The 144,179-nt window shown below is 28.5% G+C and overlaps 2 protein-coding genes across 2 annotated transcripts; both read right to left on the reverse strand.

The window, feature by feature from the left end:
• Positions 1 to 21,316: 21,316 nt before the first annotated feature.
• LOC113555629 (laminin subunit alpha-1) lies at positions 21,317 to 72,689 on the reverse strand. The gene is made up of 50 exons (XM_026960092.1): positions 72,270 to 72,689; positions 46,186 to 46,496; positions 37,728 to 37,976; positions 37,405 to 37,650; positions 36,924 to 37,148; positions 36,669 to 36,818; positions 36,418 to 36,576; positions 36,204 to 36,347; positions 35,821 to 36,087; positions 34,227 to 34,462; positions 33,923 to 34,148; positions 33,624 to 33,838; positions 33,365 to 33,552; positions 32,372 to 32,481; positions 32,130 to 32,307; positions 31,934 to 32,040; positions 31,681 to 31,861; positions 31,466 to 31,605; positions 31,172 to 31,399; positions 30,850 to 31,101; positions 30,571 to 30,747; positions 30,338 to 30,510; positions 30,117 to 30,251; positions 29,796 to 30,054; positions 29,542 to 29,738; positions 29,292 to 29,485; positions 28,955 to 29,208; positions 28,739 to 28,850; positions 28,283 to 28,427; positions 28,012 to 28,159; positions 27,783 to 27,947; positions 27,565 to 27,719; positions 27,352 to 27,490; positions 26,396 to 26,627; positions 26,155 to 26,328; positions 25,920 to 26,086; positions 25,693 to 25,860; positions 25,185 to 25,633; positions 24,960 to 25,128; positions 24,729 to 24,894; positions 24,392 to 24,633; positions 24,184 to 24,327; positions 24,033 to 24,092; positions 23,624 to 23,967; positions 23,244 to 23,544; positions 23,046 to 23,177; positions 22,815 to 22,964; positions 22,590 to 22,746; positions 21,912 to 22,274; positions 21,317 to 21,743 (listed from the first exon to the last, which is right to left on the reverse strand). The coding sequence occupies exons 1-50, from the start codon at positions 72,367 to 72,369 to the stop codon at positions 21,595 to 21,597; spliced, it is 9,732 nt and encodes a 3,243-aa protein (XP_026815893.1). The 5' UTR covers positions 72,370 to 72,689; the 3' UTR covers positions 21,317 to 21,594.
• Positions 72,690 to 83,549: 10,860 nt separating this feature from the next.
• LOC113558211 (dynein heavy chain 2, axonemal-like) lies at positions 83,550 to 106,588 on the reverse strand. Its single transcript, XM_026963707.1, has 55 exons — positions 106,505 to 106,588; positions 104,418 to 104,638; positions 104,193 to 104,350; positions 103,955 to 104,121; positions 103,207 to 103,356; positions 102,970 to 103,128; positions 102,492 to 102,586; positions 102,222 to 102,422; positions 102,025 to 102,152; positions 101,728 to 101,951; positions 100,238 to 100,536; positions 100,040 to 100,163; positions 99,818 to 99,969; positions 99,649 to 99,760; positions 99,450 to 99,588; positions 99,162 to 99,376; positions 98,983 to 99,091; positions 98,796 to 98,923; positions 98,521 to 98,740; positions 98,085 to 98,426; positions 97,523 to 97,995; positions 97,087 to 97,431; positions 96,590 to 96,704; positions 96,285 to 96,421; positions 96,044 to 96,203; positions 95,770 to 95,977; positions 95,523 to 95,711; positions 95,193 to 95,470; positions 94,733 to 95,062; positions 94,546 to 94,655; positions 94,298 to 94,413; positions 93,913 to 94,223; positions 93,575 to 93,843; positions 93,378 to 93,517; positions 92,298 to 92,442; positions 91,257 to 91,289; positions 91,048 to 91,193; positions 90,662 to 90,989; positions 90,411 to 90,575; positions 90,185 to 90,351; positions 89,926 to 90,097; positions 89,290 to 89,869; positions 88,786 to 89,213; positions 88,276 to 88,642; positions 88,070 to 88,216; positions 87,715 to 88,015; positions 87,442 to 87,658; positions 87,176 to 87,367; positions 86,867 to 87,051; positions 85,721 to 86,051; positions 84,388 to 84,538; positions 84,162 to 84,316; positions 83,994 to 84,083; positions 83,769 to 83,916; positions 83,550 to 83,701 (listed from the first exon to the last, which is right to left on the reverse strand). The coding sequence occupies exons 1-55, from the start codon at positions 106,586 to 106,588 to the stop codon at positions 83,550 to 83,552; spliced, it is 11,208 nt and encodes a 3,735-aa protein (XP_026819508.1).
• Positions 106,589 to 144,179: the final 37,591 nt, after the last annotated feature.

Here is a 144,179-nt window from a genome sequence, read left to right on the forward strand (position 1 = left end):
CAACTGTATGGTCTCCAATAAATATCATCATGTGCAACTATCAATTTCTTCCAGAATGGTTCATCATGTGACGGACTATTGGATTATATCCATTCATTTTTAATAGAAGTAAATTTAATGTTATTAGGCCATACATATTTTGGATGGTTTTACAATTGTTCTAATACTGATAACTTTTATCTGTTTCAGAGTATTAAACAAAATATGAAATACCGATTATCAAATTATATGTGTTGTTTATAATAATGGAAACATATATTACAAAATTTTCCCTGACTTATTCTATATAATATAGAAGACTCATAATATTACATCACGGTGTACATCAGCTTCGGTAAATTCTTTTAAATATCAATACATTTTTAAACAACGTTTTAGCATTTACCCTGATTATTTTTATTCATGTTATTAGAATACAGCTTGATTTTCTAATAATTTCTGCAAAGTGGAATTATAATAGGACTAATTAGTTCATTTAATCTCAATCAGTCTTATTATGTTCTACTTAGCAGTCATTAAACGACTTCAAACGACGTTGTGTACATTACCACTCTGTGACCACGTTTCAAATCTTTATGTAATTTTAACTTTCATGGCTATGCTTTATGTTTTTATAGAATTTTATACATAATATTGTTAAAATTTTATTGTATAATAAGTGTGATATGTTTAATGTTTTAACAGTGTAATATAATTATTATTAGCATATGGGAGCCCTATTTAATTGACTTATTAATATTTGATTTTGAATCAATGTGAGTCCACAATACTAGAAGAAGGATAATACTAAATTATACGTAATTTTGTTTGCAATTAAAAGTACCTTATACAGTTTACAGTAGTTTATGCAATATGTTTAGACGGGTTCCCTCTGAACTGAGATAAACGTCGTATATGCAATGTACTAAAACTATATCTGTGAAAAAAAAAATGAATGTTCAACGGATACTGTTCAATATGTTCTTCATAGTATCTGCGTAATGATATCATATGAAATATATCATCGGATATTAACCGAAAAGATTCAATTGATCCGATCGAGTCAACATAAAAATTGTACAATCAACATTTGAGCAAGAATACTAATAGACAACATGAACGGGATGTAAAATAAGAACAATTTAATAGGATATTTTCAACTGTATGGTCTCCAATAAATATCATCATGTGCAACTATCAATTTCTTCCAGAATGGTTCATCATGTGACGGACTATTGGATTATATCCATTCATTTTTAATAGAAGTAAATTTAATGTTATTAGGCCATACATATTTTGGATGGTTTTACAATTGTTCTAATACTGGTAACTTTTATCTGTTTCAGAGTATTAAACAAAATATGAAATACCGATAATCAAATTATATGTGTTGTTTATAATAATGGAAACATATATTACAAAATTTTCCCTGACTTATTCTATATAATATAGAAGACTCATAATATTACATCACGGTGTACATCAGCTTCGGTAAATTCTTTTAAATATCAATACATTTTTAAACAACGTTTTAGCAACTACCCTGATTATTTTTATTCATGTTATTAAAATACTGCTTGATTTTCTATGAATTGCTGCAAAGTGGAATTATAATAGGACTAATTAGTTCATTTAATCTCAATCAGTCTTATTATGTTCTACTTAGCAGTCATTAAACGACTTCAAACGACGTTGTGTACATTACCACTCTGTGACCACGTTTCAAATCTTTATGTAATTTTAACTTTCATGGCTATGCTTTATGTTTTTATAGAATTTTATACATAATATTGTTAAAATTTTATTGTATAATAAGTGTGATATGTTTAATGTTTTAACAGTGTAATATAATTATTATTAGCATATGGGAGCCCTATTTAATTGACTTATTAATATTTGATTTTGAATCAATGTGAGTCCACAATACTAGAAGAAGGATAATACTAAATTATACGTAATTTTGTTTGCAATTAAAAGTACCTTATACAGTTTACAGTAGTTTATGCAATATGTTTAGACGGGTTCCCTCTGAACTGAGATAAACGTCGTATCTGCAATGTACTAAAACTATATCTGTGAAAAAAAAAATGAATGTTCAACGGATACTGTTCAATATGTTCTTCATAGTATCTGCGTAATGATATCATATGAAATATATCATCGGTTATTAACCGAAAAGTTTCAATTGATCCGATCGAGTCAACATAAAAACTGTACAATCAACATTGAGCAATGAATACTAATAGACATCATGAACGGGATGTAAAATAAGAACAATTTAATAGGATTTTTCAACTGTATGGTCTCCAATAAATATCATCATGTGCAACTATCAATTTCTTCCAGAATGGTTCATCATGTGACGGACTATTGGATTATATCCATTCATTTTTAATAGAAGTAAATTTAATGTTATTAGGCCATACATATTTTGGATGGTTTTACAATTGTTCTAATACTGGTAACTTTTATCTGTTTCAGAGTATTAAACGAAGTATGAAATACCGATAATCAAATTATATGTGTTGTTTATAATGATGGAAACATATATTACAAAATTTTCCCTGACTTATTCTATATAATATAGAAGACTCATAATATTACATCACGGTGTACATCAGCTTCGGTAAATTCTTTTAAATATCAATACATTTTTAAACAACGTTTTAGCAACTACCCTGATTATTTTTATTCATGTTATTAAAATACAGCTTGATTTTCTATGAATTGCTGCAAAGTGGAATTATAATAGGACTAATTAGTTCATTTAATCTCAATCAGTCTTATTATGTTCTACTTAGCAGTCATTAAACGACTTCAAACGACGTTGTGTACATTACCACTCTGTGACCACGTTTCAAATCTTTATGTAATTTTAACTTTCATGGCTATGCTTTATGTTTTTATAGAATTTTATACATAATATTGTTAAAATTTTATTGTATAATAAGTGTGATATGTTTAATGTTTTAACAGTGTAATATAATTATTATTAGCTTATGGGAGCCCTATTTAATTGACTTATTAATATTTGATTTTGAATCAATGTGAGTCCACAATACTAGAAGAAGGATAATACTAAATTATACGTAATTTTGTTTGCAATTAAAAGTACCTTATACAGTTTACAGTAGTTTATGCAGTATGTTTAGACGGGTTCCCTCTGAACTGAGATAAACGTCGTATCTGCAATGTACTAAAACTATATCTGTGAAAAAAAAAATGAATGTTCAACGGATACTGTTCAATATGTTCTTCATAGTATCTGCGTAATGATATCATATGAAATATATCATCGGTTATTAACCGAAAAGTTTCAATTGATCCGATCGAGTCAACATAAAAAATGTACAATCAACATTTGAGCAATGAATACTAATAGACATCATGAACGGGATGTAAAATAAGAACAATTTAATAGGATATTTTTAACTGTATGGTCTCCAATAAATATCATCATGTGCAACTATCAATTTCTTCCAGAATGGTTCATCATGTGACGGACTATTGGATTATATCCATTCATTTTTAATAGAAGTAAATTTAATGTTATTAGGCCATACATATTTTGCAAGGTTTTACAATTGTTCTAATACTGGTAACTTTTATCTGTTTCAGAGTATTAAACGAAATATGAAATACCGATAATCAAATTATATGTGTTGTTTATAATAATGGAAACATATATTACAAAATTTTCCCTGACTTATTCTATATAATATAGAAGACTCACAATATTAAATCACGGTGTTCATCAGCTTCGGTAAATTCTTTTAAATATCAATACATTTTTAAACAACGTTTTAGCAACTACCCTGATTATTTTAATTCATGTTATTAGAATACAGCTTGATTTTCTAATAATTTCTGCAAAGTGGAATTATAATAGGACTAATTAGTTCATTTAATCTCAATCAGTCTTATTATGTTCTACTTAGCAGTCATTAAACGACTTCAAACGACGTTGTGTACATTACCACTCTGTGACCACGTTTCAAATCTTTATGTAATTTTAACTTTCATGGCTATGCTTTATGTTTTTATAGAATTTTATACATAATATTGTTAAAATTTTATTGTATAATAAGTGTGATATGTTTAATGTTTTAACAGTGTAATATAATTATTATTAGCATATGGGAGCCCTATTTAATTGACTTATTAATATTTGATTTTGAATCAATGTGAGTCCACAATACTATTAGAAGGATAATACTAAATTATACGTAATTTTGTTTGGAATTAAAAGTACCTTATACAGTTTACAGTAGTTTATGCAGTATGTTTAGACGGGTTCCCTCTGAACTGAGATAAACGTCGTATCTGCAATGTACTAAAACTATATCTGTGAAAAAAAAAATGAATGTTCAACGGATACTGTTCAATATGTTCTTCATAGTATCTGCGTAATGATATCATATGAAATATATCATCGGTTATTAACCGAAAAGTTTCAATTGATCCGATCGAGTGAACATAAAAACTGTATAATCAACAATTGATCAATGAATACTAATAGACATCATGAACGGGATGTAAAATAAGAACAATTTAATAGGATATTTTTAACTGTATGGTCTCCAATAAATATCATCATGTGCAACTATCAATTTCTTCCAGAATGGTTCATCATGTGACGGACTATTGGATTATATCCATTCATTTTAATAGAAGTAAATTTAATGTTATTAGGCCATACATATTTTGGATGGTTTTACAATTGTTCTAATACTGATAACTTTTATCTGTTTCAGAGTATTAAACGAAGTATGAAATACCGATAATCAAATTATATGTGTTGTTTATAATGCTGGAAACATATATTACAAAATTTTCCCTGACTTATTCTATATAATATAGAAGACTCATAATATTACATCACGGTGTACATCAGCTTCGGTAAATTCTTTTAAATATCAATACATTTTTAAACAACGTTTTAGCAACTACCCTGATTATTTTTATTCATGTTATTAAAATACTGCTTGATTTTCTATGAATTGCTGCAAAGTGGAATTATAATAGGACTAATTAGTTCATTTAATCTCAATCAGTCTTATTATGTTCTACTTAGCAGTCATTAAACGACTTCAAACGACGTTGTGTACATTACCACTCTGTGACCACGTTTCAAATCTTTATGTAATTTTAACTTTCATGGCTATGCTTTATGTTTTTATAGAATTTTATACATAATATTGTTAAAATTTTATTGTATAATAAGTGTGATATGTTTAATGTTTTAACAGTGTAATATAATTATTATTAGCATATGGGAGCCCTATTTAATTGACTTATTAATATTTGATTTTGAATCAATGTGAGTCCACAATACTAGAAGAAGGATAATACTAAATTATACGTAATTTTGTTTGGAATTAAAAGTACCTTATACAGTTTACAGTAGTTTATGCAATATGTTTAGACGGGTTCCCTCTGAACTGAGATAAACGTCGTATCTGCAATGTACTAAAACTATATCTGTGAAAAAAAAAATGAATGTTCAACGGATACTGTTCAATATGTTCTTCATAGTATCTGCGTAATGATATCATATGAAATATATCATCGGTTATTAACCGAAAAGTTTCAATTGATCCGATCGAGTCAACATAAAAACTGTATAATCAACATTGAGCAATGAATACTAATAGACATCATGAACGGGATGTAAAATAAGAACAATTTAATAGGATATTTTCAACTGTATGGTCTCCAATAAATATCATCATGTGCAACTATCAATTTCTTCCAGAATGGTTCATCATGTGACGGACTATTGGATTATATCCATTCATTTTTAATAGAAGTAAATTTAATGTTATTAGGCCATACATATTTTGGATGGTTTTACAATTGTTCTAATACTGGTAACTTTTATCTGTTTCAGAGTATTAAACAAAATATGAAATACCGATAATCAAATTATATGTGTTGTTTATAATAATGGAAACATATATTACAAAATTTTCCCTGACTTATTCTATATAATATAGAAGACTCACAATATTAAATCACGGTGTTCATCAGCTTCGGTAAATTCTTTTAAATATCAATACATTTTTAAACAACGTTTTAGCAACTACCCTGATTATTTTTATTCATGTTATTAAAATACTGCTTGATTTTCTATGAATTGCTGCAAAGTGGAATTATAATAGGACTAATTAGTTCATTTAATCTCAATCAGTCTTATTATGTTCTACTTAGCAGTCATTAAACGACTTCAAACGACGTTGTGTATATTACCACTCTGTGACCACGTTTCAAATCTTTATGTAATTTTAACTTTCATGGCTATGCTTTATGTTTTTATAGAATTTTATACATAATATTGTTAAAATTTTATTGTATAATAAGTGTGATATGTTTAATGTTTTAACAGTGTAATATAATTATTATTAGCATATGGGAGCCCTATTTAATTGACTTATTAATATTTGATTTTGAATCAATGTGAGTCCACAATACTAGAAGAAGGATAATACTAAATTATACGTAATTTTGTTTGGAATTAAAAGTACCTTCTACAGTTTACAGTAGTTTATACAATATGTTTAGACGGGCTCCCTCTGAACTGAGATAAACGTCGTATCTGCAATGTACTAAAACTATATCTGTGAAAAAAAAAATGAATGTTCAACGGATACTGTTCAATATGTTCTTCATAGTATCTGCGTAATGATATCATATGAAATATATCATCGGTTATTAACCGAAAAGTTTCAATTGATCCGATCGAGTGAACATAAAAACTGTATAATCAACAATTGATCAATGAATACTAATAGACATCATGAACGGGATGTAAAATAAGAACAATTTAATAGGAAATTTTAACTGTATGGTCTCCAATAAATATCATCATGTGCAACTATCAATTTCTTCCAGAATAGTTCATCATGTGACGGACTATTGGATTATATCCATTCATTTTTAATAGAAGTAAATTTAATGTTATTAGGCCATACATATTTTGGGTGGTTTTAAAATTGTTCTAATACTGATAACTTTTATCTGTTTAAGAGTATTAAACGAAGTATGAAATACCGATAATCAAATTATATGTGTTGTTTATAATGCTGGAAACATATATTACAAAATTTTCCCTGACTTATTCTATATAATATAGAAGACTCATAATATTACATCACGGTGTACATCAGCTCCGGTAAATTCTTTTAAATATCAATACATTTTTAAACAACGTTTTAGCAACTACCCTGATTATTTTTATTCATGTTATTAAAATACTGCTTGATTTTCTATGAATTGCTGCAAAGTGGAATTATAATAGGACTAATTAGTTCATTTAATCTCAATCAGTCTTATTATGTTCTACTTAGCAGTCATTAAACGACTTCAAACGACGTTGTGTATAATACCACTCTGTGACCACGTTTCAAATCTTTATGTAATTTTAACTTTCATGGCTATGCTTTATGTTTTTATAGAATTTTATACATAATATTGTTAAAATTTTATTGTATAATAAGTGTGATATGTTTAATGTTTTAACAGTGTAATATAATTATTATTAGCATATGGGAGCCCTATTTAATTGACTTAATAATATTTGATTTTGAATCAATGTGAGTCCACAATACTAGAAGAAGGATAATACTAAATTATACGTAATTTTGTCTGCAATTAAAAGTACCTTCTACAGTTTACAGTAGTTTATACAATATGTTTAGACGGGCTCCCTCTGAACTGAGATAAACGTCGTATCTGCAATGTACTAAAAGTATATCTGTGAAAAAAAAAATGAATGTTCAACGGATACTGTTCAATATGTTCTTCATAGTATCTGCGTAATGATATCATATGAAATATATCATCGGTTATTAACCGAAAAGTTTCAATTGATCCAATCGAGTGAACATAAAAACTGTATAATCAACTATTGATCAATGAATACTAATAGACATCATGATCGGGATGTAGAATAAGAACAATTTAATAGGATTTTTTCAACTGTATGGTCTCCAATAAATATCATCATGTGCAACTATCAATTTCTTCCAGAATGGTTCATCAAGTGACAGACTATTGGCTTATATCCATTCCATTTTATAAAAGTAAATTTAATGTTATTAGGTCATACATATTTTGCATGGTTTTACAATTGTTCTAATACTGGTAACTTTTATCTGTTTCAGAGTATTAAACGAAGTATGAATACCGATAATCAAATTATATGTGTTGTTTATAATGCTGGAAACATATATTACAAACTTCTCTCTGATTTATTCTATATAATATAGAAGACTCACAATATTAAATCACGGTGTTCATCAGCTTCGGTAAATTCTTTTAAATATCAATACATTTTTAAACAACGTTTTAGCAACTACCCTGATTATTTTTATTCATGTTATTAAAATACTGCTTGATTTTCTATGAATTGCTGCAAAGTGGAATTATAATAGGACTAATTAGTTCATTTAATCTCAATCAGTCTTATTATGTTCTACTTAGCAGTCATTAAACGACTTCAAACGACGTTGTGTACATTACCACTCTGTGACCACGTTTCAAATCTTTATGTAATTTTAACTTTCATGGCTATGCTTTATGTTTTTATAGAATTTTATACATAATATTGTTAAAATTTTATTGTATAATAAGTGTGATATGTTTAATGTTTTAACAGTGTAATATAATTATTATTAGCATATGGGAGCCCTATTTAATTGACTTATTAATATTTGATTTTGAATCAATGTGAGTCCACAATACTAGAAGAAGGATAATACTAAATTATACGTAATTTTGTTTGCAATTAAAAGTACCTTATACAGTTTACAGTAGTTTATTCAATATGTTTAGACGGGCTCCCTCTGAACTGAGATAAACGAGGTATCTGCAATGTACTAAAACTATATCTGTAAAAAAAAAATGAATGTTCAACGGATACTGTTCAATATGTTCTTCATAGTATCTGCGTAATGATATCATATGAAATATATCATCGGTTATTAACCGAAAAGTTTCAATTGATCCGATCGAGTGAACATAAAAACTGTATAATCAACAATTGATCAATGAATACTAATAGACATCATGATCGGGATGTAGAATAAGAACAATTTAATAGGATTTTTTCAACTGTATGGTCTCCAATAAATATCATCATGTGCAACTATCAATTTCTTCCAGAATGGTTCATCAAGTGACAGACTATTGGCTTATATCCATTCCATTTTATAAAAGTAAATTTAATGTTATTAGGTCATACATATTTTGCATGGTTTTACAATTGTTCTAATACTGGTAACTTTTATCTGTTTCAGAGTATTAAACGAAGTATGAATACCGATAATCAAATTATATGTGTTGTTTATAATGCTGGAAACATATATTACAAACTTCTCTCTGATTTATTCTATATAATATAGAAGACTCACAATATTAAATCACGGTGTTCATCAGCTTCGGTAAATTCTTTTAAATATCAATACATTTTTAAACAACGTTTTAGCAACTACCCTGATTATTTTTATTCATGTTATTAAAATACTGCTTGATTTTCTATGAATTGCTGCAAAGTGGAATTATAATAGGACTAATTAGTTCATTTAATCTCAATCAGTCTTATTATGTTCTACTTAGCAGTCATTAAACGACTTCAAACGACGTTGTGTACATTACCACTCTGTGACCACGTTTCAAATCTTTATGTAATTTTAACTTTCATGGCTATGCTTTATGTTTTTATAGAATTTTATACATAATATTGTTAAAATTTTATTGTATAATAAGTGTGATATGTTTAATGTTTTAACAGTGTAATATAATTATTATTAGCATATGGGAGCCCTATTTAATTGACTTATTAATATTTGATTTTGAATCAATGTGAGTCCACAATACTATTAGAAGGATAATACTAAATTATACGTAATTTTGTTTGGAATTAAAAGTACCTTCTACAGTTTACAGTAGTTTATACAATATGTTTAGACGGGCTCCCTCTGAACTGAGATAAACGTCGTATCTGCAATGTACTAAAACTATATCTGTGAAAAAAAAAATGAATGTTCAACGGATACTGTTCAATATGTTCTTCATAGTATCTGCGTAATGATATCATATGAAATATATCATCGGTTATTAACCGAAAAGTTTCAATTGATCCGATCGAGTGAACATAAAAACTGTATAATCAACAATTGATCAATGAATACTAATAGACATCATGATCGGGATGTAGAATAAGAACAATTTAATAGGATTTTTTCAACTGTATGGTCTCCAATAAATATCATCATGTGCAACTATCAATTTCTTCCAGAATGGTTCATCAAGTGACAGACTATTGGCTTATATCCATTCCATTTTATAAAAGTAAATTTAATGTTATTAGGTCATACATATTTTGCATGGTTTTACAATTGTTCTAATACTGGTAACTTTTATCTGTTTCAGAGTATTAAACGAAGTATGAATACCGATAATCAAATTATATGTGTTGTTTATAATGCTGGAAACATATATTACAAACTTCTCTCTGATTTATTCTATATAATATAGAAGACTCACAATATTAAATCACGGTGTTCATCAGCTTCGGTAAATTCTTTTAAATATCAATACATTTTTAAACAACGTTTTAGCAACTACCCTGATTATTTTTATTCATGTTATTAAAATACTGCTTGATTTTCTATGAATTGCTGCAAAGTGGAATTATAATAGGACTAATTAGTTCATTTAATCTCAATCAGTCTTATTATGTTCTACTTAGCAGTCATTAAACGACTTCAAACGACGTTGTGTACATTACCACTCTGTGACCACGTTTCAAATCTTTATGTAATTTTAACTTTCATGGCTATGCTTTATGTTTTTATAGAATTTTATACATAATATTGTTAAATTTTATTGTATAATAAGTGTGATATGTTTAATGTTTTAACAGTGTAATATAATTATTATTAGCATATGGAAGCCTTATTTAATTGACTTATTAATATTTGATTTTGAATCAATGTGAGTCCACATTACTAGAAGAAGGATAATACTAAATTATACGTAATTTTGTTTGGAATTAAAAGTACCTTATACAGTTTACAGTAGTTTATGCAATATGTTTAGACGGGTTCCCTCTGAACTGAGATAAACGTCGTATCTGCAATGTACTAAAACTATATCTGTGAAAAAAAAAATGAATGTTCAACGATTACTGTTCAATATGTTCTTCATAGTATCTGCGTAATGATATCATATGAAATATATCATCGGTTATTAACCGAAAAGTTTCAATTGATCCGATCGAGTGAACATAAAAACTGTATAATCAACAATTGATCAATGAATACTAATAGACATCATGATCGGGATGTAGAATAAGAACAATTTAATAGGATTTTTTCAACTGTATGGTCTCCAATAAATATCATCATGTGCAACTATCAATTTCTTCTAGAATAGTTCATCATGTGACGGACTATTGGATTATATCCATTCATTTTTAATAGAAGTAAATTTAATGTTATAAGGCCATACATATTTTGGATGGTTTTACAATTGTTCTAATACTGGTAACTTTTATCTGTTTCAGAGTATTAAACGAAATATGAAATACCGATAATCAAATTATATGTGTTGTTTATAATAATGGAAACATATATTACAAAATTTTCCCTGACTTATTCTATATAATATAGAAGACTCACAATATTAAATCACGGTGTTCATCAGCTTCGGTAAATTCTTTTAAATAACAATACATTTTTAAACAACGTTTTAGCAACTACCTTGATTTTTTTTATTCATGTTATTAGAATACAGCTTGATTTTTTATGAATTGCTGCAAAGTGGAATTATAATAGGACTGATTGGTTAATTAAATCTCAATCAGTCTTATTATGTTCTACTTAGCAGTCATTAAACGACTTCAAACGACGTTGTGTACATTACCACTCTGTGACCACGTTTCAAATCTTTATGTAATTTTAACTTTCATGGCTATGCTTTATGTTTTTATAGAATTTTATACATAATATTGTTAAAATTTTATTGTATAATAAGTGTGATATGTTTAATGTTTTAACAGTGTAATATAATTATTATTAGCATATGGGAGCCCTATTTAATTGACTTATTAATATTTGATTTTGAATCAATGTGAGTCCACAATACTAGAAGAATTATAATACTAAATTATACGTAATTTTGTTTGGAATTAAAAGTACCTTCTACAGTTTACAGTAGTTTATTCAATATGTTTAGACGGGCTCCCTCTGAACTGAGATAAACGTAGGTATCTGCAATGTACTAAAACTATATCTGTAAAAAAAAAATGAATGTTCAACGGATACTGTTCAATATGTTCTTCATAGTATCTGCGTAATGATATCATATGAAATATATCATCGGTTATTAACCGAAAAGTTTCAATTGATTCGATCGAGTCAACATAAAAACTGTACAATCAACAATTGAGCAATGAATACTAATAGACATCATGATCGGGATATAGAATAAGAACAATTTAATAGGATATTTTTAACTGTATGGTCTCCAATAAATATCATCATGTGCAACTATCAATTTCTTCCAGAATGGTTCATCATGTGACGGACTATTGGATTATATCCATTCATTTTTAATAGAAGTAAATTTAATGTTATTAGGCCATACATATTTTGCATGGTTTTACAATTATTCTAATACTGGTAACTTTTATCTGTTTCAGAGTATTAAAAGAAGTATGAAATACCGATACTCAAATTATATGTGTTGTTTATTATGCTGGAAACATATATTACAAAATTTTCCCTGACTTATTCTATATAATATAGAAGACTCACAATATTAAATCACGGTGTTCATCAGCTTCGGTAAATTCTTTTAAATATCAATACATTTTTAAACAACGTTTTAGCAACTACCTTGATTTTTTTTATTCATGTTATTAGAATACAGCTTGATTTTTTATGAATTGCTGCAAAGTGGAATTATAATAGGACTGATTGGTTAATTAAATCTCAATTTGTCTTATTATATTCTACTTAGCAGTCATTAAATGACTTCAAACGACGTTGTGTACATTACTACTCTGTGACCACGTTTCAAATCTTTATGTAATTTTTACATTCATGGCTATGCATTATATTTTTCTAGAATTTTATACATAATATTGATAAAATTTTATTGTATAATAAGTGTGATATGTTTAATGTTTTAACAGTGTAATATAATTATTATTAGCATATGGGAGCCCTATTAAATTGACTTATTAATATTGGATTCGGAATCAATGTGAGTCCACAATACTATTAGAAGGATAATACTAAATTATACGTAATTTTGTTTGGAATTAAAAGTACCTTCTACAGTTTACAGTAGTTTATGCAATATGTTTAGACGGGCTATCTCTGAACTGAGATAAACGAGGTATCTGCAATCTACTAAAACTATATCTATGAAATAAAAAATGAAAGTTCAACGGATATTGTTCAATATGTTCTTTATAGTATCTGCGTAATGATATCATATGGCATTTTTCATCGGTTATAAACCGAAAAGTTTCAATTGATCCGATTGAGTCAATTTGAGAGTATTGATTCATTTATAACTATAATGATGACAGAAGCAGACATTATACAAATTATTGAGGACAACAACGTGGTTACAGAGATAAGAATTTTTACCCAGAAATATTTGATTATAAAAGTATACAATCTATCAGGGGTAGATATACGGTACAAATAGATCACGTTCTAGAGAAAAACAATATTACTATGGATGGATAATAGAAGCAAACTAAAATGAAGATTACGAAAGATAACCATGTTAAAAACACGATTCAAATAATTTCTAATACAGAAATATTTCACGTGACAGGAAATTTATCTTAAATACAAGGAAAAGCAGAAGATATAGAAACTAATCACATTCAAGAGACATAGACAATAATCGAATATACGATTATAAATACAGGCAACAAGTACCTAAATTCGAAGTTAAAGATAATATCGGAGTGTCTAACTCAAGAATTTAAATATTAAACAAACGATAACAATTTTAATAACATAATAGGAATAAAAAAAATAATTATATACATTATGTAAGGAACTGGCACCAGATACAAGAACCAAAGAAACGCACAATCAACAACTATCTGTTCAACGACCTACTTAGAAACCATAGCAAAGCGGATGGGATAAACATTGATAAATGCAACTCAGTAACTACTTTAGAAAAACATTTCAAAAAGAAAATTTATGACAATCTAAAAAATTAAATTAAAGATATCGCTGTTTCGGGAGTTACCCATTTGAGCCAATATAAAAAAGGGTTGCGACTCGTTTGCGCACATACCAGTAGATTTTATTAATTTGCGACAACTCGTCTATGCAAAAGATTGTGAACAACGCAAACTTGTTTATAGGTAATGAATTAGGTACAGTTTTGTGTATACAGGTTGTCTTAAAGTATAACGATTATTTTCAATTGTGGTATCTCATCAGTAGCCACTATAATGAACTCATCAATGCAGTTAATAGGAAAAAACTTAAGTGTAAAATTATTCCATGCAGATTTTGTAAAAGCAGCACAAAAGTTTATTAAAAGAATCCTCAAAATATGATTCTGAAATTGGAATTTGGCTTAAATATTTATTCGGTTACCTTATTTAGACCCTAATGTCGTTCCAGACGCATTTACTCAAATAATTTCTATAGCTTCATGTAACATAAGTATGGATTTTTCAGACTATATACTAAAAAATTATATTGACGTTGATGCTGATTTTGACCCAGAATTATGGGCTAGTGATCAAGACAATAACTCAAGAACTACGAACGGAGCTGAAAACTTTCACGTGCACTTCAATAATCAATTTTGTATCCTTTATAGTATAAACCAAAAAATGGAAAACTTTTTTAATCTAAATGTATTGTGTACTTATATACGCAGTCTAAATGCTAATTTTGAAGAATTACTTTTATTTCTAGAAAATGATATACATTTCAAAAAAATAGATATTCTCATTTTAACAGAAATTTGGCACAATACTGTACATACCTTTTATAATAAAATACATATTATTTTTTAATCAATTGCAATCAAAATTATGGGATTATTATTTTTTTTTTTTAAATAATCTAATTGTTGACTTGCATTGAATATGATTTTGAAAAAAGTAATGTAATAAAACTGTCTATAATTACGAGGGATAACTCAATAGTTATATATTGCGTATACCGTTCACCTTTAAGCAACTGTAATTTATTTATTAATAGGTTGCGTAATATATTTAATGACTTGGAAACCGTAAATGAATGTACATTAGTAATAGGTGATATGAATATAGATATCAGAGGAAATTTAGATAACGATTATTTAGACACTATGGCCCCGCATGGTTTTAAATCTTTTGTAAACATTTTTACACGAATTCCAGCCTATGGTGCATGCTCGTTTTGAGATCATATTTTCATTAAAGCCCCATAAGAAGTTCTTGATAACATTGAAGTAGGTGTTATACAAACACAAATTACTGATCACTTTTCTTAAATAATGACAATGTCAAAATATAATAATAATAACAAATAGCGATCTGTTTAAAGAACAATTAATTATGATATATTGGTTGACAATTTAAAAGATTAAAAGTGGATTGTTGGCGTGCTCACGGGGGTGGCCGGGTGGTTCGCGGCTTCTTGCTTTTTATTTAAGAAATGCATAGATATCTATATCTATTATAGATACTTATATTAGTTTATTATAGCCCCTCTAAAAATTCAATCAAATGTCCGCCTACGCTAACAAATTTTGGACAGTTAACAATATAATCTTTTGATCAATATTTTGTATTAATAAAGTATGTTTATTATTATTAATAATAAAATTATTTAATTAATAATATTAACTCCAATACTTGTAATTGTCAGGATATAATAAGGGTAACACGAATAAAATATCAAGGTGTTATTATTGACTCAAATTTGAGACGGAATATACATATTGATAGTACAGTATTGCGCTTGAGATCAGTAATTTTTAAATTTAATAAATTAAACAAAATACTACCAATGGAAGTCATGCGTACTGTATACGAAGCTCTGCATAAATCCATTATTAAATATGGGTTAATAATCTGGGGAGGATGTGCGGATAATGCAATAAGACCTCTAATAGTACAACAGAATTCGGAGGTAAGAATATGTTTAGATAAAAAAGATAGACAGGGCTCGTCATCATTACATAATAAAACATTAAAAGTGTTACCTGTTAGAGTTCTATATAAGTTATTTGCAATAGTAAATGCTTCTAAATCAACTATAAATAAATGTGAAAATTAAAGAGAATTTAGAACATATGATGTAAGTATTAAATACACAAATAAACAATTTGGTCAGAGGTTTATTGATTACTTAGGTCCAGGTATGTATAACTGTATTGCCTTTAAATATTAAAAAAAATATTTCTGTTCATTCCACTTTAAAATCTAAAAATATGTTGTACATTGAAAGAATTGTTAAAAATTGGTTATTAAGCGAATTTGTGTAAATAAAAACTTTATTGTGTAACTTTATCAGATAGTTATCTGTAAAACCAAGTTTTAGTGATACTTGTCAGCATGTAAAACTTTATTTTATTCTCTTTAATATTGGTCAATGTATTGTAACTCATTTAGTTCACCATAAGCTTTGCTTTTGCTTTCTGGGTTAAATTAATCAAGTTGTAAATTTTCATATGGCATCTAATAATATGTAATGCATAATTTTAATCTAATAAAAAAAAAATAAATACGTTATCAATACATTAAATTTGTTATCGAAAGGCTTAATTGTTAAATATTATTAGGAAACGATTTAAACAAAACTATAGAAATTAATCACGATGTCATATTAATGGACGAAAAATGGTATAATGATAACAAAGAAATAATAATGTAAACAACATAACATAGCTAGCATTAATTATAAATTATAATACAAAATACATTGGCAAAATTATATATACATACGATATCAGTATATCACTATAGCACCAAAAAGAAAATAAATATTAAGAAAAATATTTATATAGAGACGAAAGAACAAGAACAAAATATGTAATACAACTTAAAGGAAGTTTAAGCAAGAATAAGTGTCTCTCACACTACCCCGTTAACATCACAGAAATAACTGATATGATAAACGATGACGATGACAAAGGAAATACAGACAAAATTAATTTTTACACAATAAAACCAGGTGCTCTAAGAACATTATAATCGAGACGAATATTGTAAAAACATAATTTCATCTTTATCAGGAGACACAAAAATAAAGTCTACTAAAAATCCAGAAAATATATTATTAAAGACAAATTAGGTACTATACTTCAAAAGTTGGTCACCACATAGCATAAAATATTACTAGTTATTCCGACTAATCTGGTAAATACTGTTTTAAAATCCTATCACGAATCCGTTTTTCGGCACATTTTGGTATTAAAAAAACGTTATCGAAATTAAAAGAAAAATATTACTGGTCAACCATTATACAAGATACCTTATAAAAACATGCACATCATGTCGACTTTCCAAAAAACCTCCAGGTAAAAGCAACAGGCTACAACAACCAATACCTCTAATCTCGGGAAAACCGTTACAACGATTAACCTTTGATTATTTAGGTTCGTTACCGACATCTAACAGAAAAAAATATTTTATAGCAGCAACTTGCAACACAACAAAAATGGCCTTTGCGAAAGCAGTGACAAATGCTAACAGATCAGCCACAATAAACTTCTTTATGGATCTAATAACATCCTACGGAATTCCTAATTATTTTTGTAATGATAGAGGCACTCACTTTAAAAACAAAGAAGTAGAGTATGCATGCGAAAAACTAGGAATTGAACAAATATTCTCAAATGCTTATCGCCCGCAAACAAACGGTATGGCAGAATTAATGAATACAATTATTTGTAATAGATTAGCGCACTACGTAAATGAGAATCAAAAAGATTTGTCCCAATGCTATATATAAAATGGTAGTTTTCGCATATAATACTTGTCCTAGCTCAAGACTAAAAGTCAGCTCGTTCTATTTATTACACGGCATGGTAGCTAACCAACCATTAGACAACAAACTAATGTCTGGAGAAAATGAAGCATTTAATCGTACAAAATCCTTAAAACAATTACAAACAATTAGAGAATCTATACCAAAAAAAAATAATTAAAAAAAAATTACATGATCAAAAACACAAAAACATCAATTTCCAACCAGGACAGGTTTTAATAAAATTCGATTTTCAAGAACCAAAAAAAAAATAAAAAATAAAATTAGCTAATAAATATAGAGGACTATTTACTATCGTTGAAAAATGAATAAAGGTAAATTATAACGTAGAATTAATCCTAAATAAAAAGAAGGTAGTAGAAGTTATACGTGTACAGTGAATAAAAATATCCTCCTAGAATTATGCACAAAACATTATATAATGAGTAATGACATCATAAAATTTGAAAATACAATAAAAAAAGATGGTTCATACCGTTGGAAAATTTTTTCACCCATTATAATTTACCCATAGCTGAGTGCCACTTTTCGAAAACAAAAACCATAATAAAAATAAAAATACTCATATAAGAAAGATTTGCTAAATGGAAATTGTATCAATACATACCAATACACTTAAAATTTCACGACTCCGTCTGGCTTATATATTCAGAATAAACATACATTGCAACTAACTCTATAAGTGACGACATATAGGATCATTTCAGGGATTGGATTACAACATTGTGATCCGCCCATTACTAATTTATGTTACGTACCAAAATTCTTGTCCCATATCACCTTTTCACCAAAATGTGTAAAAGCGATATTCAAGAATCTACCATTAGACGTAATTAAACAATAATAATTAAACAAATCTCGTTCCCATGAAATTACGATTTATTAAAAAACGAAAATATTTTAATTCCAAAAATGTAACCTGTGAATCTAATAATCTAAATAAATTCAAAATTAATAGAATATTATTATCAGTATCTTGGACGAAAATTAAGTAATTAAAGACTAACTACGAAGAAACCAAAGATAATATAAACTTTACTAAAAGTCTGAAATACTAAATAAAGATCGGATCAAAGAAATACCTAACTTTCATATCACTAAGCTAATTCCAAACATAGATAAGTATTTAAACGAGATTATCTTCAAAATAATGAACAAATCGCTGGTAGACGAGTTCTTGGGTGACATTAAATAATTAGCATGGCTAACAGTTCTCACAATCGTAATGTTTCATTATTTATAAAATGTACTCAGTAATAATTAAATCCGAATTTATTACCTTGCCACCACCTATTCCACTCAACAATGAATATTAATTATAATAATAATAATAACAAACAAACCATTAATATTATTAATACAATATACAACACACACATATATTATGTGATGTATACATAATTATTTATTTTTAATTGTAACCTAACCGTAATAAAAAAAATATATATATTAAACTTGTAAAATGTTAAATTATATTTTAATATAATCGACATTAAAAAAAAAAAAAATGTATCAGACATGTATAATTAACCAGACCTTTTTGTCAATATTGTAAATATATGAATATATTATATATTCATACCAAAATTTGTGAATGGCATGAAATATATAACCTATAATAATAATTATAGTGATAGGAACAAAACTGTAACAAATACATTTGTAATCATTGTAAGTTGTAACACAAAAGTACTAACTATTAAGTAATAACTATTATTTATTTTATTTTTTATAACAACAATTGTAAAGTTGGTACGTCTTACACCAACTTGGTTATACTATTTATAATACTTCTGCAAATCATATTGGGCTCTATCCCTTAAATAAGTAAGTTTTGGATTATATGTATACTTCATGTACAGACAATTTAAATTGTCTCATCTTCCTCCAGTGCACGGATAACCATGGCGAGAGACGGAGGTATCATACTATTGTCCTGACAGAATATTCGACTTCAACCTTTTACAGCTGACCACTGGTTAACAAAATTGTAATGGAAAAATAACAATTACAGAACACAAAAACATAACATAAAAAGGAGGGACAGCTTCAATTATTCAATAATTAACACAGAGAAACTGAAGAAGAATACTACACATTAAAATAATAATAATTAAAAAAAAAAACGAAAACAAACATTAAATCTTTTATAGAGTTTGATACGTGCTCTGATATCTCATACCAATAATATAATACATAATAAGAATGCTGCAACGTGGGCTTAAGTATTGGGATATCGATCACTGATATATTATAATAACCTAGCACGCAATAAGGATACTACGAGAGATAAACATTATTGTAAAAAGGGTAATATAGCAATAATATTACAATAAGTTTAATTTTATGCATAGTGAGTAAGACAACTAGGTTAATCATAAAATAAACAATATAACATAAATTAATATATAAGGATAGGTAATAAGATGACTAAACAGGGGTCAGTGTGGTAATCGTGTGACTTGGTTAACACTGGATGACGTTGCTTAATAAAGTATTTAACGATATTTTTGGTAGTTCAAATATTGCATAGGCACGAGGGATCAGCGTGTACGACACAATATACTAAATATTTAAATATATAACATTTTATAACAGAATCTATTTTGGATATCATATATTTTTTTTATCACAAAGTTTATATATTTTCTACTGCAAGAGACAATATCACATCTTATGGTGATTTTATCAATTATTGCTATGTTTTGTACTTTTCTAGCATTAGATCCATCATAATGTTAAATTTGTGTTGTATATTTAGTAAGATATATTTAATTTTTTTAAAACAGTATATGTTAATTATCATTAGTATCAATTATTTATTATTAATTAAGTATTTTAAACAATACAAATTTATATACACATCATCAATACTTTCCAACAGGTTTATGTTATTTTTATGTGAACCTGTTTATGATTTTCTGTCTATTTATTTTTTTAAATTAAAATGATTAAAGAATAATGGATTTTTCAATGACTTAAAATTAATTTCTTGCAAGCATAATTGTGTCTTAGTAGAATTTTTATACTACATTATTAAGATAATAACCATAAGATCATAAACCATATTTGTTTTTTCTTATATTTTTTAATATTAAGTATAAAAATATTTTCCATTAAAATATAAACAGATTTTCTAAATGTATCATATAGATCGCGGAAATGATAAAAAAAAAAAAAAATATATTTAACATTAGAAATCAAAGGAATTAATTGATAATGAAATACATATGAAAATAAAAATGTATATATAAATAAATATATCTAAATGTATATAGGTTACACCTATAAACTATACTCATAAAAATTAATTTTACTTTTGATTTGAAATATGGTAGGTATGAGTATTTACAATAGAAAAAATAATTGTAAGTCAAATCCGCCGTGCCAAAAAAAAAAAAAGTACGGAGGAACGCAGTCTCGGAAAATTATAATATATACAATGTACAAAATAGGATACATAGTTTTTCCTCGTAATTATAAACATTCTTTAAATATCGCATTTAGGTACATTCATGGACCACATACGTTAATAACGAAAAACCAAATAAAATAGGTAAATAGGTAATATTAGGTATGTATAATGTTAGTGGACAATCAGTGGACAAGAACCCAACAGTATGTTGTGCAGACCCGCCATGTCTGTCCAGTCGGTACGTTCGCCACCAATAACGAGGTTTCGTATGCAGCCTTTGAAGTTTTCTCTGGTTCCTAAGGTACCACTTGATGCAGCATCTGTAAAGCAGGTCAATACGTAGTGTATACTCAGACAGTTAACAATATTTATAAATTATAAATTAAACAATGAATTTATGTTTAAATGAATTATTTAAGGACATTGTTTAAATTGAGATAACGCTATATCATTAGTCATTAGACAGGAAAAATGAAACAATTATTTACCTGGTAATCCACCGATGTAAAGAGGACTATGCGTTCGCGCTCCAGTTATGTGCCCGTTGTCAAGAAGCCAATACTTTTGCTCAAATTGATCAACTTTTAGTGTAAGTTTGTCCTCAATGTAGAATGCTTGAATCTGATGCCACTTGTTGTCACAAATTGCGTACTCTGACTGGAAACTCTGTTCGACGCGGAATGGTCTGCGGTCACCCATATCGCCAGATATAATTACTTTACCTTGATTCAGTTCCAATGACAGTGCTGGATAGCCTTCCGGCTCGGACACGGACAAAAGTACTGCAGTAGACTGCGTCGTCCTTAGCTCTAACGACAACTCCAACAATGCGCCAACATAAAATTTGTTTTCTGTAATTGTTTTTAATAAAGTTTGACAATTGAAACTCAAATTTATATATGTTTTACATCTAATATTATATGTGGATAAGTTTTATTGTTTTCTTAAATCATAGTTATTATTAACTATACAATACTTAGAGTATAATATATCGATTTATTTATTTTATGGGCCAGACTCATTTTTACATAAACATGTACAATAGATGTCTTAGGCATAATATAGTGTAATTATACAACTAGGTATTTTAATTTTTAGCGGTGTTTTTAAAATCAATATACGAGTATTCTATAATATTATATATATTTGTATTTATAATAACTTACTGTAGATGGCAAACGCATCACCAGGGAAAAATGAACCTTTTTCAACTTGTGGAAAACATTGCCCAACTTTGTGACGTATTGCTTTTTCACTAACCAGTTCTTCTTCTTGGTGATTAATTGAAAAGCCTTGCATGCACCCTTTAAACGCTTGGACGTTCTATAAAAACAAATTTATAAGAACATTGAAGTCGTGTGTATAATTTTTTTAAGAATTGATTTTCATACCAATGATTCTGGTAGCTGAATGTCTTTTTCTGGAATACCACCTACGTACATAGTATTGCCTATACTTAATTTTTTAGTCAAATTTAATTTCTCCTGTGGAATTGAATCAATCACGAAATTTAACGTCTTATTATCTTTTACCAATTGAATCTATTATACACACACAATACAAAAAAAAAAAATATTTAGACGGAGTTCATGTAGTAAGATAAAATATTTTCAGTTTCTTACCTTATGCCATATTCCATCGTTAAATACGGCTTGGGTGGATATTTCAACTCTTTTTCGTGTCTTCAAGACTAACTGTACACGTCCATTATACAAGTGCATCAACAAATAATTTGTTTGCTTCCCGCGTGTTCCCTATTAATCAAACAATAAGGTACACTAAAACATATAAACTATAATATAAAATAGTTATTGTTTTACAATCAACATGAATATCAGTCCATTTGGATAGAAGCTCCTAAATCTGAAGTCCATTTTAAAGTTTTTCTGCATGTTGTGGCGTTTACCAAAAGTAACATGAACATAGCTATGGAGATTGTCTCCAAATTTCACTGCACCGGGTTCGAGTGAAAAGCTTCCTTCTTTCATGCACCCTACAGATTTTTCAGCCGATGTCATTGAGGCGATCTCGCTGATAATATTATTGTCTTTTTGTGGCACTGGCCCGACTTGCCCAATAGCAGCATGTTCAAATTCGATGGGCGAATCAAAAAATAAAAGTCTATAATAAGAAACAAAACAGGCAATTACAATACTTAGTTATACAATTTAAACTTGGTTATCTGTGTATTTTTTCTTACTGGTCATTGAAAATAGCATCTTTGATAGTTCCAATCAATGGAACACTAGACACTGCTTTTCCGGTGGTATTTATTTCTATTGGCAATCCTCCCAAAAATAATCCTCCAGCTGTACCAGGTGCCTTTACGATGTTTGATCCTTCAGGTAATGACGAGGATGAATGCAAAACGTCGTCAATGCGCAATTCTAACTTCTTTCCGTTTTTGGTCACCATAATGGAATGATATTTACCATCGCCAAATTCAAATCCTTCACTAGCAAGTCTAACTTCTCCACGCCCAGCATTTATTCGAATATCAACTTGCCCTCGTCTTAAACTGACCGAGTAATAATTTTGCTTGTTCTGAAACAAGATGACAGCCTTATTTTAGTATCATATCATCTTAAAGAAACAATGCCTAAAATTACCTCTTGGTCGATATTATTATTTATTTCTTCAGGATTGTCACTTGTATTAGTTACTCCAGACTGAAATACGAAATGTAATGTTTAAAATAATAAGTTTAAAAAAATATTCATAAAGAAATCATAAATATTTATAGAAACAATAATTACTTACGATTAATGACTCAGTTGTAGATAACATTAATAACACATCTTGTTGTAAAGTGGCAAACATGAATCCAAATGATGCTTTCTTTTTAAGTGTATGTGATACAAGCTCCAAATAACCGTTTCCATAGAATCCCACAACAGTCAATGGCTGTAGTATAAATGTAACTATATGTTAAAACAGTGATTTTAATTAAGGTTAACCGAAATCATACTTTATCTGAACAAGTTGGCTGAACGCCCCATGATATTCCTCTCATAGGATTGTATCCTTGCTGAGCAATTTGGATGTCCGACATACATCCCAAAAACGATTTAGGTAAACCACTTATAGATTTGAAGCCAGGAGAAACGCCACCAACCATATATTCTGATTCTGATAAATCTGGTATATCATTTTGGTTTGGCGGAGGAGATGGCACACCTTCTTTTGATTCTCCGTCCACTTTTAAAACACCTTAAATATAATAAATTAATAACCACGTTAGTTTTTTAAATTTTATAATATAACTAGTTTTGTTTTGTAGATCTTATTTATATTATTCTATTTACCCTTTTCTATCTTCTTTTTTCTATCAAAGTATCGAGTAGCTTCTAATTTAGTCCAACTTCCCGTGTTGTATCGGCTCGTTGAAGATATTTCAAGAAGAGAATATCCAGAGTAACTAACTCGGAATACAACTTTACCATCGTGTATTCGTATTTCTATAAATTGATCCTACATCACAAAAAAACCGTTATTATATAAATATGCATTAAAGTAGACACAACTATTCTGCTAACCGGCTGAGAACCTTCGACAAGAAACAGTAAAGATCTTTCATCAAAGGTTTTGAAACTCAAAGAAACGCTGAATAAATATTTATTGTACGTAGTTGTAGTATCGTAGTGTAATACAGCGTAGCCATCCCCGGAAAATCTATAGGAACCATCATCGACCAAATCTTCTGCACTGTAATATTAGTTTTAGTTAATAAATATCGTCAATTTATATTTAATTAAATGTACCCTTCAATACAGGCGGAGCAAGTCCCTGACGGTTGTGATTTGAAATTCCATAGCCCAACTGGTCGACCATCAAGCCAAACTTGGTGTAAACACCCTATTAATCCATGTTGTCTAGAGTGTAAGTATGGTGGTAGAGGTGCCTTGTCTATCCCTCCTATCCATATCTGATCATCAGAATTTATATCCAATCGTCCCATTCCTGGAGTGGACATGTTTGTGTGTGGAGAACCCATGGCTAGGGATGATCCATTTGGCACTACTTGTGGTCTGATCAGCAATTTACCAACGTTATGTATTCTTTCTGCTTCGATTCTATACCAGTGTTGGTCATTGTTTAGATCACTAGCAGTCTGTATATGCATTGGATGTGTTATCTCACCAATCCCACCACCTACATCCCAAACGAAACGTATCTTACGGTTCACCATTTCGATTGCCACGAAATCACCCTGTCATAAAACAAACACTATTTTACATGGAAATAGATGAACTAGCTAAATGAACGTACCGTGGTTTTACTTGCGAGATAAAATAACAAAGCATCTCTTTCATTTGAACTTATAGCATACGATAATACAATTGTATTTCTTGTACTAGGCTCCAAGAACTTTGGTTGATATGTACGAATACACGCATTATCAGTACCATTTTCTTGACCTGATATCGATATTCGAATCTAAAAGAATAATATTAATTATTTAAAATATAATTAAATTCATATTTGTATCAACTTACACCATCAGCAATTTGATGAGCTTTTGTAATTTTATTCCTCAGAGCATCAAGTTTGGCGTTCATGGAATGGTTCCAAGCAGCTACTTTCTTACTAAAATCATCGGATGTTTTTACAATTCTACTTAGCATGTCAATCGCTTTTTTTCCATGTTCTTCAGTTTCATCAACTAAGAAATATAAAAGTATTCAATTATTTCAATGGTTTAATTTAAAACATTATTTTTTGATATCATACTCTTATCTTGTGCGATCGTTAAACTTGGTTCTCCTTCTTCGTTTAATTGAACCAAAATAGGACGTAATTTGTTGTCAATATTATCTTGAATATTTTTGATTTTAGTCTCAACGTTACTTGAAGCTATTACTAACGGATCAACATCTTCTCTATTGTTTAGTTCCATGTTCATTCCTAAGAAAAAAAAAGTTTAGCCAAACAAGTTAAAATAAAAGAAACTGAGAATATTTTATTGAGATACCTTCGGATTGTTCAAGTTCTGATATTTGTTTTGAATTTAAATTATCATTTTTAACGATTTGTTTCATGTTATTTTTAACGGTTTCGATTTCATCAACTTGTATATCAAAATCTGACTGAATTGAATCAACGATATTCTTGATATCTGATGTACTTTTATAAGTCAGTTTGGATAACTCTTCTGCTGTTTTTGCTTTATCAATTAACGATTCTTGATAAACTCCTGGGTATGCCTAAAAACATAAAAATTAAGAATTTGATGACCACATTACTAAATAATACATTTTTTTTAAATTTAAAAATTATACGTTTTACTCAATTACAATCTTAAGTATTATTATATATATAATTAAAATTATCTATATAATCTATAAATATATTTATATATATATATAAAGGTATATATATTATTGATGTTTTTAGAAATGCAAATAGGTAAAATGATTAATAATTATTAATAAATATTTTAGTGGTTTGTGTTCTGTGTCAGATGTAATATCGCATGTTAATTGTATTGTAAGAAAATTAGTCGTAAATATAAATATTTATTAATTTACAATTTACATTCTAATTATAAAAGTATTCAAAATATAATAAATGCGAGTAAATTAAAAAGAAATATAATTAAATGAGATACAAACATATTACTTAACGGTAAAACGAAAAAATCATAATGGTATTAAAATGATAGAATGCATATGTATTTGTGAAAAATCATCTAATATTATTTTTTACACAGCATAATTAATAATAAAGGTACTTAAGTAATATTAATTACACGAATTACTTTAAATTAAAATGTTTGAATATATTAAATTTTTAGTAATTATATTTTACATAATCTGTATACTTATTTATACATATTACAAATATTATGTAGGAGTTTTGAAAAGGTGCGAGTATAAAGATATTTATTTTAAATATAATAATAATTACTCAGAATTATTTAATACTTACTGTTTTAAATGATGTATCAGCTAATATACTAGCATTAATAGCTGCATTTCGAGCTAATTGAAGAGAATCGACGATATTTAAGTATGCATTGCTGGCTTTAAGAGCAATATTTGCATCATGTCTAATTGGTTTAAATAGCCTAATGAAATAAAATTGTATATTAATAAGTATTTCATTTAATATATTTTTTATTTATCTATAAATAAACCTTACTCTGCGTATTTTTGAGCAGTTTGTAAAAGAAAATTAGCATGTATTTCAGCAGAATTAACTAAAAACTGATCGTCATCAAATCTAGGATTAAAGTCTTTTTCTTTATTAATATTTCTCTTGATGTTTTCTAATTTTGGTTTGATTAATAACAATTCCTAAAATAAATTAAATTTAAGTACAGTATGATAAAAATATTTCACTTTTTTGTAGATAAGTACCTCAAGTTTATTTAAAGATGAGAAATAGTTTTCTCTAGCTTCTTTCAGTAATTCTTCTGTATCTCCATGTATTGTGCTGAAGATTAAATCAAGGTGATTTATATCTTCTATCATCTTATTAAGTTCATTAAGTGATTGAAAATTCTTTTGTTTCAATTGCACTGTCTATTTATAATTAAGAAATTACGTCAAAATAAAATAAAATATATTATAAAGAGATTATAATTACTATTTCTGAAGTATCCGAAAGATTCAATAATATACTATCAAAGTCCTTCACTTGATTTAATAAAGTTTCAAATTTATGACGAAGATTTATGGTTTGAGCTTGACTTCCTGTATTTAACTGTAAATTCTGAATTGCGTCTGAGCAAGTTCTAATAAAATAGTCAAATAAAGTAAGTTATATAATAATATATAAATATATTTTATAAATGTTAAAAACAAAAATAAAAGTCAATTAAAAGTTTTATAGATGCTTAAAATATATTTTAAAATACTTGAGTATCATCTTTGGATCGATCGAAGGCCCAAAATCAATACTATTTATTTTGCTTAGATAATTTTTTGCTTCTCTCATAGTACTTATTATATTTACATGAGATCTATCTTCAAAACTATAACTTTGCAAACTGTTAACTAATTCTGAAAAATAATCAAATGATTTAAATTTAGTAGTTTAAATTTAAGATGGTAAATAGGGAGAAAAAAAATGTAGATAAATGCACTAAATTTTTTATTTTTTCTAAAGACTAAATTTAAATGTATATAAAATATTTGTATAATTGTATAATTATTAAATTAAAATTTGTAAGTCCATAAAAGATAAGTGATAACAATATAAACATAATAAAAAATTTAAAATCATAACATGTATGCATAAAAAAAATTAAATTAAATTTAAGAAAAAACAATTATTTCATAATATTACGTGATTATAAAATAACTTCACATACCATCTACTTCTCTTTCTAAAGCAACACTATTAGATAATTTGCTTTCAGCTAAATCGTGAAGAGGTTGTATTTCATTTTCATTGGTTTGAGATGACTTTAATAATTTTTTGGCCTGAAAAACAATGTTTATAATGGATATGTGACTATGCATTATCTACTTAAAATTAAAAACAAATGTCGATAATTTTTTTATTTCATAATTAACTTGTGAGGTACCTTAACAAAAGCGTACTTAAATTTCTTTTTAAGATTTTGGTCAACTTCATCAGAAACATTAATTAATTTAAGATTTTCTAGACTTGATGTGTTTATTATGTTATTTAAAAATGATATGTTTCCTTTTACAGAAGATAACTGCGACCATGGTGGAGATATCATTCCTTCAGAAAGATGAAGAGTTGTTTCATTCAACATTTTAATTTGTTTAAAAACATGATCTAATAACGTGTCAATGCATTTATCTTCACATGCTAAATAAATTATAACCATTTGGAAAATAAATAAGATTATTCATGGTGTTTCAAATATTTATTGAAATATAGTATCAACTCACGTGTGCATCCTTTACTAGTCAAAACATGTTTATCTTGACAAATCGAACAATCTCTACCTGTTATATTTGGCATGCAGTTACATTGGCCTGTCTCTTCATGACATTCATCACTTACTATGCCAAATTTGTTACATTGACATGGTTCACATTTTCCTCCTTCTTCCCGTGGATATCCAAACCATCCATATTCACACCTTTAATAAATCGTATTAGAATACTTATAATAGGCTAGAAAAAAATTAATTCTTACTGGTCACACATGCTCCCTTTATAACCTTGTTTACAACGACATATTAGTTTTCCGTCAAAATCGATTTCACAAGATTGGGCGTAATTTTTTGTAACTGACGGACAGGGACATGGTTCACACCCATCTGTAAATGGGTCTCCATAATACCCTTCCGCACAAACTTCGCAATGGGCACCACCAGTGTTATGCGTGCAATTCTGTAAAATTTATTTTTAATTTTTTGCGATAAAAAAAAAAACGAATAAGTCACTTACTTTGCAATTTCCAGTGTCAACATTACATACAGATGATCTTCCATTACATTCACATTGCCGAGCTTCACCAACAGTTTGTATTATTATTGTGGAACTTACTGAAGTGTTGTAGTAACGAAAATATCCCAAGCTTGGGTCTTGACAAGATGAAGAATTATATTCTGGCGGACAATCACATACTTCAACAATTTGAGAAGCAGTTAAGTGATTAGTTTTTTTTTGAGACAATGTAGCAGTATCTAAGGTAACATCTTTTAAACTGTAACAGTAAATCATTAATATAGAAAACTAATAATAATAAAACTAATTTTATAGACTAACGTTGCTGTAGTGAAATCAACTGAATCAGTAGCTCTGATAAATATATATTTTATATTTTGTAGTGCAATCATAAGTATTTCACGGCTAACATTGGCGCTAGGATTGTTTTTGACTTGCCATAAAGATTCGTGTAACCTATATTAACATGATTTTTATTTATAGATATTTTGTAGTTTAATTTGCTATACGTAATAAAATATTTACAATTTATTTTAACTTACCTTACTTGATGACTTGTTCCCATATTGATGGTTACAGGAAAGTGTTCTAAAATTATGTGGTCATTACCTTGAATCTGAATCAGTGGGTATGAAGTAAGAATAGATTGAGGAAACAGAGTGTTTCCGCCTTCGGCATCTATGGTGAATCGTATGTAACCACCATACGAAAGTACCTAATTAAGAACATTGGTAAATATTTCAAATTCTTATCAATACTTATGAATAATACCAACCTTATCTCCACAAAAACGTTTAGGAAGTTGCCAATAAACAGGTGTGTCAAACAAATATTTTACTCCAATTTCAACATTACTAATAGTACCAGGTATGACCCTAAGATTATTAGTTACGTTAAGTTGATTTCGTTCATCTTTGTTGGGTTTTAATCCTGTACTATCTGGATTTGCTAACTATAGAAATAAATAATATGTTTATATTTTTATAGTTATCAACTAATTCAATATTAACAATTATAATATAAAAAGGTATAAAAACTATAACTTATGTCTTACATTAATGTAACATATTTCTTGAGTGTTAACTGGATAATCACTCTCTCTGTAGAGAGTATTATTATTTGTATCATAGTTTATGGACAAAGTTCGCGTTTGAGATAATCTTATTTGATTCCATGTTAAACCTGCTGCTGTGCACGAGTTGCTTCTCCCAAAACAAAAACAAGGTATACATCCGTCTGAATTGATATGGTGAAGTCCAAAAGTTCCATCTTTGCATTGATCGCATCGTTTACCAAAAACATTAATCTAGACAAATAATAACAAATGTGTTTTTATTATCTTTTATAAATCATATGTATAAAGGCTATTATTATACCTTGCATTCACACTGCCCAAATTCATCACAACCACACAAAGTTTCATTGCATTTGCTTGGTTCGCTTCCAGCATAGTTACAGGCACATGGTCGACATCTTGGATACCCATAGTAGCCAAAAGAACATTTATCACATTTAGGACCGTCATAACCAGTTCGACAAACACAAGACCCGGTTTCATTATTGCATAACCCATTGAAAGCCCCAAATGAATCACAGTGACATTCCTAAAATGAATAGTTTAATTTATATTCTTGTTTATTGTATTGTTAGATAAACTATGAAAAACCAACTTGACATCCTTTATTGAGTTCCCATCTAAAAGCATTGGCTGTACACAAACTACAATTTGGTCCTTCAGTTAGTTGAGGACACACACATCTGCCAGTATCCATATCACATATATGTCCAGGTTTTTCACAAATTTCACATTCTGAAATAATTTAATATGATGTTTTTATTGAGTAGAGGTCAAAACATTATTATATTTATGTCTTAATCTAATTACCTAAGCAACCTAATATTGAAAATCCATAATAATTTGGTAGACATTGATCACAGTTTTTACCTCCTATGCCAAGCTTACAAGTACACTGTCCACTTTCTGAATCACATAAACCGTTTATAGCACCTATTTTATCACAACTACATTTTTGGCATCCTGTTTCAGAAATATTCCAAAAACCATCCTGTCATAAAAATCATAATCAGACACAACTAAATTTAAAAATTAAGTTTTTCATAAAATATTCAGTTCTTACGTTGCAAACATCACATTGGTTTCCAATAACGTTTGATCGACAATCACATTGACCAGTAATAGGATCACATATATTATTGTTGCTTCCTGTTTTGTTACATTGACATTCTATATACAAAACAAAACAATCGATAAAATACCAATATATTACATAATATTATACTATGAACTTAAATGCACACAATAAATCCACTAACCAGTGCAACCTTGATTTGACAAAAAATGAAAACCTTCGCTACATGAATCACAATTTACCCCAGAAACTCCTTTTTTACATGGACATAATCCCGATCTAGGATCACATAAATCAGATATAGAACCAATGTGATTACAGTTGCATTCCACGCATTCTGCCGTAATATTACCCAAACCATCCTGTAAACAATTAGGATAATAAATTTTAATTTTCTACTTATGAAAAAACCAATCAATTACATACCATACAACGATCACATGTTCTACCGGTGAAATTTTCTTTACATTGACATTGGCCAGTGTCTACATTACACGAATCCGTGATAACAGATCCGATAGCATTACAATCGCATGCTGTAAATAAAATATAAAATAATTTAAGTTTTATAGTATTATATACGCATATAAATCATATAATAAACATAATTACATAATAACACATATACAGTTATTACCAGTGTATACCAATTGGGAAAAAAGTTCATGAAAACAATCAAAAGTTAAATTATTTAAGTTTTGTTAATACAATTATTTATAATTTAATAACTAACAAACAATTTATTTAAGAGGACGCCACAATTACATGTATTATTTGGTGTTGAAAACGTACAATTTAGAAAATTAGCGATCAGCTATTACAATTTGCATTTTTCAGTTTTAATATTTTAGTGAATTGACTTATCATCAAACAAAAGATACAAACATGATCTGTTCTTTTTATTTATTATTTATCCTATTTTTTATTTTAATATCCGTTATTGAGATATCTGCACTTATGTAAAATATCTAACTAATTAAAAATAAAGTAATCAATATAAGAATTATAAAATCATTGAGAAAATGTTTAATTTAATTAAATGAATAGACAAGTTTATGAACCATTATTTTAATTACTACCTATCTGAGTTGTACTATACAACTTTTAAAAGTAAAAATAAAATTGATCATTTTATTAAATAACATCTTATCCCCTTACATTCCTTCTTATTGCACACTAGCAGTAGTGGTCCGGGTAATACTAATGTATCGATACTATTGTATGACTAATGTGTCAACTAAATTAATGCAATTATTGTATACAGCGTGATTAATCAAAAAATGTATTAATTTATTAATTAATAATACTAGTAGTAACCTATTAAAACAGAAACTTAAATCATAAAAAAATATAAAAGTTAAGCTTTCATTTTTTTTAAACTATTATTAATAATGACTATATTTTGTGTGTATTTCTTACGTCTACAGTCAGAAATAATGGGATTTCCAAAATGACCAGGTTTACATTCTTTACAATTCCATCCAATGGTGTTTCCAAGACAATTAATGCATTGCCCAGTGAGGTTATCACAGGGGGCTTCATTACAATCACAAGGTTTACAAGTAGAACCAATTACTAATGGATTTCCGAAGTATGTTGGAGCACATCTATAAATGAAAAAATAAAAAAATGTAAACATTTTCTGAACTATAGAATGTTTGTTTCAAATTAAATATACATTTCGCAATGGTCGCCAGAGTACCCCTCGGGACATTCAGTGCAAATATAACCTCCAACACTATTTGATTTGCAAGTTGGACTAAAATTGTTCGTACTTTCATTCAGGGGACAAGCGCATTTTTTGCAATCATTTGGTGTGCCTTCGATTGCATTTCCATAGAAACCAATAGCGCATTCATTGCATTGCGGTCCAGTTGTGTTATGTTCACATACCTACGACGTAATAGATTATAAACATTTATTATTAGTTTAACAGTTAAATGTAAATATAAATAATAATAAAATTAATATTTTTACCGAACAATGACTAGAAATTTGGTCACACTCTGGTGAATGGTTGTGACAGTTGCATTTTTTACAAATTATATTTGTAGAAAACGGATCAATTTGTTTTACATAACCATAATCACAAGTTTCACACGATAGTCCTGAATATCCTATTGGACATGTACAATTTTCTATTCCATTAATAATTTGTCCACTCCCATTTATATCTCCTATATCCATATACGCATTGATCAAACTGAAATCAATTTAATGATTAATTACAATTTTCAACACAGTCAACACTATACATATTATTGAGCATAATAATACACACTTTGATTCTACTTGATTGGTGTGATACTTTGCTTTGATAAGTATATGCTTAATATCAGACAAGATCGATAAAAATTCATCACGTGAAACTTCGGTGTTATCAATAGGTGTTTCGAGACTTTTAAAATCCCTGGTCATATAAAACCAATCATTTTCAGTCAAATTCACATTACCAGAAATGTTGTTGGAAGATCTAAAATTTTTACCACCATATGCGATCAGAATATTTTCCTTTGCCTAAAAATACACAAATTCCATGTAAAACAACACTAACTGATTCAGAATATAAATTTATTTCACACATATAAAACATAAAAGTTTTTAAATTTTCAACCCTATATCGGTTATGTAGTATTTTGGAGTTTATTAGGCAAAACTCAAAGTTTTTAAATTCTCTCGTATGTCTTCATGCGTTGTATTATGCTTTAATCTCCTTGGTTCTTGGATACGGTAGCATTATTTAGTCAAGGTAAGTACAGAGCGAGTATTTTCAAAAACTAAATGTTTTTGAAATTATTTTGCTTGAATAATTTTAAATCATTAATAAGCAACGTTTTTCTAAAAAAAAGTTTTTTTTTTTTACTATTTTTTATCATTATCTTTTTTAAGTTTTTAATTTTTTAATGACAACATTCATTTTTAATAGCACATAACTCAGCAGAATATCTTTTAGATTACTTTGATGCATAAAAATTGAAATTTGGATGAGTAGTTTTTTAGTAATGGGCATTTAAATTATAGACGAGCGAAGTAGTGGACCAAGATTTTGCAAGGTATCAAATTTTTATGCACCCAAGTACCCTGAAAAATATTCTGCTGAAGAACATACTATTAAAAATGCATTTTGTCGTTAAAAAATAGTAAAAGTATGTATTTTTTACCAATTTCAAATTATGGAAGAAAAATATTTAAATATTTTTTAACGTTTATCGTTTTTGAAATAATGAGTGTTATTTGATAAAATAATAACTTTACATACAACCAGCGATATAAGGTGGATTTGACGGATCTAAAACCATTTTTTTTAGTAATACCTAATAGTCTTCATCTACAACATGACTACAGGCTGGTTATTTAAAGTTCTTAAACTTTATTCTTTAGCAAATAGATTTATTCAAGGGTTGATCAAATGTAAAATTGACGCCCCAAGAATATTTTAACAATTTAACTCGGAGTTTCCACCATAACTAGGTCGCTAGGATTATTTTATCCCCCAACTGGAGCAATTTTTCTATGAATGCTCTATTATTAAAAATTATGGGTAACTAAAATATTATGCTATGATATCATAATACTTCTAAGCAATGGCAAATATTCTATAAATACTTCGTTTTATTACTTACTATGAATTATTTGGATTATATTTATATTTTTAAATTTTTAATGATGTTAGTACGGTATATAATATAAATACATAACTAACTTCCCAGTATCATTATGTTAGTACTTATATTTTATATCTTGCTTGTACTATTATACATTTTCAAATAACGTACATTTATTATTAAATAAATATATAAAAACAAATATTGAGCATTTGTGTCTTAGAAATTCAGAAAATACAATTTAATGATTAAAGATTTTGTAGAACTTACAATGATTATTACATCTGGATCAAGCATTTGTTTGCCACTAGAATCGCCTCGCATTATTACCCATGAAATACTGAAGTATAAATTTGAACCGTAAGAAGACAGCTTATTACCAGTGAACTGAACTGGAGACAGCCAATAAAAGTTATCAACGTCAACTGGTATATCAAAACTGCTTATTGACGCGATTCCTATACTCGAGTCCGTTGATGGAAATATGGTTTTAGTTAATTTTAAATCAGTTATTAACCATCCTTCAGTTTCGTTGATCTAAAACACAGGATTACAAGTTAACTCCATATGCCATTAAAATAGTTTATTCAAAGCTCATCTTGTATAAATATATAACTTAAAAGATTTGAAAAATGATCATAATATCGAATTACCCTAGTTGCTTTTAAATTTGTAGCAGCCTTGCATATAGACGACACGCCCGAGCAAAAACACTTCTCGCAGCCGTTTGGGTTCGAGGATTGTAAATTAAAATAACCTGTCTTACATTTTTCACAATTATCTCCCGTTACATGTTCCTAAATTAACATTATACATTTAAACATAGTTTATATTTAATAATTAAGATAGGTTTAATAAAAATAATACTTTGCAATCGCATCGACTTTCACAGGATAGAGGCGTTGTTTTAATTCCACGTTCGTCGCAAGCACATGGCTTACAGTTAGGGAACCCGTTGTAACCAGGTGCACATTCATTACATTTGGCACCACCATACCCTTTCAAACAGTTACATAGTGCGATTCCCTTTAAGTAAAATAAAAGTAGTTGAAGATTACGCATTATTTTATCTAAACATAAAACATTAAGACATAACAAGTAAACCAGTAAACACTTACGGTTTCTTTATCGGGAATACACACGTTCCCATCAGACCCATCAGGGTGACAGTCACATGGCAAACACGGTTCAGGATCGTCGGGTTCTACGTTTATTGGTCGATACCAGCCGATCTCACACACTTCGCAATTCGTACCCATTGTATGTTTCTAAAACGGTTTAGGTTTTTCATTTATATACAATAAATAAACTAAATTTCCTTAAACTACTGTATTTGTAAAAAAAACATCCCGAAACAAAATATATATACTTACTGAACAGTTTATACAAATTCCACCACCTGAATACGTTCCGTAGATGTCCAGACTAGACTTCTCTTCGTCAACAATTGGATCATATTGACATTCGGTGGCGTGACCGTGACATTGACATTTCTCACATATTACCGGACCTGATTTCCACGGTCGCTGATTAAACATCGGACAACATCTATCACAATTGGGGCCACAAGTGTTATGAAGACAATCGCAACTTGGCTCCTAATACATTATTTATGGAGGTTATTGATAAAGTTTAAATTATGAGTATTATTCAACATGGTTAGATTATTACTATGAACCGTGTATTACTGATCAGTGTGTAGCCATGTAAGTATATTATAATTTAAATACAGAACAATTCAATAAATTCAAATTTGTTTGTTTTAATAATTCACTTTTTGAAAACTAAGGTTTGTATTTTTAATAATTTATTGGAACACAAATTAGTAACAAAAACTAAATAAATAAGACTTACAACATTCTCTGACATTTGTTTGCATTTTTTTGCATGTCCATTACAAATGCACCTACCCCCAATGAATATATCTTTGATCGAATAGAACAATTTTCGTTTAAATGAATTGTCCAACATTGCCATCTTGTCGTTGGGTAAAATTATTTTTTGCATTCTTAATCGTATATGTTGAGCCGCAGAAAAGTCTAAAATTTCAGTAGACGATAAGTTCATGCTGTTGTGTCCTTTTAGCAAATTAATATGAATCTGTTGAATAATCATTCATTTAATATATTTGATATTCAATTATCAATGTTATAATTTGTATAGTGTTATTATCTTACTTCCGCGTTTTCGTGAGGTTTGAAACGCGAAAATGATGTAATGCATGTTGCATTTCGGTAGATTTGCACTATTTTGTCCTTGTTAAACGCTGGCTGAACGTTATATTTTTGAATGCATTCTTCGCCGTTGATGGCAAAATACTGCCATGGTGTGTATTTTACGCCACCGTCTGTTGATCTCTCAAGAATCCAATTGCCAGGTCTTGATGAAATACCAAACTTCATTATAATATATGACACTTGATATATCTAAAACAATAAGCATACCATGTGCAAAAATAGTAGTAAAACTTATCATAGACGCCCATTGGGAGCAAGGGAGGCAACTGCCCCCTTCATTTGGTAGATGCTTTTTTGAAAATGCATTTTAAACAACTTAATGGTTATTCTTTAAAAATACTGTTATCTCACAGTATAAATTATATTTTCTATTTTTATTTGATACATTGTATTATTATTTATACGAGTATATAAGTGAGCACAGCGAACATTTTTTTTTTTTAGGTATTGAATACTTCTGTTTTACCAGTTAATTTTTACTATATTTTAGACTTGGTGTAGAGTAATGAATCTATTTATTTTACAACAGCAATATGTGTGTATTAATTTTATGGCAATGCACATGTTATAGAGAAGAAAAAATGCTTGTGTGGATCTAACTGATATGTTTTGGAAGGCCAAAAACAAAATGCTTAGTACTTTTAATATATAATAAGGAAAAAAAATACGGTATCACTAAGGAACTTTTACGCAAAACCAGTTATAGATTTAATCGATTTTGTTTTTTATTGTAATACAATAATAAACTTTTGTAGTCTTGAAAGTTTTATCTAATATTTGTATTAATATTTAGTTTATACATAACATAACTTTTAAAACATTTTTGTTCTTGTTATGCTTTTTATTTGTATATAGGTACAATAGAGGGTCAATTATCCACATGTTAATTTCCCGCACAACAAAATTGTTGTACAAATTAATTTTTATTTAATTTAATTTAACGTTATCATTCGATATGTTCGTTTTACCGTGTATATATTATGAAATGTGAGATTATTTTATTTTCTACTACGGCGAACTCTAATGTATCATAATATTATAGGTACCTACGTTATACACACAGTAAATTATTAGTTTTTAACTTTATTTTTAATGCTTATTTTATTATCCGCACCCTCCCTCACGGTCACAACTAGTGCGGTTGACACTCTACTACACTTGAAATGTTTTTCTTTTTTAGTTTTTTTTTTTTCGAATATTTGTTTTCGGGTAAAAAAAACTTAACAAATGAGTATAATTTTTTTTATAGAATTTCAATGTTTAAATGATGATCATATTTAAATAAAAAATAACAATTTTAGTTATTTTACTGTAATTTAAAAACATTATTAATAGGGACTTAACATTTTTACGTATATTTTAAAATATACATAATGACATTTTCAAAATATTTATATTTATTCTTTCTAAAATAAATTTATGATGTTCTGCAGTAAGTTGATTTTAATTTAAAAGTTAAAAACAATAATATATTATGACATAAATATATAACAAAATACATTTAGTAATTTAGGCTGACAGACTATCTCCACTCTCCACATACAGAACCATTTTTGTAAGCTATGATATTATATCATTGAATTCGAATTTAACAAACACCAATGTGTTCAATCAGCAACGAGGTACACTTAACAACTACTGTGTACTGCGGTCACTTACTGAAACGTATTTAATAAAAAAAAAAAAGTATTAATACAATTATATTACTGATATTAGTGTTAATTAGAATTAATTTATTACAAATTACTATAAATATTTGATTTATATATTATCTACATTTTAATTCAATTTCTTAACTGAAAAAAATAATGCATTTAAAATCTAAAGTATATTTAAACAGTCATTAAATATTATTTTGAAAGTTGGAATTCACCATAACATTACTCTTAGTTTTAAATATTACTGAATGTATTAAATAATTAATAATATAAATTAAATTTATAAGAAATCTGACAATACGTAATTTTGTGCAGTTTTAATTTATAATTCCTTGGTACTATTATTTTTTTAACTTAATTTATATTATAAGTTATAATTATTATAACTATAGATAAGCACACATAATTAAAATTATGAATTTATATAATTAACAAAAATTTTTATTCATTTACTTAAAATATTCAGTTTAACTTCATATTTACCTAGAGTTGCCAACCGGCTGATATTTCACTTCGATAGACTCAAAAAGCCGGTTGCTGGTATGAACCTTTCGATTCGATTTTCATTCAATCGAGATTTTCGACGAAAGATCAATATACATATGGTATATAATTTTTTTGAAATTGTCTAACTATTAATAAATCGTATTATCTATGTTTTTAATGACGAATGGTTAAAAAAAAATCAAATATTTTTTGATTGAATCGCTATACATAATGACCTAAATAAAGTTAGCAACCCTACATTTACCTATAAAACTTGTTTTATAATATAAGAGTACATCTTGGGTTATAATATCTTTTTAAATTTTAAATTACGATAAAGTAAATCATTATATTATTTTAAAATAAAAACAATATATAAATGTATCTGCCAATATACTTTCAATTAATAAATAACATTTGATAAAGTATTATAAGTACTGTTTAGTGTTTATTTTTTTTATATAATGAAAAATTATCCATGAAGTAAAAAAGGCAATTGTCAAGAACTTAATTGAAAAAAATTAATAAATACCTACACAATGGGCTTTTAAATAAAGTGGGGCATTGTTAGAAAAAAAATACTGGATTGCAATATTATTGTTATTATTATTATTATAATGGTATATTTTTGTATATTAATTTTCAAAATATACAACACTTAGGTAAAATTCTTTGCATTTATATATATATTTTTTAGTTGTTGTTGTTGATTTACAATATACTTATATATGTATTTATTTAGTTACGGATCGGTTATATTGTTATACCTACAGCACAATGAAAAATATACAGACTGGAATAAAATAAATATCACCAAAAGACTTTGCGCTCCTATGAATTCCTTAAGAATTGCTTCGTTTTCAAAGAAAAATCATTAGTGGTGCATACATCAGAGAAATCCGGATAAACACAAAATGCTGCAGCATCGCTTAAAAATATAAAACACATAAAATATTGCATTATGATAATTGCGATAATATGTTTATACGGAATTCTCGCCACACGTATCACATTACAATGGCGCCAATCCTATGCGTAAACTGAAACGGTCGAATCATATAATCATTTTGATCATCACATTAATTGTAGGTAGGCGGGTGAGTGGGTTTGAATAAGTCATTAGTTATTTTATGAGTTTGGCGCCACGGTTAAGTCATAATACCATGGTGTAATATGGAATCGGAATATCTGATGTCTACGTGTATAGCTAATACAGTAATATACTAGGCAAAATAAAAATTGTGGCACCTAAATCAATATTAGAGTTTAAGCATGAAGCACCGCTCTCATATTTGGAAGAACGATTTTTTGGAAATAATGAAATTCTTTTTGTAAAATATTGTCCAGTGAACAACTAAGATTGTACGAGTACAGCAATATAAATATACGTAGTAGTGTTATGAAACATTGAATAGGAATATGTTTATTTAAATAGGTATTGACAAATTCAAGTTAATTTTTCTATTTTGTTCTGATGAATATTGTTGCTGAATTTGCTTATTAGATAGATAAATACTTAGGATCACGTCCTCTTGCGCATATTGAGCTAGATTTTATTGAACATTCTTCCATGACAGACAGATGACTTAAAATTCAAATAAAAGTTTTTACCATCTCAATGGCAGTAAAATAAGCAAATATACACAGCACGCTGATAGTTTGCTGATGTAGGTGACAACAGTTGTGGCTGGATATCGCGGCCTTAAAGCATTTAAATAAGATTCGTAAATGGAGTATCGATATTCCACATGAGTGTATTACCTACCTATATTTATTATATATTTAGATACATTTAGGTATAAGTTATATTAACAGGTACACCATCAAATGGTAAGTAGTTACAAACAAATGTGAAAATTATGTTTGTGAGGTGGTAGAGGGGCGGAACATCAACGGTCGAGAATGACTAATGGTAAATCCTTTTTCTGTGCAGTTGACGTTTACAGAATTTTTCAATTTCGACGTTATCGCATCGGCAACGTGATTTGTTTTAGGTCGTTTGATTGTTTGTTTTTTTTTTTTATATTTATTTTTATTTGTATTATTATTATTATTATTATTATTATTTGGGAGGGTAAAAAAAGACTGGTCGAGAGGATAGACTGAAGAATAACGTTAAGAGAGAGCCTATGCACCCACATAACTACATTAAACATAATAATAATAATAATAATAATAATAACAAACAACAACGATAAAGATGTAAACAATTGTAATATTGTATTGTCGGTCATGATTTTATTTTTCAATTGCTTCTAGTATAATAATTCTCGAAGCGAATGAAATATAGTTTTTATTTGCATGTTTTTATTTTTTCAACCCAAATTATTATTTTTCTTTGGTACTTATTAAAAAATACAAATTTAATTTAAACTACACCACAATGCAAATAGAATACAAATTTGTTCGTACACGTAGAAACATAAATGTGATCAGAAGCATCACGTTCAAACGTTAATTTTTCCCGGTCCAACATGATTGTATTCTTCACTATTGTGCCGATATAACTTGTTTTAAAATTGTATGAATAATAAAATAACACTAAGTATATGTTTTTTTTTTAAACTAAATAAAATTATATTTTTTATTTTATTAAAATAATATGTAAAAAATCAAAACGTCCCTGTTTCAATACTACTCGTGCAGTCGTTCCGCATAAAAAAAAACCATGTTGGTACTTATTTAGATAAGTATATAATACCGAAGAAATATGAAATAATGTACTATGTTAAATATATTTTTATAATTAATTTAACACATCACACTATTTTCTTCACCAGGAAAAAAATTATTTATGAGAATATGAAATGATCATATTTATATGATTTGTCTATACATTAATATATTATAACATGGGCCTTAACTGTGAGTATGTTTTCATATCATTTAGTAAAATTGGTTAACATCTAATAGTCAAATGACAATGTAATAAATATTATGTTTCATTTTACTTATTTATCTTTATTCAACGTGTTTATATGAAAATATTTCACAATTTTAAACCGTTAACGGCGTTAACCAACTATATAAAAAAAATAAAAAATGCTATATGATCGTGAGATATTGCATTATTTATTGTTTTAAAATGTATACAAGTCAACTTCGAGTTATGAAACTTCTTCCACAGCTGGTAATATTCTTCAAAGTTTAGTTTTGAAAATGGTAGTTTAATAATTCCAAAAAATTCCAAACATTATTATTATGTCATAGAGATACATACTCCGATATATTGTAAGACTTTTAGACGTAACTAAATATTAGAGTAAGGAGCGTGCTCAGAAATTTTATCTAGAAGGGTGTTAAATAATCTTTAATACAAGTTAACATTAAGTGATCGAAAAAACGTAAAAATCACGAAAATTTGTAATATTTTTCTGGTTAAAAACTTATAAATTATTCTTAGACTTGAACATTTATTAGAAATGGTTTTAGCAGAAACCTTAAAATCTTAAACATACAAATCCACATTTTTTTTTATTTTATAGATAAAATTGGTGTTAAATAAACATTTGTTATTTTGTTGTAGGTAATTCAAAAAATATTATGATTAGGAAGAAATTGAAAAATTTCGTTAATGACCTTTAATATAATATATTATTTATTACACAGAATACACAATTACATTTTTAAAATATTTAATTAACTTTAAGCTATTGCCTATTTATACCTCGAACCTACCACAACATTTTACGGTAAGTAGGTAATAATTCAAAATTATGAACGAAAATGATAAATAATATAAATATATTTACTATTATAATAATTATATTATTACAATTTGTATAGTAGCTATATAAAAATATCATAAAATGTAGTTGGGGTGTAAAGTGAAATTTCCCACCTTTGATTTGGTGTCTTTACTTAATTATTTTAAAAACTATTGGGAATTTTTGATTTTTGATCCTCAAACAAGTGACAAAAAGAATCGATTTCCTACCTGAAATCCTCATCTTAGTTGAACACTGAGCATTTTACGATAGACAAAAAAAATGTATGTTATTATAAAAGCAATACATTTATTGCTTTTATAATAAGAATCTCAAATATAACTTTTTCAAAGTACAGAGTTTATTTTAATTACAAAGCATTTCATAATTTCGTTTATAATAAAGAAATGCCCATCGTGTTTATCACGCAAATATTATTGTCATGATACATAATAATTAATCGGAAGAGATATATCTTCAGCATTTATACTACGTATCATAGGTTTACTTCCGATTGTCTGAAAGTTAAAATTACGCAGGAGCAAAAGTTTTACAATTAAATCGTCTGGTATTGAATTTCTCTGTGGAACTCAACACTCTGGGTAACTATTACCATTAACTCTTACTATTTGCTGGCTCGCAACCAAGTAATTGACCGCATTTGTCCGGATAGTAACTGTGAGTTAAACAATTTTTTTTCCTGTCTTTAAAATACGTTAAAATATATATCGAAAAAAATAATAGTTTATAGTTTATATAATATAGGACATAGGTAGTCCTAGGTTACAGTCAGAAGTCAAAATTAGACAATTTGTATGATTTACTGGATAATACTCATTTCAATTTACACTCAAATCCTATTGACGTTTTAAAAATATTTAATGGTAAGATAATATTACAGCTGTAAAACACTATATTATAAACTATTAATAATCAGTTATAATTTATGAGTAAATTGTTTTTAATAGTATACTAATACCGAGTATTTATGAATAAGTCGAAATTCTATGCTGTGTATTACTATATTTATTTATAGAGTATTTAATTAGACATAAAGTGTAAATTAAGATTTAAGGCTGTAAATAGTTTTGGCAAAGTAGTACAGACAGTTGTCTTTTTATATCAGAATTTCAGTCATTATGGGCTATATAAAGAAATTTATCCATGATCTATAGATTACAGACATTACAACACCTCTAAGAAACAAGCCATAACGTTAACGTTGAAAGATTATAGTTTTTCAAACGTTTTGAGCTAAATAAAATGTAATAAGTGCTCTGTTTAAATAAAGACATGCTTAAATTGTTATCAGTATTTATTTACCATTTTTACAGTTCCAAATAGTTTGTACGCTTTTTAATTAGCAAAATAATGTATATAATACTTGTAACTTGGTTTTTGTAAATGCCATAAAATATATCTTATAATATACAGATTATTTATCTCAAATGACACGTAGATAACAATATAAATAAAAAAAATGTTATAAAATAACGAAATGTTGAAACTTTCCCCCCGGAAAAGTTTCCATGTTGAAGCTAAGCTGATTTTTAAAAGTATACACTTTTTTGACCGAAAAAAATTACTAATTAAATCATTCAGAGCGAGACAGTTTGTCATTTCAAGATGTTTATCATATTCTTGAAAGTGTATTTCATTAGAAAAATCTTCTCTAAATTGTTCTGCAGTTTATGCATTAATTTATTTCATTTGTGAAAAGATAATACTAATAATAAGGTTATCCTTATCGCGTTTTATCAATACAAAATTACAATGTCAAATTATGATATTTTTTTTCTTTGATTATAATAAATTCATCAAGTTTAACAGACCCTTAAAAGACTAATCGATGTATAACAACAATATATTTTATTCAGTCATATAAACTCGCGGTTTAAGGTATTTAATAGGTTCAATTTTAATGAAATTATTTTAAAATTAAAAATTGTGCATACTGCTAATATTTGTTTTGTTGCGTTATAGTAAAATCAAGGGAAAATTATGTAAAAAAATGTGTTTGAAACATACAAGCAAATCGGACATTACTGCTTTGCTGTGATTTCAGCTAGACTGTTTAAAACACTTAATACACATAGAATATAACCGAACTGCCGAAAAACATAATACCTAGATAAAACGACGGATTCATTTTTGAATATATGTATTAAGTCACTACTTTACTATTTACAGTACACAAAAAATCATGTTTTAATTTTTTTTTTTTTTTTTTAAACAGTCCAAACTTTATATTTATCACTTATTGCTAAATAAACATAAATCTGCCCCAGCGTCGTTATATCTAAAATATCGTAGGTATAAGTACTATCTTAATAAATGTGTAACTAGTGTATTTTGTTTTAAATACGCTATAGGACGGTAGTAATTAGGTATATATTATTATAGGCATGTTTAAAAACGTCCTATTTATAAAGTCTTGTCTAAAATTGCCGTGGTCTATACGATCCATAAAAGTTAGATATTTTTGGAAACAAAGGTTTAGCATCACATTTTTTTTTTTTTTATATATAATTTGTGGCTTTATCTCACCTGTCTCAGATCGATCGTGAACGTCACGTACTGGTACTGATCACCGTTGTGCAGAGATGGGCTCTGCCACCATGTGCCCGCCGTGGCGTTGTCCACCGCGTTAGCTGGACTGTGTGTCTTGGCTGGGTCACCGGACCGGGCGTCGCAAACTCCGCACTGCTGTCCCGCTGAGCCGAACTTGCAGTACACTTCCGGTCCGTTTTCCGTCTCGCCACAGGTTGCGTTCGCTGTTACCACGGCCCGGGATGCAAGGTTGAATATTTGTGGATAAACGGGTTTGATACCACCACCACCACCGCCGCCGCCGCCATCTGAGCATAAATAAAAAAAAACATCACAATTAATAATCTAAAAACAATACGACAATGGTAATAGCAATGATAATAATTATAATACACGATAATATGAAGTTTTTGGCGAGTATATATCACATAATATTGTACAATGTGATGATTACATTTACATATCATTGAGCTGATATGCATGGGGATTGCTAAAATTATGTAACTATTAGAGGATATTTTTTAAAGCTACTTACCTATTATACATGTAAACTAAATACAAATAGTTTGATTTTAAAAATTATTTCCCGTTTTCCAGGAAATACCAAAATTAGGGTACCTACGATTTTCATCATCAACTTCAAAAATAGTTTGATTTTTTTTTCTATTTAATAAATCGATTATGAGAATAATTGGGTACCACGTCTATATATATATATATATATATATATATATATATATGATAGGTATAATATAATTCTGTAGTTACAGAATAGATTAAATTAAAATAGAAACTTTGACCACCCAAATTTTAGTCTGCCATATTTAGGCTCTCAAATAAGAAACAGAAAAAAAAGGTTTATATTTTTTGTATTTTTTCTGTATCATTTTGGAACTCTATTTATCTAGAACTTTGCGTGATACATAATTGTTCGCGGAATTTTGAAAACATACCAAAAATGTCATGTTTTTTTTAACGATATAAGTAAAAGATAACTTTACAGCTAATATCTGAAAAATATTGTATTTATGTAATATAATGAATTTATTATGTTGAAAATATTTCGTACTATATTTTAGGACAATATGAATGAGCCTTTTCACTATGACAGACAATATTTTTAGGAGGATTATCAGTTTTCATTTTGATTTAATTTATTCTACACTGTGTATATAAACTTTGTTTTATTTTAAAATGTATTAGTTGATTTATTATAAAATTATTAATAATGTGAGAACACTGAGAAGCTATGTTTATTCTATGTAGGTAATGAAGGTATTATTATTATTATTATATTTATTTTTTTTAACTTGTTTTTATCACCCACAAATTCAATACAATCATACAAAAAATAAATTTATCATCAAAAACTTCAATGAAATCACAATTGAAATTTTTATTAGAATTGCTATATATCGTAGCTGAATTATATATTTCTCTAGATTGAGTTTACAAGTTGTCCGTCCAACATTTACTTAATGATTAATAAAAATAACCAAGAAAGTCACTCTATTATTTAGAAGGTGTCAACTGTGCCTTATTGAGTAGATCACTGTAATGGATGTGCTAAATTTGAATTGAATGATAAATCATTGAATATGAAAAACGATCTTTAGGGGAGACAAAATATTAACCTATTTACGTAAAAATACTTTATCATAATATGTTTGTATTTAAATGTAATTGTCTATTAGAAATAATGATACCTATTTTAAACTAATATTCGATAAAAACAAATATCATACCTACTATTATTTAGTAATTAATACAATATCAACTGTTTTTAACTTAGGTATTTTGATTTTGATTCGTTAACAACTAATACACCGACGTAAGGCAACATTAATAGGTTACTTACTTTTTTATATTATTAAATAATAATATAGACAGTGACAAAAACATTATATTCCCTCCGCATTTTTTACTTTCTTAATTTTTAATCGAGCAAGTATGGTAATTGAAATGAAAAAATTCTGAATTTTTAAAACTTTAAGAATTTTTTTTAAATAGGAAAATTATAAAAATGTAACTCAGTTGTAATGAGTAGGAGGATAATTAAGCTAGCTTTAACATAAAATATTAATGAGAGATCCGACATCACCCCCAAGCGGTATAACGATTTGAATTCACAAAAACGTCGGCGTGAACAGTCCCAACATTTTTTTTTTTAACTTTTCCAAAACTATTAAAGCTAAAAAGTTGATTGATAGCTCATTAAAAAAGGATTATCAATTAGATACAACATTTGAGATTAAACATTTTGAAAAAATATTTAATTTTTCACAGTTAAAAAAATAGTTATTTTTTGCTAGATTTTCATTTAGCGTGGTAGATTACCAAAACTTGAGAACAGATTTTGTTATTTTGGGTCTTGTTAGATTCACATTGGCTAGAAGAAGTAATGTGAAGATTTTTAGAAATTTATCTTTAATCGTTAACTTATTACAAAGCTATCAAGCTGAAAAACATAAAAAACGCCCAATAAAATGGGTTTTAATTTTTTTTTTTGAAGCTCTGTAATGAATTAACCATAAAATTAAAATCTTCACTGCACTTTTCCTAGCCAATGTGAATCTAACAAAACCCTAAACAACAAAATCCGCACTCGGGTTTCAGAGATCTATCTCACTAAATGAAAATGAAAATAAAATAAATTATACATACATATTGCATACAATTAATAAATTTCTAAAAATTGAAAATCAAGAAAGTTTAAATGCTGATCTCTGACTTGGCAAGCGTTTTTTTTTTTGAATTATAACAATAAAAAAATTGAAATTGTAAATTTTCATTTAAATATTTAATTCAGCCCAAATTGATATATAAAATGTCAATAATAAAAAAAAAAAATGTGCATTTGTATTTTTGAGATATTTATGTTTTTTTTAAAGAAGTCTATGAAAAATTTTGATTTGAATTTCAAGGCAATCAATTTATTATAAAATAAAACTTTAATACATTTTTAATTACAAAATAATATACATATTTTGTTAAAATTTGAACTTCAAACAAGTACAAAATTTGTCTGTGTTATACATATTTTGTATATATTTTTAATATTTTTGAAATTCCATTAGAACCTATGCAGGATTTTCAGGATATTTTACATTTTCAAACTTTTTTTATTAACAATACAAAAAAAATGTTAAGTTGCTTGGAGAAATTGCACGTACATCTCAACTTTGAACCATTTATAACTACGAGTAAGTAGTTAACTTAATAATTATTACTAATCGTTCGATTTTTTTTAATTTACACTATATTTTACTTCTATTTGGAATTGAACTTTTTTTTTTTTTATGGGCAGAAATTAGCGTATTAAAAAGCAATGTTATGATAAAATAAAAAAACTCAATTTTGAATAATATCGAATAACATGATAAAAATGTTTAATACTTTGTTCTCGAAATAATAAGTTGTTCATCGTTAAATTTTTTGGCATAACCTGCAATATAAATCATTCATTTTTAAATTCCAACCAAACCAACACTTATAATGAAAATAAAATACCTAATAAAATATTTTTTTTTCAATATGTCGATATAAATAATGGAATATTGAATAAAATTTTATTTTTATATCTTATAAAATTTAAACTTTAGAAGAGTGGATTAGTAATTTACTCCTTGCCAATTTATTTCTCTTGTTGATAAAATAAGTAGGTAGTAAGTATTTTTACATTACACGTTCTTTAACTCTCGATATAAATCCTATAATACAAAAACTAATAAAAGCACTAAATAATAAGAAAAATATTTTAAAAAAAACGGTAAGTATAACAATATGGCAGTGAACCGTATTTTAATCGAACAAAGGATAACGACGATTTTATAATATATCGTGATAATATTAATAATAACATTATGCATCTGTTAATTACTGTTTACAGTAATTGGATCATCGGTAATCGCATGATCGTTAATTTATTCATTTTTAGTAATTAAAAACGTTGAATAAGCAACATTGGCAATTACCCGAATTCGTCAAAACAATGACCGTTTCTGCACCAATATCGAAAAGAGCATGATTCTCGTTTCAGCTAATTTACCTGCCAACTTGCAGGATCTAAAATATTTTACAGAATTCTCAAAATAAATTAAGTCCAATTTTTTTTTTATGTACACAATCCCATCAAAATATTTATACAGTACATATAATATAATTATACATACATATATACGTGCATACAAAAACAATTGAAACAATTTGCATTTGAAATGTTAATTAGATAATACAATTAATTAATTCAAAACTCAAAATATTATATAACTCCTAAAATACAACGTGAAAATGTCTAATTTTAATTTTCCTAAAGGTTAGGTCAACCTCAATTATATCAAACCGCTTATTGTTATCAAAATTATGAATACTAATGAAAAAAAAAATTAGTAAGTTAATGAGTTTAAAATAAGAATTTCAAGATAATAATTCACAAAAATAAATATGTTAAGTTAAAATTAAAATAATATAATATAAACAGCTATTATTCTATCGATAATTTTAATGTTAAAATAAATAAATAAAATATAAATTATAAATTTTTGTTTTTTTAAATATATTTAATACATTTTTTCATAGGAGCATATGGAATTAATGTTTAATATGATTAATGATTAAGTAGGTACAATATGTAGATGAATATATAATATATATATATATATGATAACTAATATATTATATTTAAAAAAAAATATACTGAAGTATTTATAATAGACGAATATTCATTATCAGTAACGTGTGCTCTAATTTTAAAATTTATAAATTATAATGTCAACTGGATGATTACAAACATTAACAGAAAGAACGTTGTTTAATATATATTATAAATAATTCACAAACTCGGCCAATTTACTTATAAAGATAATTAATGAGTTAAATTAGTAAAAATGTAAAAAAATTAACTTCAATTTGTAACTATATACCAATATAATGTATTTCCACCCACTGCTATAAATACTCGTATACGTTAAGCCACAAAATATTTTTTCACAGCGAGTGATTTATACCATTTTTTTTTCAACAGTTCTATTTTTTAATATATTTTGTTTTATAATTTTCAATCGTATTTTAAAAATTTGACATATTGAACAATCTTTACTACCCGCAGTGGATTTTAAAACGTTTAACTTTGTTAATCTAACCAAATTATTACAGGTAAGTTTGTAGAAACGTATATTTTTTTAATTTTAAAAAAATCAGCATCCACACATGTATTTTATTCCAATTTTTAAATAAATGCTATGCATATAGTTTGATATATTATTTTACTAACAGAATTAAAGAAATAAAATTATAATATTATTTATAAATAAAAATTGATATTCAGTACAATATTATTGGATTTTTTTAATTATCTTAAATGAGCGATATGCAATAACAAAGGTTCGTAAGGCTATAAAACCTAATCAAGAGTAATTATAATTCACTCTAATATAATTGAAGAAGATTGATTATTCATGAAATTTGAACACATTTGAGTACGCTACGAGAATTATAAAATTATTGATTTTTAAATTTCATTAAATCATGCTTTGAGTAATTGATCATAATTTACTCTTACTTATAATTATTCTATTAATGTATTTTAATCATACAATTACTAATACTACTATTAATACCTAATTATTGTGTTGTGTTGTAAATTTGGGATGGAATTCAACAGATGGTTCCATAATCGAATATTAAAAAAAAAAAACCGCCAACACGGCAACACCTATAAAAACGTTTTATAAAATAATATTCAAATTAGGATAAAATGTTTAAAATTCGAAAGTCAAAATATAAAAAGCTTTTAAATCTGTGAGAATAATATCATTGATATCCGATTGGTAAATATTTTACATTAAATTATTGTTCTTAATAGGTATAAATAATTACCGTTTACCATAAGCGGTTATATTTGGAGTGTCTGAAAGTTGAATTTTGTTTTTCATAAATTCACAATATTGAATGTATGAACGTGCCTCACATAAAAAAAAAATAGAATTAACATAGGGAGGTAGTTTTATAGTTGGAAGTGTTTACTATCCTCTCACCGAGCACCTTGATCTATGTCAATGGTTAGTCAGCTCTTACTTGGGTACATCGCTTTCCACGAATAATTTAACTTTGCCAAAAGGTTAATCTTTTAATATCATTGGATTACGATAACGCATCCAAGTATATTAAGTTATTCAGGCTATTATAAAGCAGTAATTTATATTTAAATGAAAATTTTTAAATATTAAAAATACAACACTTCAATAGTACAAAATTGTTTATCTATACTATAGTTGAAATTTACAAGTATAATACACGACACTGATCATGTATTTAAAATCATCAATATAATTTAATTAGATGTATTTTATTATCTCACATAGGTGCCTATAATATAATAGAATATGTGGATTCGAAAACTTGATTTTATAATAGTCCATACAATTAATGAACTTACTCAACAAAATTATTCGTTTTTTATAATTTTTTTCAGAAAAATATTTACATTTCATAATCTATAAATAATCTTAATTCTTAATATTCACGTATTATAACCACATTGTCGAATTATTATTCTTATTATATTTTTTTTATTGTTATCAAATATATATATATTTGATTTTTAATACACTCAGTAAATAGAAACAATGGTAAAATTATAATGTAAACATTAAATACGATCGACACAGCAGTTCACAGCAAAATGTTATCAAATATATTAAACGTAAACGATTTTTATAAAGTGTTCAAAACAATAAGAAGAGTTTTCATCCAAACGACGTAATTTGTTAGAACATATTGTTTTTAATGTCACGTCTATAATAATTGTTACGGCATAGGACTTTTCATTTTAGACGCTGTCGAATTATATTAATACTTCCAAAATGTAAACAAACAAGGTGATTCTTTTATCGAACACTTATTATTTCGAAATTTATTAATGTTTTGAAAAGTATTTTTATCGTTATAATTTTTTAAGTGTTTACTTTTTTGAACGACAACATACATTTCTATTCTTTTATAATATTCTAAAGCAGAATATTTTTCGGAGTATTTTGGTACATAAAAATTGAAATTTAGGATCTGTAGTTAATGAGTTATAAGTGTTTAAGTAGTAGACCAAATTTTTTCGGGATATCCCCGTACCTCTCCATTTCACTCACTTATACTTTAAATTATAATACTTATAATTTATAAGATACTCGTCCGAATTTAGGTTTTTATGTATCGAAATACTCCGAAAAATATTCTGTTTCAAAATATGAAATTAATAATGTGTGTTGTCATACAAAAAGTAAAAATCTTAAAAAATTATAATGATAAAAACATTAAAAAATATTGTTTTATTCTGACTGGAAATTATTTTAAAAAACGTTAATACATTTTGAATGAATGAGTGTTGTTCGATAAAAGAATCGTCCAGTATTTATTATAATTTCGCCAAACCGTTCACACTAAATCATTTTTTCCCGAGAATCACGTGTCAGGCGGCTTAGTTACCAATATTTTACACATGCTCATCTTCCTTCATCTTTGTAGAAATATACCAACAATGTATATCTACGTAACTGATCGTGTATGTATTGTACATGTTTGGAAAACTTTAGTAAAACCCCGGTAAAGTAATCACGTGATGTATAAAGATTCTGAATTTTAATTAGTTATTTTATAATTACCCATAAAATAATTTAAATGGACATAATAAAGAAAACCCCACACGATTTATTTTCTCATTCATTCAATACCATCTAAACATTTAAACATTTTACTCTAATATAACCTTATAACTAGGAACAGATTTAGAGCAAAGATCTGTGAAGGGAGCATTCGTTTAAATGTACATAGTAGTATAAACAACAAAAAATTATGTTAAACATTTTTAAATATTTCATAGGTATTTATATATGTACATACATAATACAAGTATTAAATCAATCACTCTAGCTTATGGTTAAACTATAATTTAGAGATGGTGTAATATACTCGTATTTACAATAAACGAAAAAATAAACCAATAAATAAAAATATCACATTAATTTTAAATACACCTATTTTATTTGTATACATCATTCATTAAAATATTCAAGATCTGAGTACATAAAATATATAATTTAATTTATAGTTTTTAAATGTATTCAACTACTTAGATATATGTAAAATTATTAAATTAAATATTTTTTTAAAAAAAATATTTTAGAATTCTGTATTTTCATGGTATAAGCTCTTAACTCGGTCCTTGATATCAGTCCCTGATAATACCCTGAAAATGTTTGTCATATTACTCCACTTACCCGTACATTAAATACTTACACCTCATTAGTCATTAACTTATTATCCGAATGTTGTCGTTAAATAAAAATAAAAATTAAAGAAATATAATTTTTTTTTTAAACTTAATAATTTTGTAATAATTAGTTCGATAAATGAATCACCTACTATATTAAATGTTCATCTGTCGGACAGTCAGTTACATATCCAAATTGTTATTACTTTCTATCACAACAAGCGCAGTGAAAACAAATCATATAATAAACAGGATAAACAAACAAGAGAATCATAAACAAAAAAAAACGTTATCAAGTGGAATAATAATAAATAAAAAAATACACACTTGAAAGAGTGCATATATAGTATAGTTGATAATTTATTTATATTCAATTTACGTAATTTAAAGATCGTATATTTATCCCCTCATATTCTATATTATAATAAAAGTATAGATACGTTTTAAGCTCTATATAATATGTAGCAGGTAATACTATTATGACAATATTTTACATGTCACTTAGGTAATAGAACAAAATATGGTATTTATATGTTTTGGAACGGGTAATATATTTAAAATCTAATCTCATATTTAATAGTTTTAAATATTTTTATTCAAACTATGTATAGCATCAATTTTTTATTATCAAATTAAAGCTATTATATAACTAACAATGCATTAATTTTAGTTTAGACAATAACAAACAAATTCAATATTAAAAAACTATAAGCTCAATTCTTATAAGTTATTGCCTACTGGTAATCCATATAAACGTATGACTTATCTCTCGATAAACGGACAGAGTGGTTTAGTTGTATTAGACACCTATAATATTGCCTATATTAAGAAACAATAATATATGAACGTGGAATCCAGCTTAATGCAACTTGATAGTTACGAATACCAAGTTAGTGGATTCAGTGTGTTGCACTAAGTATTACTAAGTTGTTCTAAGTATTATTATATTTTAGATTGTTCCATTCTTAAGGTAGTTCCGGAGGTAGTTCCGATAGTAGCTCTATGAAATTTTACCGATTCAAACATAATTATACAATTTGCAGAACAATATTACTATCTTAAAACCAAAACTTCGGAATATGAATCTTTAGTCTTAAATATTTTAGTTTGTTTTTAATGGACGAAATAATGATAATTATTTTGCACTATAAAACATTTCTTATAATATTACCAAACAAATTTAATAAAAATATTATACTTGTCATCGTGTGAATATTTATTAAAATGCATCAAAGGAAACGCAGATAAATAAACGTCGAAGTTAAACACTAGAACGTAGATTAGATGTTAAACAAATCAGATATGGTTTTTAAATTACCATAAACCATAGAATTCTTAATATGTTTTAAAATAAATCTTGTTCAAAATCTCGCTTCGTTGTCGCTACCTATAAACCAAGGCAGTATGATGCGATGTGCGATTACGGGATAAAACGTGTTCCCGTGAAAATATCAATACCGCATGTTGGGATTTGGGGTATATCTACACAATAAATAGACAATTATTAAAGTTTATTAAATATTGCCATTACGTATTTTTTACATTAATATATTTAATTATTTATAACTGAATTTTATACTGTTAAAAATTATTTTACAATATATAATTTACGAGTTGATTTTCAGTGATTCTTTATATTATTTATAGTGTAAAGTTTAGATGTATATACGACATACGTATTATATTATCTATTTGAACAATTTTAATTATACTATAAATTATTTACATCAGTTAATATCTTACTCTATTGTAATATAATTGATGTCATTGATTGGAAACGAATTAAATTTATTAAGAAAGTACAAAATATACTCGTTACAAATGCATGTGACAACAATCTTGACAGATGTATACGTTTTAGTCGTTAATTGTTTGATTATATCTAATTTATTATACTCATAGCACCTTCTTAAATGATTATGATGATAATGATAATACATTTATAATGTCCTAAAAGTTTATTTTTAAATTAAAATTGTAATAAATAAAAAAAAATATAAGTGCAATAGTTATAAAATGTATTTATTATTCCCAATATAAGTATTTTAAATACATTTCGATTAGAAGCTATATAAATATATTTTTTATTTCAACCTAACAATAACGTGATAAATGCTTGTTGTTCATTTTAGAACACAGCGGTTCATAATATTTTTAAGCTAAGCACTATAAGTTAATTGCTGTCAGATTTTTATAAATAAAACTTTGTAAAAATAAAACAAACACAATACAACTATAATGTTTTATGATAGGAGCTTCAAATGAAATAATATTATGTTAATAGTTTATTATATTATAGCACATTGGGTAAGTCAATTATTAATCATCGTGGTAGTCGTAAACATAAACAATAATAATATGAAAATCATGTACAGCATATGATATATTAATTTAATTACAACGGCTACGTGTTTATATCGTATTTTTTAAGAATAAATTAAAACGGCGTTCTTGTTGTTGATAACGAAATGTCAAAACCATCAATACCTACGAAAATTAATATTTTTTATATATAAAAAAAAAAATCTGATTAAATAAAATAATTTTAACGAGATTGCGTTAAGTAATTTGATTATCAATAAAAAAAACTAATGAAAAACATCAGAGAGTATTGATACTTATAAATTTGTCAAGTCGGTGTGTAGCTGGTAATTCATTGAGAAAAAAAATTTAAAAATGTAAGAACGCATTCATCTTTTTCCTTTAAAGAATTCATTTTAATACATTTACTAAAAAAATAATAATGCATAAATTAATTTAAATAACATAATAATATACACAATAGAATTTATTCAGGGGAGATTTATTTAATATAATTTATAATTCAATTTAGATCGCTAAATTTGTTTTTGCTGGTTCATTTGTGGAATTATAAATTAAAATAACGGATTTCGCCATATGCTATACATGTTTTGTATTATAAGCAATAATATAACTATTATTATAATATCGTATTATTTTTTTTTTTTTATAATTTAACATATTTATCTGAAACATGTTAGATAAAAATAGTTTCTTACGCTATTGAGTATGAATAATGTATGGAACAATAACATTTTTTTAATCCTTTAAATTTTCTATTTAATCATCTACTTATTATTTACGCAATTTTTTTTTTCAAAAGACATTTAAACTAGAGTTTTATCTTATGTAATTATATTGATAGAACGATTAAATATAAGTTTATATAGCGTGGTCGTGTTGATTACATTTATAAACACAAGTATATAAAAAGTAATATTAATAATAATTTATTTTTATTTTCACATAAATGCGCGATAAAAATGTCCTAGAAAAATTAATTACATTTTATAATTGAAGTCAACAGTAAAATAATTTATATAAAACGTTTTTATGTAGAATTTATATTTATTCACTGCTATGCATAATAATTATAATAATATGTAATAAATAAAATTATTAAAACAGATTAATAAAATAAAATAATTATAATTAATAAGAAAAAAAAAATGTTCAATAAAATATTCCTAATAATGACAATAATAATATTTATTCTATTAAAATTTGATAAAAATTATCGTAGAATATTTTGTTATGTAGAATATAGATACCTACATAGGTAATATATTTTCTTGCACATTATTAATATTGTTTTGGCGAAAAAGTTTTCTTACTTTCTTAAGTTTTTAATAACTATTGCTTATTAATTAAAGTGAACCGACATAAATCTTTATAAAAGATATTTTAAGTTAGGTACAAACGTACAGAAGTAGAAGTTAAGGTTGAATACAAAATTAAAATATACTCTTAACTTTATAACCACACCGATATCACTATATTATGGATAACTAAATATACTTAGATAACTGACCACAACAATTATTAAATTGCATTATAATATTCGAGATTATGTTATAAATACAAATAAACTAATAAAATAAATGCCAAGCACATCATATTTTAATATATTAAATTACTAGTATTGAATTTGTCACTTAATGATGGTTTTCTAAAAATCAACAGCACATTTTCGTATTATTTCTAAGAATTATTTGTTCTTATATCTCGTTCTATACCTATGTCCTATACTATGCATATTACAAGTGGGATTAAACGATGCATCCCGAGTTTAATAGTTTGAATATTGCACAGTTTTGCACGTCACGTCCAATTTAATTCATAAATTTAATGTACCTAATTCTGTTTAAATTTCGAGTTACTAGCTACCGTGTACTTTACATAATTTCTTGTCTACTATATTTTAAGATTAGCGAAATGTAAAGATTTATATTTAAAATTATCAATTAATGACCTCAGTGAAATTCAAAATAAAATTGATGTAATTTTTATTTATGGCGAGTATTTTACAAGAATAAAATTCAAGTAATAAAAAGTATATTCAATGACATTTCTAAATTATGTTTCGATGCATATACTAATACATACCGATGTCCTATATATTGGAACACTTACTGTAGTTATTAATAAATTACTTGAATGTTATCGCGGTATATTATACATTATATACTGATATAATTTTAATACGAAAATAAAATTCACATACTATATTACTATAAAATGGAGGGTGTAACTAACTTATGCTTATAACAGGTTTACAGGTGTCAAATGCATCATGTAATTGAGTAAGTATAACTATCATAAATGTGATAAAATCTAAATTCAAATATAAATTATCCCAATCCCGTTATTTTTCGTTAAAATATTTAAATTAATACTTTAGGTGCTGATTTTCGTGATAATCTTTAAAAATATAAACACAATTCTTACCTCGCCCCCTCCAAATTCCAAAGTAACAAATTGGTCTAATTGCCTACAATAAACCACATTTATTTTAATGTTGAACATATTATGCTCTGCCGAAAAAAAACACACACATTACTCTAAAACCAATGCTTACATATAGCTCCGCTCAAAATCTAAAATGTATACAATTTATATTTGTAATTAATATGAAATACTACTGTATTTTCAAATTAAAATAAATCCATATATTTATATGCATTCAAACATTATTTTATCTCGACTATAGTTTTGATAAAAATATGTCTGTATAATAAATACCTATAGGTACTCAAATAATCATAATTCATAATAATTGTTTGTATCTATCTAGTTCATCTCGCATGAAACATATTAAAATACTATACAGTTATAAATAAATCAAAAAATCAACTAAATGTTTTAAGTCGAAATAATCAAACTATAATACGTTACATTTTTATAATATATATATAGTAAACTAACCGAATAAACGAATTATATCCCGAGTAAAATAAATCCCTGGTAGTTTTAAAGTATGCAGGACGATCCCACCGTGTGTGCGTTTCTAGTGTGGGATTTTGATTGCGGGTTTATGTGTTTTCAAAAGAATTTCGGCATTTATACTGTTGGGGGGTTTGAAGTGTACAAAAAATAATACACCATTTAGGTAACATCCTCCACGGAGGCGGTGGAGCATATCGTTAATAATTCAGTCGAACATGTCAATAAATTTAATGAACCTTATATGTTTTGTAGGCGGTAGAACTACATTTTCTACCTTTTTTATACTTAGTTTTCTTTTTATATTTCCATTGGTTTACGGAGTTCACATACCAAATAAAACCATTTACAAATCACCGAAAATGATGACATTTGATCATTTAATTTTTGTACCTACCTACCTATATGTATATTATATACAATAATATAATATACGTATTAGGTACACGGTGTATCTATTCAAGAAAATATCAGTGTTTATTATTAATCGTAAATTTTACTAATATATAACTAATATAATATTTAATTTATCATACAGACCATTATAATTGACATTTGTGACAAAAGCACAGGATTAAAAAATACGACGTCATAATTAAGTCTGTAGTCTGTACCCTAGGTGCAATATAGGTATATATTCTCACTTGAGGAATTTTTCATTGTGTACATCCGTAAAATACACTAAATGGCAATTAGAACTGTGTTTGGGTGGACTTTTAAATTAAATATTTTTACTTTGGGGTTAAATTAAGCATGCGTAACAATAAGACACGAGAGCTTTACGCATTATTATAATATATTACCGGTCATCATCATAATGGCGTCAGACTTTTGTTCTTGTATCTCGTATGGAAAGCATAAAAATTAAATTTAACCTCATTACCACGAGTTTTAAAAATACAAACAGGTCGTAAAGTTTTCGCTACGTGGTAATTCGATGCATATATTATTCACAGTGGGATAACATTTATAAATATTGTTTTTCCTGTAACGCCTACGGGCGGCTCTTATTTTGACATCTTGAAAATACTAAATACCAGTGCTTAGAAAAAAATTGACTAAAAAAAAAAACATTTCGATTAATTATATCGATATGGTTAATTTTCAATATTCAATTTATCAAAAGACTCATCAACTAAGAATACTAAATATATAACTTACATTTTTAAATAAAAATGTCATTTGTTTGGCATAGATATTTAAAAAGTTCAAATTTAAAGTGTATTTGTCTTTTAAAAAGATACAATAACTTTCACTTGTATTAAAATTAAGTTCGATCAGCTTGTCTTGATGTTACATCAAGATCTGCATAAAAGTAAACGATTGTTTGAGTGCTACTGCTAGGTATGGTTAGAAAACCATCAGAATAATAAATCAAATATTATTTAAAATAAATACTCGAGACAAAAATATTGAGAGCAAAGTTCAAGTTTGATATAAATCTATATAAATACATATACTGTGAAATGTTTTAACTAGTATTACTGAACAAAATTTAATTTGTGAAATAATAGAAAAAAGTACAATGAATTGAATCTGTTTCAAAAAAAAAAAACAGTACTACAGGAGTAAAAAAAAATGAGAAATGCGTTTCTATTTGTGTACGATGAAGTTTAATATTAATTGTTTGAGCGTAAATGAAGTATAACATAGACTTTTGTGTTTAAAAACGCGATGGTGTTAATAAAGTATTTACGAGTATATCACTACCCCCAATCAATTAAATACAAATGTATAACCGTGTAACACGTTTGCAGAGATATGCGTATATTGACATATTTGGGTTTTATTCGGTTATTTGATAACATATAAATGTATGCATAGTACCATAATATTATATAGGTAACTCTAATGTAGATAAATTAAATATAATTTAAATATTCTGTAGGAACAAAAATACATACAATTATTATTTTATCATATCCTTTTATTATTATAAGGTACCTAAATTATCTACTCGGATAATGCGTCTCTGGACGGTTATTGAATAGGTAGAGGTATGTCGTATGTCAATATGTAGACTAGTAAAGATTTGAAATGCGCGTATTGCGTGCGTCGTAACACAGCATTATTTGGAGCTGAAAAAAAGTCGAAGGGAACAATCGACGCTGCCACATTCCTCAGACGCAGACCAGGACATTTGTCGGAGTCAATATTATTATGTTATTATAGATGTTGAGGTTTTTATGTCAAAGCCGTATATAATTGAATTGGGATATGTAACAGCAGTGGCGGGTGCAAATGTCGAGAAATTACCATCTCCGTGACTTGAATATTCCTGTCGGCGGGCACTTACCTTCCCGAGTTATTTCAGCGGTCCGAACCAGCTCCACCGGATTCCTTGTATATGCGTATATACATTATTCACGTAATATAATATCCATCCGTACACGCACACGCCGACGGAGGGTTATCGTAATTAAAGCGTCTCGAAAACACGAATTCACAGTGTACGCGGCAGACGGTCTGTTTGGACTGCCCAACGTGTACACATAAATACGAATATGTATTCGATTGTTTACATTATAAAGGGTTTACGTGGGAAATAATAATAATAAAAAAACCTAAACCAAAGTTTTCCTCTATTGTTGAGGTCAAACGATGACAACATGTGGACTACTATAGACTACTATACTATTATTACCGCTATATAGGTAATACTATATATACACAATACTGTACAACACAGCGACAGTATAGGCATACGAGTAGATCGCTTCGTTGTTCCGTATTACAAATGAATATTCATTTTTTAAAACAAAAAAGTTTCGGGGGCAAAAAATAAAAAACGATAACAAAGCCCTGTGCATTTCCGTTTACGAATTTTTTTTTATTTATTTTTTTTTTTTTGTCGTTTTTGTTGTTTATATATTTATACATAATATACCCATACAGCAGCACAGTAATGGTCTCACGGGGTTCCCGGAATGCGATCCGTTGTTAATGGTCAGAACCTCATTTTTTACCATTACAATCGGCCGCATGTGTTCGAACCGGTGTTCGCGGCGGTGAGCGGCGAGGGGGTGCGAGTGGTGCGACGGCGTTTTAAAAACGCGGAAAGCAGAAACAATTTGTCTTTTGGCTGCGGCGGCGGCGGTAAAAACTGAGTTTTATGTACGCGTACATATATATTGTATGATTATTTTATTATATAAAATGCGAAGAAACGCGCGTGTATATAGAAATATTACATAGAGAACGTATAGTGAAAAGAGAAAAAACACGCATACAGGCGCGTGCATAAAAGCGTCTATATAATACTACGCTTATATGCGGAGAATAACGAGTGGTAATAATAATTCGTAAGAGCGAGTACAGTATTTTAAACACGTGTTGACAGTTATCCCTGTTAATAAACGTCTCTGCGACGGATAATAATAATAATAATATTTAACTGGGTGCTACACACGATTTTTATTTTTTCCTCATGTGTGCAACGGCGGCGTGCGCGCATATTATATACGTCGCGACGAACGCGCACTGCAGCTCACGAGCGTACGCACACTGTACACACACACACACGCGCACTTAGAGATACCTATATATATATATATATATATGTTTATAGGTTTTTAAGTACTATACAGGTATTGTACTACGGCACCGGCTCGGTCGGTCATTCCGTTAAGTGGTACGGATCCGAACAGCGGTTTACCGTCCAAAAATGGAAACCTTCCACGGAGGAATGTGCCGAAGACACGTGTCGTTCGTGGCCCCGTACGACGTACACGGAGGGAGGATTTATGTCAACAAGACGCGCGTGACAGAAGTAGCTATGTATGCGTGTGTGTGTGCACGCGCGTGTATAATACATTAATGCACACACGGTTGCTGCTGCAGGTATGCACCGCACCACTGCTGAGGCGTTTAGAGTATAATATTATAATAATATCGTCATATAATTATAATATATATATATGTGTGTGTGTGTGTGTGTGTGTGTGAGAATATATTGTGATGCGTGTGTGTGTGTATCCTAGTTGTCGGTGGGGGGAGGCGGTAGAACATAACCGTATTAGGTAAAAGGTATAAACCTACTTGAAATGTCGACGAAGGATGCACGAAATTAATTTTTTTTTCCCATCTATTACCACCGAATTTTTCCCATCGTAAATATTACACTCGTCGTGCCGACTCCACGTACCACCACCAACCGGTACGGCGACCGCGTTGACCGAACCGTATACGGCAATGATGATAATAATAATAATAATAATAATATAACTGGCCGCTCTACTAAAAAAAAATAAATAAATAAATAAATACCTATACCATGCCTATAACCACACGACGTTCGTATATATCGTTGCGTTCGCTTCTGGCCGTGTGAAAAACGTTAACGTCCGATTTTTATTACGCGTCCAAACGTGCGTATAAGACGCGGACACATTATTGTACGTGTACAGGTGTATATATAACATTATACGAAACGCAGCCGAACACTATAGGTACGGCGACAACGAAGTTTTCACGCCGCTCGTCGCAGCATCTATACATACGCGTTTAATGACTGCAACAGCGCCGGGCGCGGTCTCTTAATGAGGAACCGTTTGAAGTATTGCGGTAGAATCGGTATGGGAGAGTAGGTACACCCCGGTTAGTAATAATAAAAACGAATATAAAAATAAAAACACGTATCGACGGCCCGTCGTCGGACGCGGCTGCGTACGCTGCACACGGTGGCGGCAGCGGTTAGTATTATAGGTGTATATATACACAGTGGTTGTAGTTAATAATATATTATTATTATTGTTGTAATATTAAACGCGCACTGCACTGTGCGGTGCAAGTGTATGTGTTTAGCAAACGAGCGCTATAGGGATATATTATAAGTTCGTGATTCACGACTTTCAGCCGTTCCCGCCGCCGCCGCCGTCCTCTAGTCCACTAGCAGGTCGTTAATTTCGTCGCGTTTCTTTCCCTCGCCGCCGACATCAAAACACGTTCGTGTGGTCTAGAGAGGACGACATCGGCGCATGATAATATTATTTCTGTTCGGTCTGTACGGAGTGTAGTGTTCCTATCGAACGATTATAAAACGTCATCCGCGTTTGTCAGCCGCCCGCGGCGGCAGTCGTTACGACCGACCTCCCCCGAATTGATGATCTTAGAGTCGTATATTATTATATACGTGTTTGTGCGTGTATCTAATGAATAATGATATTCAACCGGGGGACTCCGGTCTACAAGGAATTCGGGATATTCCGTCGGCTCGAGTATAGTATTTACGTGACGACCACCCACCGGGTTAATTTTCGCGCGAATAAATAAATTTTCCACGTTTTTATCCGCAGCACGCCGCCGTGAGCGAAGATTATATTAAACTATTTTAATATCGCGTTTGCAGGTCGGGCGAACGACAAACTACGCGACAAGTAGATTTTTCGAATTTTCGTAGCGAGAATTTCAACTATTTAAATTTCTCATATTATTCACGGCGTTCTATAATTCAATATACCTATAGATATTATATTATATGATCCGGGATGGCAGTATTGGCATTCGGTTGCCGCGCGTATATTTCGCGCAACGGATGGCCCATTATAATATTATAATATTACCTATCGTCATCATTACGACCCGTAGTTTCTTAGATATTTTTATATTTTTTTCTTAGACTCTTGCGTATACCACAATAACCGAAATACGCGATTATACACAGCCACTGCGTGTACCTACGCGACGACTCTTTTGGAGGGCGATTCGAAACGTGTGAAATGTTGCTGGTCTCGGTCGAAACGCGTTTTGTCTGAATCTCACACAACAGTCGTGTCTTCGGTTCCAACCACGGCCAACACCAATCGATTTCGTGTTCGGCCGTATAATCGGATTTTATAATTGTATACAATGTACACCATATAGGACCGGCACTATAATAATAATATATATGATATATTGCCCACCCGTAGCAGTGCAAGCCGGTATTGTTGTAAGTTATAACGAAAAGAAAATTTAATATAATGCAATCGAACGAAATCTAAATCCGTGTGGCACCATATATGCGCCCGCAGAGAATTTTTATAATAATAATAATAATATAATATATTACAAGGACCACCGAAAAGGAAACAACACGTACCGCCCCTGCGGTCGGAGCGCGCGTGCGTGAATGTAAGTATTGTACGCACGTATTATTATTATACGTGTAGGTCCGACTGCGTTCAGGGTGGCTCGGTGGTGTAAATATATCGTTTTATTATATATATATATTATATTATGTTCGGTGTCGCATTGTTTGTCCCTTGTGCGACACGGCCGACCGTCGTGTTTGGCTACGGCACACACACACACACAATGCAACAAGGACCTGCACGGACCAGCACGGACCTGCACGTTATGTGGTACAATAATATAATAATAATAATAATAATAATAATATATGAGCATTGGACGACGACGGCGGCGGCATGCGGAATAATAATATGAAGAAAAAAATATATATAAGGGAAAAAAATAATAACAATAAATACACCCAATATTCACAAGTCAAAACCGAACCTTCCACTGCAGGTCCGATATATAATAAAATATTGTAACATATATACGCGTCTATTGTGCTTGTACACATACGGTATCGTGCGGTGTTCTCGAAACGAATGAGCCGTTCTAAATCTTATTTTCTTTCTTTTCTTCCCCGAAGTGATCAAATTGATTTTATTATGTTACGCACTAAAAGTCACGTACTTATATATAATATACTCCAGCAGTGTGTTCACTATATAATATAACGTTGAATGTTTACGACCTTCGGACCGGAGAATTTCACCGGTATTTAGATGATATTTTATTTTAGTCACCACGATGTATAATAGGAGGCGTATTATATTATTCTTTTTTTGTAGATACTGTAACGCCGACGAAGGGCATCGAGACATTTTACTAAGTTTGAGATTTTAAAATGTTATTTTTATGGAATCGACATATTATTATTATACTTACACCTACACGCACGATCACACACGAATTATTTTTAATATCACACACACACACACACATACATTACAGGGTAGGCACTAAACTCAACGGCCAATTACATTACAAAATGTATTATTATTATTACATCAGATACCACGAGACTTTTTGCAGATAAATCGTACCTGTACTCACACAATCACTAATACATTATTTCTAAATTAACCATATAAGAATACCGATGTGTAGGTATTCTGTGTTAGATATTGTTCCACTGATTTTCTTAATCGTGACCGTAGGGCGTGGACACTAACTCGATACTTAATCAAACGCATAATTATTATATGATAACTATATCATCGAAATAACTATAAGGCTATAACCAAATAAACAGTTTCTAATTCGAAAATTATTAATTACACAAAATGCAATAGCTATTTCTAGTAAATAGCAATGCACTTCAAAATGTATAGGATACATTATTAAAAATAAATTAAGCTTAGATATCTCACAAAGATATAAATTACTTTCAGAGAACAAATAACTAAATTCGAAATCAGCGATAATAACAGAAAACGATATTCTAGTGAAAAACTAATAAATATCGGAAAATCAATTTGTTTTTAATGTTTATTGGAGCTAGCTGCGCGAAACAATTACAGATTTTCAGGTACGTAATTCATAAAGGATTTCAACAATAACCATTAAAAGGATGTAAAAAGCATATTAAAACCATTTTATATCCCATTTTCATTCTCCGACCCTCGAGACAAATATGCGCAAAACCAATCTTGTGTTGTTAACTTTAATAAAAAAACATCAACTTCCATCTTTTATTAAATTTTAAGAATAATATTATATTAATCATCTCACACACATAGTGGCGCGACTATCGGGAGTATTGGATGTGTAATTCACAGGGGCCCCAGGTTTTGAGAGGCCTCTAGATTAAAAATTTCATGCACGATATTCCTACTATGATCTGTAATATACACATATTATATTATTTGTTTTAATATAATAAATAATTATGTTTTTACTCTTTTGAATTTAGAGAATAATTCAAATTATGATTACCTATGTGGGAAACCAGTTAAGAGGATGTCAGCGCACTGTATGTTTTTTCTCTCTCTAGCCCACGCGCAACATAGACAAAACACATCTATGCAGTCCGAGTAGAACTCACTCAATTTTGGTTCTAGAGCTAATATACCTATTATAAAATTAAATGTTGATAATATTTCTGAGTACAAAACGATGAGTTTTTTAAAAATGTTGTAATTTATAGCTATTTTTTAACGATATAATTATTGGGTATATTGGGAATAATGGAAAAAACTCATTGTCTTGTACTCAGAAATATTATCAAAATTTAATTGTATAATTAGTATATTTACTCTAGAACCGAAATTGAGCGAGTTTTACTCAGACTGCGTAAATGCGTTTTGTCTATGTTGCGCGTAGGCTAGAGAGAGAAAACAAACAGTGTGTAACATCCTTTTAAGTGAATCGTTACACATACAATACACTAATACAGCAATATAGGTACCAGAATGCGAGTATAGCGTATGGAAAATAATTGAAAATTTCAAACTTCTTTTATTATTATACATAATAATTATGTTGGTGTGTGTACTGTGTAGTGTGTAAGTCATGACTCGTGACAATATTATGACGTGTCTGAAGATAAGACATACAAAACTATCTATCTATATTCTATATAATTCAATAATTGTTGTATTTCTATCTGATAATAATGAACTGGATACAAACAAAATCATTAATGACTAAAAAACAAGAAAAGTTAATTTTTATATTTAATTTTATAAAAAAAATAAATTTATGTAATAATTATATTAACTATTACATGAGAAAAAAACAATATGAATATTAGAGTGAAATGGCCCATTATCGAACTTAAAAGTAAGAACATTACCTGTATTTTCTCGTTGGTTTTTTACGATATTTCAATTTTTAAATGATTTATAAGCATTTTTAAATATTAATATATTTCATACAAACTCATAACTCGTTTAAAAATTTAAGAACGTAAAAACTGACGTGAAAACACAAATACCTAATGTTCTTACTTTTAAGTTTGAAAAAAGGTCATTTCACTCTAATAGCTGTTAATCCAACACACACAAAATTGGAATTGCTGAACGTATATTTAAGTATGGTATGCGTTAGTAATCCGGATATAAGACTTGAGGTAACACAGGTAGGTATATTTGGTAATGGTCTTAGAAATGAACATGAAAAAGTTCAAAATTTTACGTCAAAAAATAATTAAACGGTTATTTTTTTTTTATTCTCAGGATAGTCCTTGTAGTAAGTATAGTATAACTATCAATATACACAGCAATAAGGCATATCTATAGCAAAATCATATTTTTTTCACAACACATTGAGGATATTTTATAATTATCTCATAATATCGAGATTAAAGAGAGAAAAATGCGAGTTGAAATGATTTTGTTCAAGAGAATATGATTTTGATATTTTAAAATTGAACTTATTCATGATACATAATATAGCATTTATAAAATGTATTATATTAGTACACGTTTGACGCAAACATGTTTTCTATCTGTTTCGTGTATGTATACGCACGCATAAATAATTAAATATAAAATTAAATTACAGTTAAAGGATAAATTGCGATACTTTTTTATAAATAATTCTATGAAATAATTACGTTTCCACTTTGATGTGTAAAACTTAAACGAAAACAAAGTTTTTCGTAAACCATATGGTTTCTCTTCCACCATAATCACCTTTCAACCAACAACCGCATACCGAACAGTCCTCTAGGTAACAATAACCGGTACGAAACAAAACCGTTTACTTCATACATATACCTATTTAGTATTTAATATATAGTTAACTAGAAACGTTTGAATCATTTTTATCGTTACAATGTTGCTAGCGTCGAGGACCACAATTCAAGCACTAAAGAATAAAATATATATTTTAAATGGTTTAATTTATGACAGCTTACTCAAACTCAAAATGTATATAAGTAAATACTTGACATACTTATCGTGTCCTACTCAATATTATTTTCTACTGTTTTGTATCAAATATTAAACCATTATTATTACATAGAAAAACTTTTTTTGTTGTAATTCATCAAGTCTTATATAGTATTTCCTATTTTATGTAAACATTAAATGTCACTCCGACGATCGTAATAAAGTGATACCTTTAGAAGTCAGATAATAATAGATAATAAAAAATATGTAAGTAATTCAATTATAATGCTTAGTACTTTGAAAATACAATAGATATATTTATATTTAAAAAAGATATTAAAAAGACTACCGATTAAATACATTTTTAATATGTTGTAGTGTATGTACTAAAAAGTAATAATAATAACCTTAAACCTTAAGCATTTGACAGAATATTGCGTTGAAAGTATAAAACTAAAAATACACAAAATATATAAAATTTTCATGCTGATTACTTTAAGTATCCTTAAACCTTAATAGATACGTGGATATTCTATAGTATATTCGAGAAATATTAATTGCTAGTGATTTATATTGAAGAAATACATTTATAATTGTAAGTTTATATATACGATGTTTATGAACTAAAGGTATATTGTATATAACTAAGTTTCTTTGTTGTTTATATATATATATATAGTTTAGTTTTAATAATTGAAATAATAATCTAATGACGAATAATATTGTGATTTATTATGTATTATAATACCTATTCATTATCAATGTTCATTGTAACTAATGCTGTAAACAAAAATATAGGTCTATACATACTATATAGGTACTTAAGCCTTTTATACAAGTCCTGTAGTAATTGTACCTAATGCAAATGTAATTAAACATTACTTAGTCAATTTGATTTAATTAGTAATCGTTAGTTAAACAAGTAAGCATCAAACTAGGATAAAAAAAAAATCGTTCTTCATTAAATATGTTTTTAATGTCTTCCTGTCACCAGTGAAGGGTGATGTATGTGTATAATAACGTAGATATACCTAAATAGTAAAAACAGTATGAAACAGAATTAAACAATTTAAACACAAATAAAAATACGTTTTCTAAGTGCCACTAATGTCGAGTATCTTTCGACCACAGTCAACAATATCATATAGTTATAACAATCACCAACTATTAACAAAAACTAAAGTTTAGTATATTCTTAAATACATATATATATATATATTATTAACACATAATGCACGAGTCTGGCAGTCGCCAAAAACCTTCTCACCAGAAGGGACCTTCACTGCGGGTCACTAATAAATAATAGTACGTGCATGCCTATATACAATGCTAAAACGGCATTCATATTGTAGCTTAAACTACGACGACAACAACATTACGACGTACCTATGTGCACTTAAGTGTGCACGCTGTCGTTTGCGCCGTAACGCGGTCCATCGCAAAAAAAAAAAAAAAAGCAAAAACAAAGACAAATTTGACCTAGAGCGTTTATTTTTTTATTTAGTAAATTTCAAACCAGTTGTCAGGAGGCGTTGGGGTTTTCCGGCATTTAACAGTGATAATAATTATGATTAAGTCGTTTCGTTAGCGTTATAATACCGACTCGGATTAGAGTGGGGGTAGATTCGTGTGGTGAAGCGTCGATGGATGAAGTCTCTCCACGGAAAATAATAATCCACTACGGGAGGGTGTGCAGCAGGAATAATACTATAGGTACAATAATACATGACATGCGCGTACACCTATGCCGATATTAACTAGGCACGGCTCTGAAATCTTTCTTACCCCTCCCCCCCCCGCAAAAGTGGTGGGCATCATTATAATAAACATTGTATGAAATTCCACATTCTCTCATTCCTTAGCGATTTTGGCTCTAAAGCCAAACATTTTTAACAGTCAATATAGCCACGGATATTTGTTGGTAGACGACGGCAGTATTGATGATAATTAATGAAGGCGTGCCCCTATTGCGCTTTTCAAAATAAGACGACCAGACATTCGAATTCACTTTCCTCGAAAACAATACTGTTTGTACACACATACTATTAATTGTTTACGCCCTTTCCTAATTGCCATATTATCGAAATGAAAACGGCGGACAAAACACTGCGAGTACTCTTAGAATACGTACACGACAATATTGTACGAGTCGTACTCGTGAGTTGTGGGGCATCGAGTGCATCACACGTTTATGAAATGCGAGTGGTATTCCGAATTCAAGTCCTTTAAGGCGCGTGTATAACTACTATATAGTTGTACCAGTGTCCGGTACGGACATCGCGGCAAATCAAAATATCACCGCCCAAATCGGTAAACGGAAATTTATTCCAAAATCAGATAGTACCCCCCCCCCCATTCAGTCCCACCGGTGGAACCGCGCCCGTGCAATATCCAGCGTGCAGTTTACGCGTACAGTCAACGCGCACGTCTAATATATTATTATAAACGCATAATATTACCTACGCGGACGTCGCGGAAACCCGTTTCGGACACGAGTCGCGCGGGGTCGTGGTGTGCGCGACCGGCGCGTGTCCGAAACGGAAGAGGACGATAACATTATTGTTATTATCGTTATAAGTCATTGTCGCGCAAACGCATATTACTGTATAATGTATATATATATATATATATATGATTATTATATCTAACTATTACGGTAACAATGTGAAAACCGCGAGACGCGTTACCTGTGGTGGCGGAGACGATCTCGGCCGGTGGCACCACCGACAGCGCCATCAGAAGCGCCGCCAGCGCCGACGTCAGCCGGAACCGCGCAGGTGCCGACATGGTGCTGACAACAGATGAACGGCTATCGGTCGCGGGTATCGTCGCGTCCTCCGCGGTGTGTGTCTTTCGCGCGCGCGCTCGAGTCTCCGTCCGGCGTGTGCCGCGTTCACGCGGTCATTGCACTCGGGCGATCCGTCCGATGCAGATAATGGTGATCCGGTGACGCGATGACGGGAACGGAAGGCGATGAAAATAACGTACTGTTTGACCACCGTCCGGCGCGAGGCCTGCAGGAACACACCGTTGCGACGCGGTTGGGCACAACCGAAAAAGACCACACGCTCGACTCACTCAGACAAGAACACACACTTGTACACGACTTACCGTCCGCGCAGACACTGGTCGGCACACCGGTACAACGCGCGCGTATTCTACCGCCGCCGCCGCCGCCGCCGCCGCCACCCCCACCACCACCGCCGCAGTAATGACTGCTATACGACAACTGAGTATAATGCACTACTACCACTACCACCGCACCGCCGCCGCCGCCGCCGCCGTAGCCGTCGCCGGACTCGGGACTACCATTATGCGCTATTATAACACTCGGCGGCGCACTGCATAATAATATTATTATAAAATAAATATCATACACGATGTACAATATATGTATATACGTATGTGTATAAGAAATATCATATACCTACCGTCCATTATTGTTGTCGCGTCCCGATGGTGAGATATTTATCCGAAAGAAAGGTCTCTCCGGCCGGCGGTGTAACGAATCGCGCAGGTACCCGCAGCGCGTCGGATTATTGTTGTTTGCTCGACATTCGAGTTGTGTCCCGCGGCGATTGTTCGCGGCGATAATTCGTACACGCACGACGATGACACGTACCCACCCGACAACGAAAATAATACGAAACGAACGCGCGCGTACTCAAAAAAACCCCGTGTAGCCCGCGTACTGCAGGCACACAGTATAATATAATATTATTGTTATTGTCATCGGTCGGACACGGCAGCGAAACACAAACCAAATTATTGAAAACGTACCCATCCACGGTACGTACGGCATGTAATATTATAACATGACGGTTTCGCCGTGCGAGTGGAAAAGAAACCGCGCGCGCATAATACAGCAATATGACGATAATAACGCAATATGACGGATGTGGGAAAACGCGAGCGAACGCCGTGACGAGTGTCAATGATAATAGCGACGGTGATGAAGTCTCCGCGCGGACTCCTACGCCGATAGTTCGGTTGCGATCGCGTCGCGGGGTCAGGCGTATCCGCGTGAAATCCAAAAAACGACATTTATATATTATTACCTACTGTACATGCCGAGCCCACTGCGACTCGGAACATTTCGCATTTTACATTTTACTCAACTACAGTCGTCGTCAGTCGTCAGCACCGGTACACGCACGACGTCACCGTCAGTGATATTGTTATTATTATTATTGATGGTAAAATACGCGGTCGCGCGTGTACGGTGCGACGGCAGCACATCGGACGCGCGACGACCGATGGAGCTTGGTCTGGAGACGAGTGCATCGCCGTCACACCGGTGCGGTGCGGTGCGGGCGGTGCGGCGGAGGCGGAGGCTGCGTGCGTGTGACGGAGAGATGAACCTGAAATAGTTGTACGGACGCGACCGTGTTGGCGGCCGTGCGCGGGGCCTGGGCAAGCGGGGCGCGCGGGGGGATGGTCGCCGCGCGCGCGTTTATCTTTAGTCCGATCGCAGCCGCCGCCGACCGTCCGGCGACGTTTGCGACGCGTGTCAGTGCGTGCGTGTGCCCGCGTGCGTATTATGCTTTTTACCGCACGGGCGCAGCCCATGCCAGCGACGGCGGCGCACACAAAATAATAATAATAATAATAATAGTGATATTGTTATTGAATTTCGTTGACGACTCGAAACATGATCGGTGCGACGACCGCTTTTCGATCGGAACCGTACCCGTACGAGAGATAACGATAATAATATTATTATGTACGATGCTTTTTTCTCTCTGTTTTTTCTTTTTTCTTTTTTTTGATTATCACGATGTGGGTGCGGACAGACCTGAGCCCCTCTCTGTGAGTGTGCGGCCCCGACCGAGGATCCCGGCCCAGCGCAGATATCATCAGCTGAAATAATATTACCTACACGATTTTATTATTATATAGATGGTATACGCGAGCCGTATAGAGGTACCTGTGTTAATAATAATAATATTATTATTATTAATCTCTGTTGAGTTGTTGAGATGTCGTCCGATAATATAGCTAAGTAATTTCGTTTTCACCGTGGGAACGCCGATAATCCGGCAGACGCCATACTTTTACGGGTGGTTCACGTTTTTCAGTAATCGCGTGGGGGTATACCGGCTACACCCGGTAGCCGATACATGTCGGTTGTAGGTCATATATAGGTATGCGGCGCGATGTCGTACGTACAACACAATACAGTTGACGGGTAGGACGGGGTCGAGATGAATCTCTTGCGAGAACCACAAAGAAAACAAAAAAAATAAACAACATAAAATAATATCAGATTTAAAAGTTAAAACGAAAATACCTATAGGTATATGAACAGTTTGCGAATATTGAAACGTGAAGCGGAGCAAAGCGTGGAATGTATTGGTTTTACGACGATGTGTTTTTATTATTTTCGTGTCCGTCATCACGTTTTCGATCATCATGAGCAGGTATTTCGCTCCAGTCGCTGAAATCGAGGTAAAAAATTGTAAAACCTCGGTAGGTACTTAATTTTCTCAATAATTGCGATAAGCTGACTATAGAAATGGTTTCGACAAAATGCAATTTGTCGTTTGTTTTAATCCGAGAAAAATAGTGTTGAGACTTGAGACGTTCGCAAAATAATAAATATTGAGATAAGCATTTTCTAAACATGACTTTATAATTGTTTAAATATTTTGGCTCTTTTTCAGTTTTGTTATGTTTTAAATTTTTGTTTCTTGAACAAAAAACTAAAAACTTATATACATAAGTTAACGGAGATATATACAAATTTCCGATTTATCAGTGGTTTTCATAATTTTATTTCTATAACAATAATAGCTACTAATATAACAATAGTTATTGGTGATTCATATTGAGGATCATTTTTATCATAGTAATACAGTAAAATCGCATTAATCCGGATTCCGGACTAATTGGGGCTTTAGGTTGTCCGTAATAATGAAAGTCCGGATTAGACAAAATAACCAAAAATCGTAAACTATAAATTTAAGAACATTTTATTGAATATAATATTATACAAATATTAATCTAATATTAGTACATATCTAACAATATTAAACCTAAAAAATATCGCAATAACCCGTAATTATGGAAAATGCATAGAACTCGTTTTCGTGTTTATCCCAACCTATACGGCACAAACTAGCGTGATTTACGTGTTATGAATTTATTAACAGCTGTACGGATTGAGCGAAGTCCGGACTAATGAGGTCCGGATTAATGAGATTTTACTGTATTCTATATTTCTATATTGTGTGTATAGTACTTTTCTAAGAAGAAAAATAGGTACTACAAATATTTTTTCATTTGTAATTGGTAGGGTTTGGAAGAATTTTTGATGCTAAACCCCTTCTCCTATAGACCTATCCCGATTACCGTCAACGACTATAGCATATATAATGCTAGTAATGATAGTACTAATTATGGTGGGTGAAGTTTTCTCTTAAACACGTGTCCGTGTCATTTAAATCCCCTCCCAAAATTTAATGTACTGATGCCTCTGAATGTAAACCTTTAATATAATGACGGATGTTCTGTCCAAAGAAATGTGCACGTACTTTGATACCGAGGTTTAAACCATATTATGCCGTTTTCCCGGACATATTATTAGGCACACGCCACATGCTAGAGCCCTCTTTATTAGGATATAAATATCAGTTGTAACTTTATGCTATACATATATTATGTACACCGTATTTACTATTTATCAAGTTGATATATCACCGTTCGTATTTGTATCGTAAGTATATCACGGGATAATGGTAAAACAAAATGGAAAAAGATGCAGTTACTAAATTATACCTATACAAGATTTAGATTAGCTGTGCACATAAATTACAAGTGAACGAATCTACTTACATTATACCGTCGTCTATCAACGTTGTCACGCGGTATTTGCGATATTGCTGGTATAAAATATCATATTATAATGTACACTATAATATAACTTGCTGCATTTCAGTACATATACCAGTACACCGCTGATAATCTGTTATAGTATCACAATGGCCGGCTATGTGCCCCGGCAATATTATATCGAAGTGTTTCGCACACAAAGACACGTACAATCCATATGGCTCCCCGAGCGCGGTGGACCCAACCGGCCGCAAAAATATTTCTCGTATGCCGCGCGAACGTCCACCGTATACTACAATAAAATGCTGTATTATTATAATAACAACGATCGCGACCATACGATAATAATAAACACTATTATAATCTATAGTTCTCATTGTTGTGCGAAACGTTTGTCGCGACCGCGCTCTTACTGGTGGGCGACTGTGGTGCAGGCTGTGAATAGGCGAGTACATACCTATAGTATATAATATAATGCACCTATAATAATAAGTAACAAATGTATAGTACGTACCGATCAAAAAAAAAGATATCCACTGGTTTAAATGTATACAAACAATGATTAAAATTACCGAGCATGTGAAAAAATCGATTTCGGTATACCAAAATATATTGTATTATAATAGAAAATTAAAATTAGAAAAACCGTACGATAATATGAGTTATATTCAATTTGATGAAAATAATATAAAATTTAAAATGTACTTACTGATTATTGGTTTTACGTGCGACGCGCCCTTATATTTTTTAGGTATACCACATGCGTATGATTATAGTATACACCGACTTCCTAAGCCTACATAAGTATACGAAATGAACATATTTAACGTAATATTAATAGTTATGAATATAAACAAATAGGTACATCACAAGCTGATCGATCGTGTTCTATTATATTACATTATAATAATATTGTCCGTCTTATTGTAGGCTGCGAGTCAACATATGGAATCGGGTATTTGCTGACATTCTCAGTCCGGTACCTAATCGTTAAAGGACATCATATTGTTTTAAAAATCAAAATCGAATTATATTAAATGTATACTACATTACTACCCGTACTACAATAAGTAAAAAAATACACAAAAAATCTACTAATCATAATCTTCTAAGACATTACATAAGCGACAAACCCTCTGTTTACGCTTTATACGCACGTCCGACATTTTTCCCCCGAGGTTTCACATATTATAATAAATTCAGTGCGCAACACACACAAAATCTTTTTTGGAATAGTTTAACACCTAGAATGCAACTTGTCAGTAATTATCAATGGCATTTCTAATAAATAAATAATTATTATTCAATAATATACGTGGCGTTATTAATTTTAGTTTTAAACGTATCGCTTCTCCGCGTTGCTATTCTCAGGGAACGCTGAAAAAGAATAAATTAAACCTAATGGCTTCATGTGAGGATAGGCTGTATAAAGTCTGTCGTCTTAGTGCAGGCTTGATCGTATAGTTTACGCTATGACTCAGACGTTGGTCTAATCCACAATGATAAGCAACTTTTCAAAAGTCTCGGACGTGATAATCACTCGTGCACACGTGCGTGGACTTGAAAATATTTCTCACAGTACCGAAATACTATATGCACGAATACCACGTTTGTAAATGCCAATTGTTCAATACTCGATCTTGCTCGAAAGGAATTAATTAATTTCCATTGACAGCCACGATGGGTATAATTTATAAACACAACTACTGAACTACGTACAATTAATTAGCTTGACTTATGGTAAGTAAACCTATATAATAATATGTTACATTATTATTTAAGCAATCTGCTAAATGTGTATTATGTATTATAATAATATTATAAGTATAGAAACGCACAAGCAGTATAATAATTATAATGGTGTATTATTGTAAACCGTATAAGGACTGTTATTGGCAATTGAATTGAGCACATATATTTTAGTGAATACTTCAAATTAATAACACTATCGATATTATAGGTATTACTATCTAAGGTTGCGATTTCGATACTCTAAAAGTTGTACAAAACGCAATAAAATTGTAAAATGTGCGCATGAAAATCTCAAGCAATTCACTATAGGTATATAAAAAGCATTTATATTAATAGTTGTTATATTATCTAATCTTAAGCTACGTTTATACCATAAGTAACTAACTGTATATTCACTTTATCGCACTGGACGTCAATAAACAACTTAAATGTGATATTGATTATTTTTATCTTCAAAATTTAATATTGATATGGAACTTTATCAGAAAAATATATCTCAAATAGTTTTATATTGTATTTTTATTTAATATGAAAATATATATTTTAAATACTTAGTTAGATCATATAAAAGATAATTGGAGAATATCGGTTACTTAAGTGACAAAAAACAAACCTTATATAGTTATGTTGAAATGTTATATTTCTTAGATAAGTGTAATGTAATAACTAATAAGAAATCATAACGCTTTTTTGCTCAAAAAAAAAAAAAAATCATATTTTGTTTATTTGCCGTAACTATACGATACCATTATATAGGTACCAAGTGATGGTATACTTAAAACATGATAGATTTAAAAAAATATATAAGTACCTACGTGACTGGTATTATGCGCTAGCTAGTATTGCCCAATACCTGTATTTCCCTCATTTTTCTCAATATATATATTGTACATAATTGTAATGCCCGACGGCGTAAATTTTCTAAATAACTAAATATCATATACTAGACATTGTCACGCACCGTTAAAAAGGAGTAATAAAAGACTTACATTTTGTATGTATGATAGGTGGGTATAATTACTAATTAGTAATAATTACCTGTGTTTTATATAGTAGCCAGTCAACATATTTTTACACTGCGATTGTAAGCGTATATCACGCGATTAACGTTTAGTTCAATCAATTATCGTTACTTTTTTGTATTATTATTATTATTATTATTGAAAAATTCTTTAAAAACTTTTACCTAAATTAAATCACTTATTAATTATTAAAAAATATTCTCAAACTAAAAATTATGGAATTTATAGAGATCCATCGAATAGAAATATTAGTAAAATATATTATAATTAGTAAACCATACTTTGATTGATAATACATGAGAAATATTATGTATATAATTTGAAAGGTAATTAATTTAACGAATATTATACACACAACTATCACACTGTATAAAACGAAGACAGAGGCTGTGGATATCGTTATGAACGAATGGAAAAATCCTATATCAAATTCTGATGATACTAAAGACAGTGATATAAATTAATAATATATAAATGATTTTAACATTTTTAAAACATTCTAAACCCAAACAAAAAAAAATTAAAACTCGGTAAACCAATCTGTCCCAATCTATAATATCCAATATATATAATACATTAATAGTAATGTTGGGTCACATAAAAAATTGATTAGTTTAATGGTTCAAAAAAAATTTAATGAACCAATCATGGGCTAATAAATCATGTTTAAGAGACCATTAGCTTTCTATTGATTCATTAAGTGTTTAGTGATTGTTCATGAAACACGACATAAGAGTATATATTAACTAAATACTTACCTAATAGCTTTATGTTTATTTTTTTTTTAGGTTCTAAGTGAATTTATGAATATAATAACTTTATACAATGATGTATGTGTTTTTTTCTTTTGTACGTGTGTACACGATTTACAATAGAAAAATTATTTTGATTTTCTACTCCAATATAATATATGTTTGGAAAGTCTATCTTGTTGGTACATTTTATAAATTATTATTGAAAATCCCTAGTACTTTTTAAAATAATTAGGGAAAACAAAAAATAAATAAATACCAAAATATACTATTATTTATTATGTGCATTGTACAAATATTATTATAGACGAGGTACCAAAAATTATAATACAATTTATATAAATTATATTATGCATTATTATATGTTGTCAAGTGAAAAGTTTTCGTAGATAAACTTTTATAATTTTTCAACTAAAATATTCAAAATGAGAACTTTTGTTATGCGTGTCAAAAAATAATTCATCTCATACATTTAAATTGAAATAGGAAGAAAAAATATTGTTTAAAATCTCCCGAAGTAGTTTCCTATTACAATCTATAATATGAGACGATAAAAATGTATTATCATCAATATTTATTTTAAAAGTTATTTACTTTATCAATATTTATTTTCAGATAATATAGAATTTATTGAAAATATGACTTCATTAAAAAATTGGCCGTCATTATATTATTATTATAAATTTACAAGGATTTAAAATATAATTTTTTCACATTATAATGATGTTCGAAATTTGTTTTGTTCCCGAAAAAAAAACATTAATTGGCATTTTATATAATCCAAAATTATACATTTCTAGGTACTTATACAGATTTTTTACTTATAAATTTTGCTGCTGACAGCAAATATCAAAATAAATTAGATTATTGAGGATTATTTTTACTGATAAGCACACTTTCATGTACTATTGGAAAAATCAAAAAAAAAAGTAAAATTTGAATGGGTTTAATATTTTTAACATTATTTAAGTAAATATCTATATGACTATATAATATATATATATATATATATATATTAGTAGGTACCTATACTAACTGTATTCATATTTCATAGGTAATATACTATTATTACTATTATATTAATATGTATATTGTTTCTCGAAAAGAAGTATTCATATTATAGATAAGATACTAAATTTTCCTTGGTGTACGAGTATAATGTATATCTAGAATAAATAAAAAAAACTGAATACTTATATTTTAAAAATGCATTTTTTATACAAAGTATTATGCTATACTTTATAAATGCTTCTATTAAGTTTAAAAGATAAACATTTTAATGAATTTTAAATTTATGTAGTTATGTATTATTTTTTATAAAAAAACTGATTTAATATGTTCAACTTAAAATAAGTTTTGATTGGCTTTATAAACTCTAAATTTAATTTATTCCTGTTAAGTCCTAATTAAGAGTTAAATCAAAAAAAAAAAAAAGGTAAATTATTATCAATTACAAATAAAGAAAGTAATATATTAGTTAATGAAATAAATAATTTTGATCATCGTTTATAATTTATATATTGCGTTTCTATTTTATTGTATAATTTTAAAATGTATTAAGTGTTATTTTTATCACTTCAAGTTGTATCTAATTTTAAATATCTCTAAATATCAAATATTTTTTTTAATTTTAACTATTAATTGAATATTGAAGTGATTTGTGTTATTAATAAAAAATAATTAATGTATTGTACTTAGTATATTTGCTGTTTATTACATAAACATTAAATATATTAAATTATTTTTGACGTAGAGATTCATTTACTTTTTTTTAGCTTCAGTCAATTCATCAAGATATCATGATCCATTCCTTATCCACCCCGAGAATTTTATTTTATTTTATAAAAATAGTTAACAGTCATAAAGTTGACCCACATACTCTAATGTATAAAGTTCAAACCAACAATACATTTTGTTGTATGTATTTACAATTGAGTTTTTAAAATTTTCAAGTCAAAACATACTAACTTTCCATAGTATGAATAATTTATATGGTGGGATAAATCCAGGTAATACACCCATGTCATATACTATGGATTCAAAATCAGTATTAAACAAGTTCATATAATATTAGCAAGTCCATTTTTTAGAAGTCACTCATTAGAACAACTTTCAACGACATTTTTAATTTTTAATCTCAGTCATCCAATAAGACGTATCTTTTAAAAAATAAGGGCTTGTTGTATTTGCACCTTTAAGTTATATTCGAAACTTTAACTACGCTTGAGTAATCAAAATAACATAAATTAACTGTTTTCAGTTTGACTCTCATTAATTGATTGGACAAATTTATTATATTAGACTCAACAAACACGAATTAACCGGTTTCAGATTGTATTAAATATAAACAATTAAATAGTGCGACTACTCGAGTAATATATACAATTTAACACGTGAAAATCTATTTGATATTAAAACAAAATACAAATGAAGCACGATAAACGTTCCCCGCTCGTTAATTAAAATTAATTATTCAGCTGTAATAGATATTAACTGACTTATTGCATATCTGCATAATTTATTGTAAATATTGTAATATTATAATATTTAAACGACATTCCAACTAATATATATATTTTTTTAACATTTAATAGAAATATTTTACAATCTGTAAAACAGTTTACAATAAGTATATGAGCATGATAAAGTAGATATGGGCTTGAATGCTTGAGGCGAGTGGCCCATCAGTACTATTAGTTTAAAAAAAGGAGTGTGTAATATGTATTAGGTAATAGGTAAAATATATTTTACTTTTTTAAGTATACAGTTTTTCTATGCTGTCATAAAGTATTGATTAATCCAAATCAGTATTTAAATGTATTTTAAAGAAATAATGTTTAAATTATTTTTTTGTTTTGTTTGTTATTATGTTTTAAAATAATGTATTTCTAATTTGCATGATTTAAGTACAATATATATAACATAATAACAAAAAAAATATTTTAAATAACTTGAGTGAGCCAAGTTCAGAACTTTGAAATTTCAGTGGTGGTTCGGGATGAATCAAATTCTAAAAATGGATTTGCGAGTTATATCAAATATAGCAGAGTACATAAGTTATAAGTTTTCAAATACACTTTTGAGTGTTCCAAATTTATAACTTTGAAAGTTCATAGGTTATTTCACGGAGCCTTGCAAATTCTAAAGACGCATCTGTAAAAACTTATCAAATATTTGTTTGATAATGATTTTGAGTGTATAATATAACATGAATAGGTTACCTAAAGTTGTCTGTCCCTATCAATTAAAATCATTAAAGTTTGTCAGTTCTAAATTGAAATTTATAAAAACTAACTAGTATAATATTCTTTTTAAAAACGTGCTGAAATTTAGTGTTGAAATGTACACGTTAAGATCAAAAACTGTATACTTGACACTTGTCGTACAATATAATGCATATTATGATATTATATATTTTTATTCTGTACTGAGCATTTTAATATTAAATAATTATAGTTTTAAAATATTATATTTGTGTGTTTTTTTCATTTATTATAAAAATAAGTAGTAATTATTTCTTTAATTCATCACATAGTATTGTTTATACTATTAATTAAGATAAAGATTGTTTAAATGTAAATAAAGTTGAATGTTTTAATACATTTTTAGTTTAGCCTGATAAATTAAGCAATACAGCTGTTGCTCGTTTAATCCAATAGTCTGGGGATTCCGTCCCGCTATCAAGGTACATCATGATGATAAAAGATTCTTTTCCTTCACCACACCGCAGAGGATAATAATATATTGGACATTGGTAGAAATCTAAAAATATGTAAATATGTTAAGATAATATGCATAAAAAAAATATTGATTTTTAATGATTAGGTACTTTTTGATATTCTTGCATTTTCGATGGGTTTAAAATGTATTACTGGTAAGTTGGAAATAAATTTCAATGGTAGTGATTCACACAAACACGATTTTTTAAAATTCCAATCAGCTCCTTCTAAATAAAGATTTCGTACGTAAGCTCCTTCCTAAAATAGTTTTAAATATCATCACTGTGTAAGATACTTGTTTAATATTATAAAAGTATCATAATATCTATGATTACTTTTGGTGGTAGTGATTCCTTTTCTGACGGTATTGGAATGAATTCCCAATAGAGTAAATCTATTGCAATACTCGAACTTCGTGAATGAATCTAAATTATATTTTTAATATACGTAAATAATAATTAATAATAATAATAATGGTAACAATAAAAACAATAAATAGTTACCTGTAATACAGCTGTCAAAAAAGTAATTGGGTAAGTATAAGCTCCCAGCCAAAATAGGACAGGTGGATGAGTTTTGTTTGCCCAAGTTTTAAAATGATTGATTCTTTCTATTAAATCTTGAGTCCAGGGTCCCAGAGACATTAACGACGGATATGCTAAAAGGTTATTTTTATTGAAAATATTAATAAATAATGTATTATGTGTAAGTATTGTAATTTTGTATTACTTTTGAGCCATTGACCGGGGACTCTACCTTCATTTATACACTGGAATATCTTTTCAAGATCAGATGACATTACTGCTAGCCCCTTGATGCCTTTCTTTAGACCGATTAATGATATTTTAATATCACTTAATAAACTATTATAACGTTGTATCTAAAAAGAACAATCATAGTATAATATAATTACATTTATTACTTAATTTAACTGACATGTATTGTAAATGGAAAAATAATATTTTTTTTTTTTAGTAATATTTATTATTTTATGAGGGTCTCCGTCTCCGTCTTACTTGAGCATAACTTAGTAAAATGTTATGTTTAAAAGAATTTACGTTATTCGGTTATTTTTGATATTAGTTTAAATCGAACCTTATTATTATATTTAACTATTTAAGGTTAATAACAAACAACATGTTTCTAAGTAAGTTTTGAACATTCAAAATGTATATATAATTATATATATATATATATACGGTGAATCTTCCATAAAACGAACTTCCATTTTACGAAATGTTTTGTTTAACGAAATATTTTTAAGAACTATGATCTTCATTGTTAATGAGAATACATAATTCTATTTAACGAATTCCTCCATATTATAATTTTTTTTAGTTGCTTATTCGACTTTGTTATATGGAAGTTTTACTGTATATATACAAGGTGTCGTACGGAGATCTGTCAAATGAAATAATGAAATCTCTTTTGTTCTAATAAATATTTTTATAAAACGTCTTTTAAATATAATTCATAGGAACTTGCGTTACATTTTTATTTTTATTTTCTTAATAACGAAAATAAAAAACTTAAAAACTGACTATAAAAATGTCCAAAATATTCAAAATAGTAAATTTGTAAATCTGATTTAAAAAAAAATTTAGATGGTAAAAAAATTTATTTAAGTCAAGTGACTGATTTTTTACAATTTTTTTTTTTTTTTTTTTTTTTCAAATAATTATGTTTCTAACATGAATTAGATCGTAATTTACCTAACGAGAATATTGATATTTGTAAAAAATCAGCCACTCGACTAAAATAAATGTTTTTACCATCTATATTTTTTTCAAAATTAGATTCACAAATTGACAATTTCGGAAAATTTTTTATCAATTTTTTATTTTTTTTTTATTTTCAGAATTAAAAATAAAAAAATAAAAAATGTAAGACAGGTGTCTATGTATTATATTTAAAAGTATTTATTTAAAAAATATTGATTAGAACAAAAGTTATTTAATTTATAAGATTTTCGTTGGATACCCAGGCCCGTATATACAACAACATCCTCTTAATTTAATTTAGGTTTTCATAAATTTAAAGCAAAAAAAGACACAAAAAATACCTCTTGTAACAGTACAATATCCAATGGGAATCTTTTAATATTTTTTGCGGTAGTATCATAATCAATAAGATCCGGTAGTTTTTTTAGAATTTTAGAAGATAAATCTAAAACTTTGCCTTCTGTATTTTCTTCAGCTACTGTTGATTGTCCTTGTAAAATCATGAGGGCATCGCAAATTATACGATTCTCTCCCATCAAAGAAGCCATTTCAGCATTACCATGTTGTCCAAATATTTCGGGGCTATCTACATTTGGCAACGAATCAATATAATTTCTGTACATTTGTAAATTTCCATCTCTTGGGATAAAATAATTTGATAATGAAGATAATCTATATAAACCATAAAAATATTTCTTATTTCTGCATTTTGAATAAACGATTAAAGTTTTAGTTATATTTTTAAAAGAACGTGTCGACTTCTTAAATGTTTTTTAAGATCTAGACTTAAATATTTTGTGGTGTTACAAATATAATCTATTTTTAGAATATTTAAAAATAATCTTCAATAAATCAAATAAACTAAAAGATATCCAAAAATCTTAATTATATACCTACTTTAAATGTATTACCTATTTACATATTGGATAAATGTTTTTTTTTTTTTAACAAATATATAATAGACTGTATACAAATAAGTCATGTGTTAAGAATTGTCAAGCATGTATTCAACCATATTAAATTATTTATAGAAAATTATAGGTTTTAAAATAATTGAATAACAGTTTTCATAGTTAAAAGACTTTTGAATAAATTTAAATTAATACAAATTTATGAAAAAAAAATAATATACATATTGCAACAGTTCTAATAATTGTTAAAGTTTATATATTATTAAATATATGACAGATAATTTTATAGAATTTTACCATAATTTCCTAGTGAGTTATTATAAGATTATAAGTTATGTGGAATGTATGTAATTTCAATGTAGCATATTAATCATCCGAAATAATTATAGAACAAAATTATTTACATTTAAGTAAAATATTTATAATAGTATACCAAGCATTGTTTTTAATAATTAATATTGATTACGTATTACATCGTTGTAAATAATGACTGTAGCTTTCAACTTAATTAATAATTATGAGAATATTTTTGTTTATACTTAACAATAATAAAATTAAATGATAGGTATACAATACCTGTAATGGGGTGTTTTAATTGCATCTTCATTAAAATATTGTGCAATATAAGTGTCTAGAAGTCTTCTGTCCATGTTGTCAGTAACATGACCACCATAACAAATTCCAGCAATTAAATATTTTAAAGCTTTCCAAGGAGTTTCTTCATATTCATCTAAATATATGGATAGTAAATTTTCTGATACCTAAAACAAAAAATTGAAAAATTATGTTTTAGCTATATTCTACTACACTAATGTCATTTCTAAGTCAATATAATATTAAAAATTTACAAGTATTCTTAAAATATAATATAATATAATAATTTACTTCAAAATCGGAATCACTAAAACTGTAAATCACGTTCCATCCAAGATTTTGAAATTTTTTTCTTTCAATTAATATTGAATGAAAAAAGCAAAGTGAAAATATTAATTTTTTGTATTTTTCTTGTGAATTGCATTTTTCGAACTGTTGATCGGTTATATTCTGGTATAAACGTTTCATATTTGCTTTTAATCCCTGATTATAATACCAATTTAATACGAAATTATTACTATTATTATTTTTGTTATTTTTAAATTGTTATTAATTACTTTTGGTGGTTCAGTTGTCATTTTTATTGCGCTTTGTAATAGCGCTATAGGAAAATCGGGATTAGGATTTGAACTTAGCCACAATCGGAAATCTGGGTGAGATTTACCATCTTGCATAACATCAACTATTTTATCTAATTGTGGCATCCATGACAAAGAAAGATGACAATTAGCAAGAAATACCCACATGCCCTTTTTTTGACCTTCTTCGATTAATCTATTGATATAAATAAAAATTATTTCAAATTAAGTTTTAATTTTAAGTTATATTACTGTGTTGCAACTAATGATTGGCCTTGACCCAGAGATAGAGATGCATAAGTTGTATTAAAATTTGAAGCCAAAGCAACTAATGTATTAGTTGGATCCACACCAGGAGATAACAAAAATATCAATGGTGTCTTACAACTAGAATCTTCTAGTGCACTTTTAACATCCATAACTGGTGGTTCTATGAACTTAGAACCGAGCTTACTGACAATAAAATTTGATATCGCAAATGATAATCTGTCTAACCGCAAAGATCTTACGAATAACATTTTTTGAAATGAATTAGTGTTCTCATTCCAATTTCCTATTGGATACAAATTAGTTTTAACTGATATATCTAAGCTTAATTAATATTCACCAATAAGTTTTAATGATTCCGGATTCGAAGACATATACCATTGTTTCCATTCTCGAGAGAACTGCTCAAAAGATTTTTCTACTCCAAGAAACCCCGGTAATTTATTTAATTCGGAAATATTATCCCAATTGGACGACGACAGCCAAGCTTTAAAATAAAATAAAAATGTATTTTTCATTTTTAAGATTGAATAATTATAGACATACATGAACAAGGATTTTCTGACTGTTCTACTTTATTAACTACTATACCACCCTTTAAAAGAAATTCCATTTCATATGCAGGTATTAAGTCATCTGCCATTAATAAACTTATGATTATTTGAAATGAAAATAATAATTTGTGAACTTCAAATAGCCCTCGACAAGTATTTTTATATACTGCATATGTATGGTAAGAATTCAAATGATTTAATCTTTCAAAGAGTACTTCATTTTTTTCACTTTTTCTTATTGAATTCTCAAATAAATCCATATATGCATCTAATGAAAATTGATACATAGGATCGATTTGATTAAGTTCATTAAGAACAAAAAATAAAATGGATGCTCGTTTAGCACAAGTTCTATAACCCTGCAAAATAATCATTTACTGAAATACATTTTTAAGTCAATATACTTTTAAATAATATTATATTAATTTATATATTATGATTTATTTTATTTATATTTAGTTAAAAATGTTTTTTTTTTTAATCAATAAATATTTAGTCATACCTCTCGAGCAACATCAATATCAATCTGAGTTGAAAAAGAGGTTTGAAGTTGTTCATTAACACTTGCTGATGTAATTTTTGATGAATCTAATGTTTGGAAAAGTTCATCATTTTCTAACAGCGATCCTTCAATCTCATTGAGAAGTCTAAGAAGTTCATCTTCCAGTTCAACCAGTGTTTTTTTACCTTTATCAATGTTAATTATTAGATTATCTTTAAGTATTTTTAATTCTGGTTTTTCCATTGTGATCACAACGTCCAAAAGTTGGTCTTCAAGGCCTTCTTCTTTAATTGCGAAATTAACTACTGTTGTTCGTGTAAAAATTTCAGGAGGATAATACGGATTTCTCAATTTTGTTGTAATAAAAAATCTAAAATTATCATTATATGGTAACATATTATCACCCATTTTAATATAAAGTTGATTTTCTAAAAGAAAAATGAATGATTACTGAATTTATTTTATTCTTAAAATATATCAAACAATGGACTTTGATTTATTTACCTTTTTCTATAATCGATTTTGATAAAACTGGCATCACCGAGGGATCGAGATGTTCAGAAGATATTTGTAACAATATTGGATTTCCATTTTGTAGTGCCATTTCCAAAATATTCATGTAGTTGGGTAAACAAAAATCAATAGTTTTCAAATCGTTTTCAGCTTCCATGTGTTTTATCCATTTCAAAGCTTGACATTGTGGATCTATAATCAATGGCCATCTCGAGCTACGACTTATAATAATTCCATTTTCTGTGCTTAAGTCATCGTTGGGTAAACCATGAATATTCCAGTTTCTTATAGTAGCCGGATCAGATAGAAAATCTTTATTGTCATATGTTGGATTATTTGGAATTTTCATATCTTTCACTGAATTTGTCCATAGTTTGAAAAGTATATCTCTATACTTAAATAAAAATGGACCCATATACGAAACAAATGCTATACTCAGTAGACAGTCACCCGGTAAATAATCAAAATTTATATCTAATTGTTTTACAGTTTCTGTCCATCGTATTTTTTCGTCATATAGTCCTTCAATTAATGAAGCTGCTCTATCAAGATTTCTTTTCAAAGTATCTGCCTATAAATTAACATTTTTTATTAATTAATATACAAATTTTAATTAATTAAATTTACCTTTTTAACCAATTGTTCTTTTTCTTCCATTTTTTTGTCAAAATCGGTTTTTAATTTCAATAACAGTATTTGTATGTCAGATAATTTCTGTTGTGCAGTAAGTAATTCAGTTTCCTTTTGCTTAAGATCAGACAATGCTGCATCGGCGGATTCTTTTTTGGGAGCTACAATTCTAATATATAAAGAAATATTTTTATATTTGTATTTATATATTACATACATATATATAATATATATGTATACTCGTAATATGTCGTACTTGTAAATGATAGCATATTTTTCTATTGCGATGACCCACTGAGCAAGTGATTTAGCAGCTATTGATTGAGCTCCTACTTTATCCGGTTCAAACTCTGGATTTGCTGTATATGTGTTTATTTTTCTTAATACTTTCGGTAACACGTGATCTTTATCAAAATCTCTTAACTAAACGTATTATTTAATACAACTTAAATGTATTTAACTTATTTTATTTAAAAACTAACCTGGGTTAGAAAATTTGGATCTCCTAATTGTCTTTTGGCTTCAGTCCAACTAGGTTCAGATTGTTTTAATATCATTACAGCCTCTAAAACTAATTTCACTCTATGTGGTGGTTTTGAAAAAGATTTTACTTCAGCAAGATCTTTTTTATTGAGTGCATTTAAAGCCTAGATAATAGGTATATATTTATACTGCCTATTCTTATATTTACCAATTGTAATAAATCAATGTTATTTATTATATAATTATTCACTTCCATAGCTTCTTCTAGCGCAGGTAAAGCCTTTTCTAAATCAATCATTGCCAATTTATACAATTCTTGGCACACAATCTCTTCTTCTTTGATTTTAATACTTTTTTCGTCAACTTCAGTTTTTTGTTGGTCAGCTATTGATGTTTGTTTTAAAATAACTGATAGAAATTCATCACACTCCATGGTATATGCCTGAACAATTTTTGTAGCTTTTTCTAAATCTACTGTCATTCCAGCTACTTTTTCACTGGTATCGTCTATTTTAAACAAACCATTTCTTAATTTATTTGCTTTATTCGCAACCTCTATTCGTTTCTTATGTAATGTTCTGTTTAAAATAACTTAATCAATTAATGTATACAATATATATTATCTATTTGAGGTACTCTTTATATCCAGTTACTAGTTCTAAGTAATTTGTAGGTGTAACGTAATTGTATCGCTTTAATTCTGAAATCATCATCTTAGAATATTCTCCTACAGAGTGGTGAATAATAGCGAATATATTTGCAATACATAGTTTCAATTCCGACTATAATATAGAAATACAATAGAAATAAATCGTAAAAATAATATTAATTTGTGTGAATATTACCTCTGATAAAGATATTGAATCAACATGGAATACCTAAAAATAAATTTAATATACAATTAATCTTACAACTGTAAAAATAAGTTTTTATAAGCACGTCTTTTGTATATCTGGGAGTTTTTAATTGTTATCTTAGTTAGATTTACTAATTTAAGTTGGATATAGTAAGAATACTTAGTTGCTTACATTAATAATGAATTATCATAGTATCAACAATAATTATTTTAAAAAAATAATGAAAAGAATGGTGAATAAAAAGTATAACTATAGTATCCTACATGGCTATTATCTACATTTTGATTTTAAATACTAGAGCAATAAAAAAAAATGATTATTAACACAATAAATAACTTTATTTAGTCTATGATTGGATAAAAAATAATTAAAAAAAATTAATGATTGAAATAATTTTTAAGACTTCTAATAGATACTATGGGACATTACATTACCATATAGGTATATGATTATTTTTTCATTAAATTATAACATTCTAATAAATTGTATATTAAATTGTAACGAAACGGAGAATTTATGTGTGTAGAGTTTCTTTAAAAAATACTAGTAATATGTTTACTTTTTATTTCTGAAAACATATTAACTACTTTTAAGCTATCAATAGTAATTAATTTTTTTTTAGCATTTTTGTGATTATTAATCAACGATATCGTGGCTTGATAATGTAGTTCAAGCCATTCGTGGTATTATAATATTTATATGTACATATATAATTTACAAATGTGAAAAATGTGTATATATATAATGTATTTCAAGTTTTACCGTACCTTATATGATAATTATTTTTAGATTAAAAACAAAGTTTTTGAACATTGAATTAAAATGTAAACCATGCCATTGCAGTGATCTATTTTAGGATGAGTTGTATTTGAAACCTACTATGTAGTAGAAGTGAGTTCCACAGTATTTTTTTCCGAAATTAAAAATTTTGTTAGAGGAAATAGTTATGCTAGTATTTTTTCACGAGAAAATATTGTCTGTTCGTAATCCATTATACTTATAATCAATTATATATATTTTTATTCTTACTCTTGGTGCACCAGTTATAGTAGCCAACACTTCTACAGTACTAAGAGAGTTAAATGCCACTTCAAGTAAAGCTTCCTTAGGCCAATCCAAAAACCAATCAATTGTAGTACAGTTTACCAATGAAGGATACTGACGTAACCGTGTTCTAATTTTTACAATTAAAAAACAAAACAAAAATCAGTAAAATAATTTATTTTATAAAGCTATTTATAAATATTTGAAATATCAATAAAAATATTTTTAATTTTTCTAGAAAATCTAAAAGAACCTATTTATTTTTTATATCTGTAGTAAATCGATTATATGGTTCTAAATAACTCTTTGTGATTTGATATTAAAAATTTATTTGATCACGTATTTGTACGATAATGTATAAATAGATATTGTAGAAGTAAGAAAATGTATACACTATATGATATAATCAAAACATACATTGAATATTATTTAAATACTTTTTATTTAGAAAATATACGAAATTATGTTTAAATAGTGAATTACAAAAAATGTTTACATTTTCTTTACTACAAAAATTGACATGTCTGTAACGATAATAAAAGATATTGTCTATCGATTTTTTTATTTACTCAAATTACTTAAAAATTTAGTAAGTAAATAATTATAAGTGTTACAAACCCAGTATACCCATACACTGGGTATGTAATCATCGAAAATTTCTATAATGTATCATATTATTTACGTCGAATATGGTATAGTATTATCACTATAATCTATAGTATAGTATATATTATACCTTATGTATTATAATCGTCTTTGTTTTTACCTCATCTAATTTTTAGAATCTATTGTCACTATTTCATCACAAATATTAATAATTTGACGATGAGTCAAAAACTAAAAATGGATCCCAGCAAATCATATAATTTATGTCGTGTTTGAAAAATAATATTTTAGATAAAGTAACCACATTCAGTCCTCTATATTTTACTCACCTATAGAAAGAGTTTACGTTTTCCATTTACAACAATAAATGATAAAAATGTACTGTTCACCCATTCGTGTTTAAAACTTGATTTTTTCTTTTCTTTTTTTTTAATAACTAATTGATTAAATTAAACATACCTAAATTTAATTCCAATCGGACTAAGACATAGAACAACGTGAAGATTACTTCTTACGCGATCTAGGAAAAATGAATAAATATCATCTGTTGTTTCTGGAACACCTTCTCTTTTAGCAGCATTCGATAATTGTTCTTTAATCTAAAGAAAGTAAAAATAAACTCACAATGTATTTCAACTTGAATTAAGTATCCTAACCTCATCAAACTCTTCTTCTTTGTACAGTTGTGGTACTTCACCAGTGCTTAATATGTTATTTATGATCTCCAAAAACATTTCATTTACAATTTGTGTGTCATTAAATAAAAACGATGTCGGTTGATCTCTCACTCCCGTTTGATAATACAAGCGTTTTAAGTCTTCTCTGAAATCTCCTATCGCATACGATTTATTCAATTCAATTGTAAACATTTTGTAATCACATAACCAGTTCGCGACTTTTGCAAGTGAGGATCGCCCGGATCCACCTATTAGAAAAATAATTCAATTTTCATAATATTATTAAAGCAGAAAAATAAAAAAAAGTAACAATTTACCAATGCCGACTAGCATTATATAGCCCCTTGGTTGGGATATAACTCTGACGATACGACATATATGGTCAATCGCGTCCCTAAATAGTACGAGGTTCATTGGTATAACTCCAAAGCTTAAATTGTAATTGTTTAAACTTTCGTTAATAAATTCACGTAGGTATTTTTCATCTGTAACTTCCATGTATCGTGAATTCTTGTTCAGAAAATCACAGAATATTAGACCTTGTTCTGATGAGCATAGACTTCGATAAGTCATGTCATATTGTTTTCCCAGTTGAACATTAATTTGATCCATGAACCATTCTCGATCGCTGTAACGTAGTTATCAGAATTAATACAATTATTAAATGTTTGCATATTATCACAGGAATCTTGAATAATTTACTTCTCGTCGATTAATTTGTCATTAAATACGCGAAACACTTCATTACACCAAAGCCGCAACATCGCATTGTCAGTTGTCTGACTATCGGTATTACTGCGCAACAGTCCTTGAAATACCTAAAAATTAAATAAACTATTAAGAGACAGAATTATACACGTAACAATGTGTCAAAAAAATCTTCAGCATATTTTTAAATAAACTTAATAAATATAGAATTTGTATGTTATATTAAAAGATGAATGACGCACTTTAGATATATCTCTCAAATTGAATAAATAGTGCATTTTTGCTGGCGTTGGCAGCAAATTAGCTACTACACTTTTGTAAAGATTTAATGTCATGTTGGTTAATCCATTTCCTAAAACGAGGAAAAAAAATTGTCAACATAATCATGATATCAACACAGAGTAACATATTTTAATATCCAAACTTTACTTAGGTTGCGTATGTGTTCTACAAATGATTTTAAATGTTGGCTTAACATTGACATGTAAATGTTTGATATTTGCGCTTCTTCGGGAAACGTTAAGTTTATCACACTAAAGGAACTCAACAGTCTATTACTAATGGTGCTCCTGCCGCTTCCAGGTGGTCCCATTGCACCAATCAGGAGCATATTCTTCACATACTTCAATAATCGACTATGTCGATCAAACCAATACTCGTAGTCTATCCATTGTCGAATCAATTCTAGTGGTGCTTGAGCTCCATAAATTTCTTTTTCAGGCATGTTCATGTCATCCAAAAATGTCACCAACGTCTTATCTGAATATCAAAGTAGTTAATAAAAAAAAATAATTAAACAAAGACGTGCCAAGAGAATAGAGATTGTATATAATTTTTAAGATGCAGATCTTATGTATAATATTATCATTGAAAATGTTGTATTAAGTACTTGATAGAGGAACGTATGTATCCTTTGTACGTTTTTCCAATCGTCCTTCAATGTTTTCCTGAATATTATGCACTGTAGTTTGTGCTGACATGTTAATTGTTAAATTTAAAAATTTATTTTTATCCAAAACATCTAGTGCTTTTTTAACAGTCAATGTCTTTCCGGTGCCAACTGGGCCAACTAATAATACAGGTCGCTTTTTACTTAAAAAAGCTTCTACAAGATAATTGTAACGAACGGTGTCAATCGTAGGAACGATAATTTTGAAAAAAGGTAATCTGAAAATAAAATTATTGAGCGGATGCATACAAAAAATGATGCAATGTGTACTCTGTATTGTATATCCAAGAACTATCACGTAAAAAATTATCCCAGTGATAAAATTGAGCAGATTTCGTATCGACGTAATAGTGATAAACTGTATCGCTTACTGGAAATACTACTTCTTTCTCTCTAAAAAAAGTGTCAATTTTTTTACGACCATCTTCATTAACTACTGCACAAATTGACCAAACCACACTGTAAAGTTATTTTTCAGATGTATTTTATATTTTTAATTATTTGTATTAGTTGTTACCAAAACAGAAACCATAATTTAATAAGATGTTCGTAATCATCTGGTTCTAATCCAGTTGGCGTATTAATAGCTAAATCATTAGATGTAAAACATTCAAGTAATGTACATAATGTAACAATAGAACTCAATTCGGGTAAAGGAACAGTTTCAACGCAGTTTAACCGCTTAAATTCAAGCACAGCAGTTACATATTTATTAAAATTTTTTTCTATCTAAAAATATTAATTTTGTATTTAATTATTATGTATATTTAAAACAATGATTCATTAGGTACTCACAATAGTCTTGTATGGTTGATATTGAAATTTTGTTAACCATGATTTACAATACAAATTCCAGCCAAAATCTTTATAGTCATTGTACACTATTCCACATCTAGAAACAGTAGCTGGAGATGCAGCAGCTAAGTCTTCTACTTCAAAAAGAAGGGTAACCTAATTTGAATAGTCAGTATCAAATGTTTCCCAGTATATTTATACAATGTTTGTCGTTTAAATGTATTACAATTGCTTTACCTGTTCAGGCATTGTAATTCGTTCGCTATTAATAAGCGTCAATACTTTATTGTCGTCCATCACCGAATTCATATTTTCTATCCAAAGGGCATCAACTGGGCCATCGAATAGTATCCATTTTTGTTCAAGACTATTATCTGTGATTTTGATAATATATATATATATATATATATATATTACATCAATTAAATAAATAAAGTAAAATAATTTAAAAAAACACGTTATTTTAAGTATTAAATATAATTTGTTATAAACAATTGAGTTGTTATGATTTCATGATTTGTATATTTAAAAATATTAATAACCTGAACAAACTGTACGCATCAAAGATGATAATACACCATCCATCCAATCTTGAGAAGAATTATATTCTCCATATAGTTCACCAAGGGTGAGTGCTTTAGGATTCAAAGGATATTCCTATTAAATAATTTAGACAATATACAACATACACATAAATATATACAAATATGAAATATAAATACTGTAAAATGACTAAAAATTGTACTTTAAAAATTCTAAATCATTTTTAATTCAATAATTTATTTTGGTGTTTCAGCATGATAAGTGATCACATTGTAATTTATAATTATGTTATTACTATTATTGTATTTCTTTGCTTTGCATGATATAATAAAAACCTCAGATGGTAACCAGTACCCATTACCACCTCCGCGCACAAAAGACGATCATGGAGGTACTCTTATATGAAACAAAGTATATTGAGTACAGTAACTCAAACTATATTTATTTATAACATGTTTTACTCCCTTTTTATTTAAAATAAAAACTTTAGACTTACAGTAACTGATACAAATGATTCAATTTTCTCTGTTTTTAATAATTCCATTGCCTCTTTTAAAGTTTTCCATGTAGCAGTTTTTGCCGCTCCAGTGGGTCCCAATATCATGACAGAATGCCTAGAAACTTTGGTTTCATACAACTGAATGATTTTTGCAATAGCAGCTTCTGATGGTTGATGATTTTTTTTTGCCATACATTGCTTTATTGCACGGATAAGTTGATCGTTTTTAATTTCTGGTAGAGTGATACTGGGAAATAAATCTTTTGCAATGCCCAAAAATATTGGAAGATCATCTACTGTAAGTTTTGCTAAATTCATGTTATGCATTGCCAATAATAGAACCTAATTACATATTTTAATATTAAAATTAGTGACAAATCAATTTATTTATTTTTCAAATATTCATTGTTTAATACGTAAAAGTAGTTTATACCTCGTCATCTATCATACTCGGATTTTGTCGTCTACACTGTCCGGCATATCTTATTAACGAAACTAGGCCTCTAAGTCCAAATTCGTAATGATCTTGTTTGCTAAGTTTTTGTTTACACAACACGAATAAAATGTAAACTTTGTTGGCTAAGACTCTGGTTTCTCTAAAACCTTCTCCAAATAACATGATCTCAGCAATGAGTTTGCTGTCAGGAACCATCATGGATATGGCACGGAACATTGACTTTAAATTATCAGGTAATTCTGTCCTACCGGCGTATCCAGGATTCATTGTTATAAAAATACCACACGTACGTATGAGTCTGATAGGTGTGCCTTCGAATACGAATTTATGTTTTTGAGAGGCGAGGGCAGAATATATAGACAATATTTGTTGTGCTACGACTGACAACACTTCGATATTTATACGATTAAATTCATCAAAACAACCCCAAGCACCTTGTTGTGCAAGTCCTTTTAGTAACAAGATTAAGATATAGAATAAAAATTAAGATAAATGGTAGAATAAAAGTAACATAGTACAAAATGTGGTGTATATTTACCGGAAAACATACGTCCCATGCTCTTATAATCCAAGCCATCTGAGCAATTTATGACAATGACATAATATGCTAAATTTTTCCCTAAATCTTTTACAGTTTCAGTTTTTCCTGTACCTGCAGGTCCTTTTGGGCTACCGCCACGAAACAAATTTAGTGCAGTAGTCATTGTTATATAACATCTATCTGTCAATGGCGTGATGACTAATCTCCCAGAATTACCTAAGTACTCATAGCCATATTGTTGTTCAGTATTTGTTTGTCGGATGGTTAGTTCGCTTTCTTTTTTATTCCAATAAAATCGTAATTGTGACATCCATTCAAAGTCGGTCACGTCAATACACTCTGTATACGGTTAATCACAAGAAGAAGAAAGGTTCTTGATTATTATTAATCAAACAGATTAAGATTAGATTTGTATAATTAATATTTCACTTACTAGAATTATACATATGATCGACTACATCTCTAGCATGTATTTCGATAGTGACCAATGAAACAATTTTTAAACGATCTATTTTTGCAAGATCTCCACGAATAGCATCCGAAAATCTTAATAACATTTTTTTCTGTTTTTTCCTGAGTTGTTTTAACGGTTTACTGACTCCAGCATGTTTGGATTGTAATAACGCTACTGTACATTGGGCTGTCCAGTGGATCTTAAAAATCATTATGATGCAATAAACTAAAAATTAAAAAAAAAAAAAAACACACTTGAGATGCTGTAATACACAATTGTCCTGGCCAGTTTAATATCCATTGATCACGAGTCTTAAGGTTTTTCTTCAATGCCTCTAGTACAAATTTCAACTTATTTTTAAGTGTATTTCGCATTACTGATTCTATAATTAAACATGCAATTTTAATTGCGAGAGAATTTAAAGAAATTTACGAAATTTACCAACAGTACTAAGCCAATATTCTACAGGTCCAGAACACTCAACATTAGAAATGAAAGGTATGTATTCTCCGTCAGCCGAATACATTCCTATGGCGTATTTTTCATTATCCTTTAATTTAAATTTTTAATAATACGTCATATTGTATGAAAATATTAAGTATTGTTATTATGTTACTTACTGTGAGTTTTAATTTGTTAATATTGTCGAAACATTTTTTAAAATGTGGTTGCAGACGCTTTGGATTATTTGAATGTACTAGTATATCTAATAAGTCATCGTTGGATATAAAATAAAACCGGGGAAAGATGTTTCGCTTTGTCTCCATGTATAACTCTAGTGCTCTCTGGGTTTCTTCTAACCGCGCACTCATGGCATTCAATTTTTTTAATAGAGCTAAGTATAAATTTAATTTAGAACAATAAAGATTAATAAATTCTAATATATATTGTAGAAACACGATATATACGTTTTGAACGGGTTGCCTTAAACAGATTACTGTCTGTAAACATTTTATATGTTATCTGTTTCCACTCTTGTGTTAATAAATCAAAGTCGTTTGCTTCTTTTGGAATTTGTTTGCGAATATCATCTCCTTTAAATATGTTCTAAGATGGTAAAAGAAATTAAAGAAATAAATACATAAGTTATTAACAATTTGTATATACCATTGCATATAAAAATTGTTTTTGAACAGAAAGTGTTATTTCTAAAACTTCTGTGACGAGGGAAATTCCTTTTGACCAATAGTCGGCCTCCTTGAAGAATATGGAAATATATCTAAACAAAAATATTTGTAAATAAAAATTAAAAAGGATTAAATAATGATTATTTTACTTTGATCCTTTCATAGAATATAGTTGCACTAGATGTTCTTCTAACATTTGTAATGTTTCATCGGATACTGAAATACGATATATGTCTTCATCACTAGAATAACTTATGTTTAAATCCATGTAAGTCCATGTATCTGCTATTGATTTTATTGACTAAGTAGAAATATAAATAATTGCGTAGGTTAAATATATATTTAATTAATACATATTGGAAGACTTTTACGTTTTCTATATTTAGTTCCATTGTTGCTTTACTTGAAATTTCACTTATTTGATTTCCGTATTTTTGCATTTGCATTTGCATTATTAATTCCAAAGTAAAACTGGGATCAGTTTCATTGAAATATCTTTGGAATGTCATTCAATTTTAAATTTGGAGATTTTTTATTATATAATAATAGGTACTATAATAATCACTAACTTAGTCATCGCTTCTCGTACTTCATCCCAGTGGCGGTTGCGCATTGCTGGATTTTTCAAATCATTAATTAGTGGTAGAACACGCCTAAAAGCGTCTATAATATCGCGTTTGATTTCTATTATTTTCCAACTTTGATCTTTTTGCAATCTCAATGCAGAAGTTAACACTTTGTAAATAGTTTGTACGGATACTTCTATTTTAGATACTTTAATTGCCCAAAAATTGGCAGATTTATATTTTTTCCAAGTATTATCCCAACTTCGAGCAATTTTAAAAGTTTCATGTAAGAAAACCATTTCCTAAGAGAATTACATACAATGTGTTATAATATTTTTTGATATTATAATGAATCTTAAACCATTATGAAATGTAATTACTAATTTAATAGTTTTTAACTCATTGTTTTCTTAACATTCAATTAAGTTAATATATTGAAACATTTGTTAATCAATTTAAAATCATTATTTTATAAATAATAAATTAACTAATTTAAAATCAATTTTAGTGAGTTATGTAATATTAAAATGATTTAATTCACTTTTTTCATATTAAGTCGTGGTGGCTTCACATATTTCAAATTAAATATTGCAAGATTATATTTTAATTGTTTTTCTTCCCTTTTTATTTTTTGATATTTTCCCCGCAGTATTGACAAGCGAACTAAAGCCGCTGTAATATAATGTAAAATTACAAAAAATTAGCTTTGATGTATGAAAGGTGTTGCGTGTATATCGTAAATTGAGTAGTCAACTGTAATTTGAAATCAATGATAATTCATTGAATATGATTAAAAACGATTCTAAGTGGAGACGGTGTATCAGTCTTTAGTTTCTATGTCTACAAAATAATTTAGGATTTTGACGAATTTTGTCAACTTGAAATCCAAATGATCATAAAAAAGTTGTAAAATTTTTTAATAGCTGTGATATAAAATTTTGAAGAATCTTGTATTATATTCGCATACACCTTTACTCAGAAATAATTTTTTTAGTATACATAATATGTTTTTCACAACTATAAGCACTTTTAAATTTCTACTTCTAACATAATATTAATAATTTATAGTATTATCTTAATATTAAGTGTTTCCAAATAAAAAATATATTCAATTTTTTACCTGTAAGCTCCCTTTAAGTTAAATATTTAAGTATTTGTTCTACTTAAAACAGTGGTTACTAAAAAAATAAATTAAAAAATAATAATAATTTAATAGCTGTAAAACTGATATAATCTTATCACTGTTGCACTTAGAATCTCAAATAAACTATGGCATTTATTAATGTATTTTTAAACGTATTAAAAATTGTATTCTTTTCTTTGGTACTTATCGAATATAGTTTTATATATTTTATAATTATTATTAATTTAATGAAGTATGATTGAATACATTGTATACAATTTAAGTTTAATTTATTTATCAAAATTAATAATATGATAAAAACTAATTTCGATAAGAGTGTATTAAACGAACCTCTTGAAGTCAATTCTACATTTTTGGATTCGGTTTCTTTAAATTCTTCCCAAATTGTATTAAAATCTTCAACATTTTCCTTGAAAATTTCTTGATCGCGTAATACCATGTCGTGGAATGCTTCTTGTTTCTCTTTTAACATCACTTCCGCTTCATTCAATAAGATCGTATAATTATTCCACGAATTATGTAAATTATTATACAAGCTTCGTAATATATCTGACATTTCTATTTCATGTTTGTCTATAAAGGGTAAATATAACTATGACGTTCCTTCATAAAATTAAAATAATTTTAGATCTAATCGAAAACACACCTATAATAAGCACGTTTTTAGTGATTAAATTTATATCTTCTTTTTTGGCAATACATTCTAAATCTACTTTTTTTTTATATTCAATAAATTCCACCATTTCGTCCAGGTTAACTGGTGGTAACAGCACACTATTAAATTTAAAGCAAATAACTCATATTACTCTATTTTAATTATATGTAGTAACGTTTCAAACCTACCGTTCACCGTTCATTTTAATATAGTCATAAAATCCTTCGATAAGGGTGGTCGTTTCGCCTAAAAGTAATATTGAATAATTTGAAATCCAATCTTGACAGTGTCTTATAATTTGCTTCATCATATCGCTGATCTTAACAATACTACAAGATACTGCCGTTTCGGTCTCCATCTCGTTTAATTTGCTTATATAACTGAGGTACCTGCAAATATATTTAATAACAATTTATTATTATATGATATTTATAAAATGTATGTTTGATTTGTCATACAGCATAATTTCTTTATCAATGGAATCCGCATTATGCGCATTGGATTCAAATTTATTAAAATGATATTGTTTGTCCCTAGTCCAAATATCACTGTACTGCGTAAAAGTATTCATATAATTATTTATTTGTATCAATAAATCCTTCGTTGCTAAATAAAACACAAGAATAAAAATTTACTAATTTAACACGTACGGCCAACGTAATATTAATACACTGTGGTTGTATTGAACTGAAGTCAAAAACATCGTTTAAAAAATAAACTCTCGACCAACCTCGTTAGAGTGTATTAAGTTATAACAACATAGGTAATAGTTAATTTATATATAATAAGTTTACACAAGTTTACGACATAAACACGGGAATATTGTGTCGTAGATTAAATTTGTGGTTCATTTTTAGTGAACAAATAATAGTAAATTAATGTTATTTCTGATTTTGACGTACTGATATCGATCTCCGTCTGCAGGTCAGAACACACTTGGTCGTGTGCGATCGCATAGCTGTATGGCATCAGATTAACGTTCGTGATTTTAAATGTATGACACAACCTGGGTATAACTTTTAATGCTGTTGTCATATCCAAAAGTACTTTCATGGAATATACCACTATTTGTAATAAACTCGGATGGTATTTGATCTGCCGACAACCATACCAATTGATTTGTTGTGAACAAAAAAGGTTAGAGCAACAATGTATAGTTTCCATCAATCATACCTCATTTCCATGCAAACTGACGTTTATCAAAAACACAGTTTCCCTTCGTTGTGCTAAAGTGTTTTTCATCGACCATCTGACATTAAGAACTAACGACTTATGTACGAGAGTATCAATTTTGATTAGGTAGTGTTTCCAAAATAACATAATCTATTTACAGTTAATATTTGTTAAAGAACTTGTAAATATTTTTAATTCATCATTTTTATTTGCAAGTTTAAATATATTTTTTTTTTCTATTTTTGGAATTCAAATATAGTTTTAAAACGTAATTTCTCAATTTATTTTTGCGATGAATTAATGTATACCTCAATACATATTTTTAATTTGTAAACAGCTAACATAATATTTTATAACGGTTTTACATACACGCTTAATGTTTTTTTCAAATATTTCATACACAACAGTCACGTATCTAATAATTTCATTATAATAGCCGATAATTTTCAAGACCGAATTTCTATTACTATTGAAATAAAAATCTTTTTAGTTTATGTATTAAGTAAAAAGTATTTAAAAAAATAAAAACTTAAAATCAAAACCTGACATTCTTCTTCTTATGATTCAAACCATTTATTTTTATAAGTTCTAGTTCATTGCCGAACAATGGCGTATTAGATATTTGTGTACATATTTCAACAATTTCAGTATTGCATTGCTTATAACAATTTTCAATGTTTTGGACCTGAACATTATTATTGATAGATCGATAAGAAATATAAATATTTTTAAATCTTCCGTAATAAACTTTACTCAAACAAGACTTAACTGATTCCAATTGTTGATAACATTTGGGAAGATATTTGTTAACATTGTCTGATTGAGACCAAGTATATTTAGTAGCCAGCGGATCTATTGTCGTAACGCACGTATTTATTGTTTCATAAAACATTTGTATTTCTTGTTTAGATAAGCCTGTATTCCATACATACGACATAAATTAACTTACCTCAGACAATATTATCAACTACAATGCTAAAACGTACCAGCAATGATGTAATTGTAGTCCTTCAGAACCACTGTCACGTTTTTATGTAAGATTCGTATTTGTTTAGCAATTTTGGTAAATTCCGAGTATTCATATGGCATTCCTACTTTGATCAACTTCCAGCAAACAATTTCATCGGTCAAATCATAGATGTGACTTTACAAGAAAACATAATAATTTGTGCATTTCTAATAGATGATAAGACTTATGTATCTAGGTATACCTTTTTAGGCCTAAAGTAAATTTCCAACAACGATTTGATAATTGATTTTTTATAAAAATATGGTTGTCCAGTTGATCTTCGATTTCTGGATCAATCTGATCCCACCAGGCTCTAAATGAAGTCTTAAGCCTTCGCTGATAAAGGTCTGCATAAGAAGAATACGCCTCCCGTAATTGTTTAGCGAGAGAATTTGTTAATAACCACGGCCGGTCGAAGATAGCCTATTTCATATAGGTCCGCATTTTATTAGACAGTGTTGAAAATAATATTTTGGAAATGTGTTTAAAAATATCGAATATTATTTTGGCTAAATAACTAATGTATATTATGTTATGATAATTATTAGTGCATAAATTTACATTTTTTAGTATTGTTATTTTGTTGTACTGGGTGATGGCCATTATACAAATCCCCGAGTATTTTGGCATATAGTGAGGTATCCAATACTCATTTTTATCCACCACCGATGCAATATAGTCCATTAAAAATTTATATACTAATTTAGTCTGTAAACGAAAATAGTACTTAAGTGGCGGCCACTCGACGAAATATCGTAAACCCTGTAATATTTTAATGCAATCTATTTCATTGCAGGCTGTTTTCAACGCCATGTCCGTTATCCCTTCGATTTTTAAACATAATTGTTTGACTTTACTCTGAAATCTATTATCAAATAAATTAATACTTAAGTTCATTGTTATTTTGAAAAAAAAAATTGTTGAAATATATTTTTCAAACGATTCATTTGTGTTAACAAATTTTACATTATTAATAGTTTATTTTTGTACAACAGTAGGCAAATGGTATCGCTCTGCAATGTACAGCAGGTGACGAGTGTGTCACTTGTGGATATGTTCAATTTAAATTCAATGATGTATCATTTAAATGGTCCTAAGCGGAGATAGTCTATTAGCTTATATCATAAGTATACTTCTTTATATTTTTTATGTTATATAGGTAGCTGTTAAAATAATTTAGTTTATTTTTAGTAATAACATTAATATAATTTTTTCCTAAAAACATATTATATTATAAGTATTTAATTATCAAAGTATATTATATATTTATACCGTGTTTAAACTTGTATAACTAAAAATTGAACATTTTTTGTAAATACCATAAGACAGTAAAAATATATACACTAGAAATAAATAATATTTATAAAATATAATTATCTTTATATATTTTTTTGATTTTAACGTTCCAGTACGAAGAATCTCGTATACAATTTTCAAAACTTAAGTATAACAAAAAAGGAACAAATATGAATTTCTAACAATAAAATAGTTTGCAATTTTTGCGATTTTGACGAATTTTGTCAAAATTCCAACTTTAAATAATTATAAAAATTATTATCTCTAAATATTGTTGATATTTTTCAATTAGAAAATAAATAACTTAATTAAACCTTTTATTAAATTTTAAGTATTTTTATCGATTCATACATTTTTATCAACATTTATATAAAAAAAATTAAATATTTCTCATGCAGTCATGCCCATTTATAGCTCAAAAAGAGTAGAAATATTTTGAAAATTTTATCATAAATAAAAAATAAATATTTAAACATTTAGTGAAAATTTTAAGTATCTATAATCATTTACCTTGGAATCACACACACACACACACACACACACACACACAAAAAAAATACTGACTACAAAATTTCTGTTTTTCCTTTAATTATTATTATTATTACTATTATTTTTTTGTTTTTTGATTATAAAAATGTGATGAGAATTTTTTTACTTTTATTTCTCTAGATTACCAACTAAATCCAATTTTCTACAAGAAACCAACGCCTTTATAAAAAATCAAAGCAATTTTACTATCGCAAAATGTGACGACAGACAAAAAAACCCTATATCATTGTAAAATCAATGTATTCATTGCTCCCATCTGAATTTAATATGATACGATTCAATCGATGTCTATTTATGTCTATTTATATCGTAAAATTTTTCGTCGACAATAAAACCTTATAAAATATTATAAACACAAATAATTAAATTAATTCAATGCGATTTGTTACACCATACACATAACTTATTAATCGCTCGTTACCTATCGTTATGATAATTCCAAACATCGTCGAGCACATTGAAAATCTTAGTTAAAGGAACTTTCAATTCGTTGATATCAGCATCGAATTGTTGTTCGGTTTTATCCATATTTCTAACGAAATATTTCCCCGGGGTGAACGAAAAATTTGGTTTCGGTACGTCTATATGGTATACGTTTAACCTGGTAAAATATTTTGTCAAAATCAGTCACTAAGTAACCTACATTAATCGCTATTATCATTTCAATAAACAGCGACTGTCATGTACAGTTATTATATAAAATCGATACCTTTTAAATACTATTTTTGATTTCAATATATATTTTAAATTTTTGCAGCGTTCGATAAATTTGTACACGGGCTTGGCTTTTGCCCACAATACGTTTTCTTTAAATTGATTATTATACTTTCTTATCACCTAGACACATGTGAAAAAAAAACACGTTACCTTAAAACTATCAGTTGTAATTTAATGCCACTGTTACTTCATTATACACAGTTAGGCAATGTTGACAACACAGTAAACATCTGTGAAGAGAATCCATTAACATCTTTACGTCGCTGTCTAGTATATTGGCGGTGTCTATAGTTTTTCGACACAAAAATATTACTTGATTACACAGACATTCGCACAAATGGTCGAAATTGTATCTTAAATAGATCAAAGATTGGTCAAATTAATAAATAAATAATACATAAAGTATCCGATCGGGTAATTAGACGTGCGAAATGTGCGTTACGTTTTGTTGTAATAAAGCGATTCTTCAAATATGAAAATAAATTGTATAAATAAATTCGGTAACATGGGTATGATGTCTCTCAGGGATTCGATGTCGTACATATTTAAACACGGATCTTTAATAGTCTTCAAGTATTTCAGGTTAGATTTCGTCTCGGTTAACGATTTCTGTAACATTTATACAACAAATATAAAAATGTTTGTAAACGAGTAGACGAAAACACTTCAACAAACATTCGTCTGTATAGCTGTATCGTACCATATAGTAACATGTCAAATGTAATGAAAATAACCAAATAAAATAAATAAATATTGCAAACGGGAGGGTGGAGATAAGACAAAGAAAAAACAATTTATTACTTTAAGACTATTTTCTTTTACAAATCTTTACTGTTTTTCATATAATGAAATTATAATACAATGTATTATAATGAATTTAAATTAAAATATTTATAAAAGTAGGTACCTACCTAACTATTTTGAAACTAAAGTTTTATTGTGAGCCATAATTTGCTATGGAAGGTCAAAAGAAACAACAATTATAATATTATAAAGGTATAGTAATAGGTAGTAATTACGTTGGTTATTAAGACCAAATTGTGCACAAGTAAGATCGCCACAATAATCGACTGAATGCGCACTTCCGGTCTTCCGGTATTCAAGGTACATTTGGAAACAATAATATTAAGTGGTCCTATATATGTAGATAAAAATTGGATCGACGCGATATGAAAAATAGTTTGTCGGCTCTGTCTGGCATAATACAGGAACGGCGTAATATTTCGAAAAATCGCAATATAATATGTACGAAACGCAAGAACTAGATTTATTGTATTCCGCAGTCTAAGAGAGCGATATTGCAATACATATTTTACGCAAAGCAATATAATATAATATTATATAGGCGCCTCCTTACTGTACACAGTTTCATAAAATACACCGGTCGCCTCGGCCGCACAACACAATATTACGTTGGTACGTTAACCGAAGTACGAAAATATTGCTCCTAACGCTATCGCCGCACAGGTATATTAACACGCGAAGATCTCTTTATGAAATATGTGTATTATGCGCCCTCGACAGCGGTTTGTGGCCTATCCGAGCAGAATGATGCACGTCAAGCACAACAGTAGTTTTAATATCATTATTGTAATATTATTATATTTGTACGCGCCAGTCGGTGGTCGTTCGTTAGTATTATTTGCATTACCCCACACAGCCGTATAGGCAGGTACCGGCTGTGGGTATAGCGAGAAAAATATACTCACCATAATATTATAATGGTGAACTGTGGTGGATTTTACATAATACTTCCGAGAACGCTACACGATGCGTAACAAAGGTTTCATGCGTACGAGTGTATTATTACAAGCAATATTGTTTTGACGCGCAAATAATGTCTATTGTTTACAGTCGATTTAGTTTCCGCTTTATTTTTAATTCAATTTTTTAATTTATCTCGTTTTCCCATTTGACTATAAGGACCTTTTTTCCGAGGACCCTATTAGTGTTTGTTGCTTTCGATAAGAAAATATATTCAATACCAAAAAATCATTCGTTTGTGATTTAAAAATAATCGTGTTAAGGTAACGCGTGTTTGGCTTGTTAGTGAAAACATACACCTATCACTGATTTGTGTATTTATAAAATTCGTCGATATCGTTTCAATATTAAACGAGACCATAATATTAAATTTGTTCGAACGAGACGTGTCCGTCCACCCGCGTTTTCCGCATATCTTCCAAAACGAACGAGCGCCGTGTAACATAATATTACATTAACAACTTAATAATAAATAATATACAAGTCTACAAATAATTTTTTTTTTTGTTTTTAAGGCCATTAGGTAGAGCTTGATTAAGACGCAGTTTCCGTGTTGACCGTACACTGAGAAGAAAAATAGTAAAAATGCCTTACAAGAACCCGTTAATAACAGCAACCAGTGGCGTAGCCAAGATTTTTTTTAGAGGAGGGGGTTTAGTAATAAAATAAAATAAATCTACAACCGTGTTAAAATAATAAAATAATTGAATGACGGCAAGGGGCCAACATTCACTCCTCCCCCCCCCTCCGGTTACGCCACTGACAGCAACGCGTTGACACAGACGTATACGTAGTGTTTACTAGTTGTTTATTGTATAATTACTTCCAGACTATCAGTCATGTTGTAGTAGATTTTCACGAACTCGGACTGCGCTCTCCTCAAATGGACCGCTATTTCGTACAGCCGGACTCGTTTTAATACGGCCGTTATGAATTCCAAGTCGACGACTGCGGCGGGCAAAAAAAAAAAACATACGATTAAGTGGTGCGGTGTGAATCCCCGGGGCCTTATGTCGGACCGCGGTATTAACTATACTGGACTCGTGACACGACCTGCAATATCGATGAGAGACGGATAGGGGGAGGGTTTTGGGTGATAATCCTCCCCCCGGAGCGGTATTTGTGTACCACATAATATAATTATCGGACGATAGGGGACGATACGTTTTTATCTACCATATAATGTCGATAATATTGTAACAACAATAATATTATCGTTGTATGGATTGCACGATAAGAGAGGGGACGGACCTCGAGAAAATGTCGTCGAGCTATTATGTCCACTGGACAGCGCATAGATCACTTACGTCTTTCCTCCCAGTAGGTGATCTCGTCAACGATGTGTATCATTCCGAATTCGCATCGGCTCGGGATCCGCTCGACGTTGTTCAGGTGTACACGTACGTCCGTGTACCATCGGAGCAATTCGGCTACGGCGGCGAATAACGTCACATGTCGGACAACAAGTAACGAGACAATATGTTATTAGCGCACATTAGTAATACGTGTATGGATTATTAATCTCTAATTTTTAATATAAACCATGGCCACACGCTATCCGTGAAAAACGGCGTCAGCGGTGGGATTTTCAAGTGAAAAAAAAATGGCACGACATAACGCTATTTTTACTGTATCGGAAAAACATAATGGAAAAACACAAACGATGAAGGTGCATCGCAGTGACTTTGGGGCGTACAGTTTTTGTACGCCAAACAGTTATTTTTTTAATTGAATTTGTGTATACACTCAACCAATATCGTAAAAAACAGATATTAACCGTTTTAATCCGAAAAACTTAATTTAATTTTAACTCTATTGAGTAGTTTTATAATTATATTATTATATTTTATGCTTGAATTGTGTTTCCATTATAATTATTAATTATACTGTTATTCTTTTTTTATTCAATTCACTTCGTTATTATACACATATTTAAAGCTTGTATTGGGCTTTAGCCTATTAAAATTAACAATAAATAAACAAATAACTGAAAAAATGCATAACTATATAAATTATAACACCTAACTGTTGGTCATGTTTTGTAAAAACTAAAAAATAATCTATTCTGTTTTTGTTAGGTTTTTTTTACGATACAAAATATAAATAGTATTGTATGTATTTAGATTTTGAAAACATTTTCTAGCATTTTTAGTTTGAAACCTATTTTTGTGCGATGTATAAAAAATATCGAAATAAGATCCTCGTACTATTACCTATATTATTATAAAAAATACTCTTTTTTTGTGTTCACACCTAAACCGAATTTCAGATTCAATAACTCAAAAATAATGAAATAAATATTATTTTTACATTATTTTAATATTTGAATTGCATATTATATTAAAATGTTGTCATGAGTGGATCCAACCACGCAAAATTAAAGAGTATTTTGCAAACAATTATTCCACTAGGCATTATGATGAATATGCGTGTCTACAAATCAATATCAATAACGGTCTGTGTATGTCCTCCTCGACGGTATAAGCACGACGATATTCGATTTAAATTGCTAATTTTAACTAACGTTGATGCTGTGCTTGTTAGACTGCAGGGTAAAATAAATAGGATCGATGTACAGGCGGAGAAACGGATTCGTTAAAAAAAAAAAAATTATCAACAGTTGAACTAAGACAATATATTTCATCGAAGCGACTTCTCCGCGGACGCGCCACTGACAGCACATCAGACACACGACACACACACACACATACGCAGCCATAATAATATGCCTAGCGCCAAACGACATACGTACAAGCGGACAGCGGTTGTATACGGCGACAGACAGTCGTATTTTTTTTTTGTCAGACGCGCGTAGACATTTTTTTTTCTCGGGGTTGATATCGCCTCATATTCAGAGCGAGAGTAATACACTTTAATGGTAATAGGTATACGGTATACGGTCGTGTGCGGTCGCGTAAAATTCGTTTCGACCGATGGCTTTACACATTACACGCCGTTCGCATAACGGCGGGGTCGTCACTCGGGGGACACATTTACTAAGAAAAACGCACCCAGGCTCGGCGGACGGCAATTCTCCTGGCGGTCCCAATGCACGGTTCAAACGTTGGCTATAAAAGAGGGTTTGCAATTTGCATTTATTCCATTTTTTTTTTTTTTTGTTGGTTTTTTTGGTTTTTATTTTTTTCAATTCGACAGTTGCAGACAAAACGTCGTACACTGCAATCGGTCGGCCGAAATGACGTACCCGCGTAACGAGGATCGTAGGATTTCATTGTATAGGCTTTTCAAAGACGACGATTCCTCTCCTCCCGCGGTGTCAGGACGTCATTCTGATCCGCGCAAGAGAATTGCCCACTTCTCACCCCACCCCCCCCTCCCCTCCCCAAGGAGTCATATCGGATTTGTATTCCTTAAAAAATGGTTTTTTTTTTTTGGGAGGGGGAGGGGACGGACTGTGTTCAAGATCAATAAATATAATTAGGTACAGTCGCTGTTATGGACGTGTCTCAATCGTTTTTGCTCGGTTTCGTTTCTCCGCAACGATCGGATCATAAAACGGATGGCGGACGATAGTATAAATCCGTTCGGCCTTTAACGATTTTCTGAATTTGAATTTCACGTTTAAAATAAAACCCCAAGAATGCAAAGAAATTAAATATGTCCCGTACTTAGTTTGATAACGATCAACGCAAACATACATTTAAAATAAAATCACGTTCACCGGTTTATTTGAAACAATAAGGTATTCAGAGCATATACACGCGACAGTGGTGTGTAGCGGAAAATCGTCTATTGTCTTATTGGTCGGTGGAACTGAATATATTTTTTAAAGATTTATGTGATTCAAATTGAAAATCTATCTCTCAAAAAAATAACAATTTAAATAGTTTAAAAAAAAAAAAAATAGAAAAACAAATCACATGTGAAAATAATCCAAACATCCCTTTAACTCATTTTGACATATTATAGAATATTATAAAATATTTTCAATAGGAGCGATTATCTAATATAATTAAGATTAATCGTGGTACCTACCAATGGCAAACATTGACAAGTTTTTAACCACTTGAAATCCGTAAATACGTTTATTAATTGTATATGATAACACTTTCGCCCTCCTATGTATACACACACACACACACACACACACACACACACACACATGTAAAATAATTATTTTCATACGCCTTATTGAAGTTATATCAAGTTCTATACACTTGGTTCAATTATGCTCATGTGAAGTCTATACTATGTCGTTTCCAATGTAGTTTTCAGGTTATAACACCGTGGATTAATCGAAGGAATTTCATAATAATGTCAATAATTTATTTAGAAATATTACATGATAAACCCGTTAATAGTTATAATATGGTTAAATACCAGTTGTCTTTATTATAATAATTATATTTATCAGCACTCAAGTTTAAGACTAACCTTCATGTTGCTTTATGATGTCGTTTTCTTCTTCCTCCTCTAACATCTTGCGAACGTTTTGGTGTAACCAATATAACGATAAGATCAAAAGCAAAATTGAGTTTTGCAACAAAAAAAAAAAGCAGAAACAATTTAAATCATAATACGAAAACAAATGCAAACATTTTGTTCGTTGCCGTAGATACTTGTTACATTGCTTGTAAAAAATCGATTGGTTATTTTTTTTTATATATGAATAGCATATTATAGTATATTAAAGTAGAAAGAACAATAAATAATAATATAGGAAACTTAATTAGTCATAAACTCATTACTATAAATCACGCGACGCACGAGTCACGACTCTCGTGCGACTTTTATTGCTGGCGTTTTTAAGCTCGTCAACCGTCTTGACGAGTTTGTCAATTCTTGAAAATTCGTTAAAAGTTAAATGATCTACCATTACGAATGAACTGTTATTTACAAATTGAAAAACAAATAGGTACTTAAAGGGCTCTTCAACTTGAGAAAAATTAATTTTGACTAGATACAGGTTGATTTTTTTTTATCATAAGACACACTCATTATTTCAAAAAATACGCATGTCTTTGAAAATATTTTTTTACATAGTTTCAAGTTGTTAGAAAAACCACGTTTTTAATAAAAAATTATATTTTTAGATATTTTTTATTCTTATATTTTTTTTAAGTTTTTTACTTAAGTATTTAAAATTTTTGATGCGCGGAGTGGAGTGGTACGGGGTAACCCCGCAAAATGTTTGTCTACTATTCTGCTTGTCTAAATTTTAAATACTTCTAACTCACCCTAAATTCGATGTAAATTTTATGTATCAAAATACTCAGAAAAATATTCTGCTTTGGAGTATGAAATTAAAACTCTATGTTGTCATTAAAAAAGCAAAAAACCTCAAAAAATATAAGGATAAAAATATTTAAAAATATAATTTTTTAATAAAAACGTTGTTTTTTAACAACTTGAAACTATGTAAAAAAATGTTTTCAAAACATGAATACTTTTTGTATTAAAAGAATCAACCTGTATAAAGATATAATACACTGTTATTTTTCCAATTACGACTTATAGTACATTTTCTAGTATTTATATTTTATTTCGATAAATGTAGGTACAGTTAAAAATGTAATATATAAAAATAATATTATTATTGAACGTATAATTTTCAAATAAATATTTCATTATAATTAAAAAACTAAAAACGTTAAAAAAAATACTTTAGTAAATCAATATTCACCCATATTGATTTTCAAATTCAATGATTTATAAATTATTATAATTTATTTAAATCAAAACAATAATACAACACGAGCTGCATAAAATTATTAATCGTTTGATCAAAATCCAGTAATGCTCGATTTCGTGTCCACATTTTTAAATATCAATTTATAAAATGTATAGCTAATAAAAATTAGTTAAAGTCAGTAACCTTTAAGGTATAGTTTTTTTTATATATATACGACTTTCCACGTGCCACTAAAAACCAATATTCGAGTCAAGATACTACTAGATAATCCGCAATTTTAATAAAAATTTGCTTAACGTCTTGTACCAATTTATTTTTTTTTCAACAATGTTGACATAATATCGTGGTTATCACAACAACTGTTATGGTAATTTATACATACTTTCCATTATTATAGTATATTGCTTGCAATAATTTATTCATGTCGTATCGATATTGATATTACCTTATCAGCCTTGTGTTTGATGTTCAATTTTGTAATAATGCACAACGAAAGTGTACCTGCACATCGATAAACTTAAAATTGTTTTTTTTAGCACATATTTTTATTATGTGATTTTTTAAAAATATTTCGAACTTTGTTTCGTCTTCATTAACTAAATGTCAAATATATTTATGGTAAAATTTAAATTTAAAACGTGAATAAATTATTTGCTGTTCTTATTACAATTTAACCTCTCAGAAGAACATTAATATTCTTTCCAAGTTTGGTCCATACCTATACATGTGTATCGGAGATGCAAAATAATATAAATTAATTAATTAGCTTTTAAAATTGCTTTTTACAGATTACTATCGAATTTTAATGGCAATGATTGTTACGTCTGCGTAACAGGGGCGGATCCAAAAATTCATCAAGGGGTGGGGGGTAATTAAAATATATCACTTAGATACTATTCATACCTAATTAATAACATACTTATTAATATTGACATTAATTACTTATAATAATATACATAATATTCACCATTTAGAATTTATTCTTACAAACTAGTATCAATGACAACATTTTTATACTTTTAAAAATTTATAAAATTAAAATATAATAAGCTCAAGAGGGTGTATTTACCCTTTTACCACTCCCTTGGATCCGCCACTGCTGCGTAATAATATTTTACTATTTTAATATTAATTGTAATAATAAATAATATTTAACTAATATAAGTTATTGTTTCAGTTGATTTATATAAATTCTGAAATGCTCTACAAAAGTACGTTTAAAATTTATTTCATAAAGCTAAATAAATTTATTATAAAAAAAAAAAAACTATAAATATATTATATATATTTAAAAATCTATTTATTTAATATTTGTTTAAAACAATACTTCAATAATTGGCCTTTCACTTGTGTTATTCTCAGTTATGCAAAGTATTTCTCTGTACATAAATCAAATTAATTAAATGAACAAATGAAATAAGTTAGATGCGTCAGGGGCATATTAAAATATGAAATATCGTCCACGCCACCTCTGACTTCTAGTATATTTTTTGTGAGAATTTTTGCCATCTAAAATTTTAGAAATACTTGTCTGTTATGGTAGTACTTTGAACCATTATCATCTTTCTTTTTAGAGAGAAATTTAGCAATTTTTTTTTATTAATTGCATTACCATTTTCGTTGTTATTATTTTTTTTTTAGATTTTAATGATTTGTGAATATGAGAATGGCGTTTGTGCGACAATTTATGTTGAAAAAAATGTGTGAAAGATGCTTTCAAACTTGCAAAATGCTCAAGAAAGTAAAACATAGTTAAAATTGACAACAAATATTAAACATAACAAAAGAAATATAAAAAATAAATAATCAGAATTGCCTAATGACTAAATCATAATAAGGAGCTACGTTTTAAAACACCAGAAAACAATCTATTTTTGCATAAAAATCCATTGGGATCACTGATGGAGATGGCTGTTCCTAACGAAGAGATATTTATTTTTTTAAATATAATGTAGTTTCTGTAGATTAAAAAAATACTCAAATAAGTAAGAGTGATTATATAACGTATAACCAAATTATTTTACGAATTCGTATACTGTCAGTGTTCATTGCCCATGGAAAAATGCCAAAATAAATAAAGAATATAATTTTGTATATTATTTATATAACACTTTCAAATAAATACGTACCTAATACTACGATGTCATAAACTTATATTTATACTTAATTTCGTTAATTTGTTCACGTTGATAAGTATATGATGCAAGTATATTACGAAGGAATTTAGAACACTAGGGCTCGCTTCGTTTTACAGTTATTGGTCAATTATAATCAATTATTTAATTTAAATTTTATATCTACATTTTTTATTTACTGTTAACGATGTTTTTGTTTTCATTCGGTTTTAAGACTCTAATAATTGTATCGATTGACATAACCGGAAATCACGGGGTTTGATTGCATCGATAATGGATAGTCGAATGATAATAAAATAGTTAATCTAATATCATAATATGCAAGGTTTTTTAATGTATAGTAATTACTTTCTACTCATTAATATCAAATTAATTCCACTCTGCGATGTGCATACAATATAAATATGATCGAAAATCAAAATTGATGAATTTAACCAACAAAATGGAAACAATGATTAAAAATCAATCAAGAATATTCTTTCGGGTAAAAATAATGTGTATTTTTTTAGCTGTTCCAGTTATAACGAAAAAATTGTAGGCGTGACAACTACAGATTTTCATTTTGAATTATTATGTATATTACATTATCACTATATATTTCGAAATACATTTTGTTATTGTATTAGACTAGAGTGATGTATTTATTTCTTGTTCATTTCGTTTTCGTAACGATTGCAATATTTTATTTGTTTTATAAATCATTCATTCATCCTAAGAATCAATGCCCATCTATCGTTATAATTTATATTGTTAAATTTCCTTTTGTACGTTACCAATTCCTATTTTCAGTTAACAAAATTAATGTCCTTAAATCAAATTAATAGTAGTTTTATATAAAAGATTCAATTTGATATAATCCCTGTTACTTATTTTATATAGGTACAATACAAATATGTTATAATATTACAGTCTCTTAATGTGCAGTTTCTAAACCAATTTACCCTGACTTTGGTCTTATTGCAATTATTGTCCATAATTTGATTTGACCGAAGTTTGTTCTCGTCTATTCAATATATACGTTGATATTAAATAGATAGTTAATTTACGAGAATCTATTTCTAGACGTAAGTTATTTTGCTTTCCATACGTTTTCAAAAGACTATATTTCTTTTTCTTTTTTTCTTTTTTTTTTTGAATTACGTAGGAGTAACCAATTACACAAGAAAATTAAAAACCGAAAATATATAACATAATTTATCTTAATTAACCATTTTACAATAACGAACAAATATTTTCAGTATCAGAGAATATTTTAATTGTACAATATTATTATGTTACATGATAAAATATTATTTTAATATGAGTATTTTTAAAATACGCATAGCATGTAAATTATGATAGAAACTGCTATCCAAAGGCAGGTGATAAAAATTAGTAAACGTACGAATACCTTCATGTGCTGAGGTAAAATGCTAAAATATATAAAAGCATTGTATTTGAAAAACTATTTCAAAATGCTTAAGGTTTAATGATGATTGATTTAAGTTTTTTTGATTGATTTTTATTCATATACTTATTACATAACACATGACATAATAATAACTCTACTGCCTTTGTATTATTCGATCATTGGCAAAATCTCTAGTAATTTTTCCCCCAAACGGACAGTCAATCATCACTTCTAAGCGCGCACGTTATTTTAGAAATTTAATAAAGGAAACGTGCAATAGGAAAAAAAAACAACAGAACAGCTTGAAGCAAATATTAATCAAGTAAAACAATGCCCTACCTCGCACCGTGTTGAAATTCTAACAAAAACGATTGACGAAAAAAAAAAATGTAGATACTCTTGAATTACAATTATACACTGTATCTCAATATTTTCAACAGCCGTCCAAGTATTCTCTAGTGAGATTTACTTTAATTATATATCTGATTTATTCACATAAACCATACGATTTTCAAGTACCTGTCGTAATATATTTTTCTGTTTATTGGTTCCAAAGCCAGTTTTATTTTTACTACGAAACAAAATATTATATTACTTGACACGTAAATAGTATGAATATAAATATATCATTTTTAAAATAGTTTACAATCGATAAAAACATAATTAACTGATGACATTAGTTTTTGTTCATATAAATGAACATAATATTATACAATTCACATCGAGTATTGAGTTATCATAATAATGACTAAACACTTATATAATAAATTAATAAATTATATAATATAATTTAATATTTTTTAATATTAAAAAATTTCATACGAAATAAAAACAGCGGAAAATGTAATAATTACATCATCTCTAAATATTTTAATTTTAACGATATTTTTTATAATTCACATTTCTAACTTGCATAGCAATACATCACGACGCTGAAAAATAGTTTTTAATTAAACAAAGTTTAAGCCCTAGCTTTTAATAAATAATTTATTTTAACGCGTGATTTAAGTTCAAAACGAAATTGCATATTTTGTTATAATCATTATACATTTGTACCGTTCACAAAATAATGATTGAAGTGTCAATAGTAATTTGTAGGTATTTCAAAAGATGTGTTTTTCCGACAAATACTTTGGTAAATGGAAACTTCGACTCTAATATAATGAGTTTACCAGTTGATTCGATTAATTGTTGACGTATATCATAATATAAATGAGGGTCGTTACAACTATAATATATAATTCTTAAAACAATTTTCCACAGACATTTCAGCAACATTAAAATTGGATACAAACATAATTTTAATCGTTTCGATATAAAATGTTTGATCATTTTTGACAAAATATATACTCTAATTTGATGTAACGCATATTACTGCGTATACATTGATATATGATTATAATGATATTATATCATTATTCATTGTAAAACAAAATATTAAATTTATTATTTATTGTCTAAAAATTGTCATTTAAATTTTAGTACACTAAATGCTAAATGTTTTTTTTCCCATTAAAATCCGATACTTTTGTTTCCAACTTTTACTTTTTTTGGTATACCGTTTCGTAAAATTAAGTAAAGAAAAAAAAGGTGTTGGTTGTTTATTTAGGAACGTAGTTTATATCTATTGAATGTATAATTATATTTGTATCAACCTGACTTCCTGGTATTACCTAAACAGTGTATTGACATACTTCACTTTTAACACAACTATACTGAAAACTGTGTTTTTCAATAGGTATTCATATTAATGTCCAGAATTCAGACATAAGTTATAATTATTAATTTATAACCATTTTATGTTATGAATGTTAGCAAAAAAGCTATAGGTTTAAAAAATGATAAGATTTAATTTTTTTTCTTTAGAAAACATTTGTGCGTATACATTATGTTACATAAATATAATTATTTTTCAAAATTATCTATAAATAATCATACATTTTATTTGATAGTACTTTGAATAATGATTAATACAAAAGTCTGATTACATCTTTTGCTATTGGAACTTTGTAGTGATATTAAATTAACATACATTTACCTAATGTTTTATTTAAACTCTTCGTATGAATTTTACTATCCCCACAAGACTTAATATTATGTCATTTATATATTTAAATGTCTTATGAATCAGAATAGTAATTTACATTAACTCCTATAACTATATTTATGAAATATTTTATATGATTTTTTTTTACATTCTACTACTATAATATCACATATAATTATAAAAACTTACAATTGTGTTGTGCAAGATGTCACGCAATATCTGTTTCTTTTTATGAAATTTAGAAATTAACGATTATTTAATAAATAAATTATTTTCTATACATTATTAATGTTGATTTATAGTCAAAAATACAAGAAATAATACTGCATCAATAAAAATATTAATATTAAAATAGTATTTTTAATATATAAATTTGAATACGAAAAGAGATTCTGAGCGGAAACAATGTATCAGCCACTATTTATAAAGATGGTATGATATATTATTATATTATTAATTACTGTAAGACTTTTACTGTATCTAAGTACTAAATATTTTAAAAAATTGCATTGTGTATGACTAGATAATTAAGTACACATAAACAGTTAATGAGGGTTTGCGTTAAACTTTTTATTTGATTCTAGAAGAAAAAATTATATATCTATATGAATTAAAATTGAAAATCGTTCGCATTTTTGCAAATGGTCGCGATCTTGATCAAATTTATTAAAATTTTTACTTTAAACGTTCATAAACCCTTCATTACTTAAATGAACTTAAATCGAAAAAAAATTAAAACCAACAACAGTTTAAATGTCAACAAATAGCTTGAAATTATCCAAAATATTTTTAAAGTTAAATTTTGTGTGGAAAATATTAATATAAATATTTGTTGAATAGTCGAAGTATTATTACTGTTTTTACTTTATGTTCTAAGTATAAAAAAAAAAAAAAACGAAATAATATATTCGGTCGAAAACTGGTATTATCACAAAACTTATCTTGTTAGTATCATAGACCAAATAGTCTTCCACAAACTACCGCCTCAATCTCGAAGATTGCAGCAATTTTTCTATTCCAAAACGTGATAACATAAAAAAGCACATCAGATTGTTAATCTAAGGGAAACATTGCATGGATTAAAAATCAATTTCGATAAGAACTTAGAAAATAAGATAATTTAAATGGTATGTTTATAGTCAGGTTTGAAGTCTAAATCGTTGGAAGTAAAAATAATATATTTTACAATTGTATATTATAATATATTATATTATTCAGGCGATCGATGAATGTCAGACAGTAATTTACTTCTCACATAATACACACACACACACACACACACCGTGAAACGCGAGTACACTATCGCCCTACAGTATTGCCTATGCGAAACTCCTAAATAAACTATCGAATTCCCAAAGAAATAATAATATTGTGATATGTGAACTGAAATCGTAATAGTTGTCTGAATATTACATGTTTACGTGTTTATGCTCAGCTTATATTTCATTATAATAAAGTATAAGTCTTCGAATCTGCGAAAGTATCCAATAGAATTGCACCTTTGCGTGAATATTAAGTTGTTTTAATTATATATTTGATTGAAAAACGTCAATAAATTTTGTTCAACTTTTAACTGTAGTCAACATAATACATTTACGTTGTATAATCAACGGCTACGAAAGCGTATATTTTACGATTTAAGCGAAAAAACTGTAAGCTATACAGTGTAGGCTACATTATAGTACTTTTGTACCTACCCTAAAATCATACTTCATATGTCGTTGTATAACAATAACCACGGTAATAGTTATACGCTGTGGTTCAGTACACATTTCCGATTATTAATATAAGCGTAAACATTAATATGATATTTGTAAACGATGAAATGAAAACGATCGAACATGGGTTATTCAACTGCATAAAACACACGATAAAAATAATGATTTCGGAAATTAATTGTGATTTGTGGTAATCATAAACTAATATTATCAAGCCGGTTTTTTTTTTTGAGTTCACAAAATTCGAAAATCATAATATAATATATGTCGGGTATATGAACGTCAATGATATGGAAAAATTGTTTACTGTAAAATAATAAAGCCTCATTTGATAGCTTGAAATGAAAGCATTATAAAATAATACTGTGGTATAAAAAGATAATTGAATATTTACGGTAATTATGAAATCATAAAGTTGAAATAAAGATACATTTGAAATTTGAATCATCTCCAAACTTATAATATGATAATAAGACCTAGGACCTGGAGTAATAATGTATTTACAGCATTAAATAAAAGTTATTTTTTTTCGATCTACCAGCGAATCTGATAAATAATTACAACAGGACAAATAATATACTCGTGGTATACACTGCATTCGCGTTTAACTGGTCAGTTAATCGGGTCCTTACCACTGGGTTAAGTTATTGAGGTTGTATATTTTATGCAATATAATTAGAGACACAGGCCCTGGAATTAAATACCTTCAACTATCAAAAAAAAAAAAATTTCCTAAAATAACCTATAATATGTCCTTTAAAGTCGACTAAAATAGTTTATATGATATATGCATGCGACTATGCAAGCGATAGAAAATTAACGGTTTAACTTAATTTTTATCATTTCCTTATCTCAACTAAAACAAAAAACCAAACTTAAGCACGCACAATATATAAACAGTATATAATGGAAATAAACACGATCGCTATGTGTTTACTACTGCAGAGCAATAAGTTGTTGTTTATAACACTATTAATAATATTTCTTTCTATGAGAGTTGTTTTAATTTCCTAATTTATGCTAAAAACTGGTACAATGTAGTAATGTATACGCACTAAGTGTTAATAAAATGATTTGAAAATATTCTAAAGAAGTTCTAAAAATATCGGAAAACATCAAAACAAACGAGTTCAAAATAAAAGTTTCACTTTTGAAATAAGCATATCTGTTATTTGCAAGACAAATTATATACCTTGGAATTCATTGTTAAAGAGCACTAAAATAACACACTTTCCGTTTAAATTCGGACCCCATTAATAAGTTATAGTATACTTTATTATTAATCACTATTTACTACAGTAAAAATATTTATATGCCATATTTCAATCAACAGTTTTAAAAAAACTCTCAACATTTACATACGCCCAAAGGGCCAATGTGCTATCTACTCCGATTTTTATTTTATACAGTTGAATTTTTATATCAAATTTTTAAATTTGTGAAACAAGTTATATCGTCATGTTAAAGTATAGATTGTCATGGTCATATTATGTGAATCCGAACTATTTCCTATTTTTAAGAAACTGCGATTATTTGTTTGATATTTAGCTAATAAAAAAATAAATATATTTTTAGGTAGAAAACTGAATATGAAATCATCAGTTTAATAGGTATAAATTAAAGGTTTTAATAACAAATATACTTTTAGCAATATAAAATACATTTACGAGAAATAAGTAGGTAGTGTTTATTTCACGTTACTAGTTTGCGACCTGTTAGTTTGACAACAGTTTATTCTTTTAACTGTTAAGACAAGACAAAACAAGAATAAACTTGAGTTCAAATTAACTACCTAGTAAAATACCTATGTAGGTTAACTGAGCCTTGTAAATCGATAACTAGTAGGTATGGGAAGCTTCTGATTAAATTTTTGATGACCAATAATAATTATGTTACTAATTAAAAACACAAATTATTTAAAACCGGTGTAAAACGTGATATTAACTATCTCTGAAATCGTCAGGCTATTAATTTATGTAATTAAATCGATTTTTCTTTGCATTGAGGGGTCACATTTTGATAAAGACGCAAATAACTTTTTGCAGATAATTCTACTGTTACGTTTATTTTTAAATTATTATTTTAATTGTGGTTTTATCACTATAGTTTTTTTTTTCTGATTTCCGGTGATGTTACACGCTATTGACGCAACATTCCGCTCAACAGACAACGAGCCAATTCACTACGTTATCATAATAATTTATAAGTAAGCATTCCAAACACATTATTGCGAAAACTATTACTGTAGTACGAATTCAGTGCATGTTTACACAGGACATAAAATATACGGTTTATGAATAGGTACACGTTTTCAAAAATATGATCCTTGTTTTGGCAAAGAACGATTGAAGTGTTTGTCCACGGAGAGTCTATTTAGTTTGGGTATTGCGTAAACATATAATATAATAGTAGTTGGAAATTAAGGGACAGAATATCGTAGTCAATGTACAGGAATATTAATTATGAAATAACTATTTTTGTTAGGGTTTATAATTTATTCCAAGCGAAAAATGATTAATATTTTAACAAACTAAATTTATAGTGATCAAATAATTAATTTTTAATAGTTCGTCAAAAAAAAAAAAAAAAACTTATTAATGCAAACAAATAATTTTAGTTGTTTTTTAACGTTGCGTGTTGAGTTTAAAATATTATTAGTTTTATTGAACCATTTTTTTGCCGGTGTAAAGTGAATTACATTTTAAAATATTAATATAAATTAAAAAATTAATAATTAGAATGCGAGATAAAATACAAATTCCTGATGCTATCAGGATTCTTGGTGCGCACCACGATATAAGTGTTTTATTTATTTATAACGAATAACTATGATATGTACAACTATGAGTTAAAAAAAAAATTATATTCCCGTGGATTTTCGTTCTTTATCTCTACCATTTACCTAACAAGTAAGAAATTAAATTAAAAACTGAGAACAAACTGTATATTTTTTAAAATATACCACAACGTCTATCGGTACATACATTTTTGAATATTTTACACTATAATTTAAAATATTACAAATTCAAATTGATCAGTATGATTGTTTTATTTTTACGGCAATGTTAAATTCACAAAATAAAATACGTGTGCCGTAAATGTTGCCATTCAGTGTTTAGGCGATTCAGTTGTTTTCGTAACTTTCTGGAATTTACTTATAAAATTAATTAATTTACTTACAAGAAATTTCCTAAAAGCCTGTAATAACTGTAAATATGTTGTGGAATATTTCTGCAAACCATAGTTTAGAAACAATAAACAACTTACAATTATTAAAAAAATGTTTCAATTAAACTTTTATTTACGTACGGAAATCAGTAGGCAATAATTTTAATGTTATAAAAAATTCACGGATACAAATAATCGTCGTGCACCTATATCCGATTGAAAAACAGTTTTATTTTTTTTACACTAACCTATATTGTTTTAATCTCCCTGTTAATAATATTTACTAGGGATGTGGATTTTACGTAAAAATTGTTTTTAGTAATTAAAATTTTTATTAAAACTCAACTTATAGTGTACCTGTTAAATTTTTTCGCAATTTTATTTTTACACCATATCACAATAATTCTTATCACGTAGCTGTCATTATCATTTAAAAAAAATCCTGATTTGTATTATAATTCTAGTGTCTCGATAAAAAAATACAAAAACATACAAATAATAATAATAATAATAATAATCACTCAACTGTTTGAGCGGAAAAAAAATATAAATTGTACATTTTTTGTAAATTTACTTTACCGGTAAAATTTTATATGGCAAATTTACAAGACTCACATCACTAATATTTACTTTATATATACACGTATTATACTGAAGATGGTGTAGGCTGTAGAGTGAAAAACGATGTAGCTGTTTTGATTTATAATATTGGTCGTATAGGTAATTTGTAGTGGACATAGATCACTGAGAGGTTTTCGACGAGAATATTATATCCACACACAGGCTTATATAAATGTATTGGTGCCTATAAAGTTGTTACGTCGTATAATGATTGTCATCGATCCTGATTACTATTATTCACGATACAGAGCTGTAGACTCTTTAGTTGGCTACGAAAAAGAAATAATTAAACAATTAAATTACGGTGTGTTCAGACAATAACATCGTATTGGTGTAATAGCTAGAGGTATAATAGATCAATTATTTATCTATTCATAGTAAGTATTTTTGTATAATATATATATTATTATGCTATAAAATGTATAATTATCTGATTAATAGAATGGTAAATAGTGGCCTAGAATAATATGATTTTATATTAATTTATTTTTATACGGAATAACAATAATTATTTATTTTATAAGTAAGTATTGATAATGTAGACACTGTAGATTTATTATTCATACAAACGTATTTTCTACTAAAGGTAAAATAAAAATCAGTGAATAATTTACAAATTATGTCTTTTAAAATTCTACACACAACTTTGCAGGAATAATGTTAGAGAAAATAATACGTTTTGTCTAAAGGACAAAAAAAATAAAAGCTCTTAAATAAGTAACGTAATACAATTTTGCGTAACAGGTAGTACGTTGTTTTTTAATTACTCGTACATAATATAAAAAGATTAATAAATTACTTTTGCTATACAATGTAGATATTTATTAATTGAAATCCCATTTAAATGCGAATCAAAAAAGTTTCATATTACATTAATTATTAATATGTTCAAAGTATATTATCCATTAAATTAAATTTGAAAGTTGTTGGATATTATAAAAAGAATATTTGAACGTAATATTATGAGCAAAGCCATCAATTAATGTTTAAAACCATTAATATTTGATTTAGTCCCCTCGAGTTTTTCACGTATGGGCAACAATGTTAAAATACATTTTTAAGGTTTTAATAAATGTAATTTAAACATATTATACACAATTTGCAGGTATAGTTGTTTAATTTATTAATAAGCGCATACTGTTCCCAATATAATATATGTTAATAATTTAATGCGTCGTAATGTTTGTATTACATTTAATATGTATATTGTATATTAGCTGACATTATTTTACATTTGAATTATTCACTATGATATGATAGAACGTGCCTTTTTAATAATATTTCGTATAAAACTACAAATTTTAATTAAATTTAGCATAATAGGGTTGGTTATTATAGCCTAATACTCGTGTAGCCTTTCTCCATATGTACGGAGTAATAAGCTCATAGCCATGAAAACTTACACTAGACTCGTGTATCTAATACCACTACCGAGGTGGTGTTACCAGGCTTTTAACATTTCAGTAAAATAATCAATGTCTTAATTTATTGTAATTTGACGTTCTTAGAATTTGTTTAAAAAATAATTTATTACTAATAAGGAGTTGTAGAATTTCCAAGTTTGTATATCACTACGGCCTATTCAAAAAAAAAAAAAAGTGGTTCAGTGATATTCATTTTTATCAAGTCCAAAGTCCCTCCATGACATCGAGTGGTCACTTGTTTTCATGATCTTACAATATGTATAAAACAATGTATTGGATGTACTTCAGGTACTATTTTTTGTACATATAACATACGTGTAAGTACATTCTGGCAATGCTCTGATATTTTTACACATTCAACGCTTATATACGTATACCTATTATACCTTGGTTACTAGCACTTATTAACAGAACAAACAAAAAACATATGACAATAATAAATGTTTACACTTCATATCGCTTATAGTCATCTGTTATTATGCTATTAATATTTTGAAACATAAATCAACTGTTATGTTAGTTTAAAATTAATTCCACGTTAAGCCCAGATAAGTATAGTTTTGTCTAGATAAAGATAATAATAAATTATAAAATTAATAGTTTTATGAAGACGAAAACAAATGTCAGTTACAATTGTCTAGTTACAATTTCGTATAATTTTTATACTAATGTTATTTTTTCTCGTGAGAGGTGCCGATGAAATATGACGGAAATCACGAATGGCGATGAATACTATTTTTAAATACCTATGAATCTCGTGTAATCTCGATCAGTCCATCACTAATGTATTTCAATAAATTAGACTGAAGCCGAAAAATTTGGATTTACTTATTTAAGTTTTAGCAGTTAGAGTTATTAAGCTCCTCGTCGTTGTACAATAATGTTATTGCTCATTTCTCGTTTGTACGTTTGCGCGGACGAATACCTACTGTTCAGACCGGAGGAATAATCGGGACGAAACGCATGACGAATCCCTTTAAATAATTAAAAATAATAATTATTAGACTCGAGTGGGACTCTGCCACCCGGGAATTACTTCTCCGTCCCCTCGATTCAGCCAAGTGACCATTCCTTTTTTTTTATTCTTTGTCATAAAACCACTAATAAAATGTCAGTTAACATAAAATATATATACATTTACACATATAATATTCGTAATGTGTGTATAGTTTATAATAATTAATGTGTACGGTAAGCATATTGTAATAGTTTAAGACCATTATTGTAATTTTTTCCAAATTAATTTGTCAAAAGGTGTTTACTAATGATAATTAGTTATTACATTACTAATCATCGTCGCGTATTGTAATAATGTCACGTGATACCCTCTAGAAGTATTAACACGTTTAACAAATTTACTAAACACTACACTCTCTCCCGGTAGACGACTCCGACAGCTCTCCGGCTAGTCTCTGCTCTTTACGCGAGAGGAATAACACGCTGTGGTAGTACGACGCGGCGGCGACGACGAGTTTCGTTTAAAACGACCGACCGTGCAATCTATACGCCCGCGCGCCATTCGGACCCATTCGATTAAATCAGTAATCGGTTGTCCGGTCCATTTAATTCAATTTAATGTATTATAGATACCGTACACGGGTCGGACAGAGAGTGTATTATATTACTATACACAGTACGAGCGACCCTCGCCAACTACACTCGCATATATTATTATATTATAATGTAATGTATAGGTGCCGTACCTGTGACGATTGGTCGACGTTCCGACGGGCCGCGAGTCTCGACAAAAATGCTACTACAGTTTTTTTTTTTTATTTTTTTTTTAACTTTTATACCGCGTATATATGTATACACACCAACACTTGAAAGACTTAAAGAAAAATGTAAATAAATTCCTTTGAAAAAACTCGGCAATGAGGTTTTGCCGCACGGTAGACTTCGAGTGTATTTCGAGTGCACTCGTCGTTATAATTAAATAATAAATATGTAAAGTGTGAACGCGCCCGCGGTATAATTGGTATAAATAGCAGACAATTAGTCGAAATATTTTGGAAATTGTGATGTGCATACATCCTATTACATACAACAATAATTTTAGTACAATACATTTATAATAATATGAAAAAGGTGAAAAACTCGATGAATATTATTTTTTATTTTACAAGCTTTGTAACAACGTCATGCAATTATACATAACCTTATCCAGTAGGTATACTCGTATATTGTAATATTATATGTTTTTGTTAACACAACATTTTTTACAATGATGTTTAAAAAAATTATAACACGATAGTTGCAACGTAATGGAATCACTACAGTATAATATAATGTTAAAAATAAATAATAAACATAACTCGTACGTTCACTTATCAAATGTTACTTATAATATTCGGATCAGAAAATCGTGTATTTGTCTAAAATTCTACATGTTTGCATATTGTAGTGCTTACATTTCAATTTTTCCTCACATTATTTCCAATCACTCTACATGGTAGAATGCCGTAACTTACAAGAGGGATGAAAAGTACATTTTTTATTTGTTTTTGCTTTAATAACGAGGTATGATTAAACAAACTTAAGGTTTAAAAACATTTTATTTCAAAGAGTCGCGGAAATCGAGAGACTCCTGGCGCTTCATTAACGACGGAGCTGTAGTTCAAAAGTTCCAATTTTTGTTTTATAATTATTATTAAAAATATTGTGAAACCATCCGAGTTATTTCCGTAAACAGTTTCGATCTATACACTGTACCGTAATTTTTGGGTTCATATTATATCATAATATATATATATATATATATAAATATAATATACTTTCACGGATAATAATGATAATATACGAATTTCATATACTTACTACAGTATTATACTATTATGTAATCTTGTTGAAGATTAACTCCGTGTTTTGTTAAATCGATTAATGGATTATCAGTTTTGTTGAACATAATTTTCATTATTTAATGCCCCTTTAGAATAAGACTGTCACTGTGCCACGACTTAAAGTATATAGTTTTAATAAAAATATTTAAGTTTGATGTTTAATAAAATTATATTCTAAATGGTTATTTGCTTAAGTATTTGAAATTAAAAATGTAAATACTCACAATAATGTTTAATAATATGACATGCTCATATTATACTATATGAAATAATAAATAATATTTAAAGCCCGACAATTGATATTTTTTTATATTTTAAAATACTATAAGTTATTGACTTATTTTAAGTTGTTGCTACATATTGCACACAAATATTATTGACTTAAAAACGCCACGTTTAGAAAAAGAAAACTAAACATAATATTTCATATTATATGATGACTGGGGAATCCTCAATTATAACATTTAATACAAATTAGACTCTACGAGATGCGATGTCGTTTAACAATAAATATATTCAATGAAAGATAGTTTTTATTAACATTTAATATTTAATATTATGTATTAATGCCACAAATATCATTGTATACGAAAAACGATTCTGAACGGAGATGATTTGTCAGTCTAGGATGATTAGTAGGATATATTATATTGTTACTAAGGCCCGGATTTAAATGCATTCAAAACCATACAAATATGCTCTAAAAAATAGCCAAAAATGCGCTTAAAAAAGCATTGTACCACAAAAATGACCTTTAAATGCCGTATATTTATTTTTATTCAATTTATAACTTACAAATAAGATATACCTACCTAATTGTTATTTATTATTTTATTAAAAAAAAAAAAAAACTGAAAATTTGAAATGATGACTTGATGCTGACACGCATAGTTTAGGCCGTTTTGGGGAAATATTATTCATTCTAAACATACCAAAATATATATTAAAATGTATGTAAAATTAAAATTCTAAGTAAGCCTATTGTAGTATTATACTTACTAAATTTCGAGCATTGCATTGAACAATAAATAATAATATATTGTTTAATATGTTCAAACACCAAAGATCTATTATCCAAAAGAATATTTTTATGCGTGTAAAAGTTCCTTTCGACGTCCAATAGGAGCAAATTTCATGTGACAAATATCGTTTGTAGTTAATTTTTCTGATATTTTTGTACGATTTATTTTTAGATAATATTCTGAATAGGCTAAATTTTATCATATATTGAACAAATATGCATTAAAAACCAATAAAATGACCCAATAATGCTAAAAATTCTCTAAAAATGAAAAAACGTCGAAATATACAAAAAATTCAAAATAAAATTTTTAGGTTTGAAGCCCTCGTTATATGAAACGAATTATGTACTTAGAAAGCATTATGTAAGATCAACCAAAAAAATATGCACTTTGCATTTAAATCCGGGCCTTAATTATTACCTATATTTAAATTGTAATATTATATCGTTATTTTACTTACTAAAAAAATAAAATGACATACGCTCATAAAATGTTTTTTTTATTGACGCTGAGTTTTTTTTTACAGTTATTTGAAGAAAAAGTTGTGGAGAACTTTGTGTTGGGGTTTTTAACTTTAGATATAAATTACAAAAATGTTATGAATTTTCAGCTTCAAAATTCCTTGCAAAATTTCGCTTTTTTGATGTATTTCGTAAAAATTTGAACTTTTGATGCTAATACCTACGTATAAACAAAAATTGTGACTAAAGATTTATGATTTTTTTTTAACTACAATGAGAACAACTTATAATAAATCTTTTATTCAATTTTAAAGATTTTTTAGTGAGCCAAACATACTTTTTTTTATTGGCACTTTAAGAAAAAAAATTTAGAAAAATCGAAAATTTCAATGGTTTATAAATAGTTTAAAAAAATTCTAAATATTTTGAAATTTAATCGTAAATAGATAACTCTAATATAAGCATTTTTTAAAAATTTTAATACTTACAATGATTCGTTTTTAAGATTTTGTTGAAAAGTGGTTATGCGTAAAAATTCCCGTTTTCCGTTACTTTTTCAGGGTTCTTCCTGACGCTTTTGAAAACTACTGGACATTTTTTAATTTTGACCTCCTCCCTCCCAAAGTACCAATTAGATTCAATTTGATTTTCAAGGAGGGGCTGAAGTAAAAAATCAAAGCACTATTACTACTCCAAAACGTGATGAAAGGCACACAAATAAAAAAACACACATCATTATAAAATCAATACATTCGTCACTCCGTTCAGAATCTAAAACAGCAGTTTTATTTTTTGACTCGGGAGATCAGTTGTGGGATACATTTTATTAAAAATATATGTTATATCACTGTAAAATAAATACTTAACATGACTCGACTACTTTTATAATTGGATAAAACTTTAAAATTTCAAAACTGTTGCATATTATATTCTTTTAGGTACTTATAGAGTTTTCATATTATATGGACTTCGCATTAAACCAACCGAATACAATAATATGATATCAAAATTAATACGTTTCGTATGGCGGAGGTGTTGTACTCTTGTTCTAACGGGATCGATTCAAGAACAGCGTGTACACTGTACAGTAATAATATACTGATGATGATTAATTAATTCAGTGTATGCAGTCTGCAGTATCACACGATTTCTCCGGTGAAAAAATAAACAAATATAAAATATGGCGCTTTATAGATGGTTTTATTGTACCCCGACCGCCGACAAACCAGCTTTGGTGTACTTCACTAATACGACCGGGACGTGTCAATATAGTAGCACTTGGTTTTTTTTTTTCTTATACGTCGTTCAGATTACTCTCTAAACATTTCCGGTGTCTCCGAGAACAGCAATTTGTGATTTTCTTCAAAATCCGTCAAATAGATTTTTATGCGCATAATCTATACGTTCATCTATACTATACAAGAATAACGCTGAACAACATTACGTACGTGGAAAAATATTTTTACGTATATCGTACGGTTACCGAAGTCATTTCGCGAACGCCCATTACACCTGTAATATTATATACTATTATCCGTCACGCCGAGGTCGGTGTCCGGAAACGGTAGGTACCACCACAGACAAACCTGTCGTCCTGTGGTCGCATTGTTGCTATATTATGTTAATGCGTAACACCGACGTGTGTCACCGGGCTTATTCAGTGATTTTGGAAATTAATCCGGTCGGTACGCGATAAGGCTCGTTCGGGAATAAATTAATACCGCGTATTATAAATGTATTATTTAATACTTTGTTGGCTGCGGTCCGGTCGGATTTGACGGAAGGTTAAATAGGGAATCCACGCTGCAGGGCTCTCTCTTCCAGAGCCATTTTTTAATTTATTATTTTCGACAGAAGTCCCCCCCACCCCGTTTTTTTTAGCAATCGATACGAATTTCAGAACTAAATAACATAACATTACTAAAATATCCAAAATATATGTGGGTGTGTGTCAATATAAATACACGATATTTGTAGTCAAAGCGAATCATTAGGTCGTAGTATATAATATGGTTTAACCATTCAGCGTGAACTTTTTTTGATTAGTCAGTTGCGTTAACGAGCTATTAATATACGCGCTGTTCTGCGAAAGGCAAATTGTACAAACACTACGACAACTAGAACATTTTTACGTAATTGAATTATTATTTGTAGCGACAAAATTCTATTGTAAAAACAGTATTTCGATTTACAATATATGTTTGCCCACCCCCCCACCTCTAGCGATTTTGGGTATATATATTATACAGTCATAGGCGTGCACAGCCACACCCATATACTCACCTATGATATCATAATTAGGCACACCCTGGACCACATTTATTTTTAGACGAAGTAGTTTTTATACTTTTTACTTTATTATTTTTTTGTGAAAAATTTCGACATACACCTCTACTCGGTTTGTATGGTTGCAAGTGACTAATAACACTTTGGTAGTTGCTGGACAGTCTGGAGCGATGTATATTACAATATGTATGGCGTGAATATATTTTTGTGTAGTGATAATTATCAAAAATTAAATTAACTCGCGATGTCCCCTCCCATTTTTTACATTTGGATATTTCGAAATGGAATTACTACCGAACGGATTAAATATAAATAAATAATTCAAGTTTAGTTAGAAATTGTAAAGGGGGCTAAGCATTTTCCCAACCGCAGTATCATCACCAGTTTCAAAGTTGAATGCATCAGGGAGGCATTAAGCACAAACAAAAGGATTAAAAGTACAAACAACGAATTGAGTAAGTTTGGTTTTGAAAATTTAAAGTGTGAGTGAGTAGGGACAGGGCTTATAATATTCTGTTTAGGTAAGAATGATGTAATAATAAAATACGAGTCTAAATTATTTACACATAATATGTTATAAAATTACCATAAACAAGGAAAACAATTTTTTCGTGACTTCCCTTCTATCAAATGTATATCAGGGTAGAACTATGAAAGTATTTATGGGGATAACTACCTTTCCTACTAAGCCACTATGTAGTTGTGCCTTTGAACGCAGCGTTGACTTTGTTATTAAATCTTTGTTACATATTTTGGTTGGAAAACTCAGTCATGAAACACAAAATTCCTATTTTTTTTTTTGATGTATTAACTATAACAACAATTTCGTATATGTCAGTCATCACATTCGCCCTATAATATGAATTAATAACAAATTTAGAAGGGGATATAAAAGTTTTTTTTTCGAAATTCTTCCATGTCGATATCTATTTCTTATTTACTTTTTTGCGCATATATTTATTTATTACAAATATTTAATAATATTTTATCTTATTATTTTTGATAACATAAAAGTATTATTATTATGTTCTATAAATAATAATATCGTACTAAACTAATATACGTCTAGACCAAAAAAAAAAAAAAAAAAAACAAATAAAAATCTATGTGTATAGCATTGACTAGTTATAAATGAAACGACTAAGTATACTCACGTCGGAAGACTTAAGGAGTGATATGTGATGGGTAGGATTACTCCTATCACGAGTAACAATCAAGTTAGATATTCATATTATGCATTTCATATGGGATTGACAATAAAGTTTTTTAATTCTACTCTTAAAACATAAACCCGTTCCTGCGAGTGCTTAAAATGGTATCAAATGTCACTTTAAAATTATAATAATATATATGGTTAGGAATTTGAAAATGTAAATCCACAGAAGAAACTGGAGCAAAACCAGTTACTCGCATCGCATGAGACGTATTCAGTGCATATAATTTGGTTTGCAAAATAATATTATATTATGCAGTTATTTAATATGTGCGCCATGCGAGCGGAAACTATAAAAAGAGAAAACCCTTATGTCGCACTGGATACAATAAATCGTTTTGTTTCGAATGATAATACTTAAGCAGCAATATTACAACACGAGAGAAACCCGCGTTCGTGTGTGATAAATCCGCAATACATATATTTTATTTATGACAAAAAAAAATTACACATTTATATCATACAATATTTTACCTTAAGTAGGTGATCGAACAAGGCGTATCAAATGTTATGAATGTTATGATACACGCGAGAGGAAGACTTTATTATGAATTACCGGTATTGTGGACACGTGGTAAACGGAATAGTTATAATAATAATAGTTAGCTGATAAGTAAGTACGTCGCACGCGGATATACATTATCGAAGATTCTCCCACGTGATACTTTGATAGATAAATGGTGCAACAAGTGCTCTTTGTGCACTACAGACTACAGTAATATTTTATGTTGGCAAGTAATAAGTACACGATCATTATTTATTGTTAATAGATATTGCGTATTAAGGGAGTGTGCAACAGTTTTGTCATAAGCTGGTGTGCAAGTGCAATTTCAACGAACTCCTAAACCAACCTGAAAAGATAATAATGGCTTTTGCGACATTTTGACTGTTTAAAAATCATTAGCTAGTTGGTTTTACAAATTAAACTTTTATTGTTAATAATTATTAAATTTTATTTTAAAATGTTTTTCTTTCACGTCATGTATTTGGCTTAAACAAGTTATCAAAATACTCAAATAACGTGCAAGTAACGAATCTATGTGACATCTACATTAGTTTAGTGCTATCGTCTCTCTCTCTACATAGTATAATATATGAGGTTATAATGGTTATATACACATAATATCACAATACCAATGACAAATGGCAACATAATTCTGTTTTAAAAGCTCAAAATAACTATTGTGACCTCTCGATTCTTTTTCTCGTTTTAATCTCGCACGAACACGATATTATATTATGTGTTGGATATACATTTAACGGTATTCAAGTGCGTGTAAAAGCTTTCTGTATACAAAGACTTTGGTTTCTGTTATATTATATTCGCTTCTAGTATAATAAATTTGTCCAGTTTAAAATTAAAACGTCGCAAGCGTTTATGCCACATCAAAAAACATAGGTACGTACCTACATAACATTATGAAGTGCAAGAACTAAGAACATTAAGCTCGAATGTCAACGACAAGTCCATTGTGAATTTTTAGCTTTGCCCTCGATATAAAATAATCCGTTTCAGCGTGTCGTTTAATGAACGCGTATATAATTATAATATATTATACGGTGCAATAATGGTAATCGATAAATAATGCGGCGAACAAATTCAATTAATCAAAACCGACAGGAAGATTAAACGAAATATATAAATAAACATTCGACTGTACAGTATTACAATAAGTATTACCTATATAGTTTGCATAGAGTCTATGTGAAAATGGTGAAAATTTTCAACAGTAAAAAAACAGTAATAGGTATTAAATATTTTATTTTACAAATATTTAATTTTTAATTTTTATTTTATTATAACGGTTTTTATTATGTACCTGCTTCACAATCACGCCCTACATTTGTTAATACTAAAATAATGTTTTGTAAAAAAAAATTTTTCGTTACAAAAATAATTTTATGAAATTAATATTTACATAATTTCAAACAGTTATTATACATTTAATCGCTTATTTGTAACTCGTCATCTTCATTATCTCATTTATCATTCATTGTTTTAGAACTAATTATAAAATTCGTTTTTGTATAATAAATTAATGCTGTACGCTTTGGTTGTCGAAAATAACTTTATGTATTTATCGAAAATGCGGCTACCAAATCCTGCTTCAAAATATATATCGTGTATATTTGGAAAGATACCAGAGGAACATGGCTTTAATTTGGAAACTTATTGGTTCATGTTTAACCAGTAAATCTAAATTTTATTTCATTAAATATTAAAAATACTAAATTCTGATTTCGCATGGGTTCAAAAATTGACGATCATCAATAATTTAGGAATAGTAATCGGATATAGTATTAATTTAATATTATATAGTCAATGGGTTTGAATCTAGTCGTCGGATGGAACAGATCTTTTAATTTACTGTACTCGACACAAAACTATATGAATAACCATTTTTTTTTTCAATTCATTTTTATTCTTTTTACTTCGTATGTATTCCATGGTTTTAATTATATTAATTTGAAAGTCTAAATATTTAACATGACATAACATTACGATTCGGATATGATAGATACAACATGGACTATGGTACGACTATTGATTTATTGGCAATGACCAAACCACTTACCTTTATTACGCGATCGTAAAATATGACACTGGAGAAATTGAGATTATTATATTATTAAGATATAGATAACAGCACCGTATACGTATCGTAAATATAATATGATATTATATTAATATTATTATTTAATATCTACAAGAATAAGTTACTATACTATTCGGTATGTTTGTTATCGCTGGTTTACAAATTCACTATTTTTATTTCCCTTGTTGCCTAATTTTTATTTTTATTTTTTTATTTTGACTTTTGCGATTTTAACTGGTAGGTACCCGTACGTTTATATTTTATACTTCTGAGAAATATGTTTACAGAGCGTGTGTTTCACACGAAACAGCTAAATTATATTCGTCCCATTAATATGACTAAAAAAATCAATAATTTATACAACGTGGTAACAGTAACATTTGTTTTATTATATAATTCACCGAACTATTCCAACTAAATGTTTTATTTTTAAATGTAACTTTTTTTCTCAGCGTGTTAGTTGTAATACTATTTCACCAACAAATAAAATATTATAAAACTTTGAACGTATTAAACGATTATAAACTATGGTCTCAGGTCTATTCATACGTGTTAAAAAGTAATAAAATAATATAATATAACCATCAATATTTTTAGTTTAAATTTGTGTATTATTATGTACAATATAAAATTATAGTATCTTTACTTAAAAGTCGTGTTAAAATAAAATGTTTTCAACTAATTATAATGATAATATGCAAAATACAGAATAAAGGTAAAGATGATTGTTACAAGTAAATTATACAAGTATAATATACATAATACGTTTTTTTCTACGCCAGAAGTAGTATTAGTCAGGACTTTACACTGGAAATTAAATTAAATCAAGAACAACCCAAATAGTTAGTAGGAAAAGCTAAGCTTGATAAAAATATTGAGTACAGTAAAAAAAACTATATCTAAATAGACGAATTTTGAATATCATATATAATAAATACACCGTTAAGAAAAAGTTAACTATGAAAAAGTGAATAAAATACACCATGTGGTTAGATATTTAGTCAAATTTTATAGTCGCTAAGTTGTTTCCGATGATTTTTACATTTAAATAGGTAAAAAACGATTCTGGGTAATGCATTTAGGTACAACTTTATCGAACATGGTATATCGAAAGAAAAGTGTACTACGTCTTGAGTCTAAAAAACAGATTAGTGTCACGTATTAAATGAAATTACAACACCTGAGAGGCTACACTTTACTGTATACGTAATATACTATTTTTAAAAGGCTATTATAGTGAAATAGTTAAAATTATGTTTTAATTTTTAGATTTACAAAAAAAAAAAAAAACAAATATTTAGGTAAGTGCCTGTCATGCGTTATAAATTTATAATTTAATATAATATGTTATGTTTATAGGAAATTTAGTTCTGATAACATTTAGCAGAATAAACGCATTTATATTTTTATAAACTAATGCCAATGACATAATGGATGAATGTTTTGCGCTAATATTGATGGTATAATCCATTTGTACAATTTATGATGAATGTATATTTACAGATTATTAATTTTTATGGGCTATAGACGTGAACAGTTTTCCAACATATTTAAGCGAATAGCCATCGCTATACTCAAGACTCTTCAGACAAAAACTTAGCAGAACGTGCACTCGGCGGAATTTAAAATTAAAACGCTTTTAATGCTTAAAATATTGTATAAAAAGTAGTATTGCTTAATGGTTTGAATAATCACAAAATATTTGCTCATAAAAATCTTTTTATTTATTAGAATCATTTTAAGATACTAAATAAATACATTTATTCCATTACACATATTTACAAGAATTAGTTAACAATATTGTCTAACATCAACACTAAAGGGATTATATGTGTAATCTGATAGGGTAATAAACATTAATCTGCAGTATTGTCTGGAATGACTGTGTCGGTCTTAAGTTCTATCCGAAGGATTACAGTTGACAATTCGTTGTCTTGTCTTGCGGTAAATCAACAACATGGTTTTGAAAAAAATATGTTTCGACGTTAATAGTTAAGAGTATAGTGTTACTTGTTATACAATTTTTGGAAACTGCCCTAGTCTAATAAATCGTCTAATTCAGTATAGAATAATCTTTTTTTTTTAAGTCCGCCTAGAAGTCCTCGTATGGGTATACTTTGGAATTTAAGTGCACTTTAAGTTATTTCACGGATCAGTGATCATACCATTCTGTTATAAAGTGTTACATTATTTCTTCAAAACTATTCGCGAAAACCAATCAATATAGATTACAAAAATATATTTTTCCAGTAAACTTTGATTCAACGTGTAACGCTATATTTCGTAGAGTAATAATAAAATTATGAATGCAAAAGTTTGAGTATTAACTGTTAATTTAATACTGTCGACAATATAATGTATATATATTATATAAAATAGCTACAGGGAGATCGCGTGTTGTTTACCGTTACATTCTTTATTATATTTAACTTTAATAATAATTATTGATAGTAGTTACTCTCCGTCAGTGGCGTAATAAAGAGGGGAAAGGTTAAAGTATTTTTGTACAAAACTATTAACTTTGTATCACTTACTCTATTAAGAGCACGATCATTTATAATATCATAGTTGGATTACTGTTAAATTATAGATATTACAAAATATTAGTAAAATAAGGCTATGGGGATCTATCCCCCTCCAGTGGCGTAATTTCAGTTTTTGTTTGACTAGGGCAACTACTAACTGATTTGCCAACTCCAAAATTTTTCCACGAAGTTCACATAGAATAGTACCATTGTTGGTGAGAGAGGGGGGGGGTAAATTTTCAGGTATATGAACTTCACACACAGGATTTTGAAGTATTAAATACAAACAATTTTGTCAAATATTTATTAGAATTAGAAAGTCAAATATAGAATAATCGAGTAATGTGTAAATAAATCAGCCAATAGGTACCTTTTAATACTGCAGATTTACAAGTAATTAGCAGTATTTACAGTCACATAATGTAAATGCTAAACATCCTGATTAATAATATAATATACTTCTTTAAAAAATACATCAAAAAAATTAACAATAAATCTTTACTTATAAAATATCAATATTCAATATTATGATTTATGACAATGGCCATTAGTAGTTAAAAATAAGACTTCTTATAATGTGTAAATGTGCTGACTTAAGGTTGATGTAAATGTTAGACTAGGACAAATTCCCAAGTTGCTTCCCCTCCACCCAAATGAAGCCACTGCCCCCCTCCTTAATTACGTCCCTGATATCAACTGACACGTTGTATTATATATCTAGAGTCAAAATACACTGATTATTGAATTCATAGTCCAAAATAAAGTCCTGATCTTGACCATTGGGGCATTTTCGAGATGACACGATATTAGTGCATTGCTCTACATATTCAAATGTTCACCAAAGTTAATTCGCTTAATCCTTTTCATTATTTTTCTAACACGCGAAAACTCTTAAAATAGTATATAATATGTTTAAAAATACTCTCGATGTTTTTCGTCCGTTATATCCCCTAGAAACACAACGTTATGTTTAACGATGTCTGTAGTTTCATTATAGACAGATGAAAACATAATATAGTACCTACGTGTTATATTATTGTCACACGATTCGACACATAGACCACCGTTGCTTTTGTTCATAAAAATAAAATATTTATTTCTAATTATAAATGGTCATTATAAGTGTAGTACTGAGCGGTGTACCGGTGTGGTAAAGATAATATAAATACGGACGTAAGTACCTCGTGATATTGTCGTGATTCATTTTTACCGCTTTTTAACCACTAGATAGCACTCAGCACATTACGCGATTAATAATATCCCCAACATAAAATAATAAGTAATAACGATTTGAATTTAGCGATGTATATTTTGTCTTTCGGGATCAACTTTTATACGGGCCACACAGTCAATAGCACTAAGATCGCAAAACGATAGCGAATCATTACAACACCCACTTTGGACTGGTAGTTTATAAAAACAAATGACGACTGGCAAAATTATGAGGAACGACCGGCGCGTATTTAAATTTATATAAATGCGGTGGTTTCGGTGTACGGACGAGATCGCGTTAATAGCGGGGGGGGGGGTGATGTAGCGTCGTTCGCAAAACCGCTTATAATGTATAATAATAATAATAATAATAATAATAATAGTAATAGTAATAATAACCACGACGATACAAAATGATAAAAATGATAGCTTGTGTGCCACCACATAATGACTATAACTACGGGTACGACGACGTTAGTGGTCATCGGTGACGAGCTTCAAAGTTTGCTCGTGCGTGCTGGCTACGCGCGAGGTTGTGTTGTGGGTATTTTTATTCCTTCTATATCGTATAGATAATTTTTAAAAAATAGTGAGATACATTTAGTTAGGTGCTTATACCAAAAAATGATGTAAACAATTACTAGATCGCAACATCCGGGTTATTAATAAATTCATTATTAAACATATTTTTAACGGATCACCGAGCATAACGTACCTATCAGTTTGTTTTATCCTGACGGCGTTGCCTTTTAGCTGTTTCCAATAAACCTTTGTCAGACGTTGTCAAAATTATTAACATTGATACGTCTATAAAATAGTAAGAATCGTGACGTTATTGTCATAGTCGTATACGTTGTACCCTCTTAGATAGCCCTATAGTATTTGTGTCCCGCGTGAGGCATGATAAAAGAGACAATTTTTACTATCAATACAGTTGGATTAATTATAAAAATCATTATTCGTGTAATAAGTTCAACAATATAAATACAAACAATACTTACATAAATTGAACGTTTTTAAAGTAAAATGTATCATCACTATACCTGTAGGAAGGTATCACGATAGACGATAGATATTTTTAAGCAAAATAATTTGTCTCTAACTATAATAATTTAATCCCAGCTAATTAGTAAAATAATTTTCTTTATAATCGTCTACTAATTAATTACAATGCGAGGTAGTTTCCCGTAGTAGGTAATAAGTTAAATTAGTAATGAGAACAAAATAAAAAAATAAATGTCATATCTGTATCAAATATCAATACATTTTCATATGCTATATTTTTATATCAACATAGTGTAATGCAGAAATACTGTGTACGATTGAATATTAATGCAAATTGACCGTACCCCATAATAATAATGACAACAATTAACATTGTAGTACTTGTTCTAAAAATAATTCAACAGTAAGCTCGTAAGTTATAAGTACAATATCATATTTTTAATATGTATAATATATTATAATGGCCAAAGTATAATTTTGAATGCATACAAATTACCTTTATTACGCACAAAGAGCTTATGGAGTGTAAGTACGGTATGGTAAGTTTTTCCATATGATTATTAAAAATACGGAAAAACCACCACATTCAACAGCCATTTTCATTGTGTATATCCTTATCGAGGATTCAGCGTCATAAAGAGGGAATACAATCGTTTAAAAAAGTCTGCATAGAAAATATAAGATATCACAATAATAGACTCTAGACATAAATGAATGTATTTTTTCTGTCCATTTCGTTAAGATATTTTGTATTCATTTTATATGTAGACACTCACGAGGGTGTTGTTTGGCATTAGCCCTAGGTCTTGATGTAGATTATTTAGAGACACCCAGGGCCTTTATTCGTGATTTCATTTTATTTTCCATGCATAGAAATATGATATTATAAATTTCATAGTAAAAATAAAAATGATAAAAAGCCTAAATTCAGTTCAGTCTATAACAATGTTATAGACTGAACGGGACGAGAAATATATCCGTTTTACAAATTTACAATGACGTGTGTATAAATTTATATTTAATACACATTTGAGTGCAGTAAATTCACTTCAATCTTTCGACCAAGGATGTTTTGAGACGAAAATTCGATATAATTTGGTACTTGACAGGTCCAAAGTAGAAAAACATTTTAATGCATACTTTTTAACCTGGAAGAACCTACAAAATCTAGCTGGGAAATAGAAATTGTTTAAAACAAAACACGTTTGTGACATAAAATCGATATTTTTTTAACTAAAAACTTCAATACTTAATACTCGTAGGATTTTTCATAGTAATAATTTTAAAAATATTGAAAGTGCGGAGTTTTATTCATTTTGGCGTTTTTCCAAAAAATCGTTAATGGTCTGTTCGCTGCTTTAATTTTTTTTTTTTTTTGTTTGTTTATCTCGTTCGTCGAGTTTTGGTGATATTATAACACTTTCGGTAATTTAAAAATTGAAAGTTTGTAGAACACTGAAATAATAAATTAAGGATCGTGCACAAGCATACTAGATAGTATTGATAGTAGTAATACAACCGATGCTATACTGTCTGTACTATGTTTGCAATAATGTGCTCCAAAAGATACGCATTTTTTAGCTGCTCCTTTAAAATGACTAAGTTGATTTTTCTTTCAACCAACGGATCTTCATCAGCGAATGAAAATAAATGCGCGACACAGCTTAAAAACACGTTCAAACTCGTACAAATAATTAAAACTTCAAACAAATCGTACAGAAGCTATTTCGTTTTAACCGAGATATCAAAGTCATCGCACGTGTTCATACGGCGCGATCTGGTTAAGAAGCCTCTGTAAATACCATACAATGAGCCACTGTGAATAGTTACTTCAAAGAGATGATACATTTTACAAGGTGAACACTAAAGGTAAATCAACAGTAATCTCTGTAGACGAATTTAAATCTGCTTTCATCGTGGTCGATAAAAGTGTATACTACATGACAATTATTATGCACGCGAAGTTCAAACATCTACAATATATAGTCAATAGTGTAAAAAATACGCTCAATAGCTTTCGGCTTTTAAAATGTATAATCTCTATGCCACTGTATGATTATTGTTATCATCAAATTGAGAGCTAAAAATGTTAATTACGGTATAATATGGTTTTTTTGTACGCCTCCCGTGTTTTATTTTCTATAAATACTAGATAGCCAAAAAGTGTTAGTTGGAATCGTGAAAACTAATAACAAACGACAGAAGGATAAATAACAATTTTTTCGGGAACCCGGTTCTAAAATCTGAAGACGACCCTCCGGGATTGTCCTTGCAGTTTCCCCCAATGCGCTAGTACATGTCTGGGTGCACAATATATATAT

Source organism: Rhopalosiphum maidis, chromosome 3 (genome assembly GCF_003676215.2).
Source record: "Rhopalosiphum maidis isolate BTI-1 chromosome 3, ASM367621v3, whole genome shotgun sequence".
In the NCBI taxonomy this organism is placed as follows: Eukaryota; Metazoa; Arthropoda; class Insecta; order Hemiptera; family Aphididae; genus Rhopalosiphum; species Rhopalosiphum maidis.

Coding starts and splice junctions, on each gene's coding strand:
- LOC113555629 (XM_026960092.1), bottom strand. CDS start 72,369: ATGTCGGCACCTGCGCGGTTCCGGCTGACGTCGGCGCTGGCGGCGCTT. Junction 30,748..30,849: donor AAGAAATATGTTACATTAAT/GTAAGACATAAG, acceptor TTATTTCTATAG/TTAGCAAATCCAGATAGTAC. Junction 24,895..24,959: donor TTGTCGAAGGTTCTCAGCCG/GTTAGCAGAATA, acceptor TTTGTGATGTAG/GATCAATTTATAGAAATACG.
- LOC113558211 (XM_026963707.1), bottom strand. CDS start 106,588: ATGGATAAAACCGAACAACAATTCGATGCTGATATCAACGAATTGAAA. Junction 104,122..104,192: donor CTACAATTACATCATTGCTG/GTACGTTTTAGC, acceptor TATGGAATACAG/GCTTATCTAAACAAGAAATA. Junction 90,990..91,047: donor CTAGTAACTGGATATAAAGA/GTACCTCAAATA, acceptor TATTTTAAACAG/AACATTACATAAGAAACGAA.